The sequence below is a fragment of the Acipenser ruthenus genome, chromosome 1 (genome assembly GCF_902713425.1).
Source record: "Acipenser ruthenus chromosome 1, fAciRut3.2 maternal haplotype, whole genome shotgun sequence".
NCBI lineage: Eukaryota > Metazoa > Chordata > Actinopteri > Acipenseriformes > Acipenseridae > Acipenser > Acipenser ruthenus.
Genome location: NC_081189.1, coordinates 93,282,204 through 93,426,382, shown reverse-complemented (window position 1 = coordinate 93,426,382; position 144,179 = coordinate 93,282,204). Strand labels below are relative to the sequence as shown.

General features: G+C 38.1%; 1 protein-coding gene across 1 annotated transcript; it reads left to right on the top strand.

Annotated features, from left to right (window-relative positions):
• The first annotated feature begins 34,309 nt into the window (after positions 1-34,309).
• fat4 (FAT atypical cadherin 4) lies at positions 34,310-132,023 on the top strand. The gene is made up of 17 exons (XM_034035406.3): positions 34,310-40,113; positions 81,115-81,246; positions 88,776-89,037; positions 89,212-89,562; positions 92,396-93,318; positions 93,831-94,005; positions 111,524-111,704; positions 112,433-112,683; positions 113,117-117,466; positions 118,705-118,809; positions 119,458-119,765; positions 123,613-123,698; positions 124,029-124,208; positions 125,055-125,179; positions 125,686-125,903; positions 127,221-127,482; positions 129,329-132,023. Exons 1-17 carry the CDS (start codon positions 35,005-35,007, stop codon positions 131,191-131,193), a joined length of 14,883 nt encoding a protein of 4,960 aa, XP_033891297.3. The 5' UTR covers positions 34,310-35,004; the 3' UTR covers positions 131,194-132,023.
• Positions 132,024-144,179: the final 12,156 nt, after the last annotated feature.

Below are 144,179 nucleotides of genomic sequence, written 5' to 3'. Positions count from 1 at the left end.
TGAGGTCCTCTCAATCACATGAATGAGTGCATGTACAGTTTAAAAATAGTAATATAAAATTGAAAGTTTATCGGATTATAGCCAAATGCAATCTGAAACGTCTATAGGAGGAGAGGAGTGTATGATAAGTTTAGTGAAGATCAGTGATGTGAACGAGGGGGGCTAGGTGGGCTTAAGCCCCTGCCTTCCTGCTCTTATGTCCCAAAAGTGCCCTTTTTCTCAGTCATGCGATGCTTGAAAAGTCTTTTCTCAATGAGCCCCCTGTCCTTTTAATGTTCTCTGCACGTTACTGTTGAAGACTGATGTAAAATTAAGGCAGTTATCATGTTCCCCGGTATAGTGTGGCAGACGGAGGGAAAGGCAGACAACTGCGCATAAGGATCTCCATTTTTGAACGAGGACCCTAAAACAGACAATGCCCAAGGACGTAAGAAGTAATTATTTGACAGGTTATAAACAATTTCAGTTCAGTGCCAACTCCAGCCTTAGATTTTACTTTCCCAGGTAGTTACACTGACGAGTATTACAAGTATTTTAGGTTTGTAATTTTGAGTCATGTTAACACCGAACCTAGAGGCTTGGTTATGAGAGAAAATGTTCTGAAATTAAATAATATACAAAATTAAAAGTGTACAGTAGTAAGGTTTTGTCCTACACTCCATTTAATTTGTTTCAGTAATCTTTATTTTGATTATTTAATATTTGCATTTTAAATGCATTTTCTTGACTTTGAAACATCTCAAAAGGTACACTACCATAAGCGTCCCATTCTTCCATGGTAAGTTTAAATTTGAGTAAAGAACACATTGGAAAGGTATGGACCAACATTGGAGGATAGATTTCACAATAGGCAATTTTATTATTATTATTATTTTATTTCTTAGCAGACACCCTTACCCAGGGCGACTTAAAGTTGTATACAAAAAATACATATCTAGAATTACAGTACAATTAAGAGCAAGATACAAAATACAATGACTTAAGTCCTAATAAGAGCAAATACGAAACACAGTACAATTTGATATAGGTGCAGTTACAGAGCAGGTAACAGTGTTGATAGTTACAGCAGGTTTAGATACAAGTGCAAGTGAAATACAAAATACTACAGATTGGGTTAAGTGCAGGATTAAATACAGTAAAATAGGGAGCAGATAAGTGCAAGTTAAAGTGCATTAAGGGCAGAGTGCTATATTGTCCAGAAGGGAAGAGTTGAGTTTTACAGGTGTTTGAAGAGGTGTGTCTTGAGGAAGCACCGGAAGGTGGTCAGGGACTGGGCAGTCCTGACATCCATAGGAAGGTCAGAGCTCTGGAGGCAGGGGAGCGTAGAGGAGGTACAGCCAGTCCTAGTGCAGGCGGAGCGGAGAGGTCGGATGGGGGTGTAGGGAGAGATGAGGGTCTGGAGGTAGCTGGGTGCAGTCTGGTCAAGGCATCAGTAGGCGAGTACAAGAGTCTTGAACTGGATGCGAGCGGTGATCGGAAGCCAGTGGGGTGAGTGACGCAGCGGAGTAGTGTGGGAGAAGCGAGGCAGAGAGAATACCAGGCAAGCAGCGGAGTTCTGGATGAGCTGGAGCGGACAGGTAGCAGATGCAGGGAGGCCGGCCAGGAGGGAGTTGCAGTAGTCTAGGCGGGAGAGTACCAGGGCCTGGCGAGGAGTTGTGTGGAGTAGTTGGTGAGGAAGGGTCCGATTTTTTGTATGTTGCTCAGGAAGAAACGACAGGTGTGTGCTAGAGTGGAGATGTGCTGGGAGTAGGAGAGGCAGGGGTCCAGGGTTACTCCAAGGTTATTGGCTGAGGAGGAGGGAGAGAGCGTGGTAGATTCCAGGGTAATGGAGATAGAGAGATCAGAGGAGGGGGAAAATGAGGAGGGGAAGAAAAGGAGGTCAGATTTAGAGAGGTTGAGTTTGAGGAGATTGCATCCTGGAGGTCATAGCAGACAGACAGGTAGAGATACGGGAGGGGATGGTGAGGTCAGAGGGAGGGGAAGGAGAGGAAGTTCTAAGAATCATCAGCATAGAAATGGTATCAGAAACCATAGGATGCGATGGGAGGGCCCAGGGAGCGGGTATAGAAAGAAAACAGGAGAGGACCCAAGACTGATCCTTGGGGGACTCCTGTTGAGAGAGGGTGAGGTGTGGAGGTTGAGCCGTGCCAGGTTACCTGGTAGGTGCAGTTGGAGAGGTAGGAGGAGAACCAGGCCAGAATAAAGAAAAGGGAAAGGGGATTGGGACTCAGTGTGACCTGTGGGGGTGGGTTACTGAGGGCCCCAGTGCTGAAGCTGCTGTAGCTCCACTCGATATCCCGAAATTCTGGGACGAGATGTGGACCTAGCGTTGAAACAAAACAACGATCCTTCACTGGCACACATCTAGCACAGATTATAGCGAGAGTAGGGATTCCAAAAGAAATCCTCACTGATCACAGAACGAACTTCATGTCACGATGTTTGAAAGAATTATATAAATTGTTGCAAATTAAGTCCATTCGAACCTCCGTTTATCACCCACAAATGGACAGTTTGGTGGAACGTTTTAATCAGACTTTAAAACAGATGCTGAAGCGGTTTGTCAACCAAGAGCAGAAACATTGGGCTAAACTCCTCCCCTACCTGATGTTTGCAGTGAGAGAGGTGCCTCAGAGCTCGACTGGGTTCCCTCCCTTTGAGCTGCTGTATGGGAGGCAACCACGGGGTATCCTTGATCTTGTTAAAGAAGGGTAGGAGGAGCAAACAAAAACTTCCAAAAACATAGTCAAGTATGTAATCATGTTAAGAGACCACCTAGCATTGGTTGGTCGTTTTGCGCAAGAAAATCTAAATCTAGCTCAGCATCACCAGGAGCAGCAGTACAAGAAACAAGCACGAATTTGGACTTTTTGGCCACGTGATAAAGTACTGTTGCTACTTCCCACATAGTCTAAGTTGCTAAATGGCAGGGACCATATGAGGTGATACGGGGAATTGGTAATGTGAATTATGAAATTAGACAACCCGATCACCGAAATAAGACGAAATTTATCACATTAACTTGCTAAAACCCTGGAATGAAAGGGAGGTCCTATTTATAGCTTGTGACAGTTTAGAAGAGGATTTTGGTCCCACTGTCAATCCACTAGCTACAACTAACATTCCGATGGGGGAACAGTTACTTCCGGATCAGAAACGCAAGCTCTACCAGTTGGTGGAAAGGTTTAGTGATGTTTTTCTGCCTTGCCCGGCAGAACTAATGTTATTTCACGTGCTATTATTACTCCGCCAGGTATCAGAGTCCGAGAGACCGTACCGGATCCCAGAGAGTCGCAGGGGTCCCGTTCGCGAGGAAGTGGAGGATATGCTCGGGCTTGGAGTCATTGAACCTTCCCGGATTGAGTGGTGCAGTCCTACCGTGATGGTGGACAAGAAGGATGGCTCCACTCAGTTCTGTGTGGATTTTCGAAAAGTTAATGCCATATCCAAGTTCGATGCATATCCAATGCCCCAAGTGGATGAGCTCCTCGACCGACTGGGTAAGGCGCAGTCAATCTCAACTTTGGATCTGACGAAGGGATACTGGTCTGGGGGTGGTCCTGTCCCAACAAGTTGACGGGGTAGAACACCCTATCATTTATTTGAGCAAAAAAATGTCTCCTAGGGAAATTAACTACTCTGTCATAGAGAAGGTGTATTTAGCCATCAAATGGGCTACTCACGATCTTCACTATTACTTGTTGGGGCATTCTTTCTCTCTTGTCACTGATCATGCTCCTTAAGGTGGTTACACACGATGAAGGACAATAATGCCAGGATAACTTATCTGGTGGTATCTGGCGCTGCAACCCTTCCACTACACTCTGAAACATTGTGCGGGTAAGGAGCATCAAAATGCAGATTTTTTTTCATGGAATGGGGGGACCACTGGGGAATGTAAAGAGATATCTGATAAAGATAGAAAGGATCAATGTTGTAAATCTCCCTCCCAACCAGAAAGGGCACTGTGTAAGGATGGTGGTATGCTGCCTCCTAGCTGGACCGCCTTGATGGTAGGTGGAAATCAGAAGGTGACCATATTAGGGGGAGCGCATAGTTGCACGTACCTGGAAAGACTCTATTGCAATCACCTGTGGGATGGCCCGCTATTGAAGAAATCATGGCGACGGGTTGATTGCAGGGAGGACTTTGTGGGTACAAAGGGGAAGCAGCTACGTCAGTAAGCCACCTTGCGCTGACAAACGTTACGTTTGTGTTTTGTTTTTGCAGAGGAGGATTGAGCACCCCGGAGCTATCGCTAAAGAGTCAGCAGGCGCACTGGAGCACTTCTCTGCACTAACACCACATCCTTGTTCACCCGATCGCCGACACCGAGCACGCACCCTTTCACGCACTGAGGACGCGGGACCGACCAAGTCCATTGGATTATTGTTCTGATTATTGTTTTTGGGTTTGCAAGCCCTTTGTGTACCCCCCAATACCATTGCTGGTAGGACTGTTTGGACTGGGATGGACTGTTTTCTTTTTGTATTAAAAATAAACACAGATTGTTTTTGGGAGACGTACCGTTCGGACAATCACTTTGTTGCATCACACCACTTGCACCTGACGACAGGGTGACAAACATTACCTTTGCTTTCTATTGTCTAATTACTGTAATTTGTCTGCAATAAACCAGCAGGACTATTGAAATGATAAATTCATAAAGATATGAAACTGTAATTTTTTGTGAAGAATCAACAACAAGTGGGACACAATCATGAAGTGGAACGAAATTTATTGGATATTTCAAACTTTTTTAACAAATAAAAAACTGAAAAACTGGGCGTGCAAAATTATTCAGCCCCCTTAAGTTAATACTTTGTAGCGCCACCTTTTGCTGCGATTACAGCTGTAAGTCGCTTGGGGTATGTCTCTATCAGTTTTGCACATCGAGAGACTGAAATTTTTGCCCATTCCTCCTTGCAAAACAGCTCGAGCTCAGTGAGGTTGGATGGAGAGCATTTGTGAACAGCAGTTTTCAGTTCTTTCCACAGATTCTCGATTGGATTCAGGTCTGGACTTTGACTTGGCCATTCTAACACCTGGATATGTTTATTTGTGAACCATTCCATTGTAGATTTTGCTTTATGTTTTGGATCATTGTCTTGTTGGAAGACAAATCTCCGTCCCAGTCTCAGGTCTTTTGCAGACTCCATCAGGTTTTCTTCCAGAATGGTCCTGTATTTGGCTCCATCCATCTTCCCATCAATTTTAACCATCTTCCCTGTCCCTGCTGAAGAAAAGCAGGCCCAAACCATGATGCTGCCACCACCATGTATGACAGTGGGGATGGTGTGTTCAGGGTGATGAGCTGTGTTGCTTTTATGCCAAACATAACGTTTTGCATTGTTGCCAAAAAGTTCGATTTTGGTTTCATCTGACCAGAGCACCTTCTTCCACATGTTTGGTGTGTCTCCCAGGTGGCTTGTGGCAAACTGTAAACAACACTTTTTATGGATATCTTTAAGAAATGGCTTTCTTCTTGCCACTCTTCCATAAAGGCCAGATTTGTGCAGTATACGACTGATTGTTGTCCTATGGACAGAGTCTCCCACCTCAGCTGTAGATCTCTGCAGTTCATCCAGAGTGATCATGGGCCTCTTGGCTGCATCTCTGATCAGTCTTCTCCTTGTATGAGCTGAAAGTTTAGAGGGACGGCCAGGTCTTGGTAGATTTGCAGTGGTCTGATACTCCTTCCATTTCAATATTATCGCTTGCACAGTGCTCCTTGGGATGTTTAAAGCTTGGGAAATCTTTTTGTATCCAAATCCGGCTTTAAACTTCTCCACAACAGTATCTCGGACCTGCCTGGTGTGTTCCTTGTTCTTCATGATGCTCTCTGCGCTTTAAACGGACCTCTGAGACTATCACAGTGCAGGTGCATTTATACGGAGACTTGATTACACACAGGTGGATTCTAATTATCATCATTAGTCATTTAGGTCAACATTGGATCATTCAGAGATCCTCACTGAACTTCTGGAGAGAGTTTGCTGCACTGAAAGTAAAGGGGCTGAATAATTTTGCACGCCCAATTTTTCAGTTTTTTATTTGTTAAAAAAGTTTGAAATATCCAATAAATTTCGTTCCACTTCATGATTGTGTCCCACTTGTTGTTGATTCTTCACAAAAAATTACAGTTTCATATCTTTATGTTTGAAGCCTGAAATGTGGCAAAAGGTCGCAAAGTTCAAGGGGGCCGAATACTTTCGCAAGGCACTGTACATCTGTTTTCAGTTACAACTGCACTGCTAATTGTTAATGAGGTACTGTTTTGCAGCATGAGTTATAAATGTCCAGTTTATGTGCTGTGGTGTGAAATATTCTCTAAGGAATAAAACCCTGTGCCTAATTTTCCTAACAGTTCTTAAACATTTGCATTTCAACGGTGACAGACCCTGAGGTGTTCTGTGACCTGAAACTGCCCTTCAGTATGCAAAACAGTACAACTGTCAATGTAGACATGCCAGATTTAAACACATGTCTCCACATGTAGAAAATGCTTTATGTGAAATGAAATCTGTCAAAAAGAAAAATAAGGAACTGCTCCTACAGGCTAAAAGAGACTCACAAACTAAGTTAAAATAATAATAATGTGGTTACATATATACAATATGATACTGTATCATTTAGGTCAGGCGCATACTGAAGACATACTTCAAGTTAAAAATAAGAAAACTGACTCTGAAGATACCGAAGAGGTATTCACAGTCTAACCACGGAGCTTTCAACCCCAGCACCTTTATTACTCGGCAAGACAAAACAACAACCAGAGCAATGAATCCATAACCTGCACATATATATCTAATATATTCTTCTGCCATGGCTAGAAGTTCTTTGCATACTGCTACCCCTCCAACTCTCATCTCAAACTACTCTAACCCCATCTTGCTATACTATAGAACCTGCCTCTGCCTTGACTGACATCCCAGTCTAATTCTAAACCCACCCCTGAGTGTTCTGCTCATGATGGTGTGACCAGGATGGCTCGTGGTGACGTCAGACCCAGAAGAGAGTGGACCCAGACAGTCCGTACTGAAGGGTATGAAAGTGATGATGCACGGTTTATTCTAAATAAAATATTTAAACAAAACAAAAACACTTTTCAAAAGTAAACGGCATGGTGGCCAAAACAAACAGACACACAAAACAAACATGGAACAAACAAGTGTCGTGTTGGTATACAACCAGCACGGGTAGCAATTGTTATCTTTGAGTTTTAGTTTCTTTCTTTACCTCCTGACTCCTTCCGCCTCTGAACGCACTAACCAAGTTAAAAACTAGTTGGAGAGAAACACTGAAGGCGGAATTTACTAATGAGATGAAGGAACAGTTTTCCATTTTGGGCTGAACGATGCAAGAAGATTTGAAGACCCAAGACAAACACCCCTGGCTGAGTAACAGTAACAGATCCTCAATTGATCTATTTACAGGGTGCCTGGACCATTAAAGGGAGAGACCACCTTCGCCCCTGAGGGAGAGATCTGGGCACCCAACTAGAGGCCAGCCGTGGGGTCAATGGAGAGAGTCAGTTCAAGGGGCCATACCTCCACCCAGGGATCAGTGGGATGGGAGAGGCAGACCTATTTGTCGTTGCTGTCAAGAGCTTGAACAGATACTATCTATGTCAGAAACTATGTTGAGTTGAACTGTTATGACAGGGGAACAAATTCCGATTGGCACAATGTGACCTCAACTGTTCTGAACAGTGAAGATTTGGATTATCAGACAAAATTGTCAGCAAACCTTGGGTGTTGCTTTAAGATGCATGTTTCTGTGGGAGACTTGTGTGAATGCATGCATTTACTAGCAATACTTTACTTTAGGATCAGTGGCTCTCATTAGAAGCACATACAGAGTGCTTAGCAATAGGTGTTTTTCTATTGTCTGCAACCATGGCTTTAGTCTAACAAACAATTAGGATTTTCTTATACTTGCCTTTAAGACGGCAAATAATAGAAAATCTATTTGTACCTGCATTGAGTAAACATGTCAGAAGCAATATTTCTAAACAAACCAGTCAGGCAGAAAGACAGCTTAGATACTCCTCAGATTATAGATACTCTGTGCCCCTACGGCTGTGTATTCCAAACTTATTGTATAGTACAGTAGTTGCATGCCTGGCAGACTGTCACTGAATACAGATTTCATCTGTTGTACACTTTGCATTAAAAATAACCTTTACACCTCCACAACCTTTTGATAGGGTAACCATGGTTACATAAGCAGTTCCAGTGAATTGAAGGATTTATCAGAGTTTGAGGCACAATACGTTTGTCATACTGCATTTCCCTTAATTCATATAGCTCTCTTAATAGAATTTAAATATATAAGTAGACTTACTTATTTCAGACAAGTCTCAACAAACCAAGCAAAACCATTATATATATATATATATATATATATATATATATATATATATATATATATATATATATATACTAACCTGAGTAACTAATAAAAAAGGGTAATTGTTGTCTGGAAGCAATACATTCAGTTATGATTAGATGTTTCAATTTGTATATTGATCACAACGTCTGACATTTATTAAAACTTAAGATCTTTTCTTAATGACACACAGATGATCAACACTACACTACAAAATTAAACTTAAAGTATAATATAATGATGTACAATTCAATTGGAAATGAGTTAAACTGAAACAGATTGTGACCATTACCAAGACAAATCAAGTCTGACCCTGATGTCAGCACATCATCAGTACTTACTTGGGTAAGTTACTGCAGAAAGCACCATTTAGTACCCTCCCCATACAGACTAATTAGTTCTTAGAGTCACCTTTATTTTATCTTTTTTTTTTTTAAATAGGCGTTACCTTATATTCTATGCCCATTAAAAAAAATCTATAGGTTACATTGTGTGTAAATCCTATATGTAAAATCCCTTCATCTCAGAGGAATCATTAATGAGACCTCCTGTTTTGCTAATTTTAATCCTAGATTATTGGGTTTACAAATGTACTGTATGACCCAATGGTGAAATGAATGCAGCTGTTGACCAATGTAATGTGCTTGACACTGAAGGCATCGTTGATTCAGTCAGTGCTGTTGTTGTACAGTACATGCAAACAAAAATTCTTAAGCTTTACAATTTCAAAATTCATATGAAAGATAGATATTTAATTATTGTTCCATCATGTAAATGCAAAAAAGTGAAGTTTTCAGAAAACATAATTTACATTACCACAATATTGTGAAAAAATACCTTGTGCCTAACTATCCATTTTGGAAATAATCATGTAAAATGGATTGCAGTTCTCTATAGTTTCTTGCAAGTCCCTTATCTTTTTCCTGCTGCACAGAGAGTAAATGTGGGAAGTGTGGATATGATCAAGGGATAAGGGAATTGCAAAAAAGAAGTTATGCTAAGAGTTATTTTTTTTTTTTCAAGTTTTGGGCATTATCCTTTTAAGTTCTGTTGCCAATAATGATAATGTTAACACATCACATTCAAATGAAATCATTATGCATTTCCAGGCCAGTACATGTGCTGATATGAGTTGATATGAGGAGGTCACTCTCTATTGAAATTAAACATAAACCATCACCATGCATTTTCATTCCTGTCCTTTGAGCAAAGATTACCAGCTGAGGATCCTTAGTGCTACTTCAAGGTAATGATAAGAACCATGGCCCAGGGCCAGTATGGAACCAGCAGAAATGGGTCCCATATGTCATTAACTGCCAGCCAATCTGACTTACAGTTTCTCCTCTCTGAGATAAATAACATAGGTTGAGTGCATAGACAGTATGTTGTTCAATAATGTAATTATTCAGTAAAATACTGTATTTTGGGGGGAAATGGCATTTTAAATTATTTTTCGTTAAACCACATATCATTTGGCATAAATGCTATGGTAACAGATCTTTCATGTTATTTAAATCATGTTTAAGGATAAAGTGCAAGTACAGTATGAGGTTCAGCTGCACTAGTTGTACTGTAACTGTATCATTATTTAACTGTACAGTATAAGAACTAGAACATAGTTAAAACTGCAGCCACAGTGCAGTTTGACTGGAGTCTACCTACATTGTTTGTACTAGTTTAAAGCACATTTGAATTGTTGTGCATTCTCGTTTCAATAAAGTTTGAAGAAGCAATTTGAATTTATCTTATCAACTGGCAGGTGGACAGACTGCAAAATTGCGAGAATAAGGGATTGAATTGATAATTTTAAATGTACAGTAAGAAGGCACATCCACTTACAGTCATCAGGTTATTAAAAAAGATATACATTATGCAAATGTTTTGGAAAGGTAGCACTTTTCTGAAAATATGTATCTGAGACATACAAAAATCATTGGAAGTAATGGACAAAATTCTCAAGAAAACAATATATTTTTTTCATCATGGGGATAATCCATGATCACACACTACAGCAAGGGTTGTGTTTAAATGGAAAAACAACTTTCAATTAAAACTACACTGAAGCTCTATTGAATAAGTACATGTGCCTATGTGTTGAATAGAACAAAGGATGTTTCATTCTTTAAGATTAAGAACTAAAGTAACTTTTAACATCCAGATTGCTAACTGAAGATATGCCTTTTAAATTTGTACTGAACATGGAGTGCCTTTGTGATAAAGCTATTACAATGGCACTCTGGATACAGATAAAACAAACTTTAAAAAAAATGGAATCTGATGTACCAGATATAAAACACAACAGTACACTGCATTACAAGACAGACCTCTAGTGTTATTTTACTGCTATTGCACTGTACAGAATATCTGGGAAAGGTATTCTTGTTTGGATTTACCAGTATAAACTGAAAGTGACATGACAGTGATAAATAGTAAACATGTGCTTTATCTGTCATATTTTAGTTTTTTGTAGCATTAACCTAGATTTTCTATGTGTGTTTAGATTATATTTGCCCCTTCTACCCTTACATAAGAACATAAAAAATAAGAAAATGTATTAACGACAGGAAGCCATTTGGCCCATCTATGCTCATCCCGTTCTTAACTTCCTAGTCAACAACATGACTAGGCAACCTTTTTCATACCATCACCACTCTGTTAAGGAAGTGTCTCCTTCCCCTGTCCTATGTATATCACCACTTTATTTCCAACTCTGTCCTCTGGTCTTGGTTTCTGTGTTAAATGAAACATGACAATACTAGAATGCAATCATGTTTGGAGAATTTTAAAATATATCTATATCTAATTGTTCTTTTTTGGGCCAATTATTGTACCCTTGTTTTCCTTCCCAGTTTAGAATGTCCAATTATGTTCTTTCAACAGGAAGGTCACCACCAAGCCAATCAACTCTTTACACCCCGGAGCTTAACAGTGGATGTTGGCAAGATACCAGCAGCCACTTGAGGACAAATGTCCCTTGGCAGTCAGGATGCAAAGCTACGCTCCCCTGACTTCGTGACCTGACACATCCCGCAATCCTTTAGGGGTGTGTTAAAGGTGTTGTCTGTGCTACAGCGATCCAAATCACTGAAACCTGTCTCCACTCGAACAGTAAGCAGTCAATACCCACTATTAAGCTCATTCTTTAATTATTTAGCCAGTCAGTGTATGATCCAATACTTTAAAAACCCAACTCTTTACAATGCAACATCAAAATCCCACATATGCAATGCATTATGTGCTGCTGGCCAGATCAATATGGGACTGATTACCTACTAGGGGTGCATAACCTCAGAAACTGGTAGTTGACTAAATCACACATTTGCATTTCAAAGCAGCAGAAGAGGAGCTTTTTACTGCCTGCAAAACTACAAGCTTAAAACAAAATTGAACATTTTCTGTGTTTAGAGTATATGCTAGCAGCGAACTAGAACTATTTAGCTGTTTGAATTGAAATGGAGATTATTTGTGAAGCATGTGGTTTTAGATGGAGACGAAAGTGTAGATGCGTTTCCAATCCATTAACATATCAATTACATTTTAGAACTTTAATAAAATTCCAAGCTGTTTTAAAATGTTGTGCACAAAAAGAAAAGTGTTACAAACATTCTCAGAGCACACAACATCAAATACAGACTAATCAGCATTTTTCGACTATTTCGACTATTCAACTCTATCAAATTAGAAGTCGTTCTACCACAAGTACATCCTTCTTCTACCACCTCTGAAACATCTCAAAGGTCCGTTCCTACCTTTCCCTCCCAGATGCAGAGATACTCTGTCATGCATTCATCTCTCAAATCGACTACTTCAACTCTCTCTATGGTGGTCTTCCATCACGCGCCATAAACCGATTGTAGCAAGTTAGGATCCTTACCAGTTATAAAAAACATGATCACATTACCCCTGTATTGCCCAGCTGCAATGGCTACCTGTAAAGTTCAGGATTACTTTCCAAATTCTCCTGATTGCCTACAAGCCCTCCATCACACAGGTCCAGAGTATCTCTCCAACCTGCTGACCCGCTATGTTCCTGCACGCAAGCTGAGGTCCTCTGACTCAGGCTTGCTTATTATACCTAAGCAAAAGTGCACCACACTTGGACAGCGCTCTTTTAGCTCCATGGCCCCGACTCTGGAACTCTCTCCCAGCCTTAGTGCGTGTAGCTCCCACAGTCGCTTGCTTCAAATCAACTCTCAAGACCCACTTGTTCTCTCTTGCGTTCAGCGCTCCTTAGGCCTGATATCTGTTTTTCGCTGTTGTCTAAATTTCTATTTCAGGTTTTTCACTCCATCTTATTCGCATGGTTCTGTATGACACACACATTCACAATGTCTAGAATTCACAACCTAGCCTTTTATTTAATATATTATACCTGTATTTAATGTATTATGCATTGCTCCTCACTATCTTGTAAAGTGCTTTGTGATGGTGATCCACTATGAAAGGCGCTATATAAAATAAATATTGACTGATTGATTGATATAGTAGCTTTTATCCATACAAAATTACAGGGTTAAGAACATTTTGGAACTGCATTTTTCATATTTCTACTGACAACAATAACTAAAAAGACAAACATGCACTGTTGGATGTTTGGGTTAGGGTTAGGGTTAGGGTTCCAACAACTAAACTAAAGTAATACAGAAAGGAAGAATTAACTAAACAGTACAGAAAGGAAAATGTAAACAATGACACCCGACTCCCGCTGGTTGATTAGCGATCGAACGCAATCTGTCGGAGATTTCCTTGAAGATTACAACTGCATTTGTGACAGCTATTTAAGATGAAGGTTAGTCTTAACAGGGGTATCGTTAGTAACACAAATATTTACTTTTGTTAATATCTGATAATCAAAGCATTGTTAATTCAGTCTCATATGTTTTGGTTCAGAAGGCAATTCTCACTCTTGCGAGATAAAGACGCTCTTTGCATCCAGACAACCTATCAAGAATGATATATTACCAGGACAGCTAAATTTGGATTCTAGCCTTAAATGCAGAATGATAATTGCCTTGTAAAACCCACATCAATTTGTATAAATCACATACAAACAACTATAGTGTTCATTAATTCAAAGGATGAACTGAAAACAATAATACTTTCCTTACATTCTACCTAAAACAAAACGGTATTCTCGAGTTCATAAGAGGATTAAAACACTACTCATTGAATACTTAACAGACGTGTGCTACCTCCTCCTGCTGGCAAGGACAGGTCCAGGTTCTGGGGTCTGCTTTCCTCGAGTTTCGTCTCAACTTCAGGGTATGAAAAATGTCTTTGCAAAAACAAGAGTCATTAACTATTTAGGTATTCCACTGAAACAGCAAATTCTCCACAAGATGTGCACTCTTCGTCCGGTTATGTCTGGGATATTCCACCGCAAAACTCCGGCACTGCTAGCTAATACAAGACTGAATATATTTCAATTTTCATCGACTTCAAATGTTCATCCAACTCTTTCTCCGGTGGTCAATCGGGGCTAAGTTAGAGATTTGATTACAAGTATTTTTAGGATTTTAGATGTGTTATGCTGCGGACTCCTACATCAAGGCAACACTAGAGTAGTTATCTCATATTAGAGTGTCCGAAAATGGTATCTCTGTTCAAGCCGGTTGCAGGCTGGATCTTCAGATTGTCAAAGTTCAGAGACTTGTTTGTATGTCAAGAGCCTTGGATTTCGTGTTGACAGCCTTGTTTGAATGTTGCGCTCATGCTTTTGTAACTTCTCTCTGCACCCCTGTGATTGGATAATTTGTTTATTTTGTCCATGTGGAGTGTTTCCCATTGGTTGTTCTCGTTCTGAGACGGCCCATTGTTCTCAATTGGTTTACTGTTTCGCCCCCTGTCAGCTGGATTTATGAGATGGACTGTTTTCTGTCTGAGGTGTCAAAGCACCCAAAACTGTCTGGCTTGTACCCTCTGCAAGACACTGCCGGCGCCAAAGGATTCATTCAGCGATCGTGAAGAAAAAACACTTGTCCAGTATTTAGTTTACGACTTTTTTTAAAAGCATTCTTTGTCAGTGGGGGAGTTTGTGACCAGAAACCAAGTAGACACAGAGAATGGCTTAGGACCCCCCTCTGTATATTTCAATTCTCTTAATTTCATACACAGAATGATATTATGACCCACTCTGATGCCACAGAATCTATTTTAAATTAAGTATTTTCACACTGGCACTCTTACCCGGGTCCAGACCCGTGCTCTGGCTACCCGGGTCACAATCCCGCGTAGTGTGAAACCACGTACCTGGGTTGTACCCGGGTTGACCTGGGTTCTCAGGATGTGGGTCGACATGCTTTGACCTGGGTTGAGCAAGACAAAATGCATGATGGCCGTTCGTGAGCCAACGCAATAACAAACAGCCACGCCTGCATGAAGGTTTCACTTCCGCAAGGAACATAAGAACATAAGAACGTTTACGAACGAGAGGAGGCCATTCGGCCCATCTTGCTCATTTGGTTGTTAGTAGCTTATTGATCCCAGAATCTAATCAAGCAGCTTCTTGAAGGATCCCAGGGTGTCAGCTTCAACAACATTACTGTGGAGTTGGTTCCAGACCCTATTCCAATTCTCTGTGTAAAAAAGTGCCTCCTATTTTCTGTTCTGAATGCCCCTTTATGTAATCTCCATTTGTGACCCCTGGTCCTTGTTTCTTTTTTGAGGTCGAAAAAGTCCCCTTGGTCGACACTGTCAATACCTTTTAGAATTTTGAATGCTTGAATCAGATCACTGCGTAGTCTTCTTTGTTCAAGACTGAACAGATTCAGTTCTTTTAGCCTGTCTGCATACAACATGCCTTTTAAACCCGGGATAATTCTGGTTACTCTTCTTTGCACTCTTTCTAGAGCAGCAATATCCTTTTTATAACGAGGTGACCAGAACTGAACACAATATTCTAGATGAGATCTTACTAATGCATTGTAAAGTTAACATTACTTCCCTTGATTTAAATTCAACACTTTTCATAATGAACATCTTGTTGGCCATTTTTATAGCTTCCCCACATTGTCTAGCAGAAGACTTTTCCGATTCAACATAAACTCCTAGGTCTTTTTCATAGATTCCTTCTTCAATTTCAGTATCTCCCATATGATATTTATAATGCACATTTTTTATTGCCTGTGTGCAGTACCTTACACTTTTCTTTATTAAATTTCATTTGCCATGTGTCTGCCCAGTTCTGAATGCTGTCTAGATCATGTTGAATGACCTTTGCTGCTGCAACAGTGTTTGCCACTCCTCCTATTTTTGTGTCGTCTGCAAATTTAACAAGTTTGCTTACTATACCAGAATCTAAATAATTAATGTAGATTAGGAATAGCAGAGGGCCTAATACTGATCCCCGTGGTACACCACTGGTTACCTCACTCCATTTTGAGGTTTCTCCTCTAATCAGTACTTTCTGTTTTCTACATGTTAACCACTCCCTAATCCATGTGCATGCATTTCCTTGAATCCATACTGCGTTCAGAAGATTTCTGTTTATTCTGTTTAGCCATATTTTTGTTGCTTGAGACACACCATCAGCCAAATTGCAGCAGGGATGTAGAAACATTTGCTTTAATCGATATTTGGGCCAACGGTTCAATCCAGAGAAGCTTGAATGGAAGCGTCCGTAACAGGCTGCTTCCAGGGCATTGATACACGCATTGTTTACTTGGGTCTGTCACCCAGGTCAACCCTGCTTTAACAAAAGCAAAGTGAAATTGCGTACCCGACCTACATGACTCCAGGTCCTGACCCGGGTAGGTTTTGACCTGGGTAGAGCATGCCAGTGTGAAAGGGGCTTTAGATTATAACAGAAGGAACTGGATGATTGTGCATTCTAATGTAACAAATCTGTTTGGATACTTTATAAACAACATTCTCCCAGGATCCTTATGGAACAGTTTTCATTGAAAGGCATTTTTGCATTAAATAAATAAATAAATAAATAAATCTAACCAAATTAAAAAAAAGAAACAAAATTAGTAACAGACATAAAACAGCCAGTGCCTTTCAAACATTAAAAAGTAGATTTAGAATTGCAGGGGCAGAAGCCAATTGCTGTGCCTATTGTGGTTAAACTAATAGCTTTATAACATAGTTTGGATGCCAAATGCCATTGGAAAGGTTGACTGCACTCACATTGCTTTAGTGCCACCTTCAAAGGAATGGATTTGTTTTCCATAATAGAAGCTATTTTAATCCTTCTGTGTGCGCTGCACATTGTTGGTGTAGTATGCCAACTTTCTCATTTCTCATTCTATGGCTTTTAGCTCAATCATTTCAATGATAATTTCCTAGCATACTACTCTTTGGTAAGGTTTAATTTATTCAGTAAAACAAAATAGAAAAGTTGTTATAAAATGTATTAAATCGTTCTACAAGTGGATCTGTCAATGTCAAGGTTTTTTTTTTTTTTTTAACTGAATGTGCTTTAAGTTCTATTTACAGATCCATAGAGAGAGTCGAGAGGAGACAAATGCATGACAAAGTATCTCCGCATCCGGGACAGAAAGGTAGGGATGGACTTTGGAGATGTTTTGAAGATGGTAGAGAGAGGATTTGACAATTATTATTATTATTATTATTATTATTATTATTATTATTATTATTATTTATTTCTTAGCAGACGCCTTTATCCAGGGCGACTTACAATCGCAAGCAAATACAAATACATTCAAGTGTTACAATACAAGTCATACAATAAGAGCAAAAAATACAATAATTTTTTTTTTTTTTTTTTTTCAAGTGTGACAAACCACAATTCAATAATACAGCAGATAATAGTGAAAGTTACATCAGGATATGATTAAATAGTGATAGTTACATCAGGATATGATTAAGTACAAAATACTACAGGTTGAACACTTGGCAGATTACAATATTCTGAAGTACAGGATTAAATGCAGTAAAATAGGGGGCAGATAAGAGCAAAATAAAGCATATTTAAATGAAGGGTGATAGTGTCCCAGGATACAACAGAGGAGTTCTACAGGTGCTGTTTGAAGAGGTGAGTCTTAAGGAGGCGTCGGAATGTGGTCAGGGACTGGGCAGTCCTGACATCTGTAGGAAGGTCGTTCCACCACTGCGGAACAAGGGTGGAGAAGGAGCGGGCTCGGGAGGCAGGGGAGCGTAGCGGAGGTAGAGCCAGTCTTCTAGTGCAGGCGGAGCGGAGAGGTCGAGTGGGGGTGTAGGGAGAGATGAGGGTCTGGAGGCAACTTGGTGCAGTCTGGTCAAGGCATCTGTAGGCTAGTACAAGAGTCTTGAACTGGATGCGAGCGGTGATCGGGAGCCAGTGGAGTGAGCGGAGTAGTGGAGTAGCATGGGCGAAGCGAGGCAGAGAGAACACCAGGCGGGCAGCAGAGTTCTGGATGAGCTGGAGCGGACGGGTGGCGGACGCAGGGAGGCCAGCCAGGAGTGAGTTGCAGTAGTCTAGGCGGGAGAGTACCAGGGCCTGGACCAGGAGCTGGGTAGCATAGTTGGTGAGGAAGGGTCGGATTCTTCGGATGTTGCTCAGGAAGAATCGGTAAGTGCGTGCCAGAGTGGAGATGTGCTGGGAATAAGAGAGGCAGGGGTCCAGGGTGACTCCAAGGTTCTTAGCGGAGGAAGAGGGAGAGAGTGTGGTAGATTCCAGAGGAACAGAGATAGAGAGATCAGAGGAGGGGGAGGAGGAGGGAAAGAAAAGGAGGTCAGATTTAGAGAGGTTGAGTTTGAGGTGATGCAAGTGCATCCAGGAGGAAATAGCAGACAGACAGGTAGAGATACGGGAGGAGATGGTGGAGTCAGAGGTGGGGAAGGAGAGGAAAATCTGAGCATCATCAGCATAGAAATGGTATGAGAAACCATAGGATGCGATGAGGGGGCCCAGGGAGCGGGTGTAGAGAGAGAACAGGAGAGGACCCAAGACTGACCCTTGGGGGACTCCAGTTAAGAGAGGGTGAGGTGTGGAGGTTGCTCCACGCCAGGTTACCTGGTAAGTGCGGTTGGAGAGGTAGGAGGAAAACCAGGCCAGAGCAGTGCCAGAGATCCCCAGGTCAGCAAGAGATGATAGTAGAATAGAGTGATCAACAGTGTCAAAGGCAGCAGAGAGGTCGAGGAGAATTATGACAGAGGAGAGAGAGGCAGCTCGGGCACACTTAAGTGAGTTGGTGACAGACAGGAGGGCGGTTTCAGTGGAGTGAGCAGAGCGGAAGCCAGATTGGAGAGGGTCAAGCAGAGAGTGGTTGGACAGGAAAACAGAGAGCTGGCGGTGTACAGTCCGCTCGAGGGTTTTGGAGAGGAAGGGTAGGAGGGAGACAGGACGGTAGCTCTGGAGGGAGGTGGGGTCGAGGGTAGGTTTTTTGAGGAGGGGAGTGATAGAGGCTTTTTTGAAGGCAGAGGGAAAGATGCCAGAAAGTAGAGAGGTGTTGAGGAGTGAGGAGATGAAAGGGGAGTAGAGCAGGAGCAGCAGCTTGAAAGAGGTGAGTGGGGAGGGGGTCCAAGGCACACGTGGTGGGTTTGTGACCCTGGAGCAGGGAGGAGAGGTCAGAGTCTGAGAGGGGCAAGAAGGTGGAGAGGGAGGGCGAGTTAGTAGGGGATGTAGTGGGTGTAGGGGTTGGAGCAGGAGGGGGTGTGGGGGAGGGAGAGGTGTTAAAGAGTTTGCGGATATCTGAGATTTTAGAAGAGAAGAAGGAGGCAAAGTCGTCAGGGGAGATAGAGGAGGGAGGAGGAGGGGGGGAGGGTTTAGGAGGGAGGAGAAGATAGAGAATAGTTTACGTGGATTGTTAGTGGAGGCTTCGATTACAGATTGGAAATAAGCACATTTAGCAGAGGAGAGAGTAGAGGAGAAGGAGGAGAGGAGAGTGCGGTAAAGGTCTAGGGCAGCAGGGAGTTTGGTTCTCTTCCATTTCTTTTCAGCAGATCGCAGTGTGATTCTTGCCGAGCGGAGCACAGAGGAGAGCCAGGGATGGGGAGGGGAGGGGCGAGCAGGTCGGGAGGTGAGGGGACAGAGGGAGTCGAGGGAGGAGGTGAGTGAGGAGAAGAGGGTGGAGGTAGCAGAGTCTACGGAGAGTTGTGAAAAGGAGTCGATAGGAGGGAGGTGAGAGAGAGCAGTGGAGGCAAGGACAGAGGGGGAGAGAGAGCGGAGGTTACGACGAGAGGTGACAGTGGGGGTAGGAGGAGCAGGGAGAGGGGGGAGAGACAGAGAAAAAGAGATGAAATAGTGATCAGAGCGGTCCAGGGGGGTGACAGAGAGGTTGGAGGGGCAGCAGGCCCTGGAGAAGGTGAGGTCCAGATGACGGCCAGCTTTGTGGGTAGGAGGAGACGGAGAGAGACAGAAGTCGAAGGAATGAAGGAGAGGGAGGAATCCAGCAGAGTGGCTGGGGTTGGAGAGATGGATGTTGAAGTCACCCAATAGGACAGTCGGGGTAGACAGAGAGGGGAGGGAGGAGAGTAACAGGGGAGAGATTGCTGTCAAGAAGTACACCAAGGCTTCGTACTGTGAGGGAAGGCAGCAGCAGACAGTTTCCTATGTTCAGGGCAGCTATATTTAGCTATAGTGGCACGTTAGGGTTGAGTTGGGTGCTCAATGTTAAACCTCTAATTTTGCACTTTAATAACTTTGGCAGGGTTTGTCAGAATTGCCCACAGATTTGCATGTTCCATTGAAATGCAATGTTGTGAAAGTGTGGAGAGTTTCATGACGCCACCTTGTGAGGCTAATGAGATCTGGATACACGTTTTTTGTAAAAGTTCCCTTTTTTCCCATATACTTAACATGTTGTTTTTTTTTTTTTTTTGTGTTTTTTGTTCTCATGTACAGGCTACAAGGTACTAAATTTCTGCACCAAACTGAGTAAGGTACACAGGTGCTGACCGAGCATCCGGGACTTTTTAAAATCCTCTCAGCAAGGAATCCTGCCCCTGAAGGAGTGTGCTTCTTACACGAGCCGTTTGCTGATTGGGCCAGTGTGGAAGGGTGGGGGTATTCACTGACACGGGAGACAGACGATTTTATTTGCAAACACCGCACAGGTGCCCAGTTTTCTTTTCTTTTTCATTTTTTATTTATTTTAGCCCGCAGAGGGTGCTGTTTTCCGTGGCCTGAATACTGTCAACAGTATAACAGGACCACGGTGTTACCAATACAGGTATACCGTTCCGTGCACATACAAGTGCTCGAAAATAATAATGAAAACAGAAGGCGAAAAGAAAAAGGGAAAATAAAACACAGTAATAAAACTACAAACAAAAGTGCTCCTTACGCAGTGCCCCCACCGCCGCTAAGCCGGTCAGAACGAGCCTCCGACCTAAGCTCAGTTATCCTATACACTGCAGTGGCCAGAGTTTCCTGTATAGCTAGAAAACGTCCCCTCGGTTACGTAATTATTTATTCTGTTTTTTTTCTTTAAATTATTTTAAGGCAGGCTGTTTTCCCCAATCGGGCTTGCCTGGTCCTTGTTTTTAAACTGACCTATTCTGTCAGTGTCACAGTTCATTACCCAACACGGCCACCCGAGTGCACAACCAAGCACAGTTCTTATGAGCCGAGCAATCTCCCAAGGCCCGCCTCTCAGCCACTCAGAGAGAGGGAAAGCACACACACACCCTCTTCTCCACCTCTCCGTGTCATCGCCATGACTGACAGGTCGGATCCTATGAGACTGCTGCCCTCTACCTGCAGTCCCACGCATGTGTCAGATAGTCAGTCCAGATCTCCCCTGTTACAGCCAGCAAAACTGTGTGTAAGTGATGTCAGGCCACAGTGGGATCTATAGTTCTGGGGGAGACTGTAAACAATGTGTAGCTCCCCCTAATGGTCTTGATTGACTACACCACCCCCTTATCAATAACTAGGAGAAGAGGGACCCCTAAAGTCCAATAATAAATGTAACAGCCCAACAAACAGGAACCCTCCAAATAAATGAAAGTACAAGGAAGGTACAGTTTAAATAATGTTTATTGCTTATTTGGACACACAGCCCAAAATAAGATTACTATAATTAGCCACACAAATAAAATAAAACAAAAGTAGTTCTAACAATGTATAATAAAAGACAGAAACCAATTATACTGAATGCTAATACAGCAACAGCCTGAAGAATACCAGAAATCACCATGTGCAAATGAAAAACTAAAAGTGCAACAACAATCCCAAAGATAAACCAAACAATCCATAATTAATATACAAAAGTGAGCAAAATCAGTCAATCAAATAAGTGAACAAAATAACACAGAAGAAAAGAAAGAAAACACCCTGTGACTTCATCACTGTTCCAGCAGTCGAGACAGACTGCCACAAGAATCACCACAAGACAATAGAGATATTGCTCTTTATAAACGTAATAATGCTACTATAAATGTAGTAAAAGGTTCAAATACGCTAACTATTAAAACAGATAAAAGCGGCTAAAATGCAGCTACGAAAACACAGTAAAAGAAAAACAGTGGAAGGCTTTAGTCCTAAGAAAACAAAATAAAACATTATTATTATTTATTTCTTAGCAGACACCCTTATCCAGGGCGACTTACAATTGTTACAAGATATCACATTATTATTACATACAATTACCCATTTATACAGTTAGGTTTTTAATGGAGCAATCTAGGTAAGGTACCTTACAGCAGCAATGTCCCCCACCTGAGATTGAATCCATGACCCTCCGGTCAAGAGTCCAGAGCCCTAACCACTACTCCACACTGCTGCCCTATTTTAGATATTATTATTATTATTATTATTTATTTCTTAGCAGACACCCTTATCCAGGGCGACTTACAATTGTTACAAGATATCACATTATACATTATTTCACATTATACAGATGTCACATTATTTTACATACAATTCCCCATTTATACAGTTGGGTTTTTACTGGAGCAATAATCTAGGTAAAGTACCTTGCTCAAGGGTACAACAGCAGTGTCCCCCACTGGGGATTGAACCCACAACCCTCTGGTCAAGAGTCCAGAGCCCTAACCACTACTCCACACTGCTGCCCTATATTATATATATATTATGACGGCTCCACCACAAATGCACGTTAAAACACGTATTCATTTCCTTAAAATATGGATCACAATACCTCGGGTGAGTCACAATATACTAATTAAAACAAACGCTGCGTCTCGCCCTACTAATACCAGATACATAAAGTATAATTACAAACCTTAATTACAAACCTTAATTACACGAGTTTCTGCTTCACGGTCGAGTCTCACAGCAACAGGACACCATTCATCCTACAGATACCAAGTTTTAACAAAACCATAAATAAATATACAAAAGTTAAACAAAAGAAGGTAATACTAAAACATCACATTGGGAACAAATAAAGTGCAACCGGCCTACCGGACTCACTGGAACACCCGGGAGCAATCAATATCGCTGTTCAAGGGGGAAGGGAGTTACACTTTTCCTAGCCCAATTTAATAGTCAGTAAAACCTACAATAAAAAACATGTCAGTCAGTAACACAAGGTGTATGAGCATTAAATATATACTGTACACAGAGTCTGTGGAGCGCCACTTAATGTGAGAGCAGCAATAAATAACTTAGTGAAACGTTTAACCCCTTGCTATTGGACGTACCTGGTATGTTCTCAAAAACGCTCGCTCAGTGCTGCCTAAGGTACGTCCTAATTAATTGAATAAATAAAAAATAAATATATGTTAAGTTAAGTAATTAACGTGCAGTTTAAGATTACATTTAATAGTATCACTTTGTAACTGCATTTTAACACTAGACTATAATATAATTACATTGTAACTTAAATAATCACAGTTTAACACCACAATGCAGTACAATTCCATTGGAACTACAGTCTAACTCCCACTGCAGTGCAGTCCAATTGTTCCTGCAGTTTAACAATGAACTGCAGGAACAATGATGCGCATTGGAACTGCAGTTTAACACCACACTGCAGTAAAATCACACTGTAACTGCAGTTTAACATTATATTTAATAGAATCACTTTAAAAACGTACTAACTTTAGTGAAGAATGAGCAATATGTTAAATCCGTGCTCTCAATTGTTAAAACAATTCTTTGCATGTGTGTTTCATGTTCATGATTTTTTTGTTTGTTTTACTGTTAATGAAGATTGCATTATAAATGTTTCATTAATAGATGATAAGAGGTTTTTATGGACAAAACATGAGGCATTTTGCAACCTTGTGAAATTAACCTTATGCCTTGTCCATTAAAACCTGTTTAAACTGACATGAAGGGCTACTACATTACATTAAGTCACTGTTGTCTAGTGCAATTCCCCCTTCATTTCTTACCTTACAATTATGCATCATAGATTTCAAAAACTATGTAGATACAAACGATCAACATTGTTTTACTATTTTGCTAGAATTACTGAGTTTGCACTCTTTGCATTAACATGTGTAATAAAATGTGGTAAAATGCAGCAGTCATGTATGGAACACCTCCACAGAAGTAGTGTAGTTTATAAAAAAGCAAGGACATTCACTGCAAAAAACTACGTTAATGCAACAGTTCGGGTTGAACTCATCGCCACAAAATCAAGGAAATGTGTCATTAGGGTTTTTAACCCTAACTCGCCATTTGAACTCCCACACAAGCAGCCAAAGGAACCAGACAACACAAGCAACCACAGACTGCCGTCATCAGGTAAAACATAGAACATGCAACTCTTTCCAGAACACACAAGAGACATCCATCATCCTGGTCCACCGATGCTGTAGCAATGGATATACATGTACACTTCATCACATACACACCCAGTGGTAGAACCGCTTAAACACAAAATGTTCATATTTATGACCAAATATGATCATTCCCCATAGGCAGCATAGGGTTAAGGCAATAGAACCTGGAGAAAGTATGCGGCGTAGCCCAGCTAGTCGCAGTACAAATATCGGGCAGCGAGGTCCCTCTGAAGAGGGCCCGAGATGTAGCCAACCCTCTGGTAGAGTGCGCAACTACCCTCCCAGGTGGGGGCAAGCCGGCATTCTCCTACGCAGTCGAGACTGTGTCCACAATCCAGTGCAACAGTCACTGCTTTGAGAGGGCCTGTCCTAGGGTCCGTATACCGTGACAGCCAAAGAGCTGGTCAGAATGACGTAGAGCTCTTGTCCTATCCACCTACCGCCTCAATGCCCACACCGTAGTGACACCATGTTCCCATCATCCCAAATACGCATTGAGGAGCTGTGCACCAACAGCGCCTGTAGCTCACTTACCCGCTTTGCGGATGTGATAGCCAAGAAGTCTGTCTTCATAGACTGATACTTCAACTCTATGGAGTGTATGGGCTCAAATGGGGCCTTCGTGAGTGCTTCCAGCACAATATCAAGGCTCCATTCAGGAAGAACACCCCTCTGTGGAGGGTGTAATCGCCGAGTACCCTTGAGAAAATGGGTCGCCACGAAATGCGCACCCGGAGATAAAGAATTAACAGGGGCATGGCACACAGAAATGACCTCCAGATACACTTTAAAAGTAGAAGGTGACCTACCGGCATGCAGCAGTTCTTGCAGAAACTGCAAGATAACTGGCATAGGGAAAGATACAGGGTCTTGACCGCTAGTCAGGTACCAGTTCTGAAAGTATCTCCACTTATAGGCATATAACGACCTAGGGGAGCCTGCCCTAGCATTCTGCAACATGCCCACGACCACGTTAGATAGCCCTAGGGCTGACCAGCGGTCCCATTCATGGGCCAGACCTATAATTGGAGCCTGTCTGGTTCCGGGTGCCAGAGAGTGCCTTTCTCCTGACTAGGAGCTGGCACAGGGTCGAAAACCAGGTTCTCCTGGGCCACCGGGGGGCCACTAGGAGAACTGTCACCATCTCTAGGAAGGCCGGGAGTAACGGTCTTGGCAGGAACACATAAAGGAGCAATTGTTTGTTGTCGTATGTGTATTTTACTGCTTTCGGCATTTTGTGTCAGACCATAGTTAGATTCTGTTCTTAGTCTGTTTATGTAAATTAAAGATAGCTATTTGTGATGGGGTGCCAGCTCGCTCCTATAATTTGTGTTTATTATTGTTATTTTTACTGTTGTTTTTCTTAGAATTCTTGTTTGTTTTGGATTGGCAGGGAGGGGGTTAAATTCCTCCCTGTAAAATACATGTGAAACCCTTTGTGTGGAGGGTTTTTGGGTGAGTTTGTTTGTTGGTGTGCTGTGCTGTTTAGTTTTTTTGAGAAAGAAACTGTAGTGAAGGCTAATGCCCAGCCTACATTTCTGTATTTTGTTTAAACCTTTTGTTTGGGCCCTTGTGCCTATTTATTTGATTATTTTTGTTTAATAAAGATCATTATTTTGCCCCTTCCACTGTCTCTGAGCCCCAAACCTCTGTCATCCTGCCACACATGGTGTCAGAAGCGGGATAGCGCCACCTAGAGGCTCAGAGCAGTATTTTTTTTTAATTTTGAATTTTTTTGAATTTTTGGATTTTTGGAGTTTCTTTTTTTTTTTGGCGGTGCGCAGAATGGGAAAAAAACAAAGGCAGCGAAGAAAGCAGCAGCAGCAGCGGCCGCCACCACCAACCCAAACCCTGTGGGAGGACCCAGCGAGCTTGTTCCTGTGGTGCTCCTGGTGCGGGAAGGAGGGGCCACCAGCTGACTGGTGTGGGCGCTGTGAGCTGGATGGCAGCTGGGCAGGATGCCCCCACAACCCGGACCAGGAGCAGCTACCAACCCCGTCCTCGGCAGCCACCCCACCAACACCGCCTTCACCACCATCACGGGAGATCTGGGAGTGGTTGGTGCACCCCGAAGCGGACCTCTTCCACGACCTCCCCACAGCCCTCAGCACGCTGTGGCATCGAGATGGGGAGAGGTGGGAGGAGTGGGAGAGAGAGCACCACCCGGGGTCCCTCCAGGAGATAGCCGTCATGGTCCTGGCATACCTGGTGATAGACATGGGGGAGATCCCCCTCCTTGAAGAAAAGGGGGTGGAGCCGCTGCCGTCGCCTAGAGAGGAGGAGCCGCTGCCGTCGCCCGAGAGGGAGGAGCCCGAACGTCCGCAGCCCGAGAGGGAGGAGCCCGAATGTCCACAGCCCGAGGGGGAGGAGCCCGAGCGGGAGGAGTCGGTGCGTCCACGGCCTGAGCGGGAGGAGTCGGTGCGTCCACGGCCCGAGCGGGAGGAGTCGGTGCGTCCACGGCCCGAGCGGGAGGAGTCGGTGCGTCCACGGCCCGAGCGGGAGGAGCCGGTGCGTCCACGGCCCGAGCGGGAGAAGCCGGAGCTGTCTCTCCCTCCACCGCCAGCAGAAGGGGAACAGCCGGAGCTGTCTCTCCCTCCACCTCCAGCAGAGGGGGAACAGCTGGAGCTGTCTCTCCCTCCACCGCCAGCAGAGGGGGAACAGCGGGCGCTGTCTCTCCCTCCACCGCCAGCAGAAGATGCTGTAGGTCCCTCCCAGCCTCTGTACCGGCTGCTGAAGGGAGCGCGGGGACAAACTGCCCGGCGGCTAAGAGGCACAGCACCGCCCAAGGATGCCTGCCTGTTCGCATCGCCTGGGGTTGCCTGCCTGCCCGCATTGTTTAGAGAAACTCTCAGTGTGCTTTCTCCTAGGGATGGTGGTTCGCCGTCGCCTGGGGTCGCTGCTGGTCCGCCGTCGCCTGGGGTGGAGCTACTGTCCCGAGCGCCAGAGGGGCCAGAGGGTCCAGCGCCGCCAGGGGGTCCAGAGGGTCCCGAGCCGCCAGGGGGTCCAGAGGGTCCAGCGTCGCCAGAGGGGCCAGGGGGTCCAGCGTCGCCGGAAGGACCAGCGTCGCCGTTCTCGCCTCCGCCACCAGAGGGAGACGAGCTGCTCTTCTCGTCTCCGCCACCAGAGGGAGACGAGCTGCTGTTCTCACCTCCGCCACCAGAGGGAGACGAGCTGCTGTTCTCGCCTCCGCCATCAGAGGGAGACGAGCTGCTGTTCCCGCGTCCGCCACCAGAGGAGCTAGAGCGGGCTCTACCTCCTGCTGCCAACAGGGAAGAGGAACTCTGGCTACTGCCACCCTGGCCGGAGGTTCCTGCAATGTTGGCCACGCCCAAGGATGCCTGCCTCGCATCGTCTGGGGTTGCCTGCTGCTCTGCTTTTGTTCCTCCTAGGGTCGCGAAAGGTCCTGCTTTGCCTGGGGTCGCCGAAGGTCCTGCTTCGCCTGGGGTCGCCGAGGGTCCTGCTTCGCCTGGGGTTGCCTGCTGCTCTGCATCGCCTTGGCAGCCACCGTTTGCAGAGTACGAGGGAGAAGTGGAGCTCCCGCTGCTGCCTTCATGGCCAGGGGCTCCCCTCCCGAGCTTACCTCCCGAGGGTCCGCTGCCGCCGTCGCCTCCCGAGGGTCCGCTGCCGTCGTCACCTTCCGAGGGTCCTGCTTCTCCTGGGGTCGCTGCCAGTCCTGAATGGCAGCAGGAAGTACTGTGGCCGGAGCCTCACAAAGGGGAGCTGCCGGCCACGAAGAAGGGGGGGGAGGTGAGGAGAAAAATGCAGCATATAATTAGAGCCCTGTGTGTTTTTTTCGTGAATACGAAATGCAACATACAAAACGAAATAAAACGAAATGCAAATATAAAACGAAATAAAACAAAAAATCATTATAAAGCAAACATAGAATGGCATTTTTAAATTGGGAGGTTTATACAATAAAATACTTTAAATAAATACTTAAAGTTGTAGTTGTCAAGGCTAAGCCATTACCATAGACACGGTCTGAAGGGAAACGGAAGCTCTGACTAGCACTTGCGCAGATGTATAATTTGGAGCGAGTCGTTTGGGAATTAAAATTGTGATGGAAGACAAGAGACGTTTGTTTCTAAAATGCCTAAAGTGCCCATAAGAATTTGAGCATGAGGGGATATATGCAGCTAACGCTGACAAAATAATGATGTGCAGATTTTTGAAAGATACCGCTGTTAAGCATTAGCTGTTTATTCCTTTTGGGGAAATTATGGATTGTTTGCTTATATTTTGTATTTGTATGCCAATTCTTTGTTTTATTTCAAGTGGTGCAAACTTTGCACTGGAGTAAATGCGGTTTTGGTTTCAAATTAATTTCAATGAATAACTCTGCTTTGCTTAGTGTTTAAATACTGAAAACCCCCCAGCTTGCTGTATACTACCGTTTTTTTTTTTTTTTATGGGCAGATTGCTGTACATGTAATTATTATGACAGCCCCACAATAGTAAAGCTGTGTAAATATATATATTTTTATTTCATCTTATTGTATTTTTATAGAGGGCATGGGCCATATTTACTGTAACTAGGCAGTAAATTAAAGAGTGGGGGACTGTACATTACCGTTACTGCCACTAATGAGTAAGTGTGGTAACTACATTATTGTTCTGTGCAAGGTCTGTTTATGTCAAAATATGAAAACAGTGGATAATGTTAATTAAAAAAGATGCATGTAGTTAAAAAATGATGTGTGCTATACTATTATTGATATACATGTTTTATTAATTTGTATCTGTAATAAAATGAAATTTGTGAAAAATAAAACAAAATAAAATGAAATTTGTGAAAAATAAAATGAAAAGTTATAAAAAAAAATACAAATAATTTCACAGGGCTCTACATATAATCATCTAAACAGTAAAGTGTTGGCAAAGGAATAATATGATATAATTAAGGCCAAAATCAGCAGGAAATGAGTAACAGAATCTTTAAAAATAATAAGATGAAAAAAGAGAGCAAAACAACAGAGTACAGTATTAAATCTTACTGTAAATCTTCTCAGATTTTGTTGCAGCTGTATTCCCCTTAAGTTATATTTTAATAACTTTGCAGGAGAGACTGCCATATTCATACAGTTAACCTACACACTGTATTAATTATCTTAAATTCCAGACAGCAGTCCCCCCAAGGAGTTGGGCTGGTTAAGTACTTCAAACATGAGTAAGAAAACAAATTAGTGCTCCCAGGTAAGAAATATTACCTAGGGAAAGCAGATTCGATTACATGTACGAGCAAGCCAAGCACCATGTTAAAGTGCCTTTCTAATGCAAGCTCTGAAGTATGAATTACTATATTAATATTGTTGTCTGCAAAGTTTTGCAACATGCATCATGGACCATACCTGGCTGGATTAATGACAAGATGAAAGCTGGTACTCTGCCACACAAAATATCTCTAATTCTGAAATGTTTCTTAAGCTAATTGGCAGGGATTGCATCCTAACTCAACAACTCTCAAGACCTACTTGTCCTCTCTTTCTTTCCATGCTCTTTAAGCCTGATATCTGCTATTAGCTGCTGTGCTGTTGCTACTATTTCATGTATTATGCTACTATATCATGTATTATGCATTTTTCACTGTATTGTATTAAGCTTTTTTTTTTTTTTTACTGTATATCTATATTATGCACTTCTCTGTATTTTAAGTATTATGGATTTTGGTGTTACTGCATCTTGTAAAGTGCTTTGTGATGGTGGTCCACTATGAAAGACGCTATATAAAATAAATATGGATGGATTGATTGATTGATACATAGATACATCACTAGGGGTTTAATTGGCCAAGTGGGAGATTAAATCAAGCATAGGGAGATGTTATTGTTGTACATGTTGGAAGTCAAGAGAAAAAAGGTTGAGCCTCAATAGTTTGGACAGTCTGGAGGTCTGCTTTTGTGTAACTGCATTGTCTTTCCTTGTGCAGCCAGGACCTGAGTTTATATCAGAAAGAAGCTTTTGGCTGTTCATTACAAATGGACATTAAGGTAAATAGATTTTTCCCAAGGATTTTAACTTTTAAGTACCGTTGTTTTGATTTATTTTACTATATCTCTTCTATCATGCAATTAGTTTGAAAATAACCTTCTTACAAGTGTATTCCCATTCAAAAACCAATAGTCTCTCTAGCTACCTTTACTACTCCAAGTAGACATTCTCCACCTTGTGGTTTGCTACTGAATATGTTATTAAGGTAACCTCACTGTAAATCAACATCTAAAAAAAGGTAAAGGCTAATGTTTCAAAATAGTAAATGCAGTCAAACATTCTTATAATGCTCAAGGGACAAGCATATGATAGAATTGAGGGTAGAGGTTAGCCATGATGCCCAGGGTCACAGGTCTTACATCCCAGGAGTTTTAGGTGTAGAGACACAAGCTTCCTATACTCTGGTTTGTTAAAATAAAATCACTCATTTCGAAAAATGCTTTACTTTTACTTTGACTATTTTCCAATTATAAAGTTTTCTAAGTGAAAACAGCCACCTGCTATTTCTGGCAAAATTAAGTTCCATTCCACTGCATCATTGCTTGGGGCTGTATTGATATTTTCCTGGCACTCTATGGAAGCATTATAAAATCCTTATTGGTCAAAACAGGTCAAATGGGGGTGTTGATATTACAGTATATCCCCATGGGTCGGCACGTCTTTTCAAAAAGAGGCAATCACTTGTAGATATCCATACAGCACTAGAATTTTGAAAAACAAAACCGCAGACATATTGGAATTTATCGCAATAAACATGACTGACGAGATTTAAATGTTGGCATTATGCTGGCATTTAAATCACTGTTTTCCTTGTATAATAATCATGCTCTGCATCTTTATTGTTTATTCCTCCAAACAGGCTGTCTATCTTTTCTGAACACTAGTTTAACTTCTCTGGACTCTCCCAGGCAGTGAGGCAGCCCTGGAGAATGTTACATCAGTCATATCACTCAACCTGAACAAAACTGCTCACTACATAATACACACTGATGTCTGCAGTTACTGTAATGTATTTATTAACTTTGAAAATATGAACCTACACTGTTTTTTTTGCCATACGCCATCCCATCGTTGTTAAGATCCAACGCAACAGATCGCTACCCCGATCCTGCAGTCCAGTGAAAAGGATCTTTTAGGAATGTTTTGTTAAGGCTGTGTTTAGTTTAGTTTTTTTTTAAGCCCATTTTGATTATTCCACTGTTCTGAAGAAGTGTTATGAGAAAAACAGAAACAAATGCTTCCAGACCTGAATGCTTAATTAGGTTTTAAATGACCTGCACTATACATTGTTTTAGGAAAGGGAGATTGTGTCTAACTAACCTGCTTGACTTTTTTGAGGATGCAACATTGACAATGGATAATTGCAAAGCATATGACATGGTTTATTGAGATTTCCAGAAAGCTTTGACAAAGTTCTGTATAAAAGATTAATTCTCAAACTGAACACAGTAGGGATTCAAGGAAATGCATGCACATGGATTAGGGAGTGGTTAACATGTAGAAAACAGAAAGTACTGATTAGAGGAGAAACCTCAAAATGGAGCGAGGTAACCAGTGGTGTACCACAGGGATCAGTATTAGGTCCTCTGCTATTCCTAATCTACATCAATGACTTAGATTCTGGTATAGTAAGCAAACTTGTTAAATTTGCAGACGACACAAAAATAGGAGGAGTGGCAAACACTGTTGCAGCAGCAAAGGTCATCCAAAATGATGTAGACAGCATTCAGAACTGGGCAGACACATGGCAAATGACACTTAATAGAGAAAAGTGTAAGGTACTGCACGCAGGCAATAGAAATGTGCATTATAAATACCATATGGGAGATACTGAAATTGAAGAAGGAATCTATGAAAAAGACCTAGGAGTTTTTTTTCTTCATCTAGACAATGTGGGGAAGCTATAAAAAAGGCCAACAAGATGCTTGGATATATAGTGAAAAGCGCTGAATTTAAATCAAGGGAAGTAATGTTAAAACTTTACAATGCACTAGTAAGACCTCGTCTAAAATACTGTGTTCGGTTCTGGTCATCTTGCTACAAAAAAGGATATTGCTGCTCTAGAAAGAGTGCAAAGAAGAGCGACCAACATTATTCTGGGTTTAAAAGGCATGTCATATGCAGACAGGCTAAAATAATTGAATCAACTCAGTCTTCAACAAGGAAGACTACGTGACAATCTGATTCAAACATTCAAAATTCGAAAAGGTATTGACAATGTCGACCCAGGGGACTTTTTCAACCTGAAAAAAGAAACAAGGACCAGGGGTCACAAATGGAGATTAGATAAAGGGGCATTCAGAACAGAAAATAGAAGGCACTTTTTTTACATTGAGCATTGTGGGAATCTGGAACCAACTCCCCAGTAATGTTATTAAAGCTGACACCCGGGATCCTTCAAGAAGCTGCTTGATCAGATTCTGGGATCAATAAGCTACTAACAACCAAACGAGCAAGATGGCCAAACAGCCTCCTCTCGTTTATAAACTTTGTTATGTTCTTAAGACTTGGTTTTGATATCAGAACTCCTGCTTTAATACATATATTATCCTGCTATAATGTATTATATCATTAGGATAGCTGCAGTACCACTTCACCATACACATTGTATCCCTGAAAAATAATTAACAGAAACTAAAGTTTGAGGGATTCGTTTATTCATTTTGACAACAAGAACAAATATATGTTTCCCACACAAATGTTTGTATGCAAACCAAAGTGCACAGTATCTGTGTTTCATTTGGTCATCCCATGCTGTTTTTAAAACATAATTGTGTTTATATTCAAACACCAGTATTGTCCAAATAATTTGTGTGTGTGTGTGTGTGTGTGTACTGTACAGTTGAATGAAAAGCATTTGGGGTTGTCTAAGGATAGTGGTTAAGTAGCAAAATGCTGTACAGCTGTGGCCATAAGTTTTGCATCAGCTAGAATAATATATATATATATATATATATATATATATATATATATATATATATATATATATATATATATATATATGAACATAATTTTAGACATTTTATTTAACATCACATAATCAAAGAAACTACAAAATGATATTGCTACCAACAGTCTACCAGAAGCCACAACAGTAGTACAGTCAAGTATTTCATGTCACATTTTTCAACTTTTGTCAGTTTTTCGTTAAGTATATGGGAAACTACAAAGTGCAATGTAATTCAATATGTTGACATAACATTATTCAGCAGGTTTCATTTGACTTTATGAAGCAAAATTGATTAATTTATAGGGTGATGCAAAACTTTTGTCCATAGCTGTAGGTAAAATATTAGTAGTTTTCTCACAACCTGCCATAAGAGGGCACTATTTACCCATAAATTACACCGCAATGCTCAATCACTGCTGTCAGTCCAGCATCAAGAGTTTCAGTACTGAAGTTGCAGTAGAATGGTGTAACTTTAGAATTCTTTTCAACATCTATCATTATATTAAATGCAGCAGTAACAAAGCGGGTTTAAAATATAGAATAATTTACATATATGCTGGTGTATACTGTATTTGTATAAATAAAGGTACATCTGTATCAGTTAAAAAATACAATTTAACATCATGGATTATAAATTTGAATTGATATTACTTCAACCAAGATAAAACAATAATATTATCTCCTACACCCGCGCTTATTTGAAAGTATATCATTTAAAGAATAATAGCATATGAAATATCTATAATCAGAAATTGTTGACACAGAATATAAAGAACAAAAGAAACTAATCATAACGCCAAATCAACTGCTCTCTTTTGTAGAAGGGTAGCCTACAAAATAAACACTATAAATACATAATCAAAGCACACTGCACGCTTGTGCTGCAATTTTATCCATCCAGACTTGTCAGAAAAATAACATACTCATTTCACTCTAGCAAAAAAAAAAAAAGAAAGAAAGAAAAAGGACAAAAAACTTATTTTAAAACAATAGCTAATTAATGCAACCTGATAGCCATTCTCTGTTCTGAAACAGTTAATAATAAAACAGGACCATGCGCATTCCTAGACAAGCTTCCTAATCCCCTTTGGGTTATTATTATAACAGCTAACGGTCCTGGAGCCAGACATAACTCCTCCCACTTCCCTCTAAGTGGCTGTCACTTTTTCTGATAGGCATTGGAAGCATCAATCTACACAAAGAAGTAAGGCCTTTGGAGCCAGAAATATGCGTCAAGTGGGCGGGACATGACAAACTAACCAATAACATGCCTGTTAGGGGGGACTTTGCAAACCTGAGCATTGTTGGGCTGAGTTGCTGCAAAGCTTTGCCTGAATGAGAGAAGTATCTGCTCTGTTATAGTACTGTAGCAGAGAGCAACCCGCTGACTGACTGAGGACTGGTGATAACTTGAGAGCTGCTTCGAACAGTTGCAAGTGTATCTACACTGAACTGGGATACTTTATTTTTCTTTGTTTTGTTGTTTTTTAGTTGTTTTTTTTTAGTAATGTTTAAAAAAGGATAAATAAGTTAGCTATTCAGTAAAGGACTACGTGCTAATTGTATGAAATCAGTGGACAAATAAAATACAATAAAATAAACATTATAGGCTACTCAAGTGCTGTTTTCAGAGGTTTCAAAACAGAATGCATGTTCAGAAGCAATACAAACTTTGAAATACCAATGATATGGTTTGGTTTTAGTCTTTTTTAAAAACTGATACATAGAGGATATATCTGCCGTACTACCTGATGTTTTTGGAACATAGTGTTTTGTTTTCTTCGAGCTGGAGGCGGACTGGAGTGTACTGACAGACCATACTGTACCTGCATTTATTTCTGGAGTTGAGGGACAGATGTTGGTGTAAACTTAAAAAAAAAATTTTAAAAAAAGAAGAACTGGCTATTGTATTTTACACATATTGACTGTTGGGCCAATATTAACATTATGCTTTGCTGGATATAATTTAACAAAGTTGATGAATTGTGGTAAAGGACGTTGTCTTGGACAGGTGGATTTGGACTTTTACCATGGCGCTCTCAGGTAGGAGTTTTCACAAAGTTTACATGGTTTTGTTAATATTGTGGGCTTTGTGCTTGAAAAATGCTGCATCTAGTCAACTTCGCCAAGAGTTTCAGGTGCTGGAAGAACAAGCTATTGGCACCAGTGTGGGCACCATATTAACCAAACCGAGTTTTACTTATAGATTTAGTGAGAACCATAGACTATTTGCCATCAATGGGACAACAGGTGAGATTTATACCACATCAGTTATTGACAGAGAACTTTTGCAAAGTGATGTAATCAACGTGGTGGTCCTGTCTAGTCAACCTACCTATCCGACAGAAGTAAGAATTGTGGTAGTGGATATTAATGACAATGCTCCCGTGTTTCCAGATCCATCTATTGTGGTGTCTTTTAAAGAAGATGCAAGCAGTGGTAGGCAGGTTATATTAGACACTGCCACTGATTCGGATATTGGAAGCAATGGAGTAGATCATAAAACTTACCAAATAGTGAAGGGCAACGAAGACGAGAAATTCCGTTTGGATATTACAGTCAATCCAAGTGGAGAAGGGGCTTTTTTGCATTTGGTTTCAACTGGAGGTCTGGATAGAGAATCAACCCTGTTTTACCAGCTTTTGGTTAAAGTGGAGGATAAAGGAACCCCTAAAAAATATGGGTTCTTGCAAGTAAATGTGACTATTCAAGATATTAATGACAACCCACCTGTTTTTGATGAAAATCATTATCAAACAAGTGTTTTTGAAGATGCAGCAGTTGGATCTAGCATTCTGCAGTTAACAGCAAAAGACCAGGATGAAGGAGCGAATGGAGATATCAGGTATTACTTGGACGATGGGACACCTTTTCAAATTGACCCTAAAGCAGGTACCATTACCATAAAGGAAATGCTGGATTATGAAAGCAAAAAGCAATACTCCTTAACAATTCATGTTGTGGACAATGGAGTACCTTCCCTTTCAGGTAGGTCAGAGGCAACCATTAAACTATTGGACGTTAATGATAATGACCCAGTGATTAAGTTCAGATATTTCCCAACTAGTTCCAAATATGCGTCAGTAGATGAAAATGCTCAGATTGGCACTGTAGTGGCCCTATTGACAGTCTCAGATTCTGACTCATCTTCTGCTAATGGGAATATTTCAGTTTCAATTCTAGCTGGGAATGAACAAAGACACTTTGAGGTTCACGCCTCCCCAGTTCCAAATTTAAGTTTAATTAGAGTGGCCAGTGTTTTGGATAGAGAACGCATTTCTTCCTACAACCTGACTGTGTCAGTGTCAGACAATGGCTCACCTGTGGCAAGGTCTTCTTTCGCTAGCTTGGTTATTTTTGTAAATGACATTAATGATCATCCTCCTGTTTTCCAAGAGAGTTTGTACAGAGTTGACATCAGTGAAGATGTACCCAAAGGCAGCTACATTAAAGGGGTTTCAGCAACAGATGGTGACTCTGGGCAAAATGCCAACCTGCGATACTCCATAGTGTCTGGAAACAGTTTGGGTTGGTTTGACATTAGTGAAAACAGTGGTTTGGTGACCAGTGCGGCATTATTGGACAGGGAGATTGCATCAGAAATTGTTCTGAACATCAGTGCCAAAGATCAAGGTGTCCAGCCCAAAATTTCTTACACTAAGCTCATAGTAAGCATAACTGATGTAAACGACCAGCTTCCTACTTTTATGCAGAGTTTGTACCATATCTCTGTAACAGAAAATTCACCACCAGGTACTGAAATATTAGTGCTATCAGCTACAGACAATGATTTAGGAGCCAACGGTACAGTGCGCTTTTCTTTTGATGCTGAAACCCCAGCCCAGTTTCAGAATCGTTTCCGTCTGGATCCAGTTTCTGGGAGATTAACAACAGCAACAGAATTAGACAGAGAAGAGAAAGAAACATACCTGCTATTCATCCAAGCAACAGATTTGGGCACCCCTCCACTTTCCTCACTAACTAAAGTAAACATAACTTTAAAAGATATAAATGATAATAGCCCTGTTTTCTATCCAGTCCAGTATTTTGCTAACATTAAGGAAAATGAACCACCTGGCTCTTATGTCACCACTGTCTCAGCAACAGACCCTGACCTGGGAAAGAATGGGACTGTTAGATATTTTATCACAGCAGGGGACGCTTTCAAATTCCAGATAAAAAGTAACACTGGGGTAATCTCTACTAGAGTTTCACTTGACAGAGAAGAAAAGACAGCATACCAGCTGCAAGTGACTGCAGCTGATAGTGAGAACCTTCGCTCACAAAGCCAGGCAATAGTCACAATTACTGTCATAGATACACAGGACAATCCCCCTTCCTTTAGCCTGAGTGTCTACAGTTTTGTTATCTTTGAAAATGTTGAACTTGGCTCCACTATTGGCACTGTTTCTGCTTCCACACTTGACCTGAACACCAACATTTCTTACTTAATCACATCTGGGGATCAAAGAGGCCTGTTTACAATTAACATGGCCACAGGTCAAATCAGTGCAACTAGTCCTATTGATAGAGAAGAACAAGCATTTTATCAGCTAAAAGTAATTGCGAGAGGTGGAGAAGTGACTGGAGAAACTATTGTGAACATTACTGTAAAGGATTTGAATGATAATGCACCACGCTTCCCTCATGCTGTTGAACATGTCGATGCAGTTGAAAACTGGGAAGCCGGGCATACAATATTTCAAACTAAAGCTGTCGATCCTGATGAAGGCCCAAATGGTATGGTACTGTACAGCCTTAAACAAAATCCAAAGGGACTTTTCCAGATTAATGAAAAGCATGGACAAATAACTTTAAATGGACCACTTGAAATAACTACAAGTTCATATCAAATTGAGGTTCTAGCATCTGATATGGGTGTTCCTCAACGCACGTCCAGCCTGATCGTGACTGTAAATGTATATGATGTAAATGATAACCCACCCATGTTTGATCAACTTTCATATGAAGTCACTATTTTGGAATCAGAACCAGTGAATACTAGATTCTATAAAGTACAAGCTACTGACAAAGACTCAGGTTTAAATGGAGAGATTACATATGATATCCTTGGAGGAAATGTGAGAAATACATTTGGCATTTTTCCAGATGGGCAGTTGTTCATTAAAGCAGACTTAGATAGGGAAGCCCAGGACAGGTACAATTTGCTTGTGGTTGCAGCAGACAGAGCAGTGGATCCACTCAGTGCTACAGTTAATGTAACTGTGATTTTAGAAGATGTGAATGACAACCGACCCCTGTTTAACAGTACAAACTATGTATTTTATTTTGAGGAAGAACAAAAGGGAGGGTCACTGGTTGGAAGGGTCTATGCTGAGGACAAAGATTTTGGACCTAATGGTGAAGTAAGGTATGCCTTTGAAACACCACATCAACATTTTGAGTTAAACACCATTACTGGGGAATTAACTAGCACGCAACAGTTTGACAGAGAGGTGCTAATGAGGCAGAGAGGAGCTGCTGTGTTCAGCTTTACAATTGTATCTTCAGATCAAGGATTACCCAAACCACTAAAAGATCAGGCTAAAGTCCAGATTTATATCAGAGATATTAATGACAATCCACCCAAATTTACAAAAGACATATATCAGGCAACCATATCAGAATTAGCCCACAATATGACCCAGGTCCTAAGAGTCTCTGCCTCAGATGTTGATGAAAGTAAAAACGGGCTGATCAGCTACTATATCAGTGAAGGGAATGAGGAAAAACAGTTTGCAATGGACAGCAGCACAGGGCAAGTTACACTGGTAGGAAAGCTTGACCATGAAGCTACTGCTTCTTACTCCCTGACAATTTCAGCTGTGGATTCCGGAAGTACGGCACTTTCTTCATCTTGTATATTAAGCATCAACGTGCTTGATGAAAATGATAACTCTCCTTCATTCCCCAAATCTGCTTTGATTGTGGATGTCTTGGAGAATATGAGAATAGGAGAACTAGTAGCATCTGTGACTGCAACTGATTCTGATTCAGGTGATAATGCGGAAATAATTTACAGCATTACAGCAACAAACAACCATGGGACATTCAGCATCAGCTCAAACACCGGGAGCATTTTCCTTGTAAAAAAGTTGGATTTCGAAACACAGTCTCTCTATAAACTAAACATAACAGCAGAGGACAATGGGAGACCTCCAAGGTCATCATCAATGCCAGTAATTATACATGTCAGAGATTTTAATGACAATCCTCCAAGTTTCTCCGCTGGTGATATTTTTAAATCCATTGTGGAAAATATGCCTATTGGTGTCTCAATAATGACTGTAACTGCTCATGATACTGATGCAGACATTAATGGCCAGCTGGAATATTCCATTGTGCAACAGACACCAAGGGGAAACCATTTTGCAGTAGACGCTGCAAGTGGAACAATATATACAAATGCAGAAATTGATCGTGAATTTACCAATCTCTTTGAATTGACTATCAAAGCCACAGATCAGGCTGTTCCAGTAGAATTTAGGCGCTATGCCTTAAAGAATGTAACTATTTGGGTAACAGATCAAAATGATAATGTTCCAACATTTATAACCCAAAATGCACTTGTTGCTGAATCAACTGTTGTGATTGGCTCAATCCTGACCACAATTGTGGCTTTTGACCCAGATGAAGGAGCTAACGGAGAGGTTGAATATGAACTTGTGAGTGGGGATTCCAACACCTTTATAATGGACCGCTACAGTGGAGACATCAGGGTTGCATCTTCCCTGGTACTTTCTAAACTAATATACAGTCTCATTGTGTCAGCCACTGACCTTGGGACGGAAAGGAGAACATCAAGCACAGAGCTGACCATTATCCTAAAGGGTTCTGATGGACCAGTCTTTTCACAGCCAAAATACATTACTATTTTACGAGAAGGGGAGCCAGTCGGGACCAGTGTCATTTCACTGGATGCGTCTAGTCCCAGAGGCTCTGAAGCCATAGTGGAATTTTTCATAGTGTCAGTGCGCTGTAATGGAAAACCTGTTGGCCGGCTTTTCACCGTTGGACGCCACACTGGCATCATCCAAACTGCTGCTGTGCTGGACAGAGAGAGAGGCTCCAACCTGTACCTTGTGGATGTATATGCTATAGAGAAAGATGCAAGCTTGCCCAAGACGCAAAGAGCTGAGGTATGTGATTTTTTAAATTATTTATTAAATATTATTACAACCACTTAGGGGTCTAAATGCTCCCAAAATACCATATACTATGCAATAATATGCTGATTACATAAAAGGGCTCTAATAAGGTTAATGAAACTGCTTTTGGCTGTTGTTAAAGCCAATTCTGTGCAGAATAGGTTCAGAAATATCAAACTGTATTTATTTCATCAAAACAAAACTTTAAAAACCATTCTTTAAATTTCATTATAGCTTTGTTAACAGAGCCTACGTATTTCATTTTTTATAAAAAAAAAAAAAGAAACAAAAAAATGATCTGTTTCTTAATTCTATTTAATTAATTGCATTTTGTAACCTAGCAAGCAGTAAAATAACTTCAACGTACATTGTTGTCTGAGTGAGTGATGTAGTGGGCCTCATACAGGACTACTCCCCTTTTCACCTCTTTCAAGGGTTGAGATTTCAGTGTAACAGGATAAGTGAAATGGATCTTGGCAGCGCCTCAGCACCGTTTTTTATATCTGTATCTGTCAGTGAATTCTGTGACCAAGGGAAAGAGTGCAGTATTGTCCGGTGCGTGACCATGAGCACATATTTCTGAGCTTAAAACCCAAAATAAAAAATATATTTGTATTTGTTAGTACATTGTTAATGTTAATCATTTGTAACATTCATAGAATATTATGGTGCCAGTTAGAAATGCATAAAAAAATATACTGCGGATAAAGCTACCATAATATGAAAAGTAGAAAAAAATAATACTGGTATAGAAATGCTTTATTCAAAGTCTTTGAACAGGGTGGTCTTTTGGTCATTTCCTGTGTCACTGGTTGTGCTCTACAGGGGATAAGTGACCATAAAATTGAGTTACCTTTTAAGGCATCCAGAATTAGGCTTTTCCTTTAAATACGACAAATGCTGAAACATAAGATATCCTTTCCAAATACATTACAAAATGCACCTCTTCAGCTTCTTTATAATTTTCCCTTGGGGATATAAAATAAGTCCTATGAACTTCAACACTGAAATCATACACCTAACTTGGGTGGCTAAGAGCACCAACCACTCCTTAAATCAAAAACAAATGTTGGTATTTAAATGCATTTGGGAATTTTCAGTTGGAAGCTAAAATATCATGTTATTATAGGTTTGATGTTTTGAGTTTGTTAAATGTTTTTTTTTTTTCCAAGAACAAATAATATTATTTTGCAGTGCTTCTCTGAGAAGTCTGTTTCACATTATAAAATAGTCAACCTTAGTAAGCATAAAGGTTTTAAAAGTTTGAATCTAATTAGATGCATTTACAGCATTTTTAGGTAAGAAGAAAGTTTGGGAATTTAAGAATTAATAATATACTTTGGTGGTGGAGTTCAACATTCAGAATATCTCACTGTGTGTTAATGCCATATAAAATAGATTTAAAAATGCACAAATCTATCGTCTATATCTTTCACACATTAAAACCAATAATACATTGAAATTGTGAAAGAAAATGTATGCAGCACAAGCATTCCCTTACATACATCAGCAAACATATACTGTAAATATGATAATTTTATAATTCTGGAATTACTTTCCTGTCAGCCAAAATCATAGACTACTGTTCTCATCTCTAAAATTAAGTTAAAACCATTTGCTCTCTGTTGAACGTCCAGCTGAATGTTTACTGAAGGAGAGCAATTAGGTTTTAATTTCTCATGAGCATTTATTTTGCAATGATTGATAAATATGTGTTGTTTTTTTAAGATAAGAATAACAAAGAGGCTTTGATGTAATCAATGTATCAAGGGTTGTAATCTTAAACAACCTTAAACCCCTGTGAGCCTGCTGTACAAGGACATTACTTGTGAAAGGGTTTGAAGGAGCAGAAAGTAACCCTCCTTTGGTGTTTTGGTTGGAGAAGTTAGGTGGCTTAAGGTTGTGGAGTCCACAGTGATAGCCTTTTGATTGGTTCTCATAACACATTAGGCTGTAGTTGCAGGAAACAGTTTCTTTTGCTGATGCAGTGTGGTAGAGAATTCAGTAGTGCATAACATATACATATTACATTGCACACAAACCCTGCTACAGAAGTCATATTATAATGTTATAGTGAGTTATTTTACTGTAAAAACATGATTTCCATTACACGAGAGTAGATGTTAAAACTTCATGCTGATTTGAACTCGGCTCTCGCCAAGATAAGCACCAACTAAGACGTAGCTTTACAGTAAACTAATGTGATCCATATGTGTCTCCCTCCATTTACGTTTCCTTCCATATGATGATGTAGATATCCTTCTGTCTGGTGTTAATGGCTGAAGTGTAATGCTGGCTCCAGGGATCAGCTTATTTTGCCTCCCTGGCGCATCAGCACACACAACGGCTGCGATGCTGGCTCCGGGGATCAACCAAAGTGCGGCCTCCCCCAGCGCATCAGCATGACAACCGTCTGGATTGAGACAGTTCATATGATAATAGGGAAGTCTAAAACAAAACTAGAACTGATTTTTTTGTTTTGTTTTGTTTTGTTTGCCACCTTCAGTGACAGATTTAAGGCAACACTTGACCCTTTTAATGACAGAGACTGAAGGAAGTGGGAGTACAATTGTTATTTGTAGGACTGGACTATGTAGGAGGGAGCTTCCACGTTCCTGGCTGTATACTTGGACTGAAGGGAGTACAGATGGCCAGAGTAGATAAAGGTGTCTTATTATTGTTTTCTCGACACAGTGTCTCTGTTTCTCACTCTGTGAGTGGAGATTCTCTGCACAGGATTTAGGAGCGTCATGTAGAATACAGGGGTTTAAAAGGCTTATGGGCAGAGGAATAGGAGCCAAGAAATGATCCAGCTGGAAAGAAAAGCCACATTTGTAATTAAAAAATACACATGACAATCAGTGCCTCATCATTGTTTGTTGTGTATCTTCCTTTGAACAAAAAAAAGTGTATTGTGTTTGCATTTGGGTTTCCAGTATGTTGTTATTTGCTGTAAGTTTTATACTTTTTTTTTTTTTTAATGGTTTGCACTTCAAAAACTGGTTCGTGGATATAGTAGTTTTTAATATGTCACAGCATGCTCTAATTACCATTATAAACCACTGTGTTTAATTCCTATTTCTTTTTAATCATATTGTTAACCTGCCTGTTCCTAGGTACTCGTTACATTTATTTTTTTGCTTTAATGATTGACATGTCTTAAACTCCCGACAGTTAGGCAAACTCTTTGGGGTCAGTCTACGGCAGATTAAGTAAACTAATGTTTGAAACCGGTATATTATTTTGTGACATTTCCTAGACTGCCCAGGTTAAACATAAAATGTAATTAAATGCTGTTATGTTTAGGAATAATCCAATTTAAAATAAAGAATTCCTCATTTGGATGTACTACTCAATTATTATTTTTTTTTAATTGTGTTGCATTTGTGAAGAAGCTGGTGGGGTCGGCTGGAATTGAGCAGTTTCTATCAAAACTGTTAACAATGCCAGGAATATGTTATGTTAATGGGATCATTGAAGTGCTAAAAAAAACGTTTAGAATTCTAACAATAAGGTGCATTCATTCTACACAGTAGTCAATCAACATCAGAAAGCTAGTCTGATGCAAACTTTGCCTTGCAGCTAATGTTTTTTTTTTTTTAAATTAAAAAAAAAAAAAAAAAATGTTATCTTGTTTCAAGAGTATCCCTGTTCTTGATTATGAAGAAGCAAATGCACAGGGGGGTTCTTATCTTATACAATAACATCAAACTGGGAAATACATTTTGGCAAACAAATAGATGACACTGATTTATTGCAGTACTGGAGGAATGAAACTTAATTTGAAAGGGTCTTGCTAGAATGTAGCAACCCACAAATATTTAAGCAAATTACTCTTTACAGTATTGCCAGAAAATGAATATATTTAAACAGCTTTCTATGATATAAATGAGCGATCTAAAGTTTAGAGTGCAAAAAACATTGGCAATAGCCTGAGATGCATCTGCAAAGAAATTCTTGTGGACAGCTTATTTTTATTTCAGAGATACATTACTTTCTACTGTGAATTTGATTGTCATGCCTCATTTACAGTACATTTTTTGTCTACCGAACACATGGACATTGCATGTGGGTCTTATTTCTGTTTTTTGGATCTCAGCATGTGACCTATCTATTAGTCTGTAAGTGATAAAGCACCAGAGGATTGAGGATGAGCATCATAAAGGAATTAATCAGAATATCTCAGATTCAAAACTAATAACGTTTTTGTTATGCTGATAACATTTACAAGAAACATTAGCATTTTTTTTCAGTTAAACATATCTTCTTAAATTTGTATGTATATATAACTAAATGCATGATTGTAATGGTGTTCTGTACCCACTTAGTGCTGTGCATGTGGTTCCATGTTCTGCAACAGTTACTGATTAGGCGGCTGGCCAAAGTACTACACCCAGACAGGGCCTCAACAGACCAAAGCAGTGAGGGCGGCTAGTCTGGTTAGAATGATTTGAAAAATCCAAACTCTACCACTTTAAATAGACCTGAGGGGTGAGTGCATGCTCTATTTACATGTATCTGCATTTAATAAGATACAGTCATATTAACTTGCTTCTTTATTCCAAAGATGTTATTTAGAACGTTTTTATTTTTAAACTTTTTTTATGTAGTGTGTCCAATTATTAATTTACCCCCCGATTTTCTCCCAATTTGGAATGCCCAATTTCTTTTCCCGTCACCACATTAATTCTCCACAAGGCTCAGTGGGCGTCTTCCGATCCTACCACCAAGCCTGCTTCCTTTTTCACTCAGGATCACGTGAGTAGATGTCAGTGAGCTTCCGACCTCTGGCAAAGACCAGACCAGCAGATGACCGCCTTTGAGCTCACTAGGAGCCTGGCCAGCAGGGTTCGCTATAGTGTGATGAGCTGAAACATTCCCTGCTGGTGTGGCCTCCCTAGCCCACAGGAGCACCAGAGCCAATGCGACACTTCTTTAGAAGTCCCCAGTGAAGACCGGCCTACTTCGCTCAGCCAGGACGCGAACCTGCGCTGTATGACTCACCCTGCGCACCACGCGGCTGCGCTTCTACCAGGTGAGCCACTCACAGACACTGATATTTTTGTAAGTGTATTAGAATATTGTTGTTTTTTTTAACAAAAGTCTAAAAAAGTTTTATGCCTACAAAATCTTTTTTTTTTTTTATTCCATCAACCCAACAGGGCATATCAAAGACTTGTCTGACACAACCAATAAACTGAAAAGAAGGTGCTATTCACTGCAGTGCAAAATAGCCAGTAAATGAAAACCCAATTGTAATTTGAAACCCATCTCTGTAATGGACTTTATGTAATTTAACTTGTCATTCATTAGTTAAGTGCCACTGCCTTCAGCTCAAGCCACTGCCGTTGTAGAAAACTGTATTATTAATACCCACTACTACAAGCTAAAGCAAACTACAGCTCACAGATGCTTTTCATTTATGTCAGTGGTGGCTCTAGCACAAGATGCTATTATTCTCAATTTTCTAAATTTGAATTCATATTCCTCAGCATGTTGCTACAATCCTCACTTGGCTATTGCTTCTGCTGCTTTTAAATATTTTATATCAGTTTTGTTTTTGTAAAGTTTTGTATTATGTTATGAGGTACTTAAAAATGGTACAGTGCAGTTAAATATATTTTTTTCTTTTTTTGTATAAGTGCAGAATACTAGCATTCCACACTATGGTGTTCTTGTACTTTCTTTAATGTAACAGTGATTTATAGCATTTTAATTCAGTCCTTATTTGATAAAAACCATAAGGGTTCTTGTATCAATACATAAAAGAACCACTTGTGCTTCCCCCATTAAACTTGGCATTTATTGAAGAGGAGGAATTTACATATAAATTAAAAAAAGATTGTTGATAATAAAACATTTTGGTGATTGATTAATTTGTTGTTGGCCATACAGTTGGATGACATGTCTGTGGTTAAGAGAAATATCAAATAAAGGAGCAGCACACATGGTCACTACTGTACTGCACCTGATTTAGTATCAGTGGAAGCAGTGGGGGATACATCTACTGGCATTACCATTGTACTGTGTCTGTAGAAGAATCCTGACATTGTATGGGAGTTAATGTTTGAGACATGCACCAGGCAGAAAGTTCATTTAAAAATGTTATGGGAATTACTTATAGAGCTAACTATTCAAAGCAGTCACATGCCTATGTTGTAGGTACAATCGGCTGTATTCACATAGCACTTACCGCAGTGTTACAGAAACACCTATGGGGTGCCATGTGTAAAAAAAAAAGCGTTAATATTTTAACATCACCAGATCACGCTCCCTCCTGCAGTACTGGTTTTGTGTTCACCAAGACGCCACTCAGTGCACCAGCATGTTATCTGATATCTGAATGTACACATTAAAAATATATATATATATATATATATATATATATATATATATATATATATATATATATTTTTTTTTTTTTTTCAAAACATTTATAATTCTGGGGAAAAAATTCAAGATTTAAGTTAAATCTGGGAAAAAATACAAGATAACTTTACATTCACTTTTTTTTTTACACATGACACCCCATAACCACCTACAGTGTTCAAGAAACACATTACTTTACTTCTGTTGTATCTGGGTTGTCCGTATCACACCATTTTCCCCCAATATATTCCCAATAGTTTTGATATTTTTATATTCACCTATCATAAACTAGGGAATTACTGGAAAGTTCGGCAGGAGAATGAGATTTTTTTTACTTTTAAACATCGTGGCGTGTCCTCCTGCAAACATGCTGGTGCACTGATTTAAATGAGTGGTGTCTTGTGGGAACACAAAACCAGCACTGTTGCAGGAGGGAGCGTGATCTGGATGCACTGCATTCCTTGATAGACTTTTTTTTTTTCTTGTGGCAAACATGCCTGAATAAATGTTGATAAAATGTGTACAGCTGATTCATGAAATTTTAAAAACATACAGACAACATGGGATGCAGAAAAGGTAATGTAATGTGTTTTCTTGTAAACTTTGTAGGGTATTCTGTAACACTATGGAGGGGGCCATTTGCCTGTGATTTGGGTCATTGGATCACAATAGGCTTATCATTTCAAAATGCCCCCTTATGATTTAAACTTGCTGCAGTTTTGATACAGTATCAATATTAAAGAGATTTTGAGCAGTATCAAATAGCATCCTCTTTACATGACTATTCAAGTGGAATATTTTAAAGCAGAGGTTGGAGTAAGTAGTAGGTTATTTTCAATAGAGTATATGTAGTTAAGCTCATATTGTTTAGTAAAGGCTTACTTTGGCAGTGATAAGAGGTTAGTGGTAGAAACAGGTAGTCATAGTGCAGGTACTGATTTTTGTTTCTGTTTGAACTCAAAGTAATGCATATACAGCACTGCACCATATACTCTATGCTCACATAGGAGTGTATACAAAGAATTGGCTGAAAATTCATTTTCTTTTGCATTTTAATATGCATATGTAAAAAAGAAGGATCAACCTCACACCAATCATTTGTTGGCATATAGCCTAACTATCCTTTTAAAAGGACATAATATGTCCCATGACAGGATTCCTAGTTTTATTATACAGAGTTTTTTTTTTTTACTTGTTACACTGAACACATATGCACAAAAGATGTTATATTATTAATTGATCAAAGATCTAATAATAAAGATCTTGTTTACAGAGGTTTATAATTATTTACATTTATTAGCATAGATACTTGTGCCAATATATTTTTTTAGTATAATGAGAAGTTTGTTGGGAATGGATGTGCTAAAAATAATTTTTTTAAAAACCTGCTCAATTCTTTTCTGTTCTGGGGCATGTTCTTTTAATGACCTAGAGTCAAAACAACATATTGTTTAATGCTTCTTAGTAAATGCTGCCTTGCAGAAAACCTACTCTAACTGGCTGGCTGGTAAGAGCTGACTGTTTTTTCCTCCATTTTACTGTCTAATTGAATACATCTGGAAAACAGATTTGTCAGTAATGTTCCGCTCAACGTGACCGAAGTTCGCTGCTGTGATTGGGGTGCCTGTGCTTTGTAATAACAGAGTGCTGTTAGGGGAAAGTTAGATTTTTACGAAACAGTATACTGTTCTTAGTTCATACACAGTTGCCTGCACCAGTGTTTGAAATGATAAAACACAAATAATTACCTCTTTTCACATTTACTTTTAAGCATGAGAAAACCAGAACTTGTTTTTAAAAGTAACTGTAACTATAGCCAGCGAGGTTCTCAATTTCCCTGCAATGTTTTCAAAAATGACACTCAGTACAAAGTTCAAAATAATTCTTGGAGCTGTTAGTCATAAAAGGGCCCCTGAGAGTAATGTGTTTAAGCTGTCAAATGAAGGGAAAAGCAACTTATTGCTTTATAACATACTGTAACACACTAATGCTAGAATGGGTGGTGGACAGGGGTCTCAATTATTTTCTTAACTGTGTTTTCCCATCACATCTGTCGCTGCTGCAAGTGATTATATTGTGTGGACTCAAGGCCACATGTGACATCACAGGTCATTGCTTTATGCAGTATGGGCAGGTAAGTGGCTGGCCAAGTCAGTATTGTTGGTTTTATCTCTTTTTAAATACTTTTGGTCTTTTGGTTAAGATTTAAGTTTTAGAAGTTACTGTACACAAAACAAGAACAATTGCATATATTTGTAAAGTTTCACATGATTAAGTATAGATTCACACATAACACATACTTTGGATAATTTGGATAATTTGTAGTCAGATTAGATAGATAGAAATACTGTCTGCATGATCAAACATCAAACAGCTAGTCTTTTGTGTTTTGTTATTTTCCCATACCATTTGTCCAAAGTTTGGAACCTTGTTAGAATAGTGGTGAATTGATTTAACACTGCATACAATTCTTTTTATACTTACTTGTGACATTGATTAATTAGGGTAGACAGAAGGGCTTTTAAGCATAAAGAATGATGTTAATGATTCACTAATTTCCCTTTCCTTTTCTTCTTCCTAACGGGTAAACAGCCAGTGATGGTATATGTATATAAAATAAAAAAATAAAAAACATAAAATAAATTATATATATACATGATATATACAATAGTGTGGAAATGTATTAGAACATTTCAAGATTTGTCATTTATAACCTTTATATACCTACCTGCATGCAAACCTCAGGGTGTAAGCATTTCAATTTTCGGTCAGTAATCAGTGATATAAAAACAATAGGCACGCACGTGTGAACATTTTAGACCACTTTGTTTTAATTAGGCATCTTAAACAACATCTAAAAAAGTTTACCATTTATGGTTATGTGTTCCTTTGCTCATACTATTTTAAATTAACTGCATGTGTGGCTTATTAAAGTCATCAATTAAATTAGACAATCACTAATTTCTCAGTTTCCATTACAGTGGTTTAATTTCATATGCACAACAAATCAAAACTACAGAAGTGAAAATAACCAATGAAGCAGACATCATTGCTATAGTACAGTACATGCATAGCCTGATAGCTGCATGTTTCGTGCTCGATGAGGGCGCCCTAAACTATCGTTATTTACTATTATAGGATATTTGATTGTGTTTTGGCATTGCTTGACTGAATAATCAACAGTTCCAAGATTCAGACTCATAGCCTGATTAATGGACATTAGTGAATCACTATAGTTTGTTTTACTATACAGTGTAGGGGCTAGAAAGAGCTTTTTAAGCAAGGTCATTGATTAGACCCCCATAACGATAGGAAAAATGAAGAAAGAAAACAGTTATTTCAAAAGTTTGGGTGGGAATTCATACTTCTTGTTTAGTGTGTGATACAATGGAACATTTTTTAATTCATCAATTTAAATAAATAACTGAATTAGGAAACCTGTTTCAGTGACCAGACACAGGTGGGTTTATTGCATGTGTTGTGGTCTATTAAGGTAGTGTTAAAAACTTAGAATACAAACAATAACCTGTAGCTTGTGACTATTTCTTGCAAATCTGGCAGGTCCTAAATGACTAACAGGCAAACCTCAGCCTTGGCAGCTGCAATACTGTACCAACTGTGTGAGACAAGCACCAACAGAGAATGTGAATGGCAATGCAACATCTCTGCATGCTGCCTTTATTTGCCTGACATCTAACATGCTTACCAGCCATTAATAATGATATGGATATTATTTAACATCAAGTGCCCAAAGAGCCAAAATCGGATTGCAACAGTCAGTCATGACTGTGGTTTCATATACATACAGTAAATCACTGATTATAAAAAAATGTTCTGGCTGTTAATTGTAGTTAGATACTGAATTGGAGTAACCAGATTGTTAATTTAAGAGAAGCAGTATTCATATTTTAAACATGTATTTATTATTATCAGTTTCAAAATGGTTGTAAAAGCAGATGATGATGATGATTATTATTATTATTATTATTATTATTATTATTATTATTATTATTATTATTATTATTATGTAAAGTGTTTGGTAATTTTGTATTAAGTTAAAGAAATGTGTTTTAAAGCAGAACAGAAATATTTGTTTGTATCCTGCCTGACTGCTTTGTTTCCTGCACCTGTGACACACACTAAAACAAAGGGAGGGAGATGCTAACATGCTTTTTTACTTTATGTCCTTCAGTTGGGCAACAAACCCATACAGTGCAACACTGAAGACTGTTGAAAACAAGTGAGAAATTTGTTTTTGACACTGCACTCTTAAAACAACCCAGTATTAATGTTTCTTAAATAAATACGTCACAGGAAATATAACATTTGACATCTCTGGCCTTTTCAGTGCTTTGTTTGGAGTTTTTGTCTAACTATTTTGTGAATTGCCAGCTCCTTTATGGTTTTTTCCATACTTTAATTCAAAGATTTCCCAATGTTTTTTTTTACCTCATGAATAAACACTACGCGCATGCAGTGTGTGTACGCACTATTTCACAGAACAATGATTCAGGTACATAGTGGTAACTTCATCTGCATTGGTTATGTTCACCAAGTACACAGAGTAAGGTTATTGGATTTAGTGCATGCCACTAGAAAGCAGGTAGGCTTGGAACCACTTTGATACATCAGCTTGATTGGCCATATGGAATTAATCATAAACCAGTAGTTTGATCTTCTAACTGTCAAATGGCCTGTCTGCCTGCTGCATTGGATTTCTTTTGAATGTCACAGACACAGTCCTGTTTAAAATTAGGACTTTCCTTTTCGGAAAAAAACATACTGTCTGCTTTCAAAAAATATGTACCATGTTTTGAAAAGAATGAGGTACAAAACACGACCACTTTTTAACCTAACTTTAACCTAATTAAATGATAATGTTATTTATAAATATAAAATAAAGGAAAAAACCGTTCCCTAAAAATGCCTAAATGTTTGAAATATGGCACCCATTTCCATGCTTTTTTATAATTCAAAATCAAATGTATATAATATATTTGGGGCATGCTGGTATCACATATGTATTTTTGAATCATAGATGGGCACTTATGAATTCAAATTCCACATGAAATCGGCTAAAAATCCCTCGGTAAATCTTTTAGTTTATGATCATGACATGCTCTAGGATCTGAAGAACTTTTAGTCCTTGGTATTGCTATCAGTGGGCCCATAAAAAAGAATGTATTTCAGAAAACGCTTTATTGCATTAGAACATAGATGTCTGAAGCTGTTTCATCTGATGCAAATGAGTCCCCCACTTACACGGTGGGTTTTGGCCACCGGAGGGATACAATCTTTTATAATCTAGCGGTCTGTTAGAGAGATTGCATAGCAAATGCCTTTGTTGGAAGATTACTAATACTTTCAACAGCCATACAATGAATACACTCTGGTACATCTTACAAGGAGGACATGGGGCCTTTTTTATACTCTTGCTATTCTTAGTTAGGGATTATGCACATAGTTGTTATTCCATTGTGCACTGTTATGTTAGCAATTGCTTTAAAGCAGGTGCTAAAAAAATGCTTCACTATCCTTAATAAATTTAATATGCTCTTACATATTTTTTTCAGGGTTGTTTTTTTCAGCAGAAAGAAAAATAAACAATGCATACATTGACAGAGCATCCATCTTAAAAAAAAAAAGAAAGTTTATTTCGTGACAAGCATTTTGGTGCTGCTTCTAATGGACTTTTCTGGGCATTAAGTGTGACACACCCTAATTTATTAACAACCAGGTAGCTTCAGAAAATTAATTACGGTATATTTTTCTCAAAAGGCTTAATGGTGTTATAAGAACAACATGTTTTATTATTTAAAAAAAATACCCTAATCCACATTTTCAGACTTAATTAATTGACTTTAGTAAAAACTGAAATGTTTTCCTGGAACTATAATCCTCATGAGATTGAAACCAGTTTGTCAAAACCATGAAGCAATTTTCAAGCATGTTTCATACAGGAAACCAGAACTGGATGTTGAATTATAATAAATTATACTTATAAGCCACATTCATACTGTCAGACTCTGATGGATGGGAAAGCCATGGCATCCTGTACTGATGAAATAATATTCTACAATGGAAAATTTAAGTGTAATAAGCAACTTATCCATAATGTCAGCCATGTCGGACAAACCCGTTTCCATTTAAAAACTTGTTTGATGAAACCAACCATGCACTTGTTAGAGAATTTTATATGCTTTTGGAATAGGTTGCTATTGCCACCTCATGAAATACAACACCGTTGTTTTGCAGTTTCCGAACAAAATTTTTCTTATTTGATCACTTCACTGACTTTTTTCAGTGGCGTAAATCACTGCTTCTTATCACCAATATTTCTGTTTAAACAAATGTTGCACATCAAACTGAAGGTAATGATGTTTCATACAGTAAGTGCAAATGCAGAACGTGAAAATTGGGTCCAGATGATCACACTAAGACTTTACATGTGTGACCTGCAGTGGAGTTTTAGGTCATTTTTTGTATCTGTACTAGAGCAACATAATAACCCTGTGCAGTTATACTATAAAATGTGGGATTTTGTGTTTTTTTCTGAAATGAAGTAACCTTTTCTTTTTAAACTGAAATTTAGTTTTGCTGAGAGTCAGGGTTCAGATGGAAGCTTGCAATTTTCAAGGTATTAATCTTTTTGGAGTGCGCAATGACGGTTTTCTTATTTAACTTGCTGTTGAAGTAATGCTCTTAGGAGGTCATTAGGCTTTTGAGGGTTATTCAGTTCCTTAGCCCAAACACTAAAACCCTGTGCCTTTTGGTTCTGATTAGTGACACTTTAATAAAGTCATTTGAAGTTCAGTGGACTGAATTTTCCACCTTTTCTAATGTTTCTATGGTCACAGGGAAACGACCTGTATTCAGGCCTGGATACAATCTTTTAAATGCAAATCCTTTAAAAGTAACTGTGTAATTCGGTGTATCAGACTTCTAAGTTGGCCAGAGAAAAGTGTTTTTATAAACAGCTACGGCAGTGTTTTTCTTTCTGTTTTCTTGATCTGACAGCAATTGACTAAACCAGCCCTTTTAGGGTGACAAAAGGTTGGCAAAATCTTTACAGTTTTTATTGGTGCACTTTTTTGGATGGGCCAAAGGAAACAAAGACTGTTTCTCTTCCACTTGATTGGATCATAAGGCTGGAGTAGACTTTGGGTGAAAAATGTCTTAACATTCCCTGAATATTTTTTTTCTGGGCAGCTAAAAAACTATGTCTAATCGGCCACAATCAGATCATTCACGGTGAGTTCACATAGAAGGAATTAATGCATTTTATATTGGCAAACGAGCAGAGTGAACAGTCTCAACACGTGAGAAACTGAATAAAAAATGATGGCTGTCATCCACTTCACAAGGGATGGGGAGGTAGGTCATTGACTTGATTTTCATGGGAAGACTGATTCCGGACTGCTTTGCTATTCAGAGACTGATAGGCCAGTATGGGGAGGGGAGCGTGCAGCAGCATTGTGCCATGGTTTGTTGAGAAACAACAAGAGAGATTTAAAACAAAGCTTTGAATGGGAACAGTAGCCTCTGTGTCCTGCCTGTGCCTTGTTGGACTTATTGGTGAAGTGCTACTTTCCTTGTATCAACCATTCCAATCAAGCGGCCAGAGAAGTGTTAGTTTCCATTGTAAGCAAATGCTTCCTAGAGTAAAACATTTATTTATTTAGCTGATTTGTAATTTCTTTAGATGCAGATAATGAGAGTGAGGAATTAAAGTGTGGATTTAGGACATTAATGCGTAACAAGTTGTTTTTGCAGAAATGATAAATCATGCTGTCATCACTAGTCAGTCACAGCACTGTGTATGCTGCATGAAAGAACCTTTATTTCTCAGTACAGGTGCTTCTGACACTGTTCAATACCACACAGGTCTTCCGAGGTATTTCTTATTGTTTTTTTTTAATGCTCAGAATGTATAACAGCATCATATTTCTGTATCCTAACACACAGGAAACACTCCACTGAAATGTAAAATAACTGTTACTTGTTTTTCCCAATCACGTTATTTACAAAAACTCCTGGAGTTTATAGTGTCCTGTCAGGATTTATAGTGTCCTGTGCTCGCATTGCCAGCTGAGGAGGCTGTGTGGTCCAGTGGTTAAAGAAAAGGTAACCAGGAGGTCCCCGGTTCAAATCCCACCTCAGCCACTGACTCATTGTGTGACCCTGAGCAAGTCACTTAACCTCCTTGTGCTCCGTCTTTCGGGTGAGACGTAGTTGTAAGTGACTCTGCAGCTGATGCATAGTTCACACACCCTAGTCTCTGTAAGTCGCCTTGGATAAAGGCGCCTGCTAAAAATAAACAAATAAAAAAATAATAATAATGATAATAGAACAGCAGTAGCTGTACGTATAAACTTATAAGAAAGCTGATATTTATCAAAAGTACTGTATACTCTACAGTCATTTTTACATATAAGACATACTCTTTGTATAATGCACACACTTTGTATATCACACAGCCATTGTATAATGCACATGACTGAGCCATCTTGGTTGACATCCTTTGTCTAATGTGCACCTAATTTACAAAACACACTTCCTGTATTTTACTATAACATGTAGAATATGATAACCTTTTTGTATTGTGTAACTCATATACAATGCACAACCCACAAAAAACATGCAATATATTTAAAATGGTGCATGCTATATTGTGCAAATTATGGGGAAATACATGATTTTCTACTATTCATGCTCTGAGCATAAATACATATGAAAGACAAGATGTAAACATATATCTCCTTTTCTTTAAAACATATTGTTTTGTTGTAAGTCCAGTAATAAATAAGATAATTTTGAAGCCTCTCTTGGGTTGGCAAAGTTGATTGTTGAAATTAGGCACAGTGGTATTGATGTCTTGTGAAAAGGATTACAATTAGTGCAACCACTAATATACAGTACCTGCTTGGAAGTGTACTGTTCAAGTTGTAGAAGAGAATAAAACATTCAGCATCCTTGTAAGGCAGTGGATGAAAACACTAATACAACCAGCGTTCTCACCCAGTACACCAGGAGGGCACAGTTTGTAATAGGGTGTTACCTCAGACTAGATATGTAGAGATTTTTCACTTCTTGATTATATTGATAACATATGGGGGGGGGGGTTGCTTCTCTCTGTAACACTGTTGGTGATTGCCTTCAGTTGGGTGGTTATAAGGGGTGGACAAAATAATGTTGTGCTGTTACAGGATAATGCCCACTGGCTGCTGGTCAGTAGATATGCAAAGTGGGTATACAAGGGCACTTGTGGTGACTGAGGTTTATCTGTGTTAACATCTATCCATCCTAGGCTTACACTGAAGCAAAACTATGGTCATTATTTAAATAAGACAACACACAGTAGAACAAATGAAACTTTGATTATATTAGGTTTCCTGAAAAATGTGACCTCGGTTTACTCTTTTCCTTGTTAAGGAATTAAGTGTTTTTCCTCAGTACATGTTTTAATCTCACTGGCAATGCTGTATTCTATTTTTTTGTTTTCTAAAAATCCTCATGTGTATATTTTATATTTAACTTATTTGTTTTTTAACTGGGAAAATGAGTTGAAATGTATTTACTGGTACTGTTTTTTAACAGAGAACAAATTAAAATTAAGTGATCAAGAAGCTGTTTCTAATGAAAAACAAAAAATAACATGCTTTTCTCTGCTGGACTTTTGGTTTATATTACTATTGTTTTTAATATTTGCAATTGGACTGAGTCGATCAGAATAAATGTAACTATGAACATACAGTTAACTTGCTTTTTGCTGTTGCTACATACTTAAGAAAGGTAATATGCTGAATGAGCTTGCACAGAGGCAGAGGCAGAGCTGTGATCTGCTGGCTCAGATTATGGCACTGCTTGGAACGAATGAGGTTACTTCTTATCAGCTCGAGATGTCACATGCTGGCCGTTGTTTGCTTCAAAGGATCCTTGTAATTCTTTTCCACCACTCATTATCATGTTTCATCAAGAATTAGGAAGAAAAAAAAATATTTGTGGCCGAAATTTATTTCAAGGGATGGAAATCACATTTTTCTTTCCATTGCTCTTTGTACTTTTTTTGTAGATATGGCTCCCCAATCCCTTTAAAAATGTGCGACACGCAAAGTTTTCTGTCTGATTCAGATCTTTCTTTTTTATTGGACTTGTTGAATTATGGTAATGTTATAAAAGTTTTGGCTTCAAGAGTAAAAAGGTATATAAAACACATGGACCCAGATAAGTCTTCAGTTAGCTTGTCCTGACCAATAAAACAATATTGTTATCTGTGGGCTCTTTTGTTTAGATTGGGCTATTGAGTTTAAATTATTATGATTTATTTAATCCATAGAAATATAATTGCATGAAGGAGCCAGATAGGGAAAGGTTATATTATTTAAAAAATAACACTAAATTAAAAGATATAAATCACAGGGTGACAATATAAAGAGCTGCAATGAATCATGTATTACATTCCATATGCATTTAGGTTGGGAGGGTGAAGTGGGATGGTTGCCTTCATGTGTGTTTGGTTTGTTAAAATGCAGTGGTGCCCACAAGTATTGTGCAATTTCATTGTTCTTCAGTTGCTTGCAATTCATGTTGCTTTTGATTAAGAGGTTGGAAACATCAAGGTGATTGATCCATAGCCCATGTTACCAAAAGATGCTAAATTAAGTTAAAGATGTTGGTAAAAAGAAGTATTGATCTGTTGGAAACTGATCTGTTGAGAAGAGTGGCAAATGGTGACTACCAGACATGTGCAAAAAGCTTTGGTTTAGCTCAGGGGAGCAAAGCAAACATCATTTGTTTCCTTTTTAGTGTTTTTGAACTGTTTCTTTCAAGCAACACCTACTGTATAAAGCTATTTTCATCATGGGCATATGACAACCTTCTTAAATATGTCCAAAATGTATTTATTATTATTATTATTATTATTATTATTATTATTATTATTATTATTATTATTATTATTATTGCTAGCAGTTAATCTTGCTACCTTTTTAACACTGTTTGAATCACAGTCTCAGGGCTGTCCCTATTGATTGACACAACAGACTCCTGCAAGTGTCGAGCATGCTGTTTTAATCATGTTGTCCTTGCTGTCACCGATGTATTGCAAGCTCTCCCTGCCGTGGTCCCAAAAGAGCTTGAGTGAGAAGATGATAAAAGCTACTCTGACATTGAGCCTCCCTTTTATAGGATTTGAAAGGATTGGAAAGCAGCTGTGATAATGCCAGCTCAAACTTAGCTTGGTGGTCCCTGAGATTTACCACAGAGAATAAGTATATTAGGGACTTAAACAAAGAAGTGCTACAGAAGCTGTTACTTTTACAGTTATTCAATATAACTCAACCATTCTCAGATGTAGTGATTTGAAAATATATGCACCATGTTGCTTTCATAAAAAAAAAAGTAATGAAGCAATTTTTTGTCAAAAATCAATCAGTTTTTAACATAATTTTATCAAAGTGATGATTACAGTTTAGAACATATTATTTCAGGCACTATTTGTAAAGTACATTTTTACTGTTAAAATAAGTAAATATATAAGATATTTGTTTATTTTAAAATAATTTCTGGAATTAAATACTACTGTGAAATGCAGATGTATTTCCATTATATTCATCCCTCTATTGCATTGAACATACTTAATTTAATGTCCCTAGTTTTAGTAGTAACAGTTCCAAATTTACAGTGGTTCATTTTTTTTTTTACTTTATTATTATTATTATTATTATTTTATTTCTTAGCAGACACCCTTATCCAGGGCGACTTACAACTGTTACAAGATATCACATTATTTTTTCAAACAATTACCCATATACAGTTGGGTTTTTACTGGAGCAATCTAGGTAAAGTACCATGCTCAAGGGTACAGCTGCAGTGTCCTCCACCTGGAATTGAACCCACGACCCTCCGGTCAAGAATCCAGATCCCTAACCACTACTCCACACTGCTGCCCCTCAAAAGATGACCTTGGCATCTAAACAGGTCCTCAAGTGTGCAGCCCTCCACAAGAGTACTTGTATGAAAAAAAACACTTTAAACACCCATAACACAACTTTATTCTAAAGGCCTTTATTAACTGAATAGGGATAATTGTGGTTTATCTGACGCTTCAGGACCTTGATGTTGTTTCTTGTTTCCTTTCTATTGGTCCTTGGACCTTAGCACTTATTTGACGTCCTGCAAATGTAGTTTTGTATTTATACAGTCTGATTTTGATGACATCTACTAATGGGAAACTGAGTATTCTTCCACAGGCTTGTGATTGAGGAAAGGGGTATGACAAATAAAGGCTGAACTCCTGAATGGTGAGGTTCTGTGTCCTGCGGGTCTGTTTGCAGCCCAGCTCTCAGAGGGCACAGCTTCTCTACCCAGGGGGTTGTCAGTTACTGATGGCACTGTTGTTCCATTGGTGTGAGGGAGCTGAGGGAGCCCCAGAGGATTGTTTGTTAAATAGCATGAATTAATGAAGTGGCAGGGCTGGGAACTTCCTACCCCCTAGCACATAAAAAGGCCACTTCCTTAGCATTTCTATAGCTGCTTTTCTTTTTTGAAGTTATCAAGCAGATTAGTATGCACAAATAAAAAAAGCATGTAATTTGTATAAAAATGTACTAGTAGTGCTGAATACCAACATTGAATAGAATCTAATTGAAGAGCACTTTATATTTTTTAATAAAAAAATATTTTCAAAATGAGGCAAAACTCTAAAAATGATACATCTGTGCAGGTTATCCTCACAGGCATATAATTCACTGAAGCTTCAAATAATCACACAAGACACCATTTTATCTTAATTCATTCTGACAGTTGCACTGTCAAACAACTGGATAATACTAAGGATTTGCAAACATATTTAGGTTAAGGTTTAAACAGAGATAAGAAACAAATGATTGTATACAATAGAGCCCTCTGTACAGGAGCTGACTGAGGGTAGATTATTGCCAGCCCTCTACACGCAACATCAACAGAGTACTTCACCCCTGACCTGTAGTGACCACCCTCCACAAAGAGGCAACAGTTTTTCAGTGCCAGCAGAGTAACTCTTGAGAAGAGTCTACTAATTCTACACAGGCGTCTGAAAGTTGTAGAGCTTAACATAGACCACCAATGATGTGCTGCAAATACCTCCACCTGGTTTTTAAAGGAAAAATAATTATACAGAAGAACCTCAGAGTTGCAAACATTGGAAATGGAGGTTGTTAGTAAGTCTGTAAGTCTGAAATTGAGTTTTCAATGGTTTTAATAAACATGTCCACCTGCTATCTACACCCTAAATCTGGCAAATAATACAAGGATACAGCACAGTAATCCGATACTCATATTGTTATGGTTCTACAGTCTTTAAAACAGTACTATAAATGGAAAAAAGACTAAATTCAAGTTACTATTGAAATCGTAACTGAAGTAAAAACACATATTTAAACATCCAGGAAAACCTGGGTTAATGTAGTTCTTGCTTTGTTTATAACTAAAATGTTCCAAGTAAAATGGTCTGTACTTGCTTTGAGATCTGCCTCACCTTTCTCTATACATTTGTTGGTACAGAAATCTTGTCTTCTCCATGACCAGCACGCCACTTAGGAGCGGCTATCTGGTTGCATTGACTGCATACTTGGTTGAGTGATTGCATATTTCCCGTTGAAAGTGGGGTGTTAGGTAGACCGGTCGATTCATAACTTTGGTGTTCATAACTCTGGGGTTCTACTGTACTCAGTAAGGATCTACCAACATCATCCTTTTAAAAGTTTTAATCAGCAAAAGGCTTATTATTATAACTCTACTCTCCAATCTAAATCAGCTCTGTAATACACATTTATAGAACCCATACTCTTAAAGCACTGCATTATTCTTAATTAGGAGCAAATGAGCCTAACATACGATTTCTGTGACTCAAACTGGATTGAAAGTCGAGGCCAAGGCTTTATGTCTCTGTATATTTTCAGTACAGGCCAATTTGATTTTCCATTTAAATTAGGTTATGAGATCACTAAGTATCAAGCAAGAAGAGGGAGACATTCATAATTTTTAGTGCTTGAGTTATTCCAGTCTTAATTGCCTCTCCTTAGAAAATTGAAATAATCTTGGTCTGAAATGTATTTGAATTTAATGTTAGCTCTCCTTCATTTACAGTAGGCACAGAGTAATGGTTTGTTAAAGTTAACCTACCACATTTTTGTCAACATTTAGGTTAGCTGCTTTTTAAATTGAAGGAAATAATTTCTAGAGCATATCTAGTTTCAGTAAATGTTATTGTATTTAAAAACACTTATTTAACACTATTAACTATACAGAGTGTAGTTTCAAGCACATATACACATTTTTGTTTTTGTTTTACCATTCACTAAATTGATAGTTACCTGTAATGTGCCATACGTATACATAATTAATTATTAAAGCATAATTCTTCCACTGAAATGAACTTATTTCTCCCACATTGTGCTGCACAGAAGGCTTATATACAGATGAATTGGATTTAAAATACCCCTTAAAGTGCTTTTGAGGGTTCTGAGGGAAACTGCTGATTACACATCAGAACTGTTCGTAGATAACAGGAATCTCTTCGAAGTATTGCTGGTTTTCAGCCAAGGCTTAATGGTAATATGCTTATACTCTACAGCCGTTTTACTTGAGAACAATTACACTTACCAAGACTGGAATTTATCTTTAACATATTATAAAATTCAATTGTGTTTTCCAGTTATGCAACAGGGCTTATCTTGTTGATTAATTTATTATTAGACACAACATGTATGGACAGCTCGTTGGACACACTCTAACTGCCTAGGTTATACTAAACACCATCGGTTCTGCTTGTCATACTAAAAAAAAAGTTTACATTTGAAGTTTTTAAGTGCTGACACTGGTGTGTTAAATGTATTTTTTTGTTATACTGAATGTAGTTCTGCTGGTTTACAAAATCAATATGTATCTCTTTTTTTTGTTTAACCACTAAATTACTGGTTGCCTAAGGTTCTGAATTTTAGTTTAGTTAAAAAAAAAAAAAAAAAAAACTTAGTCATTTAATTTTGAAATGCAAGAACAGGAAATGCGGACATGGGCGTTTACAAGGCAGAGTTATAAGGAAAATACAAATAAATGCCAACCTCTACTACTAAAAAATGTAGAATCCGCTGTTTCCACGGATTCAATAACTACAATGCATTGAAAAAAAAAGTGTTCAAATATCACTGTTGGAACTAATACTTACAAAGTTTGGAAGTGGACTTTTATTTTAAAAGGGTTTTGTAATACTTTTCTCATCGGTTATGGTAAATATTTAATGTAAACAAAAAAAAAACTACTCTTAAAAGCTAATGTCTCACAATAAAGAGAAGTTGTAAATATAAAAGGATTATCAAGAAAACACTGCATGTTCTGTATGGCCTTACTCTTGGCGCCTCAGGGGTGTAGTACTGTACCTTTTTTCACCCACAATTCCAAGGCCTGTCTTCACTAATGAGCTGAACAATAGTCCAGAGTACTTATTTTAGATTTGTGTATACTAGACTGACTTGACACGAGGTAGTAATGACTATGACCTCCCTAAGTAAAGTATTAATATTAACTACTATTAAAGTGTTTGGCTGACGTGATTGCACTGGCTAAAGGGTAATAAAGAGATGGGGATTAATCATTATGTCAAAAAAAAAATAAAGGAACAGCAACTGTTCAGCATTTCTTTTTCTATAGTTTACAATTATGTAGTTAAACTGTTAGATTAAATAACTTTAGAGAAGTCATCTTCAAGTACTGTACTTCTTTGCCATGGGCATTACAAAGTCAAAGTACTGTGGTGCTGGATAATAGGAAAGAGTGTTATGGCCCATTAACTTTAGATGAGCTGAAGAGAGTTGTTGTACCTGTTACACAAACCTTAGTGTCTCCAGGAATAGGTTACCACTGTTGTCACCACCTGAAGTAACCTGAAAGGGGGTCTGTAAGCAGTTTATGTAGGAGCTGGTAGTTTTACTGCTCCCCAGACAGCGTTACTATTTACTAGAAAACAAATAACAGGAAGATTGAACAAGCTATAGTAACAAATTGGCAGTGGTTCCAACCTTTTCCCAGGGTGAAACCCTGAGGCTCACACAGCAGGGACAAGGCTGGGTTATTATTATTTATTTTTTTGTTTCTTTCTTCCTGATGTGACGCTTGTCTGGGACGTGACAGTTAGAGCACTTTTTTTTTTTGTTTCATTATGCTAAAAATCTTTGTTTTGACTTCCCCTGGTTTCCTTTTTAAAAAAGCCCACCCCACCAGCTCCCCAGTAAAATAAACCAGAAGCTCCTTGTTATTGATTCAAAGCTATTTCACGTTTTCAGGACAGGCAGGTGATTCAAAGGCCTGAAGTGTTTATTTACATAATTTGGATGCCTGCACAGCCTTAATTAGCACCAATAGCTGTTTAATTATCCCATTTGTTTTAATGGCAGAGGTTATGTGTGGAATACTTTGTAACATAAATATGTATATTATCCTTACTGAACTGGTGAAAAATTAGCAAATTCCAATACTCTATAATTTAAAAACCTAGTTCTTGAATAAATGTACATCACTCATCTCTGATTAACTGGCAGGCTGCTCTTTGTTGGTTTTTTTACCCAAGTGATTTGACATAATTAGTGCTGTGGATAGCTGTGCATTTTATGGGTTTTCATTTTTAATTGAAAGTTAATTACATGTATTAAAAAAAATAAAAAAAAATAAAAATCTGAGTATCGATCTCTGAATGTTTGTGCTTCTGCGTGAAAGCTCTGATTTATACATCACTTGTAACCTACACTTCAAGATCATGAAATCCTAAAAAATTTAACATTAAGAAAAAACTTGAAAACTTGAAACAGAAAATAGCATCACTCGCTTAATTTGCCAATGCAGTAACTTTCCAAAAACAACAAATACAGGAGTCAGCATTTCAAAAAGTTTACTCCTTTCTAGAATTGCATTTTTATGGCCTTTGTTGAACTAAACCAACAATTTATTGTTATCATTATTATTATTATTATTATTATTTATTTCTTAGCAGACGCCCTTATCCAGGGCGACTTACAATTGCTACAAGATATCACATTATACATTATTTCACATTATACACATTATCACACTCAAATGTTTAAGGTTATAGAAGCAATGTGCATATGTTTTTACATGTTATTAAGGAAATGCTGCAAGTTGCAGTTACCAACTAAAAACACAACTGTGTTAAATCAAAGTGTAATGCACTTTTGTTCTGTAAGCTCTTTGCAAGATGAATAGTATCTGTAAACAATGGAGTGAGATTTACATCAAAAAGAGTGTTAAGTTAAGGTCAAATGCCCATTGGAGTGTTATTACTGTGTCACTTCTTAAAGAGCTGCAGTTGAGCATGTGTAAATTATTTAGCAAAGCCACTTGAAGCTAGAAGACCCATGAAATACTGTACACCCAACTAACAGCAGTGAAAATGTATAGGTATTTTCAGTCTTAATTGAAAATATAACTTCTATAAAAATATAATTTCTTAGATTGTGAGGAGGAAACTACTTCAGTCAGATATACTTGAGATATATTATTTACCGGTAATATACCGATATTGTTCGTCTAACCACCAGCTACATTTTTGTTACATAAATTGTTCATTTGTTTAGAATGTTTCAGATTTAACAAAAGTGTTTTTTTTTTTTTTTGTAACTACTTTTAACTACAAGCTATGTAACAATCCACCATTTAAAACAAATATAAGGCTTTAGAAAATCAATAGACCTACAGGTGCACCTCTTTAAAAAAAAATAATAATAAAAATGTGTATATACTGCTTAAATCAAATTTCATAACGATTATATCTGTTTTTGTTAACTTGACAATGGATTTTTAATTGCCATATGGACAGCTCCAGTGGTAATAACAAAACAAAATTAATTACTGAAAGGTTGGGATTTTTCCCACATTATGGCTGTGTACAGTATGTAGACTGTTTATGTGGAAGTAAAAAAGCTGTGGCTTTTAATATGCTTAACAGCTGTTAATGTATTAATTGTTTAAACCCCACTGCAATGCATCTGTCATACAAAATGTGATGGATTCTGACAAAGTGGTGATGAGTGGCTGGGCGAGCAACAGACTTTTAGAAATGGGATTCATTTCTAAAGCATTTGTTTAAAAAGCATTTCCTTCTCCAAACAGCTGCCTCACAAAATGTTATTTTCCTCAAGAACGAGTGGACAGTATGTAAACGTCTGCATCCTTATTAAGAGGCAAGTCAGTAATGTGTTTAGTTGCTGGTTTGCCACAGGAAGTTGGCTTGTGAAAAGGGACTCTTACTCTAGGCACAATGAGAAAGAGGGAGTTGCTTTTATATGTCCACATGAACTTGGATGATTTTATTTTATTTGATCCATTGACAGGTTTCAATTTACTTTGGTTTTAAAGTTTCTCCTATGCATTTATATGGGAGGAAAATAATACCAACTCTTAAAAGATTGCCACATGTTTTCAGATTTGAATACCTCTCTCTTGTAAACTACTTTAGGTAACATAAGTAATGGCTGCCAATCAATATGCTTTACAGTTGAATAACTAGTATTCCTGTGCTATTCATATAAGGTTAATATAAAACAAAATTCACATTTGTATTACCCATGCATATTTCGACTGCATTTTCTTCAGTCTGGGTTAATATAAAGGCCCTGTTCTAACTGCTTAAAAACACTATTCAAAAACCGGTAAAATAAAAATGCTGATTGCTGAAGTATAGGCCTATTGCTCATTTACCATAACTTGAAAATTGGTTTGTTCCTTGCTCATTGTTTAAAATAGCAGTATTGTGTGAAGTAGATATTTTTATTTTTTTTAATTAAGTTGTTGCTGTAATTGTGTTATGAAAAGAGCCTTAACTGCTATCAGGGCTAATGTTATCCTGGTTTACTGTCTGCTGTTTCTTAATCTGGATAAGTGATGTGTTGAGTAGCTCATTAGCTGGCTAGATTACTGAAGCACATTTTGAATTAATTAGTTATATCTGCCTTGAAATTAAACTGATTAAAAAAAATAGCCTTAATCAAAACCATGTGTTATTCATGATACAGTAGTCTGGTTTGTAATATATTTATGTCTAGGACTGTATTAGGAAAAGCAGTGTTTGTAAGTACTGGGTCTTGGAAAACAAGAGTAAAGTCATAATGATAATTTACTCTAGATAAATAAAATATACATTTGGAATACTTACAACAGGACTATTTTTCTAGATAAACTGCTTTTAGAGCAGTGAGATTGTATGATGGTTTGATGTTTTTTTAATGAATTTGGTTAAATCAATGTATAATGTTTTGTGACTAATTGTACTCCCTGTTTACTGTACTGTAATATATGGACCTATTCACTAATATGTAATGACTGTTTTAAGAAATGTTCTGTTAAAGCCTATTTTGATTAAATAAGTCATGTTTGCAATTCAAAAAATATTTTCTACTGTTTTAGAGAAGCTTAGAAGTTTATTTTGAATTTTCAAAGAACAAATGATGAATTTAATGGTGATGAAATTTACATCACAGCTATAAAAATTGCCTACAGTATTGCTCCAGAGTCAGACACACTCTGACTCTCTCAGCAAGATTGCCAACGTGGTGCAGGGTGAGTCATATAGTCAAGGGAGCGCATAGTGAGTCACCTCATTACGCTACAGCAGCCCCTACTGGCCAGGTGCCTAATGAGCTCAAGCGCACACCTGCAGGACTGAGCTTTGTCCTCCAGGAGCTGGTACATAAAACATCTGCTGTTGAATTCCTGGGTGTAAAGAGACGATTGGCTTGGCGGTGGCTTTGGAGGACGGCCACTGACCTTTACTTCTTCTGAGGTGTTGTGAGGGAACATAATGAGGGTAAAATAATTGGGCAATTTAAAAATAAAATAAAAAATAAATAAAAAAAGTCTTAAAATGCTTTTGTGATTAGGGCATCTGTTGTTTATAATAATAAATAAGTAAAAGTATGTCTTTACCATGGAGCCGTACAGAAGAAAAGGATGACATGCAGTAGGATGGTCACCTATGGCTCATAGAGAGAACCTGAAGACTATGGGCCCTATTCTCACTGGGTTTATGTGCTATTTACACCCCGGAAGACGGGCTTGCACACCCTGTGAAAACCAAGTAAGTATTGGGCCCATAGTAAGGATGTATACAGTAGGCAGGTATTTGAGATATGTTACATTGGGCTTCCATACTGGTCTTACTTGCTTTGTACTGTATCTGCAGGAGGGGATATCTATTTAATGCAAGCAAAAATTCTAAACATTATTCCAACATGACGTATGCCAGTAGCTGGTGCTCAGGTTATCCCAACTGAACCAACAGATTCTGCAAAGTACTGATGTGGATCCATTGCACTGGTTTTTTTTGTTTTTTTATTGCTTTTTTTTTAAGGTCTCATGCCATGTCAGTCTGGGGTGGGGAAGTGCTGAATAGTCCTGTCTCTGAGCAGATCGTGTGTGACAATGTAAGCCTTTTAACCCCTGCGCAGCCCCACATTAAACCCAGTACTCTGTTGATTGACAGCCCCCAGACACAGGATTAATATAGTTTTCTGCATGAGGTGCCACTTTGCTCTAATGTAACTTTTCTGTAGTTTTACCAGCAACATCAAGCTTTCGGCTGCATATCGCTTCTGTTTCGGTTTTCCATAGCCGTTTGTAACAACAGAGTATATTACATGCCATAAATTAAAGTATATTGTTCAGCAGCTGGAAGCCCCTATTTCCCAGGATTAGTTTTCAGAAAGAGAAATACCCTTTTCTTTCGCCTAGTAGTAGGATTAATGACAGATGACTTACAATCAACCAGGTCAAGTGAACAGTGAGTTAAACTTCTAGACAGACTCATTCATGATCATTAGATATGGTTAGAGAAGTTTGAGGAAATAACATAAAATAATTAAAATAAGCAAGAGTATGGGATGTCATTATTTCTTGCTTTTTTAACAATGGTCAGGGCTTCTGATTTTTGTTTTTTAACTGATAAAAAATGATAAAACACCCCTGGTACCAAAAATATGAAATCAGTTATATCCAATAAACACCAGAAAAACCCTGGAAATGGTTACTCAATTCACATTGACTTGACCCGGTTTCCCCACGGCAAAAAAAAACTTTATGCAGTGCAGTTGGGCAATGTCCCTCCTTCCTGACTTGTATCTTGCATTGATTCGTTCTGAACCATCCCAACTACTGAGTGGCAGCAAATTCCTGCATTTCTATTGGATGATTATAACACTCTTGCGAGATTTAAAACAAGATTACAAGAAAGTGACAATTCTTGCTCGTGAGATTTAAAGTTATATTACAGTTGTATAGGGAATATTGTGGAATTTAAAACAGAATTGCAAATTGTGGTGAAATGTGAAAACATGAACACACACACAAAAACCCCATATGAATATGCCTGTGACCATAAGGATTTCATTGTGTAAGACAGCAAAGGAAATGAGGTACAATTGAAAAAGTGTGCAAGTGCTGTTGAGTTACTGTACATATTGTGACAGAAAAAAATGAAAGTAAACGAAAACAATAATTTCATACTGTATATAAAAAGCGAAAGCCCTGAAAAAAAAAAAAAAAAAAAAGTTTTACATATAACTCGAAAATAGCTAAATATAAGCACTGAGAAATTAATTTAATTCTGATTCTGCAGGATTTAATATTAAATGTAATGTGTTAGTTTTATAACTTTTGGAATCTGCAGTATAAAAACACAAGTGAATCCTGTTACACAGAATATTATTCTACTTTCGCTGACCTTTACAGTGATAAACTATTTATGGTATTTGAACCATACTGAAATGTAATTTCCTATTCCGCATACCTGGCTTTGAACCAACATGCTTGATGATGTAAACAAGCATTATTAATAATAACATTTTCTGACAGGATGCAGTAAATAAATCTGGTTCAGTTTGATCTTTTCACTCTGTACAAGACCAAAGTAAAACTTATAACATAAAGTGGAAGCAATACAAATGTTAAATCATGAGCTGACCATAATATTAGTCAATTACCTTTTTAAAAAAGAAAAATGTTGTTTTTTTTCTTCAGGTTTTCGCTTGTATATCAATTACTCAAATGATTATAAAGGATAAGAAAACAAAACTTTTTTTCTTTTTCTTTTGAGAACGAGCCAACCAAAATGACCTCATCCAACATCCCTCTTACTTATACTTGAACACAATTTGGAGTGACCTCAGTTTATCGCCCTAAAGACCATGTCTCTCCATGGTCTTGGGTGAATTCTTTTAAAATTGTTTTGGGCTGATGTTAGTTTTTTTTTTTAGGTTTTCAGGTTGAGGTTATCCCGTCTTTGTCCTAATGAGAGGGAGCAGACATTCCAGGATGTCTTTATCTCCCCAGACAGGGCTGTTGCAGCTCACAGGGAGATTTAACATCATGCAAAGCCAATGCATTGCTTTTCCAGTATTTTTAGAAGCTGGTTCTTGCACACGTCTGAGCTTTGGCTGCCAGGCAGTTGGGTTTGATTAGTAAATGCCTGATTGTAATTGATTAGCTAAGCTGATAGGAGAAATGTATATATTTTTTTAAAATCTAGAGTTTACTCCATAGAGTGAACAGAAATATCAAAGCTATTCCATATGGAAAAGTAATGTATACTACTGGTATAGCATTAGCCAAAAATCCTATAGTAGCCATATGCTTTTGTTATTTGTTAAACGACACTATAGTGCTATTATTCTCCTGTATGTTAAACCAGCACATTTTTATCAATTATGTAAAAAATATATATAAAATAAAGAAAATGTTGCATTATTGTGATCATTTTGTATGTTACATTTATTTAGTAAATGTGTCCAGTGACTGGTTTTGATATAGCTTTCTCATAGTACAAGCATTTCCATTTTCTGTCTAGGGATATTCATACATCAGAAACTATTGGTGATGGAAAAAGCAAGTTGTCAAAAAATGTCATGCTAATATAGTGTCTCGAACTCAGTAGCTACGGTAACTATCTGTACAATCGGACTTTGCTGTAAAATCATCCCCTAGACAAGCTGGTTATGAGAAACAAGATTTAAAATCAGGTGGCCTAGACTTTTATAGACATTGATGTTTCTCTGTTTAGAACCAAATAAATCAGTAATTCTGCTGATAAAGGTTCTGCTTGGAGTCAGATTGAAGTGCTTAAGGTTTTTGAAAAACCCCTTGAGTCCCCAAGGATTCCACTAAGTATACTTTATCTGATACTTCAGAAAATGCTGAGGGAGGTTTTAAAAAGTGAGTGCGTCAACAAAGAGCCAGTGTCCTTTCTTTAGTTTACACCATTGATTAGGGAGCTCCTTTGAAGCTGCAGAGTAGCTGTCAGAACAGAACTGGAAGAAAAATAACAAATGGCACAGTTTTGTTGAACTAAAGCCCTGACCCCTAAAAAGTCAGAGATTTAAAGAATTTCATGGCTTTGGGGATTAATGGCGACCTTCAGCCCCACTAAACCTTATATTGAAAGCAGCATAAACAACAGATTTTCATGTGTTTCATGGTAGCTTGCAAAACAAAGGGAAAAACGGAACATTTAATACCGCTAGAAATATTTAGTGGCATGTTTGTCACCTAGGGCTAGTTACAGGTTTTAAAGAGCAGAACATTTGTTGTCAAAGAGTGCTTGAATTTGAATTGAGTTTGGTTGTTTTTTAAACTATTCAGTTGCACTCAAGCATGTGCTGCACAAACCACAGTAACTGTGAAACATAATTACCATAAGGCTTTCTAATGTTTTTTGTACTTCTGAAAAGCTCAAAGAAAGGATCCCTTGCTATAGCCTCTGGTAATACTAAATATGTGTAGACCACTAAGCTGCTTGTAAAAAATGATTCGTTCTATGTGCTGTTTGTGTTAACAAATAACATGGACCAGACATTCATTTATTTATCATGGATCAAATATAATTTCATATTTCAGCATTTAACAAATGCAAAATAAACCTGCTGAGTTTTTAATGAATTTCTCTTCTTAATGTTTCTTGTTTGCAGTTATTGTGTGATAAGACGTACTAGAAGTAATTTGACTTAAATGGCCACTAGAAGGCATGCCTTTCTAATCCTTAATATAAGTACAGTATGTTTCAACTGAGACCAACAGAACATACATCCCTTATTCCAGTATTAATCTTATTGTTTTTTTTTTTATTATTAGTCTTGCAAATGTATATTATTTCAAAATGTGTAATTTTATCTTTGGAAACTTAGGATCATAGGATCTTTAGGGTGGGGGGAGTCGGGGTATTATTCTACCTGAAGAAATACTAATACCAAAGGGGGAAACTTTTATTTTTGTCCCATCCCATTTATTATTACTAAGTCACATTATTAAGTATTCATTCACTAAGCATTTATTGTTTACTGACCTTCATTTTTTAAATATAATTGACCAGGCAAACATTATCTGCTTTGGTACCAACACATAGCATGATATGAATGCTAAAATATATTGAAAGTACTAAATTACTGCCAATTTGGGCCAACCTCTGTAAACCGTTTACTGGCCATTTAAATAACCTTAAAGCTATTTTACTGACAACCGCAGGTCTTTGGGTTTGAAATTAGTCCTAAATTCTTGACAATGAGCAGTTGTATCAAATGGGTGACTATATTTGACCTTTTAAGACTTTAAAATTAATTTAGTTTGGCATTCTTAGTTTAGTCCCTGGAGGACGCTCACATCATAAACCTATCAAATTGAAGTACTCTGGTAATCCAGCCACAATCCCTTATACCCAATTACCTGTAGGACACTTAGATTCTGTTAATGATCTTTTATCTGCAATGTGGAAAAAATGGCATAAGTAAATTAAGGAGGCTGTTTCAGAAATAAGGTCGGTCTTTGTAACAACCAGATTCCAGACAAAACCAAAAAAACACAGTATGCATTGAATTAGACCAAAAATAAAACAAAGCTGTGATTATAGATCCTGAAAAGTTGTAGGTTAAGTAATGTCGAGGGGACACTGGAGTCTGTGTGGTTAGACAGTCATGCAGTCAGGTTCCCCTCTACCTCCCTCCTTGATTATTAAACAGTAAGGGAGTTTCATTTCTGCACTTACATACCTCCAGATTAGGTGCTGACTTCTGAGGTTTTCCTATTGTTACTGCTTTCTGCAGTTTCATAAAAACGCTTGCTGTGGTTTACTTGTGGAGACAGTCCTCTTATTAAAGTTATAATCGTATTTCCCTCCCACTGCCTAATCTGCTGGCTTTCTCCAGCCGGAGGTCCAGAGCCCCTCCACGTCCCGATTGTGAAGGCATGTGGTAGAAATCAACAAACACCTAGACTGCCCTATAACTCAGTCATGGCTTCTTAGCTGTTATTCCTGGCAAAATAAAGAAAGAAAATATGCAGATGAAAAATTCATCAATTCTAGCATTTTATACTTTAGGACTACAATAATATCCCTTTGAAATTATTACAGATCTTATTTATTGGCATTATGATAAAGTACATTATTAGAATTTTTATTTAATGGAATACTGGCTAAAATATGTTGCATTCCCAAACTAAACAGTATTCAGTGACAATGCAGCTGCCATTGCAGGGGATGCTGGGGTCTGCTTGTGGTTCAGCTTAAGTTCCTTCACGGTAATACATTAAAATGGTATCCCAATGGTTTGTTTCAAACTTTTATTTTTAGTGTCAAACCATTAATTAGGCCATGTTCCCTTGTTTAATTTTGTTTGTTTGTTTGTTAATGCATTTTTTAACAGCAGTGGTTGCACTAGATGCAGAAAAACGAAATGTTTTTAGAAAATACAGTACTTGCAGAAAGAAATGTACATTCTTTTTGTTTAATTGTACATTAAATAGTAATATTTTTTTAGCAACAATCCTCTCAAGCAGTTTGTGTCAAACCATACAGTATATTGACAAAAAAAAAATCTGTGTAAATGTAGTATATCTTTCATGAAAAAGTAATTTATCACTAAAAGGATTTCTTAGAATTAGATTGATATGTTCATTAACGTGCATAAGACATGTATGACTGAGTCAGATGTTGGTTTTGACTTTGCTCCCCCAGTCTACTTAATTGCCCAGTTTTTAGCCTCTTAGTTTATGTGGTTAAAAACATATTTGCTGACAGAAAGAAGCATTGTCTGAATTTGTGTAATTCTGTATGGCTCACTAATATGAAGTAAACATGTAAACCACAAAGGACCCGTATTTCTGCGGTCTCTGCCCAGATAATGAAGTCATTATCCACAAATCCTTACAATTCCTTAACCTACAGGGCTTCCTTAATTGATGTGCACATGTACTTCTTACTCTTCAGCTGTTCATAATTGTTTTTTTTTTGTTTTAACAATGCATATACACTTTTCAACTATTTGGATTTTAAAACTTTTACTATCCAAGGGTAACATGAGGACAACATTCTTAAGGTAAATTCCTAAACCATGCAAAGAAATACCACATTCCCACTGCAAGTTTGATAATGAATCATGAAAAAGTATGTAATTGAATGTTCTTACATATAATGTATTTATTAGCCATTTATTCAGCAGAAGTCATAATTAGCTTACATTTAATTACATATATTGTAGACATACTACAATACCTCATTTCTAATTTACAATTGTCACATTTACAGTACTCTTTAACAGTAGCAGTTTAATGACAGTGTTGAAGTTGGTCTGTTAGCTAGCCATAAATCTTGCATCAGTAAGTAATGATGCTTTTGAAAAATAGTGATTGCTTTACTGCTAAAATGTGTAACAACAGTATACAAAATTAGCATTTTTTACTGCAGTGCAAAACATTTTTTCCCTTTCACTGACTGCAATCCATTCATCTTGCTCAGCAGCAGTTATCATTGCTGTACAAACCTCTGTCACCGTTCCTTTCAACGATGAATGTGTTGTTCATTTTTCTTTGGGCCACCAGCACAGACAAACTTTACATGACATAGATTACCAGGGGCCAGTTTAAAGATTCTTAAGAACTGATGTATCAATCACAATTCTGACAGATATATTTAAATATGCCTTAAAGCAATGACAGTCTTGAAGATCTGTGTTTTCCAAGAAATGTTCTTATCCAAAATCTTGAAGCTTAAAACACTAGTTATAAAATATATGGTATACTGCAGTATGCATTCATAGCGTACTCGCATGGAACTACATTGCCCATAATCCTCCTGCTCACATATGTAACTGAGATGGATTTACCAGTGAGCAGGAGGATGATGGGAAATGTAGTTCTGAGAAGTCCATGCGGGTACATGTGAAGCCATCTTGAGGCAGGGAATGCAATTTAAAAGTTTAAAAAAGTTGTCAATGTAAAAAAAAAAAAAAAAAAATTAAACAATACACACACCTTACGTAAACAGTTGTAGCAATACATGGGAACATGTAACACAATAAAATAAAAGGTCCTTATGTACACTTTAACTTGAGGTAAAGTTGCTGAATATTTTATGTATTGTTACACTGCAGTTGGCTTCACTGTAGCTGACTATATACTTTTTTGCTTCACTGAAGTTGAAAAGATTTGCTTCTGATATTATTTTTGACTTCAAAGAGCATTTTGGTACTTTGTGTTCTTGCTCTGGTAATTCAGTATTCCAGTAAACAGGTAATTTTAGGTTAAGTCTTATTAAAATACAGTGCAATTCAAATTCTGGACATAACGTTTATAGTATCATTATCTTCTGTCTTTGATTAAACCTGTATGGTGTAGTGCACTGGTCAGGATACATCAGTGAGATAAATACCTTTGTAGTACACACATACTCTGAATTATTGCTTTCTTTGATACTGTCATCTTTATTGTACATTTCTTGGCATATTTATCCTAGTGCCCATGAGTTGTAATTTTTTGGATGCTACAGTGCATGAATTATAATTAGGGCTTCTTTTTTATTAATTTAATTTTTTTAGGTGCTTATTTTTAGAAATTTTCGAGTTTATGATAATAGTTTTTTTTCAGGGCTTTTGCTTCTTATATACTGTATGCAATTATTGTTTTCGGTTACTATCCAAAATGCTTGGGCTTTTTTTTCTGTCAAAATATGTATAGTAGTAACTCGACAGTGCAGTTCTTGCAGACTTAAGCTGTACCTTCTTTCTTTTGTTGTCTTCCACAACGAAATCCTTATGGTCACGGGCACATTCTTCTGGGGCTTTTGCGTGTAGGCATTTTTTTACATTTCGCCACAATTTTCAATTCTGTTTTAAATCCCACAACAAGCCTCCATTCCTAATTGTAATCTTGTTTCAAATCTTGCCAGTGGAGTCTCCAATAGAAGTTTCGCAACGCAGCCCCGGTGCACAGCCAGATATTGCGGTTGAAGCCTAAGATTGCGAGATCCACAATTTCCGTAATATCGCGAATTAAGTAGGGCCCTACCTATAACATAAATTCCCATGAACAATAAAACAAGGTTTTTATTTTTTTGTATTATTGTGTGTCTGTATGTTTAAAAGAGTTGTGAGGATTAAATAGTTGATGATTCTCTTTCTGATAATGCAATAATGGAAACATGTATATATATATATATATATATATATATATATATATATATATATATATATATATATATATAGTTAGTATAAAATAGTTACATTTGTTTAAGTTGCTGGTGGCCTTTCAAAGCTTCACATTTTAAAAATAAATATTGAATATTGGACAAAGCACTTGATATAGTTCTACTGTACATCATGTGTGTATGTAGCTTCCATTGGTAGCTGAAGTGCTAGTGTGAGATGATGGTGACTTTCTGAGAGTACTTGACTTTTTCTGAATTGTTGGTTACTTAATAAGTGGTACTTAGTTAGTGTCCCTAGACACTCAGAGAGCTTATGAAAAGGTTTAGGCCTGAAGGAGGAAACGTATCCTCACTTCTCCAGGCTTTCTGCTAACAACTGGCCAGACTCCAGCTTTGTCTGTTACTATGGTCTTTTCTTATCCCAGAATGGAGCAAGTTCAGTTCTTCGGAGCACATGTTGTTGACTGTTAGATGTCTTGTGGTCTAAGGCTGATAGTGGTAATTGCTTTTGTTTGACAAATCAAGTTAGTCATGATTGCATACGTGTAAAAAGTTTGAAAAGCATATCATTTATATCTGGAACATTGCCATTATTATTTGTATATGTTTGCTTTCCTTTAAAAATTGATCTGAAATGGTACTTCGAGTTGTGTGTTTGACCTGTGTGCTTAAACCAACATCACCATAAATCTTTTCACAAAATGGCTTGACATAATATCTAAACAGATAAATGTGTGAGGGGAAAAAAATGAAGGAGAGTGAAGATGTGAAATAGACAGCTATTACATTATTACAAGCGGATTACATGCCGCTTTATAGTTTTCCCTATACTTAACGAAAAACTGACAAATTGAAAAGTGTGACATTTTGAAATGTAACATGAAATACTGTACCACTATTATGACTTTTGCAATATCATTTTGTAGTTTCTTAGATTAATAAAATATCTAAATGATGTTCATAAAGTTTCTTTTTGTTTTGTTTTGTTTTTTTAAATTGTGTCTCAGTCCTAAAATTCTAGGTGATGCTAATCTTTTGGCTATGGCACTAGATGATCTTTGTCTATGGGCTTCAGAAACAGGGAATGAATGATGCTGCGAACACAGTTATATTGCTGTATATGTGGCTTGTATTTTGCTAGAGATGCTCCAGGCTGTTCATTTTGTGTGCCACTTGTGTTGTATGTAATTAGAATGAAGTAATTCAAATGATGTAAACGATTTTTGTTATTTTATGTTAATCAGCATATGTTTTAAGGTGGCAATCTAATAAACTCAGGTCACAATATTGCTGTTACAAAATATGTTGTGTACATGTAATAATGAGCCTACAGAGGACTGCCACTCTGCATTTGGACAGTCATGTATCTCTCATCTGCTCACAGATACTCACTGGTTCACTTTTTCACATTCTGATTAAAGTTTTGTTTTGCATGCATTACAAACATTTCAAATAAATACTTCATTTGGTACTGGGTGTCTTTTGCCAAGAAAAAGAGTTTAATAGACTTGGCATATGCACACTTGGTTTAAAGATTTTTGGCAAATATACTTTATTACTGTTTTTTTTTTTTAGCCAAAATATGAGTAATTTCTTTAACAGTAATGGATTTTGGCTGTATTTTATAATTAAGTGTTATATGCAATGATTATTAGATCCAGGTTTGTAGTAGACTAAGACCCAGTCTGCACATTGCTTCTAAGAAATTCTTGAACCTTTCCTTTAGAGTATTAAGAAAGAAAAAAAAAAATTCTGTTCAGTTCTGCAAGGTTTGTGCAGAGGAACATTTTTATATTAACACTGTGCTAATAATAAAAAAAAGGTATACAGAAACAGATCTTCAGAGTAGCCATCTACCAGCCATTGGAATCTGGAAGGCCAGACAATGCACATACACTGACACATTAATGTGCCTATTCAGTGTCTGCAGCATTGCCTATTAATCCACTAGTCTCTTATGATGAATACCTGATTTACATAGCAGGCGATGAATTTGATTCAGTTATAATATCTAAACTGATATTGCTGGCATGTATGAAGAGTTTATGTAAAGGCAGTCAAGACATTTACAAAAAAACAAAACCATATTGCATTGTTCAGAACTTGCTATGGTAAACTGTGACACTCATAGACTGTTATTACTTAAAGACTATAATAAACAACATAAATACATGTCATACTCTCTACTTTATCATGTCACAAATGAACTTGGGTTTAGTGCACATATCCTCAACGCTTATCATTTCAGTCAGCTATCAGCAGTTAGAATAGACCAAGACATTATCATGCAAAATGATAGAAACTACCAAGTGTTGGGAATAAACTACAGTGTTGCCATTAATTTAACTTTTAAAATGTTGCTTTAGTTACAGGCCTGAAAAAGAAGTCTAGAATTGTCTTGTAGCCAGTGGCTTCCAGATTACAATGGCCGTGTTTCCACGCATCTTAGAAAGTCGATACTCTCTCTCCACCGTCATGATTTATGTGACATAGCAGCACATACCACGCAAATTCAATACGCTATAGGAAGTGCACGTCTAAAACATTGTACGACTTGAAAGGGTGGGTAAATCGTCTTCTCACGCTAAAGCCGTACAACTGACCAAAAACAATTTTTTTTTTCAGGGAAACATGTCCGGAAGCTGTACTTTATGCTTACGAGATAGTGATACTCCCGTTTGAGACGTAAACTCGCACAGCTTTCTACTAGTAAAGGCCGTACCAAGCAATTCTTTATTATCTGTCATCTGCTGGAAATAGCCATGGCAAGGCTCGGACCATATAGGGTAAAATAAGCATACAGTACGAGAGGTTAGAGAGGTCACTATTTTTTTTTTACATTTCAAATTATTGCCATTTAACTGATAAAATGATAGTGCTTTATAGTTGTTGTTTTTAAGCAAGGTTATAAAACATACTGAAGCTACTACAAAATAAAAAATAAATACATACATAATACATAAATAAATAAATAACAAAGCTCTTTGCAAAGCACACATTTTTTTCATCCTTTTACCACTTTTGTTCTTCGTGTTTGGTGATCGGATAGCCGATTACTTTAAATTTACTTTTCTGTCCCTTATAAGATGCAATACACGGTACACTAGCCTTAAGTAGCATATATTATGGGTACCTACCAAGGACAAGAAAAGTCACATTTGTACCCTCAAAATGTATTAAAATTAGCATAGCTGGGAGTTTGTTGCCAGCACCAGGCTTGAGTGTCCACCTAGAGTTGAAGTAAAATCTCTCAAACCTTTGTTTTAGAAGAAAAGTTAGTGGAAACCCAGTTCCAGAAAGCTGTATGATATCCATAGTCGCGCAAAGCTAAATTGAAACTAAGACAAAATATTTAAATATAGGTTACCCTCCCGTATTTTAATATTAATTAGGTTATTTGCGTTTGGAAAGAAAATTTCTGTGGCTAAAATAAAACTATATGGAAACACACACAACCCAAAAGTGCTACCAAAATAGAGTGAGAAAAAGGTGACACTTATTTATCTTTTTCCATGGAAACAATGACAATCTTTCTATAGATAATATCAGCTAAGTGCATCCATAACATGCTTTGCCTAATAGCTGACTAAATTGGCTGCAACATTAAAGTTATTTTGTTGTAAACATTAATTTATTCAAGCCCTGAAACTAATGAGCGTAACTAGTTCAAATGTAGTCCTATAGGGATTTCAAGTTCCTTCTTGATCCTGGGTAGTTTGGATATAGAACCAAATGTAATTGATCCCTTATCTGTAAACCACAGTTTGTTTAATGTTGCTGTTCCTAGTTTTAAAACAAGTTTTTAATATTGATTAAGATATATTTTAGTCAATAGAGAAATAAAGATGTTTATAGTAATGATATACTGTTTAGAAAAACAACTTTTCTGAAGAATGTCTCTCTGTTCCAATACTAATACTGTAAGTACATAAATTCACTGTTGAATGAAATGGAAATGGTACATGAAGTTGAACTATAGTTAGAAACTAATATTTTGGCTGGAACAAGTTTACCTGCTTGTTAATCATTCATATGGTATTAATAATGAAATTGTAAGGCTGCTGAGCAGCTGCATGCTGAAACTGTAGCAGGTGAAATGCAATAGTTTTTGTGTAAACCAATGTGTTTCACCTGTGCCAACCTAGGGGCCAAGTCTTGATTGACAGGTATAGTATAGAGCAAATCCTCTTCATCTTTCATCTCTGCTGATCACTCTTCCTTTTGAAATGAGTTTTTCACCAAGCTCTTTGAAATGAATATCTTGGGGGGGGAGGGGGAGGGGGGGGGGGGGGGGGGGGGGGTGGTAATATAAATTAAAATGCAGGGCATAATTATTTCTCATAACTATGCACTTCTCCTAATTAGTTTTATGTGAAACTGTGATGCATTATTTACACATCAAGAGAACATAAATATTCATTGGTTATTTATTTTGGATGTCCCTTTGCACTTTTAATATGCTTCCCCAATCTTGTTTTTACATTATACATGTGTTTTTTACTTTCAATAGACCATGCAAATCTGATCCATTTTTCGTAATTATCCTCGCTGGGTATGACCACGAGATCCCTTTTAAAGTGTTTTTGAACCTGCTTTTCTGGACTGGGACCAAAAGCAGGTTCAGGGTGGAATGCATTTTGAAACCTGAAATAAAGCTGCGATTGAGATTAGTTCATTTAAAATGTATCTATTCAGGATTTATCCATCTCGTTTTCAAGGCTGATCGTGCAGACTTTGCTTGCAACCCCCCCCCCCCCCAAAAAAAACAATAACTTAAAAACCCTTGTTTAATTCATGTTTGCCTTTTGCAAAATATGGAGAAATATGTATTTGGATTCAGTTAACACATCATTATGATCCAATGACATGGACTAAAAGAAAAACATGGTAACTACAAAGAAAGTCCTAATGACATGGAAGCAGGGCACTGTGTCAATTTGTGATTATTATTATTTATTTCTTAGCAGACTCTCTTATCCAGGGCGACTTACAATTGTTACAAGATATCACATTATTTTTACATACAATTACCCATTTATACAGTTGGGTTTTTACTGGAGCAATCTAGGTAAAGTACCTTGCTCAAGGGTACAGCAGCAGTGTCCCCCACCTGGGATTGAACCCATGACCCTCCGGTCAGGAGTCCAAGCCTTAACCACTACTCCACACTGCTGCCCCTGCCTTGAGCTTTGACGGCAGTCTGTTCTCTAATTCAAGCATTCCTTTTACCTACTGTATAGTGATCATTAAATGTTTCACCAGAATTTTTAAGATAAAATAAATTCAATAAATGACTTCATCTTCTTGGTGGTCTTAGCAGTTGGACTGTATTGTCTATTTATAACCACATGGGAAACCTATGGTTTGTTAAAACACTGTCATTGTGGACATAAGGCAGCTGCTTCCTTTTGATCTCCTGTGAAATGGGTGGTACAGTATGTACTCGCTAAACTGTAAGAAGTAATCAAACGCTGTAAAGACTTCAGAATCAGTGACTGCAAAGTTACAAAATAATCCCTCACTGCAATAAGGCAGGGCGATGTGCTCCAACTTTCAAACAGTGCATTTCTCATTTGTAAAACCTATAAACATTAAACTCAGAAGGAATGTATTTTTATGATTTATAAATGCACATTTGCATTTTGTTTGACATTTTTGTTTACTTAAAAAGTCACAGAGGCTAAAATGAACGTGCATTTCAGTAACACAGACAAATTGTATACTTCAGGGTAGACTGTTGCCAATATATAAACACGCCAGAGGGGAATTTATACCATCTCATCTCTGTCAGGCTGCATTTAATGGTTGAATAATGTAGCTGAAATCTTGGCAGCTTGACATCAGAGGCCAGCACTTGGGAACAACACTGATAGCAGACCAGTGGACCAGTTCCAATATAAACTGGACCATGATCATTGAAAATCACTTAGTATCAACAGCTACAATGGGTTGTATTTCTGTTTTGGATTCTTGTAAAATCCTTTTGTTGTCATAAAATTGAAAGATTGTGTCTTATCAAACACATCCCACATTTTTCAAATCATATTGTGAACTAGTCATCTTAAATTGTTCTGTCTGTTTCATATTAGGCATTTTTGCATTTTTCTCTCTCCTAGGTGGAAATAACACTACAAGACATCAATGACAACCCACCTGTTTTTCCATTTGATATGCTTGATCTGACCATTGAGGAGAACATTGGGGATGGATTTAAGATAATGCAACTAACAGCTACAGATGCTGATGAGGTACAGTATTTTGCTTATGTGTGATATTTACCACAAAACCAGTGCTGATTTTAAGCTACTAGATCATTCTGTTTGCTTACCTGTGCTGGGGTTTATAAATGAGCTGGACAATCAGGAAGGAAAAAAAAAGATCTCTCAAATGTTGTTGGTCACCAACAAATCAACTATTTCTGACATTTCTAGCAGGGAAATGTTTAGTGCATAAGGCTGTTTGTGGTGGCTCATAAAATCCAAATGGATATATTTCTAGAGAATATTGCGTTAAAAAATTATCCAAAAAGGGGTCCCCCCATTTAAAACAGCTTTTGAGTCATGCTATAAACAATAGCCAACACATTTAATCGGTTGGAAGTTGTTTCCAAAGGACACAGGGTTCAGCAACATTGATTCTTAGCTTTGTTGATGACAGACCCTGTGCATCCCCTGCAGTTCATAGTGCACCACATGCTTCACTGTAGATTGCAATAATACCAATCCTCAACTGAAGTAGAACTGAGAAGCTCATTTCCACAAATCTCACTAGCATCAACTCGTTTCCATGGACAGCTAACTCGAGTCGATTCAAGTGATCTCGAATTGGCCTGAATTCTCCCAGAACTTGAGTTGATGGACAACTCGAGTTGGTGAAAAAGGTGGCGTTTCCATGCTTTTCTGAGTTACCCGAGTTATCACGTGAGTTGGGTAGGAAATGCTACCAATTTTCCCCAGAAAATACTGGTTGCATACAGTGCTCATAGCGATCCCGTCCTCTGGCAGACCGGTATGCAGAACAGGTTAAAGAAGCACTGGACAAACTAATACTGATCCCTGTGGTACAGCACTGGTTACCTTGCTCCATTTTGAGGTTTCTCCTCTAATCAGTACTTTCTGTTTTCTACATGTTAACCATTCCGTAATCCGTGTGCATGCATTTCCTTGAATCCATACTGCATTCAGTTTGAGAATTAATCTTTTATGCAGGACTTTGTCAAAAGCTTTCTGGAAATCTAAATAAACCATGTCATATGCTTTGCAATTTGCTATTTTTTTTGCCATTTGTAACTGTCACAAAGACGGCCAGAGTGGGTGGCGTCAGACCAGAAGCAGGAAGGAATACAAACACAGAGACTTGGATTTTGGTTAGGCTGAGCGCGTGATCGCGCTCAGCATTTAATAAACAGAAAATAAAAGGTTTGAACAGTACAAAAACAGGACACGGCACTATAGCCAAAATAAACAGACATACAAAACGACTAAACACTAAACAGACGGTGCAGGACAGACAGACGAACACGGTGAGTACAAACAACTATTATTACGTTTAATGATTTTAACTCTCCTCTCTCTCTCTCTCTCACCCGTTCTCCTCTTCCGAACACCTAACCCCCAGTGAGTGAAAACATGCAGCTTTTATGCAGTTGTACCGAGATTCGATTGCTAGTCAATCATTCAATTGGAATCTCGGTACAACTGCACGTGAATTAATTAAAGTGCAATTCCCCGTGCTCACATATTATATTTTAAATGCACGTGCGTGATGTGCAATCCCGTGCCTAAATACAAATCTATACTTTTTAAACACACGTGAAACACAGACCCGTTTATATCCCGTGTACCAATCTATACACCAACATTAACACACGCACGCATACATACATACACAGAACACACAAATGCACACAGGGGCGGGGCACTTTGCCACATATACCCCCCCTTGTGCGCAGCACACATGGCCTCAACGGCCACCTCCCCCCTTAAAAACCCAGCAGTCCAGAACAAAGTCTCGGGCTGGGAAGGGAGGCTTCAGTGGGCCCTTGGCTGGCAATGCTGTCAGCACCCCTGCCGGTAGTGGCACGGCTGACAGCCTGTTGGTCCCGTACTGCAGCGAAAAAGCTGCGGGGGCAGGTGGTCCCCCGACCTCCCCCTTCTTCGTAGCCGGCAGCTCCCTCCTGTGGGGCTCCGGCCACAAGAACTCCTGCAGCGAAACTGCTGCTGGGGAAAGTGGTCTCCAGACCTCCTCCCCCTTCTTCGTGGCCGGCAGCTCCCCTTTCTGGGGCTCCGGCCACCGTACTCCCTGCGGAGGTACGGGCAGCAGAGGCAGCTCCTGCTCCTCTGCTCCGGGCGGTGGTGGAGGCAGAGGCAGCTCCAGCTCCTCTGCTCCTGGCGGTGGTGGAGGCAGAGGCAGCTCCAGCTCCTCTGCTCCTTGCGGTGGTGGTGGCGGAGGCAGAGGCAGCTCCTGCTCCTCTGCTCCTTGCGGTGGTGGTGGCGGAGGCAGAGGCAGCTCCTGCTCCTCTGCTCCTGGAGGTGGCGGAGGCAGAGGCAGCTCCTGCTCCTCTGCTCCTTGCGGTGGTGGTGGCGGAGGCAGAGGCAGCTCCTGCTCCTCTGCTCCTGGAGGTGGTGGAGGCAGAGGCAGCTCCTGCTCCTCTGCTCCTTGCGGTGGTGGTGGCGGAGGCAGAGGCAGCTCCTGCTCCTCTGCTCCTTGCGGTGGTGGTGGCGGAGGCAGAGGCAGCTCCTGCTCCTCTGCTCCTGGAGGTGGTGGAGGCAGAGGCAGCTCCTGCTCCTCTGCTCCTGGAGGTGGTGGAGGTAGAGGCAGCTCCTCTGCTCCTGGCGGCGCTGGCTCCCTCCGCTGTGGCGGCTGGGCTGGTGCGCGCCGTGCTGCCTTCAGCAGCATGGCGAGAGGCTGCTGGGGGACACCAGCATCCTGCCCTTCTCCCCCCCAAAAATTTTCAGGGGGTTGAGCCTGTAACTCCTCCCCTTCTGGCTCCTGGGGCTGAACCAGCAGGCATTTTCCCTCTGCTGGTGGCTTGGGTCCCAGGGCTGTGGAAGCCCCGACTTGCCTCCCTTTGGGCTGTGGACGCCCCGACTCCTCCCTGTTGGGCTGTGGACGCCCCGACTCCTCCCTGTTGGGCTGTGGACGCCCCGACTCCTCCCTGTTGGGCTGTGGACGCCCCGACTCCTCCCTGTTGGGCTGTGGACGCCCCGACTCCTCCCTGTTGGGCTGTGGACGTTCGGGCTCCCCCCACTCAGGCGTAGGACGTTCGGGCTCCCCCCACTCAGGCGTAGGACGTTCGGGCTCCTCCCACTCAGGCGTAGGACGTTCGGGCTCCTCCCACTCAGGCGTAGGACGTTCGGGCTCCTCCCACTCAGGCGTAGGACGTTCGGGCTCCTCCCACTCAGGCGTAGGACGTTCGGGCTCCTCCCACTCAGGCGTAGGACGTTCGGGCTCCTCCCACTCAGGCGTAGGACGTTCGGGCTCCTTCCGCTTGGGCTCCTCCCATTTGGGCTGTGGATGCTCAGGCTCCTCCCATTTGGGCTGTGGAGGCAAAACCAGCAGGCATTCACCCTCTGCTGGTGGAGATGGGGACAGCAGGTACTCACCCTCTGCTGGTGGTCCTGCTACCTGGGCTGCTGTTCCATTTATGGTTGCCTCCAGGTAGCTGAGGACAAACTCCACACCTTCCTCCAAGGTGTTTGGGGTGTGTTCCTCCTGATAGGCCTCCCATCTCTCACTGTCCATCATCCACAGGGCCTGGACGACTATGGGCAGAGACTGGGCCTCCAGCCCAGCATTTTCCAGCATCCAGTCCCGCATTTTGATGGCGTCTTCTGCCATTTTTTTTTTTTTTTTTTTTTTTTTTTTTTTTTTTTTAAATCCAAACTGCGGTTCCTGCTCTGGCCTGAGTCCTGGAGGCGCTGTCGATCCCACGCAGGACACCACGTGTCACAAAGACGGCCAGAGTGGGTGGCGTCAGACCAGAAGCAGGAAGGAATACAAACACAGAGACTTGGATTTTGGTTAGGCTGAGCGCGTGATCGCGCTCAGCATTTAATAAACAGAAAATAAAAGGTTTGAACAGTACAAAAACAGGACACGGCACTATAGCCAAAATAAACAGACATACAAAACGACTAAACACTAAACAGACGGTGCAGGACAGACAGACGAACACGGTGAGTACAAACAACTATTATTACGTTTAATGATTTTAACTCTCCTCTCTCTCTCTCTCTCACCCGTTCTCCTCTTCCGAACACCTAACCCCCAGTGAGTGAAAACATGCAGCTTTTATGCAGTTGTACCGAGATTCGATTGCTAGTCAATCATTCAATTGGAATCTCGGTACAACTGCACGTGAATTAATTAAAGTGCAATTCCCCGTGCTCACATATTATATTTTAAATGCACGTGCGTGATGTGCAATCCCGTGCCTAAATACAAATCTATACTTTTTAAACACACGTGAAACACAGACCCGTTTATATCCCGTGTACCAATCTATACACCAACATTAACACACGCACGCATACATACATACACAGAACACACAAATGCACACAGGGGCGGGGCACTTTGCCACAGTAACTCTTAGACCTTACATATGGGTCATTCCATGCCAACTCAACCAGTGCCATTGCCCGTCTGTCAGATTTTCCTAGAAAAATTCACTTGGGGGTTTTCAGACACGCTGAGTTCAGAAATCTAATGGCACTAGCTTAAAGTGAAGTTAAAGTGAAGCCTCGTGAATCACTGAGCCCTTTGAACCTTTGCTTCACCAAAATCACTATATAGATTTTCAGTTTGTAGGTATATTTCAGTGTAATAATGTCATCATAATAAATTGATAAATGCAGAATTCATGTATTTTCCATTGGAATCACCTGAAACCCTAGTCAAACACCAAACCATTTGAATTGCCTAAAGCCTTATCTATCTCTGAACCAGTTCAATTGCAAGCATTTCATGAGGCACTGTGTAACATACAGACACACCCTTACTGTATTTGAACCAGCATGAAGACCAAGCTTTGCGCTAACATGCAACATGCTACCACTCAATACCTTACATATATGTTTTTTTTTTCCTTTGTGCATTTGCACATCAAACAATTCATATACGATTACACAACCTTCAAAAATGAACAATGCCATGTTAGTTTATTGTATTTATTTGTAGTAAAATATTATAATCAATATGTTTTTCTACTCTATGCAAACTTATAAAATATTTGTCTGCACAAGCAGGGAACTGAACCCTATTTGCTCACTTAAAAGCGGTGCTATCTCTAAAGCAGATTACAATTTACCCCTCCACTAACTGGGCAGATAGGCAGTGCTTCCTAGTTGGAGGACACATAGGTTAATATTGCTAGTGAGGGGACATCATTTCAGGCTATAATTTTATATATAAAAAACATTGAAAAAACTCTTCTTTTCAGACTGCCTGAAGCAGCACACTGTCAACACTGCGGTAGAAACTGGACAGTGTCGGTAAAATCATTACGATTCATTAAAGGATTCTGAAAAGGAACCAAATAAACCTTTGCTTCATTTGGTTCATGTAGGGTTGAAGTCGTCATTCCCATCACTAACATATACATAAATACCATATTGGAAATACATGAATTCTGCATTTCTCAATTTTTTATGATGATAATATTACACTAAAATATACCTACAAACAGAAAATCTATATAGTGATTATTTTAAATCATACATTCACAGTATAACTGAGAACATTAATAATTGCTAAATAATGTGTATCAAAAATATATTCAGGGTCATTGCCTTCTCTGTGAACTTGCAGTGCAGTTGTACGCACTTTATCATTGATAGTTCTGTTTCATTTTAATAATGTCTTGACTTTAAAGACAATGGGTTGTGCAGCACACCATTAGATGGCAGTAAAGAGCACGAAGCGCTTCATGTGATTTGGATCAGTGGACCTTTTGGCAAACCAATGGTTCAAAGGTCTCCGTGATTCACAAAAGCTTCACTTTTCCCATCAATACTCGTATGTTTATTTGTTCAGCAGGTCGCTTTGACAAATAGCACACTGCATCTTTAAGAACACAAATAAAATACAAAACAAACAGTTGGATAATCCAAAACAGCTGACACAAACACTACACATTTGCAAAACAGGTCTCCAAAATCTTTGCACTCCAATCTCTTCCACCTGCCCTTTTATACCTGTGCTGGCTCCATCAATTACCTACAGCTGTCTCTTGTTAACTGGTCGTCAGAACAATCAGACCACCACGCCTGGAATTAAATACACTACATACAGAGCTTTCTTCCTTAAAAAAAGCATTTGAAAAAAAAACTACTGGAAATGTTATAAATTCAAACTTCTGCTTACTAGTACTACTGTACTGTGTACAAAAGGCCTGTGTAGAGTTAGGACAGATGTGTTTCAGCTGAATGTTTTACAAGAGCCAGAGGGTCTTTTGGTGTAGTTTTATTAGAGAACAATGGAGCCTTTCTAACTAAACTATACACTTTTTAATTCTTCGCATGATTTTGGTTCTTGTTTCATGAGAAGTGTTTTAAAAGTGTATCCCATGTTGTCAAGTTTTGTTTAGTTTATATTATTTTTGTGTTGAAGTAGTCCCACAGTGGGGTTGCTGTTTTTTATTATGTTAGTAAACCACAACACATGTTAAAATACTTTGCTGTGTAAGCCATAACCTAAAAATGTTTTCTTTTCAACCTAAGCAGTAACTCTTCATTTGCCATAATTTCTTTAGTTCAATTGGACATTGAAAGAAAAGCTATCAAGTACTGCTTTTGTGATTGGTATGGGAAAATGCTAGGATACACTTAAAGTAAATACTTATATGGCTTCATTATCTTACCATACAAGAGTGTACTGTGTTACATTCTGATGTAAAGTCTGAAATTTTAAGACATACGTCTCTTTGGTGCCAGATGCTTCCGCATGTGCTGAACAAGGCTTTGTCAGAAAACCAGTCATGATGCTGCTTTATTTAATCCAGGGCTTCTCAAAGTCGGTCCTGGGGACCCCTTGTGTCTGCTGGTTTTCATTCCAACCGAGCTCTCTATTACTTAACTAGACCCTCAATTGAACTGACAATTTGCTTGATTAGACATATTTACTTGTTTTCAGCTCTAAACAGTTGCAGCTCAAGTTACTTGAAATATACAACTGTTCAAGAGCTGAAAACAAGTAAAAAGGTCTAATTAAGCAAATTATCAGTTCAATTAAAGGTCTAGTTAAGTAATTGAGAGCTTTTTTGGAATGAAAACCAGCAGCCACAGGGGGTCCCGAGTTTGAGAAGCCCTGATAATCCCCATACCATACGGCAGGGTTTCCCAATCCTGGTCCTGGAGGACCCTGTGTATGCTGGTTTTCATTCCAACTGAGTTCTCAATTACTTTATCAAACCCTTAATTTAACTAATAATGTGCTTAATTAGACCTTTTTAATTGATCTCAGCTCCTAAGAAGTTACTGATTTCAAGTTACTTATAGAATTGTATAGTTAACTTGAAATCTCTATCTGTTTAAAAGCTGAAAACAATTAAAAATGTCTAATTTAGCTAATGAATTCAATTAAGGGCTCAAGTAATTGAGAACTCAGTTGGAATGAAAACCAGCAGACCAGGATTGGGAAATCCTGCCATAGGGCACAGAGTTATCATGTGTTTCTGTGTTACTGTATGAATAATGCATATGAAATGTTTTTTTTATACAAAGTATGTATTAAAGTATATGCAATAATGTGTTTCTTTTGTGCGTGTTTCCCCCAGGGAGCAAATGCACTTGTGACATACACAATTATAAATGGAGCAGATGACAGTTTCCGCATTGACCCAGAATCAGGAGACCTAATAGCCACCAAACGTTTGGACAGAGAGCGGCGGTCAAAGTATTCGTTGTTAGTTCGAGCCGACGATGGCCTGCAGTCCTCAGACATGAGAATAAATATCACAGTCAGTGATGTCAACGATCACACCCCCAAATTCTCCAGGAATGTTTACTCATTTGACATTCCAGAGGACACAACACCAGGTATCACTTTATTAAAAATATGTATTTCATTTATTAATTTGGGAGCAGTTTAATTGTTAGTCAGTTGCCAAATGCAAAATCCTGTCATCCATATCCCTTTGATTTTAACACTTTTGCTGAGATCATTTCATGTTTACAGGACTCACACATTAAGCATACCTGTCCTCCTTCCAGGTTCCATTGTAGCAGCCATCTTGGCTAGTGATGCAGATTCAGGTATCAATGGTGAGATCACATACTCTGTGGAGGAGGATGATGAAGACGGAGTATTCTTCCTGAACTCTGTGACTGGAGTCTTTAATGTGACCCGGCCCCTGGACTATGAAGTTCAGCAGTATTACATACTCACAGTTCGTGCAGAGGATGGGGGCAAGCAGTTGAGCACTGTGAGAGTTTACTTCAACATTCTTGACGTGAACGATAACCCCCCAGTCTTTAACACCACCTCCTACAGCACCGCTGTCATGGAAGACCTGCTTCCAGGATCCACTATTCTCACTATTAAAGCCACTGATGCAGATGATGGTATGTTTTATGTTTTTCAAAAAAATATTCAATCATTCCTTCTGTTTTGTGATACTGGAGATGGGACATTTGTTGCCAGTATTCACCCACTCTGACTCCTCATTTACTAAATATATTGTACCCTCATCACAAATAGGCAAAGTATTTCATGAGCAAGACCTCCCAAAAGGGCAGTGGTAATCCAGAACGACTGGGTGGGGAGTTTGTTATTCATTTTACATTATTTTAATATGTTTCTGCACTGGTGATTGCCAAGACAGGTCATATGGAATATTGCAAGTTATTGGTATTTTTTAAATTATGTACTTTTAATAAAATAATAACATTAGGCAGCCACTTAAATTATTGCACCTCTGCTAAAATAAAACAACATGTTTTTTTAACTGTCTCCAAATTTATCTTTTTGATATTTTGACATATATTATACTTTATTTTTAAAAGTTGTCTTGCTTTCTGAATCCTTTAATTTCAGGGATTAGTGACAGCATTGTATACCATTTTAAAGTAGCGTGCCAATTTTATTAAACACAGGCTGAAGTCATGAATACAACACTCTTAAAACATCTGCATTACTTCAACGACCAGGACCTTATGAATAACAGATAATAACATTTATGATCTGCACAGCCATAAGATAAAACTGTACACATATTGTATGAATTTAGCCAGTTAAACACTTTTTTTTTCCTTTCTCCAATTAAACTGTCTTTATGTATTAAAGAGACCTTAATACTTTTTTTCTTTAGGGTGGGGTGGGTGGTGTGTGGGTGGTGTGTGGTGGGGGGTGACATTCAAGTGCATCATCTCATCCAGGGTCCGACTAGACTTACATTCTAAGTATCCATGGAGGTAAAGATCCAATTCAAGTCAAAACAAAAACATGCAGAAGTGCATGGACACACTCAGTAAAGTTGGAGAGTTTGCCTACACATATATTACGACAGTGTCCTTTGCTGTGTTTCAAAAGTGGCTTTAACTTTACAAGATAGTGTGGTCTGCATTTATCTGTGGGTGTGAAAAGCTGATATTATAACAACAACCAGCGCATTTGGATAATTTTCTGATTGTTTTGTTTGTTAGTTAGCATGTGTAATTGTGTGTCATTTAAATGACATCTGCAGATAATTGTACACATATGTTATGCAGACTGTTACATGTGTTTAGTGGTATCATAATGTGTTGCAGCTATTCGAAATAGTAAGGTGCAGTGGATCCTCTCAAGATCATTAGTGCTTTCAGGTTTGTCTCAGTCTGAACCATGTTCAGATGTTGCAGGATATGGAAAAAAAGTAGAGGCACAGTCATATTATTGTTACTTTTTTGGTATCCCTAGTTGGAACAAAGCCTTCACTATTCGTCTCTGCGACCTACTGCTGTCTGCACACGCTGGCACTTCCAGTATATTCAAGATACCATTGTAGTTATTGTTTTTCTTTCAGAAAACGTTATTGTTATAGCTTCCTGCTCCTTGACATAACGAAACAGGGCAGTGGTTTTATTGTAAGCACTGTGTGCGATAGCTAAAAGATAAATTTATAAGTGGCCTTTAAAAAAAAAAAAGTTTGTTTACTGGAAATTGGAAGGCAGCATAGGAAATTTTGCTCATTTAACTTAAATTATTTTATTATTCGTCTAGGTCTAGGGACTGCACGCATAGATTTTTAGATTAAAGGTTTAAATTTGTTCAACACTGTTTTTGTTTTCCACACAGAAAATAATCGGATTCCAGATCAGTATTTATTTTCTTGCTGAAGATATTTTATTTAAAAATAAAAACAAAAAAAACAAACAAAAGTGTAATACTTTAAAACAACTGTAGTATTAAAACTGAGATGTTCTGACTGTCATACTACTGTATGAGGTTACTTTATTTGCAGTGCTTAAGGAATCTATCATTACATAAGAAGTGCTAGCTTTATTTTACTAATGCAAGGGTTTCTCACAAATGAAACAGAAAACTGGGTCAAACGTATGTTTTAGACATCTTAGCTTATTTCCTTTGCATGTTCTGTATCGGTAGTGGGTTCCACGGAAGCAATGTTTTTTGCTTTTTTATAAATATTGTACTTGAAAGAATATTGTATCTCTAGACAATTTTATAATATTAAAATCCTAATTGGATTTCATTTCTATCACTTAAGGGTCAATAAATATACAGCATGTTTAGGGATTATTACTATTCGTCTAAATAATGATAGAGCAAGCTTCATGATTATTTTGAGGTTTCAGCATTACTTTGTGGGATGTGGGATGTGAGGAGCAGTTCAAATTTCATTTGAATAGATTAACCAGAAATATGTTTATATCACCGGTATCAATGTTTAAGTGTATTTATTAAAGTAGGAAATCTGAAGTGACAGGGTGAAAGGTCAGTTCACCATAAACACGACCATTCCGATTGGTTATGGGGCTCTTTAACAGTAGCTCTTCTTAGACCGCTAAATGAAATCAAGCAAGAATAGTTAAGGCCACTAGTTGATTGAGACCGCTGGGAATAATTTTAGAGCATGAAATCATTTGTAGTGATTAATTTTCTTTTTTAAATAAATAAGTACATTTAAAAAAAATGTAGATTTTATTACTTTATTGTCAGCATATTTTTCTTATTATTGTATACATTTGATTTGAATGAACTTGCTTCAGCCATAATTATGACTGCAGAACACATGGCATTTTTTTTCCTTCTGATTTCAGTTGAAGGTCCTTCTCAGCGTGGTATACGTCCTACAGCACCTAGAAGAAATATATAACATGTCTATTTCAATTTTCTGTTGACAAAAAAAAAAAAAAACCCTTGAAACTCTAAATATGTATTTTAAATATTTTTTTACAGGACCAAACTCTCAGATGTCATACAGCATTGCTTCAGGTGATACACTAGCACAGTTTGATATAGACAGCGATGGAGTTCTAAAAACCAGGCTTGTACTGGATCGGGAGTCTCAGTCATACTATAACCTTGTTATCCGAGTTCATGACCTGGCACTTCTTCCAGCGTCAAGATTCACCAGTACAGCCCAGGTGTCGATAATTCTACTGGATGTCAACGATTGTCCACCAAGTTTCACCTCTCAAAGGATGACTTACATCCAGGAGAACACCCCTGTGGACACTGTTGTGTTTACAACTCAAGCGGCTGACTCGGACAGCGGACCAAACAGCTACATTGAGTATTCACTGCTCAGTCCTTTGGGGAACAAGTTTAGCATTGGGACTATTGATGGGAGAGTAAGACTTATAGGGGAGCTTGATAGGGAGGAGCTCTCTAACTACACAGTGACTATCATAGCCACAGACAAAGGGGAACCATCACTTTCTTCATCTATGGATGTTACTGTTATTGTCCTGGATGTTAATGACAACAGCCCAATCTTTTCTCAGAATGTGTATGATGTGGAGATTGATGAGAACACCCTCAGTGGCACTGACCTGATTCAGGTGGTTGCAAGTGATGCAGACGAGGGAACAAATGGGCAGGTCCGATTGTCTATCATTGGAGGAAATGCAAATAACGATTTTAGGATAGACTCTGTTACAGGAATGATATCTGTTGCCAAGCAGTTGGACCGGGAGACAAGGTCTTCATATTCATTGGTTGTTCAAGCAGCAGACCGTGGAAGCAGCCCAAGGACTGACATAACCAAAGTTAATATAGTGTTACTGGATGTGAATGATTACACACCAGTCTTTGAGCTCTCCCCTTACACTGTGAATGTCCAGGAGAGTTTAAGAAATCTTCCACACACAATTTTACAGGTGAGTAAAATATATATATATATATATATATATATATATATATATATATATATATATAAGAACGAAAGAGCAGAAGGTACTTTCTCTTTATAACGTGTTACATAGCATATTGTGAAGAGCACAATGTTGCACATTGTAAAAAAAAAAAAAAGCCAAACCTATAAGTCACTTATTTATTAAACTACCTTTAAACTTCCCTTACCAGCATCTACACTGTATGTAAACAAGCAGCAGCTGCTAGTTTGAGACCAGGAACAGCGGTCATGCATACAGTACACCACACAAGGGCACTTCCATGAGCCAAATAGGCAATCATGTTATACAGCACGGCATGGTTCTTATGTTGCTTTGGGAGTCAAGACAGTCAATAAAGACGGTTGTATACAAATGTATGCTCAGCATCCACTCAAAAAATATGTTTGGTCTCCTTTTAGAAATAGAGAAGTGTCTGAATCTGTTTTGTTGAAAATGTAAATGTATCCATAAGAATTTTTTTTCATTGATTTGTCTAGGTTGTTGCACGGGATGATGACCAGGGGCTGAACAGCCAACTTTCCTACGCGGTTACTGGTGGAAATGAAGAAGAGGCCTTCAGTCTGTCGGCGAGTGGGAAACTCAGTCTCATAAAGAGTCTTGATCGAGAGGCAAAAGAGAAATATGGGTTGATCATTACAGCAACCGATGCAGGTACAGGCAAGATTATTTAATTTGTTTGTATACCTCAGATACGCAATATTTCTTTCCTTGATACCGTGAAGCATTTAAAAAAAAAAAAAATTCTATGGCGCTTATTGTGTTGCTGAGGGGATACACACATTGTGTGATATTCAAAAGAACTATATACAGTATACAATACAATAGAAATGTATTTTTATATAGCACCCTTCATGCCAAGGCATCCCAGAGGGCTGTAGAAAGTTAAAACCAAAATAAAATAGCTCATGTATACAATACACTCCAGTTATAACCAATTATTTAAAAGCACATTTTAAAAAAAGTATGTTTTTAATTTAGATTTAAAAGAATCCAATATTTCAGCCTGCCAAATGGTACTCGGAATAAAGTTCCACAACTGAGGAGCACAACAGCAAAAAGCTCTGGTTACAGCTGTTTTAGACAAACTTTTTGGAACAATTAAAAGTTATGCATTATCTGATCTCAAAGAACAACTAGGAACATATGGAGTTAGTAGTTCTTGGAGATAGGTTGGTCTTAATCCATGAAGGGCCTTATACGTTATTATAGCAACTTTAAAATCAATTTGGTAGCTCACTGGTGACCAATGTAAGGACCTAAGCACTGGAGTAATGTGTTGAGAACGACGAGAATGAGGAAGCATGTATCACATCTCTGAATCCCTCACATCCAATACAGATTTTAATTTGACAACATTTCTCAAATGATAAAAAGCTATTCTGATAACAGAATTAATATGGAAATCAAAAGAAAGCTCAGGGTCCACAGTAACACCCAGGTTCTTCGCTCTATAAAAATTGATTGGATTACATTTTGTTAAACCCATTTTAGATCCCATTAACAACTGGACCACACAGCCTCCCTATATATATATATATATATATATATAAACATAAACCCGAAAGAGGTATACAACTTCAGTAATCCATTCTGTAGTATAAATTACCTTCTAATATTTTCCTGGCATTTTTAAGATTTAGACAGTAGGGAAATGATTATCTCATCTAGTATGTGGCAAGAATCTGGACGAGGTAGGCAGCAAGTCCTGGCAGAGAACCAGGAATTACTGCAGCACTTTTAATCATGGACTTCTTTTTTTAAAACATTGTTTTCTAAAAGATAACTATGCAGTGTATGGAAATAAGTTCACCCAAGGAGCTTTGGAAATGTTACAAGGCTCATGCTCACAGCATACATATGTCTGGTGTCCCTCAGAAAGGCCCTCACACGGTAAGACACTTTTTAAAGGTCAAACACAGCTAAAACCAGACCTTTTCAAGTAAAAAAAATCAGAAGTTTCAAACTTGCACTGGAAAAGAAAAAAATTCCTTTTGTGACTTCTCTTACTAACATTTTATGGTTCAGATTTAAAAATAATGATTTTTGGCAGCAAGCAATATAATTGGCATGTTTGTGTCAATAAGAAATCTGAATGCTGAACTGAACATAAAGGTGTTTTACAGGGAGAATACATTTTGAGAATAAAATCCTTTGTAATGGAAACTTGTTGGCAAAGTTTTTTAATGCTATGAGGGTCTTGAGAATGATAAAGAGCATACAAGTTATAGGCAACTCAAAAGAAGGTGTACCATCTGGATCCCACTGGTTATAAATCACTCATGACGTAAAAATAAAGAACCAGTAATCAGAAAATCCACAGTAAAAGTTTCCATAATAATGCCTTTAGTCTGGCCTGCTGAATGGAATTTACTCTCTTAAAAGCTCTATGCCAAAACATTTGTTGAGAATGATATTATTCTCAGTTATTCTACTGAAGTATTACTCTGGCCAGGCAAGCAGAACTGGAAGGTAAGTGTTATCTTTTTACCAAAGTAAACATTTTGAGACAACTCTTCATCTTTAAAACTTATGAAAGCTGTTTCAGATGCTTTGTCACTTAGTGTCTTTCAAGTAACTTTTTTTTTTCTTATCAACTACATTAAACTGAGCTGGATGTCAGTCATAAGAGGGAACTAGATCACTAGGGGTCTAAGCAAATTAGACATGAGCCCCTTCTTTAAGTCTTTGTTGGAGGTAAGGCAAGCCATAACATATGCAGCTTGCATGCACATTTTCCTTCACTCATTTAGTCAGCCAGTGTTAGTGTAGCTGATCAGAAAAGAACAATAGCTGAGCCTCTGAAACTTCTTCACCAATTAACAGGTTTCATAAAATCTGTTAACTGTGGAACGACAAATCCGTTCCTCAAAAAGATGATTTATTATTAGAATGTTCTTGTTTGCCATGTTAATCATGGTTTATTTGTATTCAGGTAGGTCCTACAGAGTTACACACATCATCATGTAGGGTCACTGGACAGCGATTTCTGTAAGGACTATCGGCATGAATAGAACTGAAACTGCCAGCGGCGGCTAAAGGCTAATATTGTATTGATTACATCATGAATGGGGTCTGTTTGTGACGTGTCGAGACACACAGCACATTGATTGGCTTTGAAGCTCCTAATGCTATTTACTGAACAAGAATAACATTTCAAACTTTTCAAGATTTCAGAGGTCTCTTTTCCATGTTGTATAGCAGCATTTTACAAAACAAGGCATTTCTTTTGAAGGATGATGCGAATACAAAATGAAATGCACACAAATAAATATATGCAAATGTAGAAAGTGAGTGGTGGCTGTTTGTGTGCTAATAGAACAATGTTTACGGAACATATAATCCATGTGTGTTTGTACATTATGGCTAAACACTATTTTGTCCACTGTTTAGAAACTTCTGTTGCATTTAGTTTTTTGTAGCGTGTACAACTTTTGTTTGGGGTTAGCCCAATAGAAAATCCTATTACCATCTGGTAGAATATGTTGAACTGACAGGTATTATGTTTTGGCAGGCTGTCAAGAACTACAGCGGTGCCTTTTATCACAGATCCCTTAACTTTCTAAAAACATTTCTGGAGAAAATATTAGCATTCCTACTATCATCGTCACTTTATTTATTGGTTGCATGGATGCCCAGCTGTACATCTGCTAATCTGCTAACTGTTTCTCTGTGCTTTGTTGTAGCATTCAACCCAGGAGAAAGAAAATACAATGTTGGGCTATTTTTTCACCTTTAGTACAATTAGAAAGTTTATTTTTAAGAAATGTCAACAGTATAAAAGACTTATATTTCTTCTGATACTATTTTTTTAAAATGTAATTATGAAAGCAAACCAGCTTCTGTAATTGCTTAAATGTGTATTATTCATACAACAAGCTTATTAGTGGTGTTATATTCCAGCTATTAATAAACATTTGATTTCTACTTAACACAATGCAGGTGTATGTAAGACCAAATGTTTTTGGTGAATGTAAGATTCCCACATCTGCCAGTGTTTTGATACAGTAGACTTGTTGGTATGTAGTCAAACAACTGTTTGGAATACGGTTTAGTGGAATTTACAGATTCTTTTAAGTCAGCGTTAGTTAGAGTTACGATGGAAGTTTACTTTAAGTGACTTTAAAATGATGACCTTATTACTGTACTTGTGTGCATGTTGTTTTGGATATGAATGTACAAAGTTAACTGTCCCTTTCATGTTTTTTTTTTTTTTTGTTCATTTTAGTCAAAGTAACACATGACATGCAGACTTTTATCCCTATAAGCCATTTGGTTACTTTAGTGACTAGCATAAATGATAGGCATAGAATTTAAGTTTTATGTTGTAAAATATCTGACCCCTCCAAGCAATAGTTATGTGACCTAGGGGTTGATTAGATCAGCCTATACCCTGTCAGGATTAGGACACATCTGTATTTCTTTCATAGCAATCAAAATTGAAACTTACTCTTATTAATAGGCTATTATTTAGTTTACATATGAACAAAATAATGTTTATTTGTTGTCTGATTTGATAGGAAGCACAAAATGATTTGTTTGATTCAAGATCAGTTTGCTTTGGTCATAAATTGTACAATTTGTTGAACACTGTGGCCAAGTTAAGATCATGCAGACTGCCTTTTAACATCCACTCAAAGCTTTCCAAACTCACAAGGTGACAGAATGACTACAGATGGCTTGGGCCAGATTCAGAACTGAAAAGTCAAGCTATCTTCCTGAAGTTTAAATATTCTATACGTTTTGTTAATTGCAGTTGCAATGTGCAACTGTAAAACATTAACATGTTCTTTATTTATCTATAAACCACAAAATATATACAAAATGTAACATTTAAAAATTAACTTTAATAGTTCCTGTATTTATTTATAAGCTGTATTTATTTATTTATTGAGGCCATCGAAGAATGTCGAGGTCATGAGATAATTTATTACACCCCGCGAATTACGCGCCCGCGTAATTTTTAGCATAAAACGTATCACCACGCATAGGTGTGTAATATTAAATAATATCACTGTTAACAGAGAAGGATAGAGAAAAATGTTGGATCACACTGAGGATAAAGGGAACAATTTTTGATTGATTTTGCCAGAAAATGCCACGACAAAGGGCCCACGTTGCAAATATATCAGCAAAAGAGAGATTAAAAGATGTTCATTGCTTTGCTTTGTACACTGTGAAGGTGGCACCCGATGCGATCCAGAGCGCTCTACCGCCAGGGGAAATTGACATTGACTTGTTTTGGTCATCGACAGCTGACTGTCTTCCTAATTTGAAAACATTAGCTGTCAGATACATAAATGCAGTAACGAATACAGCTGATGCTGAGCACAGCAACTCCTTGTATAATCTTGTCCTGTCCAATTGGAGGCGTTCTCTTTTGGAAGACAAACTGAAAGAGCTGGTGTTCCTTTATTTCAATCTTGGAATTTAGAAAGACTTATGTTTAAAAAAAACAAAAAAAAACAAACAAAAAACATTGTTTTCTACTTTGCTTTTTCTTATGCTAGTATTTTGATATCCAGTATGAGAGAAGAACCCAATACAACTGCACAATACTTTTGTTACTTTGTACATACTTATACAGAGATACAGCATAATTTAGCATCATTTATTCTGTGCATAATTCCATGGGGTGTAATTTCTCAGGCTCTCGATATTACCATTCTGTTAACTCCTGAGATAATTAAATGGATCTAGTGATCTCGACAAAACAACTTGTACTGTGGTAATCCTGAGAAATGATCTTGTGATCTTGACATAATGACGATTTTTTTTTTGACGGCCTCAATGAACCACTGTAAATAAGCCACAAAAAAATGACAAAATGTAACATTTTGTATTTTAAAAGGTGCTTGCGTTTCAGACAAGTATTTAAATAGGGTTTTTCTTAGGACCAAAAGTTTCAAGCGTTAAAATTAACATTTCTATAGTTCTTGCAGCTTGCAATCTTCTGTGAATATTGCTTCACCAGGCTGGTTTCATATTCATTCACACATTTAAAAACACGAATTTCATCAAATCTTGGGCTTCTGTGAACATCACTGTTATTTAATGACATTCTTTCACATATCAGAGTTGTTTGCACTTCTACTTTTCTGGGCTTAACTGAATGCTTAACAGATAAAGAACTTTAATGGCCAGCGTATTAAAAAAGACAGGCTCCTTTATTCAGCACAATCTTATTCGTGAAACAGGACTGTAAGCCATCAAGCATATTAAAAAAGACAGATGTTCCCAGTTTGCACTTCTAATTTTTGAAGCAGAGTTATTTAGAAAAAAGTATTATAAGAAAAGTGTCCTAAAAGTATTGTGGGTTTTCATTGCTGGGGTGTATATTCAACTTGTAAAAGTTTACTGCATAGTAAATCATAGTCAAATGTATTGAAAACAAGGTCAATGATAGCCAAGCATAATAAAGCCAAGACAAAACCTGATTAATACACAATAAAGGCTTGGCAAGAGCATGCCAGTTTATTGTCCACATTTACTATTGTTAACTTTCAATAAGGGTTAGTTTCTGCATTTTTCATCCAGTTGGTCTAGCAAGAACAGTACCATAGCCAAATAAAATATCAGATTCTGAAAATTTACTTTTATAGACCTGTACATTTCTAAATACATTAATACAAAAATTGCACAGTAACAATGTGTTCATGCAGATTTTTTTTTTTTTTCTAGACTTTTTAAACCCGTCTCTGGTTTTGGAAAGCTTAACAATTGCTGGAACACATCATTAGTGTAAATAGTTTTAAAGTACCTAATAAGATTTAAGAGGCAGTGTGGTCGGGTGATTAGACCTGTCTGGGAGCCAGAAGATTCTGGTTTTAAAACCCAGCTCAGCAACTCACTCACTGTGTGAACCTGGTCAACTTCATTCCCCTTCTTATTTCCAACGCTGTAAAAAAAAAAAAAAAAAAAAGTCAGAATGCTATATATGGCATCACAGTTGGAGTATTACTGGCAGTTTAATTAGCTATTCATATAGTTTTATAAGGCATCATCCTTAGTCCAAGTCCAAGGCAACATCAAGTTGTAGTAACATTTGTAGTATGGTGGATTATTTTACCTAGACTAGTTTACTACTGTGTACAGCTTACCTGGCAGTTAAGTAGGGATGCATCCTTGTTTACAGCTTGAAGGAGGCTCTCTTGATTCTTTGCTCAGTTATTTTACTTGAATGACTATTTTTAATACAACACAACACTGCAGATTTAAAGTTGCTGTAGTTGACTTGGCAAATTAAGTTTGATCAATAGCGTTGTACAGAATTTGAAAACAACATATCCTAGAACAAGCAAAGAACTAAAAGATGTTCAGCACAACAGAAGGGGAGTGGAGTTATAATGTTGCAAGTGCTAACAATAGGTAAAAAATGTATTTTAAAGCCACTCCTTAAACAGATTACATATTTAAAAGGATAGTGGCTTGCAATTGCCCTGATTCAATTATGAATGCACCAGAGGGTGGTTAAAGCAAATACTCTTTTAAGAGAATCACCCTTGCATATATGGGAACCACATGTTTATCATAAAAAATAAATAAATAAATAATGTAACTGCATAAGTAAATGGAAAATAACAATTTAAATGTTTAATATTTTATGTAACAAATCACAACCCTTTGTGTTTACCACAGTTCTCTTTAAAGAAAAAAAAGTTGTGCAGTGTCTCGCCACAATTTAACAGCAAAGTTGGAATGCATTTTGGAGTGATTGGCTCATTTACTGTGAGAAAAAAACTGTTTACTTCATTACGTTTGGCAAACTTAATACTCTAATAACACACACACCACATCTAACTTCAGCATCTATTCAGAAGAGTGTTTGACTGCAGCATCAAAAGCAGCTCTGTTGCAAAGCAACAGACTTCATGAAGAGGAAAAATGTCCATTTCTGGAAAATTGCACTCTATTTTTAGGAATAATTATCTGTTTAATTTACAGGGCCCCTTTAATAATGTGTAATCTATCAGGACTGACATTTAACCTTAATCTCTGTAGTACAGGTGGCTGTGTCTCAAAAAAATGTGCATATTCATCTGCCTCACTAAGTCAACACGTTGATCCACCAAGTTGAAAGTAATTACAGCAACACCAAGCATTTACTGGAACACTGGAAGAAGGTTCCCTTTAGATTAAATGGGAGATAATAAATTGTGGATTCAAATTGTAATTAGAAATCCCTTACTGGCCTGTAGAATAAAAGGCGATAGTATTGTAAATATAAAAGAGATTCGGATTTCATCTTCAGCTGTGTGAAAGATACACCTGCAATAGATTGGACTGGATTTTAGTTTTGTTTTATTCAACCAAAGTCACATGGAACATAAATGTATTTTGACCTTGAACTGTCTTTTTTATGTAGAGATATAATCATAGTGCTTGTAACTGATTCAGTTTGATCTACTGTTATTTACACTAGTATAGTACTTAGACCTGACCATATGTTTAAGTGAGACAGGATTACAACATTTTAAGAAAGCTGTCTCGACATGCTGAAGAGCTGAGCAGGATAAGCAGATGGTAGGGGTAGCATGGCTTCTTTAAATAAATGTATTTGTATCCTCATTTGAAATTGAGAAGCAAGTGGACATCAGACTTCTGTGTCTGTTTGTTTTTTAAGGTCTGGTTAACACAGCCACAAAATGTTAGTCATCTACACTATGACATAACATTTAATCATTTACAGTATTTTTATAATATGTGTAATTTGATTATTGTTTCCTCCCTTGGCCTGCTGTATTGGTTTTATCCAAGCTGCTCCAAGAGTGTTCCTTTAAATGGTATTTAAAGATTGGAATGAAAATGATTTGGCAATATGGTTTTAATTTTATGCTGCAGCTTTGTTGTCAGCATTGTTTCTGAAATTGTGCATGGTTTTCCAAAGCAGGGGAAAAAATTGTTTAGTTTCACTTAACATACATCTCATGGTGTACGTGCAAGCATTTTTACAAATTCCTTATGTGGCGGCTTTGTAGCACAGACAATTTACATTTTTTAATTAAATTTGGCTCAACAAAAAAGTCAAAAAATAGGCTGCATATTGATTTTCCTTTTCTTGATGCAGTCTTACCAAACCAATAGGCAATCTGAAAAAAGAAGTCTGGTTTGAGAACATCTCAAATTCTTCAAGTATATTTGTAAAACCACAGAACACATACAACTGTCTACATGTTGTTGCTGTTTACCCAAGTAATATAATCTAAAACCAATGCATTACTGATAAAGCAAAACTGTTACTGATAATAATATTTAACGTGCAACAATGTGTATGCCTGTGAACCCAGTAGCTTGTCCATGTCACTCCTGAATATTATAGTTGTGTGGTTATTTCTTATTGAAATCTCAAAGGCTGAAACTAGAATTTAAACAGATGGGCAATAATCTAAAAAAAAAAAAAACAAGTGTGTAACCAAAATGACCTGTTGTGACTTTTCCCGAATCTGCTTCTTTCCAACACACCAGCAAAGCAGTGCAGGCATCTAGCAAATTGTACCAGGTGACAAAAAAACACTTGTGCACATTTTTAGATTATACCTCTCTTTTTAAAGTGATCTATGCAAAACCATTTTAAAACGAATGCTTTCCCCACAGTAATCCCAACTGATTTTACAATGAAAACTGCCACACAGTACAAATTTAATCAAATGTGTTACTATTGCTTGCTTCTTCACACCATGTGTGACTCATTTCCAGACTCCAGAACCAATACTGCTGAGAACTGTTGGGGAGACATGGAAAATGGCTTTGTGGTTTTCTGGTTACTCATAAATAGCACAAACACAGCTTAGAACTGCTGGTACAGCACAAATAAGGAATTCTGGAACCCCAGCCTGCCCATGGAAACAGTATTACTTACCACAATACATGGCAGGCAAATTCAGTATCTAATAAAGCTGCAGCAAATTCCAGGATACTTGCCGGCATAATGTGATGTCGTCTATCAATTATGTCTCAGTCAGTGGAGGCTCCCCAGAGCAGGCAAGGGAGACAGTGCCATGTCAAAATTCTAAGTATTATTTATTTCTTAGCAGACGTCCTTATCCATGGTGACTTACAATTGTTATATGATATCACATTATTTTGACATACAATTACTACATTATTTTTTTACACATTATTTTTACATACAATTACCCATTTATACAGTTTTTACTGGAGCAATCTAGGTAAAGTACCTTGCTCAAGGGTACAGCAGCAGTGTCCCCCACCTGGGATTGAACCCACGACCCTCCGGTCAAGAGTCCAGAGCCCTAACCACTACTCCACATTGCTGCCCCACTGCTCCACACTGCTGCCCCACCTGGGATTGAACCCACGACCCTCCGGTCAAGAGTCCAGAGCCCTAACCACTACTCCACATTGCTGCCCCACTGCTCCACACTGCTGCCCCATATGTATGTATGTATGTATGTATGTGTATGTATGTATGTATGTATGTATGTATGTATGTATGTATGTATGTATGTATGTATGTTATGGACCGATGCCGAAATCGGGTAGTTCGCAAAGTGCCCAGCTGCAGTGGGCAGATGTCGAATTAGCATCAAATGTTATGTCATTTTGGCATCTGCCACCTGGGCTGATGGCGAAGAAATATTTTAAACAGATACAGTATACTACTAATAGAGAGTGAATTACCTCTGGCAAAAGTACTTTCTGACAACACAGTTTAGAGCAACAGAACTCAACAAAATATCAATCCACAGGTTATATCATGGATTAGATACGGGGTGGGGGGGCAGAATAAAATGCAGCAATGTTTTATTGTATTCTTATTGAAGTAATGCATACAGATCTCAGTGCAGAGTTGCTTTGTTTGAATGAGAGATCATAAAACAGGCAAATATGTGGAAGCTTTAGTTAAGTAAAAAGGAGTTCATATCTACCACATCATGCTTTTAAACTTTAATTTCCACAAAGCCGCGTCCTGGTCAAACTTCACTGGCGACATCTTTCATTCATTCGTGTAGCACTTCCTCTCTATTCCAGTTGTAGTCCCAAAATACGATTGATATTGCAATGATAAACAAGTTGTTTGGCACTGCGTTCATCCTGAGTTTCAGGTAACTATATTTAACTGGGTGGCTTTTACACGTTTAAACTGTGATTATTAGTCTCTTGCTGATATTGAATGATCTCTCATTCAAATGAACTCTGCACAGAGATCTATATTGCCTTACTGCAATAAGAATACAATAAAATATTGTTACATTTTATTCTGGACTCTAACTTCTATATTTAACCCATGATGAAAATAACCTTGTGCACTGATATTGTGTTGAGTACCATTGCTCTAAACTAGCATTGTCAGAAAGTATTTAAGTTATTTAAATAAACATGGCAATGGGTGGCTCGATGGTGGTGCACTTTTGCACTTAAAGGCAACAGAGGTAATTCACTCTCTATTAGTAGTATACTGTATCTGTTAAAAATCTTTCTTCACCATCAGCTTCGGCATCTGCCCTCCACAGCTGGGCACTTCGAACTGCCCGGGCATTTCGGCAACTACAAGTTTTAATAAAACGAACCCACCACAAGCATACATATTTACAGTGCCTTGCATAAGTATTCACCCCCCCTTGGACTTTTCCACATTTTGTAGTGTTACAACCTGGAATTAAAATGGATTTAATTGGGATTTTTACCATTTGATTTACACAACATACTTAACACTTTGAAGGTCCAAAATATTTTTTATTGTGACAAAAAAGTTAATGAAACAAAAAAAAGACATTTGTTGGTTGCATAAGTATTCACCCCCCTGAGTCAATACTTGGTAGAAGCACCTTTGGCAGCAATTACAGCTGTGAGTCTTTTTGGGTAAGTCTCTACCAGCTTTGCACATCTGGATCCTGCAATTTTTGCCCATTCTTCGTGGCAAAATTGCTCAAGCTCTGTCAAGTTGGATGGGGACCGTTGGTGAACAGCAATTTTCAAGTCTTGCCACAGATTCTCAATCGGATAGAGGTCTGGGCTTTGACTGGGCCATTCTAAGACATTCAGGTTCTTGTTTTTAAACCACTCCAGTGTAGTTTTGGCTGTGTGTTTAGGGTCATTGTCCTGCTGTCCTTGCAGACTGAAACAGGTTTTCCTCTAGAATTTCCCTGTATTTGGCTCCATCCATCTTGCTCTCAATCCTGACCAGTTTCCCAGTCCCTGCCGACGAAAAGCATCCTCATAACATGATGCTGCCACCACCATGCTTCACTGTGGGGATGGTGCTCTAAGGGAGTGATGAGCAGTGTTGGCTTTGCGCCACACATAGTGTTTTGCGCTAAGGCCAAAAAGTTCAATTTTGGTCTCATCAGACCAGGGAACTTTTTCCCACATGTTTGCTGTGTCTACCACATGCCTTTTGGCAAAATCCAAACGGGATTTGATATGGGTTTTTTTCAGCAATGGCTTTCTTTTCGCCACTCTTCCATAAAGCCCAGCTTTGTGTAGCATCTCGGTTATAGTTGTCCCATGGACGGTTTCTCCCATCTCAGCTGTGGATCTCTCCAGCTCCTTCAGAGTTACCATTGGCCTCTTGGTTGCTTCTCTGACTAATGCCCTCCTTACCTGGTCACTGAGTTTTGGTGGACGACCTTCTCTAGGCAGAGTCGTGGTTGTGCCATATTCTTTCCATTTTTTAATAATGGATTTAACGGTTCTCCGGGGGATGTTCAAAGTTTGGGATATTTTTTTTTAACCCAACCGTGATTGGTGCTTCTCCAGAACTTTATCCCGGACTTGTTTTGATAGCTCCTTGGTGTTCATGATGCTGTTTGTTTAAATATGCTCTCTAACAAACTCTGGGGCCTTCCAGAAACAGGTGTATTTAATCTGAGATGATGTGACACTTTAATTGCACACAGATGGACTCCATTCAACTAATTATGTGACTTCTGAAGGCAATTGATTGCACCAGAGCGTATTTAGGGGTGTGACAGCAAAGGGGGTGAATACTTATGCAATCAAGACTTTTCAGTTTTTTATTTGTAAATAATTTTGAAAAATATATAGATTTTTTTCCCCGCTTCGACATTATGGACTATTTTGTGTAGATCAGTGACAAAAAATCCTAATTAAATCCATTTTAATTCCAGGTTGTAACACTACAAAATGTGGAAAAGTCCAAGGGGGGTAAATACTTATGCAAGGCACTGTATAAACAAGTTATAAACATAATGTTTCAGCAAGGCAAAAAGATATGTTTTTATTAAAAGATGTATTTTATTTGAAAACATGTAGATATTTAAATGTCAGACCCTACCAGTTACAATACACATAAGTATTATATTTAAATTGCACTATATCTCTGATTCCCATTTAATAAATACCAAACTTAATCCCATGTGAAAATGTCATTACAGATTTCCTAAATTCTGAAAAGGTTTGCAGAGATATTCATGTACTGTATAATCCTTTACATTATTCTGACTGTGACGTGGTTTTCTTTCCACTACAGAACGGTAAAGCAAAATTGTGCCAGTAGACAATGCTATTAGTGTAAGTTAATATTAATGCCTCCCTGACCAACCGCAGCTCTAGTTATACAAGATTATACTAGTGTGATTAATAATATTAGTAGGATTTTACAGCCACTTCTGTGTTTAAAAAAACGTTTTTGTACCATGTTCTTTCATCTGTGGCTACTGACATTAATATTGCACCAATTCTGACATTAGAACTCAATAAATCATATTGAGACGAATCCTTCTTTTTAAAAGAATAAATGTGTTTATTATTTTATTAAATTATTCCTCTTTCGAGTCCACTCTGTTACTATTTCCAAAATATATTTTAACACATTTTAAAAAGATAGCAAACAACAAGGGGAAAAAAAACACCTAATGAAGCTGTGTGTTTCTGGCTTGCTGTCTGTGAAAATGTTCTTTCAGGACCAGAGGGTATGTTTGAAACCTGCTTCACCTCCCAATGACAAGTATCACGGTCTTATTTTAGTTGCGTGTACATGGGTGACTGGTATTCCTTGGGCTACATCTTTCGGAACATGATTCTGGTAATTGGACTGTACAATTTGTTTTATAACATTATTTTTTCCGTTTGCATGCCATGTGGTTTCTTTTTGTTTGTTTGTTTTGTTTTTTGTTTGTTTTTTACAAGCAGCGCCGTCCGCTGACTGTTTCTAATTAGAGCCTCTGTCCTCACGCCAAACGTTTCTGGAATGCATATGTTACGTGATCAAGCTAAAGAGCTTTCATTGGGCAAAATGAAATCAAACTAAACAGAATCTGAATCTGTATTGATTCATCTACAAGCACACGTGGAATGTGCTGGCAGTCTTACACAAATACATTTTTCAAAGCCTTCGCCACTGTGGCAAGCTTCGGGAAAAATAGTTGAGCCACAAGGGAAAACGTTTCGCTTGTGGCGACGTGGTGAGCGGCTAGCGGGAACATTCCATAACAAGCTGAGTTAAATAAATAAATCGTTCAGACGAAGAACAGTAATGTGTATTCCAAACAGTTTTGAGATATTCAATCTTTTTTATTTCAAGGTCTTTAGAAAAAAATCCAAAGTTCTACAATTTTACAGTAATCCTTTTTCCCATAGATAGATTTTCATATAGTATGTAGGTTTTAAAATATAAAATGTGGGACACAGTACATGTCCAGTTTTACTTGCGATAAGTGGAAAAAACGTTTAGGTTGTATATTCCTTAACTATGGAACAACAGTGACAAACAGGTTTTCCACTTATTCTTGCAAGCACACATGTCATCCAGTGTAAGATACGTCTTTTAGTGGTGCAACAACCATATGTAATGGAACAACAACAACAAAAGCAAAACTCCACAATCACATGATCACACTAAAGGGCGAGGTGCCCTGTACATTGTTTTGTTTATTTATTTTTAGAATGGGGTCCCCCTCCGCCCCTGTGTTATTTTGTATTTGTTTATTATAATTTTGTATTGTATTTAGGACGGCGTAGCCGAGTGTTTGTTTATTTTTAAAACGTGTTCTGGCAGAGGCGAGATTGGTGTTCGTCCTCTGCCAAGAATAGTTAAACTCGTGCAGAAGGTGGTCATCTCCCGAATTAATTAAGTGATTAATTTTGTTGCTAATCGGGAGATGGTCACCTGAATATAAAAAGCCTGCAGCTCGAGGTGGGAGTTCAGAGGAGGAACGAGAGCGGAGAGAACGTGAGAAAACGAGACTTAGACATTTAAGTATACTTTACAGGAACAGTGACAGCGACTGCCCAGCCTGACCTGTATAGTTTATTTTATTTTGTGTTTACCCTTTTGTTTTGCTCTGCGAGCACAAAGTGTGTTTTTTTGTTCAAACCTTTTATTTACTTTTGTTATTTAATAAAAACGGCGGCCAGCCGCGTCTTACTTTGAACTGCAGTACTGCCTTGGTGTCAGTATATTTTCCCTTCCTGCTTCTGCCGTGACGTCACCGCTTAGTCACCCTGTCACACCGGCTAAATACGGTTCGCGTCCACACAGCATTTAATACCGTACTCGAGAACCGGACTCCAGACCACCTCAGGGGGTAGTCTCGAGTCCGGTTCTAATTTGATCACATCAGGTAGTGCGGTTTATCAGAAGTGTGGACACTGTAATACCAAACTACATTTTTTGTGTGTCCTCCTATATCCCAAAATGCTTTGTGATATAGGATAATACTCAGAACAGGTGCCTGAAGGACTTCCTATCAGTGTACACTCTGCACTAGGTATTCATTTTTATGCTTAAATAAAATAACTGTCAGGACATCTCTGTAAACTAGTGGGGGAAATAACAAAAGCACAACGTTAAATTAGGCAACTGCAAAAATGAAATGCGAGTTAAAAGAAGGATCGGGGATGAATAATTCACGTAATTTGTCAGCTCTGTTTGAAATAAAATTAAGGGGACCAGAATTAGGCTCAGGCAAGCTATGAAGATAAAAACAAAGATTATTTTGTAATTAACAACTTTTTCTGAGTTTAATTAGAAAACATCACCTGATTAAAAATAAAACCCGAACACTTCAAGCCCTACTTGTGTGTGTTCGCATTTACTTTTTTCCAGAATACTTGTTTTATTTCTTTTTATCAATATGGACCTCAATTAATATGGGGCATAACACATTATTTTAAAATAAAATACAGCGCATGGCAGGATACTATCGTATTAATTTCCACCCTTCATTGCAATGCTATGAACTGTAACCGAACGCATTAAGCCCGACTAAACATGAAAAAATACTTCAGTGTGGACGCTTTGAGCTGGATTAATTAGAACTGTTTTGAGTACGGTTCTCGCTTTGTTCAGAAAATATTTTATGCAAAGCAGGTTAGTGACGTGGTCTTGAAATCAAAATGCAATATCAATGTTGTATGCAGTGCATTTTTAAACAAACGCTGGCAGTGTGTAACAGTTAAGTATATCAGAATTAACTATGATTGGCTACTGTTTTCTTTCCTCTGTTGGCTAGTGGAGAAAATGTGTTTAACAGCCAAATTGGGGTAAAACCTGTTTAGACTGCACTTGTAGATCTATTGATCTACCACTCCTACTATGCACTGGACTTCCCTGACCTAAGCACCACGTTACTAGATCCTCAGCTAGTGCACTATACTTGCACTATTGCACTACTATTATGTAATTGTGGATAACTTGTTGTAATCCTAACTTGTTGCATCCTATTTCATATTGAATTTTAGTAGTGTTATTTGCACTTACTGTAAACACTACTGTGTTTAAATATTAATTTTGCATTGTAACCCTGTACTGCCCTGTAACACTTGTACGTCATCTTGGATAAAGGTGTCTGCCAAATAAATAAATACATTAATAATAATAATAATAATAATAATAATAATAATAATAATAATAATAATAATAATAATAATAATATGAAAAGTGTTGTCAGTCCAAATACAATAAGATTCCACTGCTCCTAACCCTAACCCCAAGCCCTCTGCCTTTTTTCTGCCATTTTTTGTTGGCCACCAGCCTCCACTGGTGTCATTATGTGAATCCCTTGCAGAGTCAGTGCTGGGTGGCTCAGTGTAAAAATGGAATGGGAGGACTTTACCATTTTGGTGGCTGGTTCAATCAGTGGTGGTATCATAGTTGCTGATTGACCTCAAAGCTTTATCAAATTGGGTCCCAGGGATCTCACTGATTCAGCATCAATAACATGGATTTTGTTCTTGGCACATTTCAACAAGTAGAAATTATTAGAACCTTTGTTGGTTGGTTGGCCCAAATATACCAATAATATTGATACAGACATTTTTATAATGGATCATTGAGGACATGTAAAAAAATTAAATAAAAAAATGACCTCAACATGACGGTTTGAAATGTTGGATCCTGAGAAAATGTATGTTGAGAAAGCAGTAAAACGAGATGATGAGATTATATATCTTGTAATCTCAATGTAGCAGTTTGATAGTCAGGCTCCTCAGAGAGAATTATATATATATACCTGACCTTAATATGCCGCCATACATTTTGAACTCCTGTCTTGTGAAAATTTAGGAATCCACCAAACAATGTAACTGTTATAGTTAGAAATAGCAAGGCTCCTTTGATCCAGTTTACTTGGTCTGAATTCTTCAGACACAGAACTCAGAGGTGCAAGGACAATGCATAAATCAAACACAAAACTTTATTTATAATTATACACACTGAGATGAAAACTTTCTCCTTAATTAGGAACTTTTCATGGACAATGAGTGATATCCAAACAGTAATAGCTCAGGTCTGCATTTTGTCAACGTTTTACTAAAACTGAAAATCTACAGCTAGACCATGTCAAATCATTCTAAAATATGAAATTGCCTTATGCAATTAGCTTAATGAAGGCTTGTCATCATTAATATATTTATGAATATTGCCTGGTTATTTTACTTTTTTTGCCAAAATAGTTTATCAACTTGTGAAATTGTCACTCTATAAAGCTTTTCTTTACAGATCGATCAGCACCACTGAATCAGACACTTTGAAATCTTCCAAAACATGAACACTTCAAGTCACTGTACTCAATATAGTCATTCCTATTATATTCTTAACATTCCTCCCGAAGACAAGCCATAGTGAACATAAGGAGAATATCCATTGAAATGACCTAACAATTTAATGGATAATGTGCATTTATTGTACAAAGTAAGAATGATCAGGTTGTCTCATTAGTTTTATGTCGCTCGCATGTTCTCTGCACAGGATCTTCTGCTCTCACTGGCACAGGGACCGTCATTATTCTAGTTGACGACATCAATGACAATGTTCCAGTTTTTGCTTCAAACACATTCCACACCACTGTACCAGAAGATGCCCCTACTGGAAGTGATGTGCTCCTTGTAAACTCTTCTGATTCGGATGCAGGATTGAACGCAGTAATCAGGTGAGTTCAATTTTCCTGCTGCATGGACTGCTCATAATTCATAAGTGGACATGTGGCTTAGACTTGACATTTTTATGTTGTCTCCCCATTGGGAAAACTCTGCTCTTGGAAAGACTTAATAATTTGGCAAATAAATTAATGAGGATGTTAACTGTCAGTGACAGATTAAGAAGTGCCCACCAGGGGTTGATGTGCTTTTGATAGAATGCAGAACCAGTTACAATTAGTTACTAGTTGCTATGCCCTGTTCATGCAGACCATTATAGTAATTCTTCTCGGCTGTTTTTTTATTTCTTTGTTTTGTAACAAAAGTCTGTACTTCCAACGTCCAATGTTTTTACGGATGGTAACAGAAAGACTGAGTGATCATTTATTTGCAATTTCTTCCAGTTATTTCAAGGAAGTTTGTTTTTTGTAAGATTCTAAAATCAAGATATTATTTCATCTGACTCTATGTACAGACTAAAGGAAAAGAAAACGGCACACAATTTTTAAAATGCATACGAAGGAACTGAGACCAATTACAACTAGACAATTACAGTAACAGCTTCTAAGAACATTTTTTAATTAAACTGAAATCACCCATAACTGTTTAATTTGTTTGTTATACAGTAGATATCTAAGAAGTAATGTATTTATTTGGTTTCCATTACATTTGAAGAATTTGCTATAATTAAAATTATATTAAAATATCTGTTCTGGTTTTTTGGGTTTTTTTTTTGCTACAGCTACAAACTGACTGGGGGAAATGGACAGTTCTCCATTAACCCCGCTACTGGACAGATTATTACGAGTGCTCTGCTGGACAGAGAGGCTAGGAAGAGTTACCAGCTGGTGGTTGTAGCCTCGGATGGTGGACATCCTCTGGCCATGTCAAGCTCTGCAACTGTTTCAGTGACTATATCAGATATCAATGACAACCCTCCCAGGTTTCATCACCATCCCTATGTCACTCATGTCCCAGCATCTACTTCTGCAGGTCAGTCTAGGAAAATCAACTTTTCTTATGTGTCACTTGATCTTGAAATTTCCCTTTTCACCAATATGATAAGCTTGGAGTAGACAATCTTTAAGTGGAGAGGATGGTTCTAATGTTTGTTTTTCTTTTGAAAAAATGCTCTGACTTTACTGCAGACCACTTTTTACATCAGCAATGCTTGATTATATTTTGCTGTTGGTGTTATAGGATTAATAACCCACTAACAGCTAATGTACCAGTTGTTTGTGTTTATTATACAGTCTGTTAGCCACATGGGCCCCATGGGTTCCATAGTTTAATGAAACCAGAATTCAAATTCAAAGCAGGAATGTCTACATGAATATATTTAAATGCACCAGACATTATTGGTATGCATCTATTATACAGCCATAATGATTTAGCATATACTTATTATTTGTTTTATGTTTTTAAGGTTTGCTCGTGTTTGCAGTCACAGTGACAGATGAGGATACAGGACCGAATGGTCAGCTTCACTATTCCCTGGTGGGGAGAAACTCTGAGAAGTTTCAGATTGATCCAGTGCGTGGGGCCATAACAGCAACTGAAAAGCTGACCGAGGGTTCTGAGGTCACCTTCACAGTCCATGTGAAAGATGGTGGGGTGTATCCCAAATCGGACACCACTACTGTGACAGTAAGATTCGTAACTGGAGAAAATTTTCCTGAGATTAAACCAGGACAGACCACCTTTATATTTCCTGAAAGTCAGGCCTCTGACACCCTTGTTACCACAATCTCAGGGTCTTCTGCGAGAGGGGAGCCCTTATCTTACTACATTGCCAGTGGTAACCTTGACAATGCATTTCACATTGACCAGCAGAAAGGAGAACTCTCCATTAAGCAGCCCTTGGATTTTGAAAATATACAGAAATATGTGCTCTGGATTGAAGCCAGGGATCAAGGCTTTCCACCCTTTTCATCCTATGAAAAAGTGGAAATAAACATAATTGATGTTAATGACAACTATCCAGTTTTTGAACAGGATCCCTTCGAGGCTGAAATATTGGAAAATCTTTCTCCGCAGAGAGTGCTTATTGTATCAGCCTCAGACAAAGATAGTGGACCTAATGGACAACTGGAATATGCCATCATTGAAGGAAACAAGGGAAGTAGTTTCAGTATTAACAGAGGTACTGGGGAAATCAGAAGCATCAGACCACTTGACAGGGAGAAAGAAGACCATTATGTATTAACTGTTAAAGCTGCTGATAAGGGCTCTCCCCCTAAAGTCACTACTTTGAAAGTTTGTATTCATGTGCTGGATGTGAATGATAATGCCCCAAGGTTTTCCAAAATATTCAGCGCACAAGTACCTGAAAATGCCCCTGTTGGTTATACCGTGACACAAGTCACCACTTCAGATGAGGATGATGGATCAAATGCCATCAGCAGGTACTCCATAGCTGACACAAGCCTTCCTTTCTCTATCAATGCCAATTCAGGAGACATTACCATTAGCCGACCACTGAACAGGGAAGACATTGAGCGTTACATTGTCAAAGTCTCTGCCCATGATTCAGGATGGACAGTAAGCACAGATGTAACTATATTTGTGACAGATGTCAACGATAATGCACCTCGTTTCAGCCGCCCTTCATATTATGTTGACTATCCTGAGCTTACAGAAGTTGGGTCAAAGGTCACCCAGGTCTCAGCAACAGACCCTGACAATGGCTTTAATGGACAAATCTTTTATTTTATAAAGTCCCAGTCAGAATTCTTTAGAATTAATTCTAGCACTGGAGACATTTTCACCAAGCAGCATTTAAAATACATGAATTCCACAGGAGCAAGCAACATCAACATTAATAGGCATAGTTTTATTGTAACTGGGTCTGACAGGGGGACTATACCTCTGATGAGTGAAACAACTGTTATAGTAAACATAGTGGACAGCAATGACAACCCACCGCAGTTTGAAATCACAAAATACTTCACCCCTGTAACAAAGAGTGTTAAGATTGGAACAAAGCTAATTCAAGTTGTAGCTGCTGATAAGAAAGACTTTGGCTTGAACTCTGAAGTTGAGTACTTAATAACAGGAGGTAACAGTTCCAACAGAGTCCATTTGGACAGACAAAGTGGCTGGGTCAGTGTTGCCTCTTCACTTGTGTTTGATGTGAACAAGGTTTACCTGGTTCAAATTACAGCTCAAGACAAAGGCAATCCTCCACTCTCATCTCAAGCTACACTTCATATTCTTGTAACGGAGGAGAATCGTCACAGCCCAGAGTTCTCACAAAGTCATATCAGTGTGACAATACCAGAGAGCCTTATAGTTGGAACAAATATTAGGACTGTTTCAGCAAGAGACAAAGACAGAGAAATGAATGGGCTCATTAAATACAACATTTCTTCAGGCAATGAGGCAGGCCTTTTCACAATGAATAGTACATTAGGTTCCTTAACTTTAGCTAAGCCATTGGATTATGAGGAACAGCAAACTCATGAACTGAGATGTACTGCTACAGATGGAGGGTGGATTGCAAAGACTGGCTATGTTACTGTTACCATTCATGTCACTGATGTAAATGATAATGCACCCCTCTTTAACCCAGATAAATACTTCCCAGTTGTACTTGAAAATGCCCCAAGTGGCACAACTGTTGTGCGAATAAATGCCACAGATAAAGACTCTGGACCAAATGCCATGATTGCTTATGCAGTTCAGTCATCTGATAGTGACTTGTTTGTAATTGATCCAAATACTGGCATTATTACTACCCAGGGTTTCTTGGACTTTGAAGCAAGGCAGAGCTACCATTTAACTGTGAAGGCATTCAATGTTCCAGATGAGGAAAGTTGCAGCTTTGCTAGCGTAAATATACAGTTGAAAGGCGCAAATGAGTATGTTCCTCGCTTTGTTTCAAAGCAGTACTATTTTGAAGTATCTGAAGCTGCTCATAGAGGAACAATAGTTGGGGAAGTATTTGCAAGTGATCGAGACCTTGGAGTGGATGGAGAAGTACATTACTTGATATTTGGGAAAAGCAGAAAGAAAGGTTTCAGCATCAATAAAAGGTCAGGACAGATTTATGTGTCAGGATCTCTTGATCGTGAAAAAGAGGAGAAGATCTCATTAAAGGTTCTTGCAAAAAACACGGGAAGCATTAAGGGAGCAGATATAGATGAAGTCATTGTTAATATCACTATACTGGATGCTAATGATCCCCCAGTTTTTAGCTTAGAATCTTACAATATTCAAATAAGTGAGGGCATTCCACCAGGAACCCATGTCACCTTTGTTAGTGCATTTGATTCTGATTCTGTGCCCAGCTGGAGCCGATTCTCATATTCTCTTGGCTCTGGTAATGAAAACAGTGCATTCGCAATTAATACTCAGACAGGGCAGGTTTCAGTAGCAGAAGAGCTGGATAGAGAGTCCACACCCATTTATAACCTCACTGTATTAGCAATTGATTCTGGGTCACCACCTTCTACTGGAAGTGCAAGCTTGCTCGTGACATTAGAAGATATTAATGATAATGGACCCACCTTAGTCACTACTGCAGGAGAGGTGTCTGAGAATCAACATGCAGGAACCATTGTGATGACACTTAGCTCTACAGATCCAGATCTACCTCCGAACCAAGGACCGTTTACATATAATTTACTTAGCACTGGTTCTGCTACTAGCTATTTCAGCATTAGCCCTTCTGGAGTACTGACCACAACCAGAGAGATTGACAGAGAACAAATCAGTGACTTCTACTTGTCAGTGGTGACCAGAGACTCTGGTGTTCCACAGATGTCTTCCACTGGAACAGTCCATGTCAAGGTTAATGACCAGAATGACAACCCATCAGAGTCAAGGACAGTAGAGATCTTTGTTCATTATTTTGGAAACGTGTTTCCTGGTGGAATTTTAGGCAGTGTTAAACCACAAGATCCAGATGTGCAAGACAGTTTCCGCTGCTCTATTGCATCAAGGGTTACAAGTCTGTTCAGTATCTCAGCAGATACCTGCGATTTAAATTCCCAGTCAAGATCTTCAGATGGGACGTTTGATTTAACAGTTCATAGCAGTGATGGGCTACATGGGGCAGTCACCAACAATGTCAGAGTTTTCTTCGTTGGATTCAATAACGTTACTATTGATAACAGTATTGTTCTTCGTCTCCAGGTAGAGCATGTTAGCGACTTTCTTACCAATCACTACCTTAGCTTCTTGCGAATTGCAAACTCCCAGCTAGCTGGCCTCGGGACTGCTGTGCAGCTCTACGGGGCATTTGAACAGAATAACAAAACCTTCCTAACAGCTGCTGTGAAACGCAGTCACAACCAGTACGTAAACCCCAGTGGAGTTGCCACCTTCTTTCAAAGTATAAAAGACATCCTTTATAGACAGAGTGGAGTGCTCATAGACTCGGTAGACCATGACCCTTGTACATATAGTCCTTGTCAGAATGGAGGAAGCTGCAAGAAACACCTTAGTGTAAGTCCTCTGCTGAAGAGTAAGGAGAGTGTCCCTGTGATCCTTGTATCAAACAAACCTCTGCAACCATATGTTTGCAACTGCATGCCAGGTTATGCTGGAAACCTGTGTGAGACTGACATTGATGAGTGCCTTCCGTCCCCCTGCCACAATGGCGGAACTTGCCACAATCTAGTTGGAGGATTTTCCTGCAGCTGTCCTAATGGATTTACAGGAATGGCTTGTGAGAGGGATGTCAACGAATGTCTATCAAACCCTTGCAAGAATGGTGCTCTTTGCCAGAACTTCCCAGGAGGTTTCAACTGTGTGTGCAAATCTGGATATTCAGGTATTGTTCTATTTCATTACCAGTATGAAAAGTCTAAATGCAACCAAACCACTGCTGGCATGCTAGAAAAGATGATACTGGTTAGACCCCAAATCCCATCAACCTCTTTTTACTTAGGTGTTATTTCTATCTTCCTGATAGGGTGTCAACATTTAAGAGAGAACTACCAGCAATGGCATGTATTGTATTATAGGTCACAATGGAAATCCAACACAAGCAATACACTACAACAGCAGGTTCTGTCTTTATAAACTGCTGATGTCTAGGCAGATCTAAACATTTTTAACATTCTGACAGTAGAATGTTCAGTGGAACTACTAAACCCGGGCTTGTTTGCAAAATGGAAAAAAGTCTCAAGTGGGTCAAGTGAAATTTGTTAAATAGAGCATACAAACATTTATGCAATTATTTCATAATACATTTGGCCTGAATGTATATTTTAACCACAGCTTTGAACACATGCTATCACATTTATACTACAACTTTGATCCTAAAATAATATTACAAAAAAATAACATCACCATTGTAACTGTCATTATTCACTGTCTTACCTTTAAAAGAAAGAAACAAATGAGAGCATTTTGAATGAATTTGAACTGCTGATTGAATATTTGGTCAGCTGTTTTTATTTACTTCATGTTACTGATGCAATTTGCTTTAGTTCTGAATGGATTTATAAAGACAGATTACCTCAGCGCTATATCATTAAGTATTTGCACTGGCCTTTTGTAGTTTTGTTTTGAAAAGCGTCGCTTTCTTAAAGAAATGCACCTTTTGACTTACAGTAGTTTGCATGCCCTCCTTATGAACCCTTCATGTCCTGTTTTGCCTGCCTGGTTATGTTGAAGGAATGTACCTTCATTAAGTTATTTGTTTTAAGTTGTAGAAATAAGAGCCTTAATGTTGTAAAAATAAACACTGCACAGGAACATCTAGCATTCCATGTGTGTATGTGCTGTCTTTACATACGTTACCAAACTGTACTGTCTGCCTACATACAATGTTTATCAAGATCACTAGCGTTTTTCATCTTTTTGTTTTACTTTAAGGAGTGCTCCATCACAAGTCTGTGGGAATAAGGACAAACTAAATACAAAACTCTGTATTTAGTTTGTCTGCTAATATAACTTTGCAATTGCTTTTTGCATCATATTTCAGTAATATGGACCAGCACATAATTACTTTTTTTTTTTTTTAATCTATTTGTAATTTTAATTAGTGTTGTTTTATGAACCTAGGAAAAACTTGTGATTCTTCCATCAATTACTGTGAATGTAATCCTTGTTTTAATGGGGGCTCCTGTCAGAATGGTGTGGATGGATATCACTGTCACTGTTCATTTGGTAAGTGATAAGATTAATCCAGTGATGCTTAAATCACTGGATTGCTCTTGTAATTATTGCAAAAAAGTTATAATTTACCATTGTTAGGAAATTACAGACAAGCTTCAGGAAGTCAGATAACCCTAAACTGAAGTCTCCAAATGATGGAACACCACTTAATTTCCTGTTTTATCTGTGTTACCAAGTTTAGAATTTTCAGTTTTTATTAATGGGACTTAATAATTGTTAATTTGCTAATTGTTTTGTCTATTTTTTTCCCCATTGTCTTTCATCCTGGCTTTCACCTAAGATGCATGTTAGGCATGTAACACGAAAGTATTTTTGCATATGGAAATGTTAATATACTGACCAACAACTATTTCCAAAACTCCAAAATTCTCAAAATGACCCATTTCCTAGTGAAATACATTTTTGTTTGTTTTCCTTATTCATTATTTAGTGTAATACGTGATGATAACTGACACAAAGGTATGATTTGGGTATACTTTCCAAGAACTTTTTGTTTTGGATGATCGATATATATATATATATATAATATAATCTTGTAGCGCCACAGTAATGCATTAGTTAATAATGGTCCCCTTTGTAACGTTTTATATAAAAGGCACAATGACTTGCTTGATTTTAATAAATTCTTACTTTGCATAGGTGTCTTCGGCAAACACTGTGAACTAAACAGCTATGGTTTCGAGGAGTTATCTTACATGGAGTTTCCAAGTTTGGATCCCAACAATAACTACATCTATATCAAGTTTTCAACCCTCAAGAACAATGCCCTTCTAATGTACAACCACGACAACCAGACAGGAGACAAGGCTGAGTTTCTAGCTTTGGAGATATTTGAAGCAAGGGTTAGATTCTCCTTTAACTTAGGAAGTGGAGCCTACAAATTAATGGCAATGAAAAGTGTTTCCGATGGGCAGTTTCACACTGTCATTGCTAGGAGGGCAGGCATGGTGAGTGATATGGAGAATTATTCTCTGTTTTAAATCCATATTTTGCTGATGCTAAGTGTTCGGTGTCATTAAAAAGTATGTAAACCATAATCATTAAAAACAATGCAGGTTTACTTAAATAATGTTAGAATGTGGTACTTTTAGTGGCCAGTTAAACATTTTATATATTATGGTGATCCTTGAAATATGTCTAGTCATAACTCGGCTATCCATATAAAACTCTCATAAACTTTGATTACTAAAATCAACGTGGAAATGGCTATTTTACACCAGTTGTATTTGTTATCCAACATACTACAGTTCAGTTCGTAATTACAACTTCAGATATGCACAAGTTCAGTTTTACATTTCAGACTATCTGTTTCAGCCATATAACACATTTTATGTGCTAAGAATCAAATCTTTCTTCAGGCCTTCTCTAGTCTAGAAAAAAAATCACCAGCATGTCAAAAAAATTATAATCTAAGCCCCCTACAGGACTTCAAATCTATCATTTCCTACAGTGCTTTGGGATTTTGTAGGAAACTGGTAAAATCGTTAAATTGTCAGTTTTGAGTCAGTGCCGAGTGACAGGATGGAAATGTACACAACTTTCAGTGAGAACTCTAATTCCATCTCTTCATATCATAAATATTATGTAGTCAGTAGGAAATTAACACATTGGTGCTCCAAACCAAATAGGTTAGTAAAAACCAAACCTGACTCCAGTGTTTAGAAAGAGGTGATGCAGGTCAGTTAGGTGATCCTGCAAAGGCTTTTGAAAAGTGTTTTGATTTCCAAGTAACTCAAAGGTAACATTCCCTATCTGCCATGCCTGGTGGATCAGTAAAAATGTCTGTCACAAGAAAATGGGCCAATATTTGTAGTTCAATTAGAGAAATGAACTACAAATATACCTTGCAATATAGGTTGTATATTATACAGAAATGTTTAGGAATTTAATTCAAGATAATTATTTCACAATCGTATGCAATATGTAAGGTCACGTATTAAATAAATAAAATAAAAGCATGCTCTATATGATCTACCTTCACAATTGTAGATAGCTTACAGCATCTATTATACATGTCTTATTGCTGCAAGGACACATTTCAACACATAGCATGTATTTGGAAATGAAATGCTGGGATTTTGCAGGAGTGTGAACAAGTCACTAATGTCAGTGTTGAGAGAACTGAGCCACAAACACAGCAAAAGCCATTTTATTACATAAGGTTACCCCATTACTAATTTTAATTTGTTTTTATAGTGTTCACAGTGTTAACTAAACACAAGCACACCACCATTCGTCTGCCACATAGGAGCACATTTTCCTATGCCTCAACAAACCTGACAGCCTAATTTCTCAGGGGCATTGTATTAGGTTGTAACAGGGGTGTGGGAACCCGCTGTGAGAGATTGAGAGAGAAACAGGCATGTCAACCCCTCTAAAGTGGCCAAGCAAGTTTTATTTACAATATTTGCACAATTCTGATTGCAGTAACAGTGCAAGGTTTAATAAACACAAAACGTTCAAAACAAAATGCTCTGCAAAAAAACAACAAAAAAAGTCAAAGCTGACCAAGCAGTGGTTGAGGGCTACTCCTGCTAAAAGGAGGTCCCGCTCCAGTAACCTTTTGCCATAATTCACCCTTCTTATACTGATGTGGAATCAAGTTTTCCTTATGCTAAACACTAAAGACCCTGATGTACACATAGTGATCTCTAGTAGTTGGTTTCTTTTGTTCACCCTGGATTCAAAGCCAATTCGCCATATTCTACACCTGTCTTATCAGGAAAGGGATTCAAACCCCAGCTCTGCCATAGTTAACACAAACTTACATTTTAAAAAACTTTATTTACAAAACCCACATAGGCTGTAGGCGGGAATATATGTATTACTATAGTGTTCATGTGCCCTGTGTTTATTAGTACAGTGCTAGTATGAGCGTTATAACCAAAGAGTGTTATAAACGGGGGTGGGGGGGGGGGCACCGCGAGACACACAACACACATCTGACTAAAATACAAAATAAAATAACTCCCTCTCTATAATACACACATAGTGAAGCAAAAATGTTACTTTCTGTGAATTAACCATGCATAAAGCACCATGTAATCAACGCTATATTTTTTTTTTTTTACAAAAAAAAGAGTAACATTCCCACTCGTAGATCATTTTAACTAGCAGTTTTTAAACTATAAATAGCCTGGCTAAACGGCGGTCGGGAGTTCAGTTCGAAGTGACAGACTAAGTGCGAGGAAAGCGGGTCGGGAGAGGGGAAGAGGGAATGGGCTCGCCCCAGGTTCGGCTGCCGGAACAGAGCTGAAGCGTCTCGACTCCCGGAGAAAGCTGCAGTTCCTCTTGCAGCAAAAAAGTAAATACATTAGGAAAGATAACCACGTAATAGGCCTAATATTTATTTAGTTATGAAAAGATGCTGAATAAGATGTCTGTGTTATAAAGTGCCAGCGCAGCTTTTCTTCAGTTCAGATACTGTATCAAAAGGGAGAGACAGAAACAGAAGTTAGACTGAGAAGTTATTTCTAGTTTGAACAATACTGGTACTGTATTTACTGTATAAGTATTGCATGAATCACTAGTATAGGGAATTGGGCGTGCTGTAGGAGCGTTATATCCGAGGCGCGTTATAATAGCGAGGGAGCACTGTAGTTAGATTCCAAAAATTACATCAGAATTCTACTTAAATAATAATTATGTAAAGCTAAGTTCAGATTTTATTTTAAAAGTTGAAAAGGTTGAAAAATGTTAGAAACTTTGAAAAAACATCTGCATCAGTTTAATGTATTTGCATTGTATAGTTTTACAGATCTTACGGATCAGTAGTGTTCACTTTATACCCATGAGCATTGTATGTATCAGATCCGGTGCACTTTTCAGTACATTCATAGTTTCCATTTCTAACCTGCTTCCTGAAATATACAGTCAGCATGTGCTATAGTTGAAATGTTGCAAATTCAAATGTCTTCTGTAACTTTCTTCTTAGGATCTGCTCTGATACAATACCATGCAGCAATCTAAATTACCTTCATGCACTGTTATGTTATTATTTTATTAATCTATATTGCTTTAGTGTACCGTTACTTTAAAGTATAAATATTTAACAGGCCGTTTATTATGTGTAAGCAGTGCATGTTGTTATCATGTAAACACATGTTCAGTTTTTAGAATCAAGACATCTCACTTTTAATCATGAATAATACAACCTTTATAGAGATAGCATGGTGTGATACCAGCACTACTGTAAAAAAAATAAAAATAATAAAAAAAAACATACTATATGAATTACACCATATGGATCTTAATTTTAGAAATAATTTTTAACCCAGCTGCTTACCCTCTGATGTCTACAGTATGTTGCCGGATAAGGATAGTATATTTATGACACATATCCAACAAGTATATTTATTTAAGCAGGGTTATACCTGTAATTCTTCCAAGATTCTTTACAGTGATACATCATAAACACTAAAACTTAGGAGAAATTCTATGCTATGAATTCATTAATTGAAGAAGAACATGGACATACAATTACATGTGTGATGTCATTGGTGCACACATATTTTTTCTTTCAAATAGTCATATGTACTTCAGCACTTCAAATCCATGTCAAGCGGCAGCTGATATTTTACATCTGGAATCTATTTTTATAGCATAGCAACTTCAAGTTACTTTGTTCAGGTGCATCACCAAGACTGGGGATTCATTTCAGTCCTTGGTAATTTGCATTACATTAAACATTTCTCCTTTTGTGCTTATTTGCTTAAAATACAACTAAAGATAATTTTTACCATGTTTTGACAAACAATAAGGCATAAATGACTTTGCACTGTGTATGTATTTCAGGCTGCATCGCTGACAGTGGATGTGTGTTCTGAGGACCAGGAGCCTGGATATTGCACTGTTAGCAATGTGGCAGTTCATACTGACTGGTAAGAAAGAACGTGTGTGCTATTTCTAAGCTAGTTGTAATTTAAAAGATATTACAGTGTGTTAAACAATTTGGTATATGAAAATAACATCTACATGAACATAGCATTTACACATTTTGAATACTTTTAAATATTTTAATTGTAATGTAACTAAATTAAATTGATGTTGTAATATTAATGAATATGAATCAAATATGTAGATAGAACAATCACAGTTATGCATATATAATATCTTCCAGTAGTAGTTACTACAGTATAATCTAGCATTTATTTTCTTTAAATACACATTTTCAGGCACTCATTTCAGTCTCATTTGATTGTTTTTCATAGGACTCTCGATGTGCAACCGAACAGACTTACAGTAGGAGGGGTGAGATCCATAGACCCTATCCTTCACAGAAAAGGACAAGTGGCCACCCATGACTTTGTTGGGTGTATAATGGAGTTTGCAGTCAACGGACGCCCTCTCGAACCCAATCAGGCTTTGGCTTCCCATGGAATTCTTGACAGGTTGGACACATTTTCACAGATCATAGAGTATTATGTTTTAATAGTAGTAATTAATGGATATATATATATATATATATATATATATATATATAGATATTGTAATGAGCTGCACTCACTCGGGTTCGTGCCCCTTTAAAAATACAACTCAGAACAATGAAATGGAGTTTTTCCGCGCTGACGCGCTTATTTTTAATAAACACAAAAATAAAACAAAACACAAAATAAACACCTAGCTCCTCTTTGGAGCACTTACTACACAGGTAATTTCCCTGACTAACTGGCAGGACGGCTAAGCCGTTTACCTGGCACCACAGAACACACACGTTAACACAGCACTTACTTTTCTGACTGCTCGGAAGCAGAGCACCTCATCTGCCTCCTTCTACTCAGCAGCCCTGAGCATTCTGACTGCCCCTCTTTTATACCCTGCACCTGGTTCTAATAATTACTGCCCAGGTGCAGGGGATAATTGAATAATAAAACAGTTAAACAATTAAATTAAACAAAAGCAAAACAATCAAACAAAAAAGGTGCATTCTCTCGCAGGGAGGTTTTAACCCCCTCCCTGCTGTCTCACACAACCCGCTGTCTTACAATATATATATATATATATATATATATATATATATATATATATATATATATATATATATATATATATATATATATATAGTAGCATTTGGGATTAAGGAGACTTGGGAAAACATAGTCAAAGTAATTGGTGATTTTTTATTGTTACAACTATACAGCCCATCATTGCTTGAGCCATCACTCTGCTATCTGGACAAACCCATGGGACTCAAATAGAATACCACCAATATATTGACTTCATCTTTTGTCTTTTAGATGTCCAAGACTAGAAGGAGCTTGTACAGCCAACCTCTGTAAGCATGGTGGCACCTGTACGGACAACTGGTCCTGGCAGCAGTGTAAATGCATGGAAGGGTTTACTGGGAAATACTGTGAAAAGTGTGAGCATCAAATGTTTTATTTGTTTGTCTGTTAACTAATACAGGGAAAACATTCAGGTTTTATACTTTTCCTTTAACACTTTTTATGCTGTATCTCTCTGGTAGTTGAGGGCATTATATCCAGGTTTCAGTTCTATTAAAGTGGGAAACGTTCATGCAAACAAACTTGAGTTCATCATTATAAAAAAAAAAAGTGATTGACCCAAGGACCCAGACTTAATTGTAACCATTTAACAACATACTGCAGCCTTCTGGTGGCCAGATTATGATCTGTACATTTAAATACACTACATCTTACTTGTTATGCTCAATTTCCAATAAGATTACTTATAAATAAAGAGTACCGTACCTCAGCTCAAAACATCTATCACTCTATAAAATGCATTTTTAATAGATGATCCAGTAACTAGAATATAGGTAAAGTGCTATCAGCTACATAAAATCATTAGATTCTTTATTATCAAATGGTTTGCGGTTTGATCATCTTAATGTGTTGCATCTTTCAGACATGACTGTCGACACTGCATTGTCCCTTGATGGCAATGGGCGCCTGGACTACTCCATGAACCAGAATAAGAAACGTGACTTCTTGCTCAGCCAGAGCTTAAGAGGCACCAGTGGTGATCCGATGAGCCTGAATAGCCTGGACATGAAGTTTAGAACAAGAAGCAAAAATGGCATTTTATTTCATGTTCAGGAAAGCAGCAATTACACTACTGTGAAGGTAAGATTAAAGATGAGTTGAGTTGATTTGATTGTACTGCTGCAGGGTTGTGTGTCCTAATCACCTCTTCCATTATGCTCTTTCATTTTATAGTATTAGAGATTTGACTAATGCTGGGCATTTTTCCAAAAGCAGAAAACTCATTCATCCCCTTAACTATTCCCCAGTCATTTCCTGGGGACAGAAAGGTTTCTTTGGTCTTGTTTCTCAATGATTTTGTCTAGACTCCAGAATATAACTTCTGTAAGGCTGGAAGAAATAATATCCGATGTCTTACCCAATAAATATCATGACAACTCGCAGTGTATAATGTACAGAGGTCAGTGGATTTTTCTTTAAGGTAACTTTCCTAGCTGTTCTGACTGTCTTAAATGAGGAATTTAGTCATTCTACACCAGTAATTAAAAAAATAATAATAATTAGCTGGGAAAGTGATTCATAAGCTCCAAGCTTCAGTGTACTATCATATTTTTTTAAAAAAAGAAAAGTGTGTGTGTGTTGGTAATGCAGGAAGGAGATATCAACAAAATGAATGTGTCCACGGACTGCATGGACAGCTACCACCAACTAGTGTCTCCATTCCCTTAATGTCAGAATGGTTACAACAAAAAAAAAAAAAATTGATTGGCTCTTTTGGATTTGTTATTATCTGTACTGAATATAATATGGCAGATAATCTTAAATATACACGATTTTTAAATATCTACAGATGCAATAACTAAAATTATGCTAATACTGGATGCAAAAAGGCTATAAAAAAGTATGGAGTTTTGTATACTTCATAATTTATTAATCCTATTGTTTTATTTAATAAAGCTGTATTGTGCAAGTTAGAGAGTGCAATGATACAATATAGGCTTTTAAACTTTCTGCTAAGAAATAAATAATAATAATAATAATAATAATAATAATAATAATAATAATAATAATAATAAACAGCTTGCACTGTTTATCAGTGAGAACAACACTAAACTGAGGGCCTAGGCGGCATTGTGTCACTTAATTGTTTTGGATGTGTTTCCATGAGCTTAAAGGCATCTCTGTCCAGTATACAATAATTTAACTTTAATACTAATGATGCACAATTAGGTAAAAATGTATCATAATTCAGAATGACATGACCCTGTGTATAACAGGTCTTATATCCCTTGTATAATGTGCACCTCTGTTATACAACCCTATCAAAAACACTAAAACAGAATTGTAATACTGTGTATCTTGTATAGAACTCACACCTGTATATAATAACACTCATAAATTCTCATAAAATCTGTAAAAGACTGTTATATTGAAAACTTCTATGTTTGTCTTGTAAAGGTAAAGAATGGTAAGGTGCATTACACCTCAGATGCTGGTGTTGGAGGAAAGGTGGAGAGAACCATTCCTGAGTTTTCTGTGGCAGATGGCCAGTGGCATACACTTCAGATCGAGAAGAATGGAACGCTTACAGTAATTCTTGTTGACGGGACCTACAAAAGGGAGATAAATCACAACACCCAGGATTTTGGAGGACTCAACGTTCTAACACTTTCACTGGGGGGAATTCCAGAAGGGCAATCCCAGGAAAGCTCTAAATTAGGTGGGTATATGGTATTCTTGAAAGATAAATTCACTAAAAAAAACTGTGGTTCCTAAGTTTACTATGACCCACGGGGTGCCAACAAAAAAAGTGGGCAAGTTTGGTGCTCGCTCTTTCTATGCAACTTGAAGAATTGTACATCAATACTGACTCCTCTGTTTAGACCTAGAAATTGTCCATAGCTCCCCAAGTCACATTACTGTCTGGTGTAGGGTTGCTTAAGAGCAATTATAGACCTTCCCATCTATAAATAGTATTGAGGAAAATAAATGAAATGGAGATTACACAAAGATCTGTAAGGTGCACATCAACCAGTCATCACTCGAACGTCAATCTACGGGGTGCATATGTAGAACATCATATATAGCAGAGAAAACACAGCACTTTCCCATTCATCAACCACATACAACGGCTGAACTTCATATACCTTTTTTATATTTGGTTCCCGGACATAAAAGTAATTAAAAAGAAAAAGCTGAAAAACAACCTAACGTTTCGACAGTCAAACTGTCTTCATCAGAGGTTAAAAACTGTGGTAGTGTTGAATCTGAAAATCACAAATATAATTGCCCATGTGAATACAGTGGTTAAGCATGATTTATATTCTGTTTATAGTCACCATTTGTGCACCATTTGGCCTTAACATTTTGAGTTACATGTACCCCTATGTATCAAAACTTTTTTTTTTTACACCAATTTATCATTTTTGTGAAATAAAAATAAATCAAGTAATAGTGACCATGTTACAAAACCATTGTTTTTTCTGACTAGTTTTGTGGCATATTGGGGTTTTTGATACCACTCTGTCATTGAGCCAATTTAATTTTGCAATATAAACTATTGCTCTGTGCAACAAAAACATTAAGCAGCTGTAACTTTTTATGTAACACATTGAACTGAGTACCATGTTCACCTACACAGCCAACAATAGGAAATGACTTTGCTTTGAAATGGTTTGGTGGTAAAAACTTTACACCATTATTTCTTAACTATTACAGCAGCATGTGTTGTTTTAAATACATCCTTTATGTTAACCAGACAATAAAAAAGGGAAATGCAGAGCATCGTTTATGGTAATAGCTTGTACTTATGTCATGTTTCCTGGGAAGGCCTGTGGATATGGGTTTGGTCTAAAGGTATGGGTTAGGGTAATAAAACAGAATATTTTACAACATAATTCTCTTTCATTTTTGCATGGTTGGGTACTCTTGAGTCTCCCAGATTATCTTCAAAAACATAGATCATTTGCATATAATTATTTACTATAGATTGCAAGGTTATGTGTTTTTTTATTCAACAGACCACTGCTTCAGGCCAAAAGTTGCAGTTGCTAAAATTGCGAAACAATGGCTTTAAGTTATCATGATTATAACAGGTTTTCATGATGTAAGTCTTATCAGTTATCCAGTTCAGTTTTCACAATAGAATGAATTGTGGTGCCTCATTACTCACCTTATAAATAGAAGCATACTTTTGCCAGAGTGGAAGCTGGCTATAAACATGTTTTTCATGAATATTTTAGTACAAGCATGAAACTCAGTTAACAGACAAGTCCTCCTTCTTTGAAAGCTCATTGACTAAAATCAACAACAAAAAAAAGAAAGCCAATGTTTGGCCAGTGATTAATATCATAATAAAAAAAAAATGGAAATAGAAATTACTTTGACATGTGGAAGGTGTTTTAGTAAATATGTGGTGTAAATCGTATTGATTAATTTTACACACATTCAACAAGTAGCTATGCACTGTAGATCTCTGTGTAGTTATCTTTTTTTAGCCAATATTTACTGACATTGTTAATAAGCGCACTAATACTTCCTGACTTGCTTGTTTTTAATTCTTCCAGGTTTTGATGGCTGTTTTGCTTATCTGAAATACAACAGAGAAATTCTGCCTTTCAGTGGAGAGCACAGTGCTGTTAGAATATCGAAAACTCATCCTTCTGTCAAGATTGGCTGCCGAGGTCCAAACGTGTGCTCAAGCAGTCCATGCTTGGGAGGCCTGATGTGTGTCAATCAGTGGTACGCCTATGAGTGTGTTCCCCCTGGAGACTGCACCTCAAACCCTTGTCAGAATGGAGGCAGCTGTGCACCTACTGCTCGATCTGGATTCACTTGCACTTGCCCACAGTTTTACACAGGAAAGACCTGTGAGATTTTGGTAGCCTGCCTTGGTGTACAGTGTCCCCAGGGAACTCTTTGTAAAATGGGGACTAATGGAGACTTTGTCTGTACTCCTAATCCTCCGACAGAGGAAATGTCCTTGCCGATATGGGCAGTGCCTGCCATTGTCGGGAGCTGTGCTACCGCTCTTGCTCTTGTGGTCTTGAGCTTGATCTTGTGTAACCACTGCAGGGGCAGGAAGACCAAAGTGCCAAAGGAAGAGAAAAAGCCAAAAGAGAAGAAGAAAAAAGGGAGTGAGAATGTGGCTTTTGACGATCCAGATAACATCCCTCTTTATGGGGATGATATGACGGTCAGGAAACAGCCTGAAGGGAACCCCAAACCTGACATAATTGAAAGGGAGAACCCTTACCTAATATATGATGAGACAGACATTCCTCATAACACAGAGACCATACCCAGTGCTCCTTGCGTGGGGCCTGAAGCTGATATAGAGCATTATGATATAGATAATGCTAGCAGCATAGCCCCTTCAGATGCAGATATCATTCAACACTATAAACAGTTTCGGAGCCACACACCTAAATTCTCTATCCAAAGGCATAGCCCACTAGGATTTGCAAGGCAGTCTCCTTTACCCTTAGGAGCAAGCAGTTACACATACCAGCCTTCTTATAGCCAAGGACTTAGATCAACCCCTTTAAGCCACGCAACATGCCCTACTCCTAACCCTTTGTCCCGGCACAGTCCAGCCCCTTTCTCCAAACCCTCCTCGTTCTACCGCAACAGTCCAGCTAGGGAACTGCAACTCTCCAGGAGGGAGGGAAGTCCTTTGGACTTTCACAATGAGGCATCGTGCCAGCCAGGTATTTTCAACTATGCCACACGGCTGGGAAGGAGAAGCAAAAGTCCCCAGACAATGGCAGGTCATGGCTCCCGACCGGGGAGCCGCCTTAAGCAACCAATAGAGCAGATTCCTCTTGAGACGGGGCCTCCAGTTGGTCTGTCCATAGAGGAGGTTGAGAGGCTTAACACCCCTCGGCAAAGAAACCCCAGCATCTGCAGTGCCGACCATGGAAGGTCCTCATCAGAGGAGGACTGCAGAAGGCCGCTCTCTAGGATCAGGAATCCAGCGGATGGAATTCCAGCCCCAGAGTCGTCCTCTGAGAGCGACTCTCATGACTCCTTCACCTGCTCCGAGATGGAGTATGAAAGAGAGAAACCAATGGCCTACTCGTCCAGAATGCCCAAGCTGTCCCAAGTAAACGAGTCGGATGCAGACGACGAAGATTACGGCACTAGGCTGAAGCAAAGAAGGTACCCCAGCCGCCGAGCAGAGGGAGGCCCTGGTAGCACGCAGGTGTCTACTGCGGAACAATATACATTGCCCCATAAGCTAGGGCAGCAGGCTGGGAATTTCAACTGGGACAATCTGTTGAACTGGGGCCCTGGGTTCGGCCATTATGTAGATGTGTTTAAGGATCTTGCATCACTTCCTGACAATACAGATGCAAAAGAAATTGAAATGATCAGTGGTGACGGGGCCATTACCATTTCCAATGAAGGGGAAGCGGAACAATATGTATAGACCTTATTTGTATAAATTGTTCATTTCAAGTTGGACTTTTTTTTTAATAAGACCATCTTATATGTAGATTCTAAGAGGTAGTAACAGAACTTGAACTTCTTTGAAATGCAAAACATTATAACAGTTATTTCTACACAGTTAGGATATTTATCTTTGTTTTAAGCTCTTCACATGCTGTTCTAATCAGGAGTATAACTAAATTGGAAAAAAATGATACAGTACAACCACAGCGCAATCTCAAATGAAAATAAGGACATTCAAAACTTATCAAATCCTGGTTTCTAAGTATCAATTAGACAACGTTGCTTTGACTTCAAGGCAGAAAGACATCATCTGATTTTAATTGTACTCATTTGTGGAAAATGAAGGATTACTGTATACTTTACATGAGAAATTCCAGCATTCGTTCTTCAATTACAGTTTTGTTTCTGATTTATAAAAAAAAAAGAATGTGTTTGATATCCAACACATGATGTATCATATCCAGCCGTTTGCACTAAAATGAGAACATGAGTTGGCCAGCACTTTAAATTACTTGCCAACGTTATGTGACGGCTTCAAAACTGCCCTGTTTTCACTCACCGTATCAGCTAAACATTATAGGGGCAGAGACCAGTAAACTACAGCCTATAAGACTTTTGAGGCTTTGCTTCAAAATAAGAAATATTCCTTCATTTTTTATGTGAAATGTTTGCAAATGTTACTGGTTCTGCATCGTCATTTGGGTTTCTTGTTTCACTGGGGCCAGCAAAAGGGAAGACTAAAGTGTGCCTGATTGAGCTTAATATTATCCTAAACCACATGAACTATAAATTTAACTTAAATGAAAAGTTTTTCATTTTTTTTGAATTCTGAAGTTTTCTACTTTTTTTTTTTTTTTTTACTGTTTAATAACTTATGTTACTTAAGCTGTGTTTTTATTGATATTTTCATATGCTGAAAATAAGTTTTCTTACTTTCAGGGAAAGTAAGATTAAGTACTTTTTTATGAACATCAATATTTTACACTTTTTGATACAACTGTAACATAATGTATGCTTTATACATGTAAAGTCCAATAACAGAAATAAAATATTTATTTAAAAACTGTTTTAGATACGTATGCATTTACGACAGGTTTCACAGACTTCAGTAAGGTACTCCAAGATAATCCAAGGTGTTGAGAACAACTGGTTGAATTTTATAAGTTTTATAAGTATATTTTAAAAAATTTAAATATTGTAGTGTATATACAGTGTTTTAATACAGTAGCTATGGATGCATTAATAATGAGTTATTTCATATGTTATTTAGACATTGTCTTTGGTTTATTACTACCTGATAAACCTTTGAAAGTATAGGTGGTAAAGTATGTTTAGACCCAGAAAATGCAGAGCAATCAATTTAAGAGAAATTAGCTAAATCAAATCATAAATATGATATTATAATTATAGTCATTATAAATATAAGATAATCAGGGGACAAGGTCGGCATTCCACCCAAGAACAATTTTGAATTGTATGTTTAAAATTGTTCTGAATTTAATTAACCAGTGACTTAAAACTGGAATAGGGTCCAGGGCTTCTATTTATTAGTGAGACACACATTAGGAGGCAGTGTGGTCCAGTGGTTAAAGTCCAAGGCTTGTAACCAGAAGGTCACCAGTTCAAATCCCACCTCTGCCACTGACTGACTGACTCACTGTGTGACCCTGAGCAAGTCACTTAACCTCCTTGTGCCCCATCCTGCGGATGAGATGTTAAATCAATGTCCTATTGTAAGGGACTCTACATATAATGTACAGTTCACAGCCTAACTCTGTAAAGCACTTTGTGATGGTGGTCCACTATGAAAGGTGCCATATAGATATTATTATATTATTATTATTGTGCTGTACAAAGAAGAGGTGTCATGAAGGCCTATTTGTATTAGCTGAAAGTGGAACAATAATAATGTTCTAGCATGAACCATTTCCAAGCCTGAACTAGGAAAGTCCTCAATGAATAGGTTGTGTGGATTTAGACAAAGTTTTAGAAACAGTGCATTACTGTAAAATAAATAAATAAATAAATAAATAAATAAATAAATAATATATATATATATATATATATATATATATATATATATATATATATATATATATATATATAATGTAATGACCGATGAATAGGTTTTCTATCTCTGATTATACTATGCCACACATGTTTTTGTGTTAGTCAGACATAATTACCATGTCATGAAAATATATATGAGCCAATTTACACTTAATTCATGAGACAGTAAATTTTAAAATCCCATCTCAGCATCACAGGATTGTGGAGCCTGTTGGCAACCCTAGTCACAAGTCTACACCGGCAGTAACGCAGACTGGCTGAAAGTATGACCGACAGCTACGACCACGTTGCTACGTCAAAAAGTCTGCGAACACGGGTGTACTTCAGTCCTTCTGCCGCACCCATAGAAGTGTCTGCAGCTGACGTACGGATTTTGCCTGAAGAGAGAGAAATATAAGCCAACCTTAAATGTCAGTACAAGAGGCCTCTTAAAAGACCTTGCAAAATGCAAAATATAAAGTTAAATAGTTAAGTTAAAAACGTAACCAAATTTTTATTGTGAAAAGCGAAACACCAAATCTGGTTAAGTATAACAAACATGAACATTCCAGTCCTGCTTTCATGTTTACTCGGTCCTTCTTATGCAGCTTCAGTAAAGCACATGTTTATAGCTCACTTAAGGGAAATGGATTTATGTTGTTCAATAACAGCTGCTTCTTGCCACCAACCAAAATCAAAAACCATTTAACCAAAGACAAATGGCCAGGAGGACACCCATTTGTTAATAAGTACTTACATCTGAAATAACAGCATCTACAAATTATCACCCAGTCTTAAGGAGTGCTTAAACTCACATCTGTAAGAAAGCTGTGAGTTCAGTTTGGATAGTTTCATTTAATACTAAGTGTACTGAGGCCAAGTGATGCCTTTCAACATACATGAAAGCATCAGAGAATTAAACCCTAGGAAATTAAAAACAAATATTCCTACTAAAGAACTATGCCAGTGCCAGTCTTGTAAATAGTATTCTATAAACATCTTTGTGGGTTTTGCAGTGATCTGAGAACAACAATGTCTGTTTCTTCATGCCTTTTTCATTTGTCTTGCTATATTTTTGCATTTTATTGCATATTCAAATCGGTAATATTAAGTATTCTTTAAAAATAGGCAAAGCGCAGTCAGCACCAATCCAAGACTTCTCTCACTATCCTGTCAGTGGGCTCTGCAGAGCACAATCCAGCACATCTGGTTTAGGTTCTCACTCTACGTACTGCCGTTTCAGCATTTTATTTTTTTTTTTTACTTCAAGAGATTGCTGACTTAAGTGCCACTCTGTTGTCTTGGTTTGGCAAAGGGGGCAAGTGTCCACTACAAATCAGGTCACAATTGTATTAAAAACAAAACTCCTTGCCTTGGTATACTTTGTTTTCAATGTTGCATTAGAGGCACTTAACATACATGTGTTATACACTATTAAGAAACTGATAGGTGTTGTATTGGCATATATTCAAAACAGAACAAGAGCTCTCTATATTTTGTTCTTCCTTTGCAACTTTGTTTTAACTGTATTTGAAGATAATTACAATATGCACGGCTAATTATTTTAAAGAAAAACTGCTCACATAATTACGAATGTTCACTTAATGCAGTAGAATTGCATATGTAGTTAAAAATGGATTCATTCATACCAGACTTTTTTTTCTTTTTGTGCCCCAAGCCAATTACCATGCAGACTACAGATGGGTTGCCTCTGGTAGTATCTAATGACATACTTTAGCCCATTTGTAAACAATAACCCAGGTAGCTAGAATAATGAATGCAGAAAGAGCAAAGAGTACCCCCGACAGCCTTTTCCATTCCCAGCCGTGGTACAATACAAATGCCCCAAAAAGTCCTATCAAAACAATGGTGGTCAGTAGCCACATCAGAGGATATGCTGCATACTGTGGTAAAACCACAGTAAATAAAGTGCAAAAATCTCCAATGGGGTGAAAAAATAAAATGCTGTGCACTGCCATCATATATAAACATTTGGTATCAGGATGCTTTGTGGGTGAGCAGCCTGTGTAAATATTTACCTCATACAAATCAGAAGGATGCATGACTGGGACACAAATAATATGACTTGTCCTTTCATAATGTGAACAGATTGATGAACATGATCCCTGAGGTTAAGAAATGCCTCACAGATAATACAATGGAGATGCAGTTCTCATTTATGTGACCAGACAAACAACAACAATAACATAACCTAGCATTGCTATGACTGGGTGTAACTGCAGTGTACTTCTCCACACACTGCTTCTAGTCTGTTTCTAATCCTTTTTCTAAGGGAAGAAAAAACACCATTTTCTAGCGTACAGTAACTGTAAGTGTACGTAGGTAAAGACTTGGGGGATAACCAAAGGTTGCCATTATATGCTGGCAAACATGCATGCCGTACTTAGACAGAATGTAATCCTTACAGGCATATATACACATATTTATGTTAAATAATATACATGTTTCATATTTAAATACAATATTTGTTGGTTGTCAACATATATGACAGTATGTATCAAGGTTCATTTTGCACCATTTCTTTTATTAAATTAATGTTACACAACTAGTACAAACAACTTTTTCTCACAAATATAAGACATTAGCCCATATGCATAAAACTTAGTGTCTCCTTTATCCTACCGTCAAAAAACTCATCGCAATGTTAAAATAACATGCCCTTGGAGATTAATTTTCTCATTAACATATTATTGTCTGATTCATAAAGCTGTATGGTGCTGTTAATTGATCCTTACCGGCATCATAATTACCACATGCCTCAGACCAGACAGAGAATAAGATGTGTTTTATCGGTCTAATTTCCTAGCATAATTTCTCTGTTTAGGAATATGTATTTACGCCAATAGTAATAATAAAAAACCTTTATGTTTAATTACACAATAATTAGGTCATTTTAAGCATTTTGTTATTTGTAACGCATACATTAAATTACTTTGTTAACTTGTCCGAACAAGATAGGCTACTGGTTGGAAAACATGATGCTATTATATGCTCTGTGGAGAACATTGCAGGCTTCTGTGTGCTTGTGTAGGCTGTACATCAAGAGGAGGGAAATATCTTATGAGCTTGCTGACGCTCCAGTGCCTTCAGTAATTTCTGGAAAGGAAATGTGTGCTAACATTAAAGGATCTTTTTTCTCAACCAAAAGTAAAAATCATGTACTGTGACAAAAATGGCATTTCTGCTGGTTACAGTTCTTTTTCATATAAGCTATATCAAAATGTCATCATGTCATCAAAGTGTACACTGACGCTAACCTAACCTCTCACTCACATCCAGCACCTTTTTAGTAACCATAAACAGATGGTGTGTGCCGCTGGCGTTTTAAGTAGGGGGGCACAGCTAATTTGCATACGTCTAACAATTAGTTAAATACAATCTCTTGGTAACATTCCATGGTGGTAAATCACACCAAAAACCATCACTGGCCAGTAAAATAACCAGGCCGTAGTTTTATAAATTGTGTGCTACATACCGGCCAGTCATTTTTTTTTATGGCCTGAAATTTTACATTCTTCACCTCGACAAAAATAATTCAGGACTGAAAGGGTTAAATTGCACCAAACATCTTAATTTGTGTTGTACTACTCTGGAAGGGAATACATTTCCCAGACAAAGGTAAATATCTCTTTAGCTTTAGGAAACTACAAGTTTACCCCCCAGGCTAGTATGGAGGGAGATCACTGTCAAAAATATTCGTATGCGTAAAAAGAATTTGTACTTGTAATTACAGGTACAAATCAAAAATATAAGTACAACTAAAAAAAAAATGACAAGTACAAATCAAAAATACGAGTAAAATCAAAAATATGAATACGACTCAAGAAAAGCTACAGGTACAAATCACAAAGTTATGACTACGACTCAAAAAGTTACAAGTCCAACTCACAAAATTACGAGTTTGATAGAGCATGAAATCACTGTCAAAAATACGTTACAGAGGTCACAGGACAGGCTGTTGATTGGGGGAACAATCAATGAGTATTTAACAGCGCATGCGTCCAGCACCTTGCACTGGTGATAGAAGGGAAGGAGTGGCTACATGTTGGTGAAATTTGTAGGAGGAATTTTCAAAGCGGGAATATGGCACAAAGTCGCCCAACAGATGGTCAGTCTCAGCCCCAGCAAACATCTTCTATATATGAAAGATAGTCAACTCCCCCTTTTTTTCTGTCCCCGCCGATGTGGTGCATCATGGGAATCTTGCTAAAGATTTGGTGAATCTTGCTAAACAATGCAATCATTTTCAAAAGAGAAAGCTTTGAATAGGAAATGCAGAAGACTTTACATTATAGTGACAGGAGAAAAGTCGCCACCGGAACTCTTTGGATTCGTCCCCCTGATTGGTTTGGCTAATAAGCAGACAATTATGCTCACGGATGGGTGGATGCAGACAGGTCAGAGCAACAGGAGCTAAAGAAGCTTTCAAAATTGTGCACTGTAGAGAGAAAATTAGTTTAAAATGGTGAGATGTGACTGGTGTTGCATTGAACAGTTGGAGATTTCCAACTGGCCTCCTGCTGATAAAGGAGGAGATGAAGCTTATTTGTGGAACATTTTAATACAATGGATTACAAAGAAATCCATTGTACAATTAAATAAAGGTGCAATGTGCCCCCCAAACCCATGGTTGCATAACCATGATTTGTGTACATCTTTATTACCACCAAATACATAGACTTGTTTTATAGTGAACTTGAAAAGATGTATTTAAATTCCTAATGAAGATACCAGTATGTCAGAATCTCATAAGTGAAACTGAAATTGCTACAGAACAGCATATACTGTCTAGTTAGAAACGTATTTAGGTCAAACACTGAGTAAATAGGATAAAAAAAGTCATTAAATCAGTTTAGGAATTTGATAAAACTTGTGTTTTGATGGTATCACTACGATAATATCCATATAGTAACTGCTAATGTTATGCATGCTGCTTTATGGCCGTAACTATTTCTTCTTCTGTACAAATAGATTATCTGGAATTCTATAGCTATACAAGGTTGAAAAATGAAACATTCAACTCCTGTTTAATTTAAACCATATATACGCTGGAACTTGTTTTCTACTTGTTTTAAAGTCCTTCCCCCCTAACCTTGAATCGCATGCAGTATTGGCAGTCTTTTAAAGCAAGTAAATGTCACAATAACATTCATTACCACTTTGTCCTCCAGCTCATTAAGCTCCCCCAATCTGTTGTACAATACCACTGTTCAGTTTTCCCATGCCCTGATACCTTTTCTCAAGTCCTAATCTTTTCATTCGCTCTGTCTCATTTCCCTATGTCTCGGTTCTTCTCTCCAAGTTTGGGTCATCTTCTTACAAATCATTTTCCAAGGCCTTGATTCCCTCGCACCTACAGTGAATAATACACCTTGTTTCCTTTCCATACTCACAGCACTGCCAATGTGATTAAGAAAAACAAAGGCTGTCAAGATGCACTCTGAAGGGGACCATATTGGAGGATTGGATTATTTCAGAGATTGTGAGATCGTCCAAAAGGCTTGGCTGCTTCAGTGATGGAGTCTGAAACACTTCAAAATACTATACTGTGTATATGTATGTATGTATATATATATATATATATATATATATATATATATATATATATTGTAAAAGAAACTCACCCACTCGGGTTCGTTGCCCCTTTAAAAATAGACCCAACACACTGGAATGGATTTTATTGCACTGATGCGCTATTTTAATTCACACAAAGATAAAACAAACACAAAATAAACACCTAGCTCTTTACGAGCACTAACTAGACAGGCAGGTCCCTGATTCACTCGCAGGATGGCTAAACCGTTTACCTGCCAAACACCTTAAACAAAAACCACACAGGTTTAATGCAGCATACTTTTTTACCTCAGGACTGCCAGGAAGCAGAGCACTCCTTTCTGCCTCCTTCTCCTTAGCAGCCCTGAGCAAACTGACTGCCCTCTTTAAATACCCTGCACCTGGTTCTAATTTAACAATGGCTACCAGGTGCAGGGGATAATTAATACTAAAACAATTAACAAATTCAATTAAACAATAAAGCAAAACAATTAAATTACACAAATGTGCATTCCGCACATGTTTTTTCTTCAGGGAGGCTTTAACCCCCTATATATGCATACAGGTTGATTAGAACACAAGTTTACCACATCAACACATGGTGCATTGATGTGGTAAACCTACTTTCTAATCAATGTGTGTGTATGTGTGTGTGTATATATATATATATATATATATATATATATATATATATATATATATATATATATATATATATATAATAGGGATGCACTGAATCCAAGATTTTGGGATTCGGCTGAATACTGAATCCATCTCAAAAGATTCGGCCGAAAGCCAATACCGACAAAAATTGTCAAGAAACCTGAAGGAAACTGTTAAATGAAAAATAGACTGGCAGCTAGTAACAAGAGACATGCACAATCTATAGTTTTGAGCCTTTTGGTTCATAGTATTTTTATTAAGGAATAGAAATAGAGTGTAATCATTTCAGTATAGAGTGTATGCGTCTCAGTATACGGTGTATGCATTTCAGTATATAGTGCATGTGAATATTAGTGGGTGAATTATGTCCCAAACGGCAACGCATATGAACGCCCTAGACTAGCTGTGAAGAATTTCAAAGGATAAATATCAGGATTTTCTTTTTATGCATCGGGATGTGGGATATTTGCTGTCGCAGCCATATCGGGACTGTTGGCATGTATGCTGTATATAAATTACAAGCAGTAAAATGATAAACACAGTCATATCTGCAACTTTGTTCACAACTTACAACTTAAAAAAACCTACAGAAGAACCAACAGAAATCTTAACAGGAATACAAAAAACATACTGTATGTGCATATATATGAGTTTTTTTTTTTTTTTTTGTAAAAATAAAAACAAATTTATAATTAACACTGTATCATTACGAACATAAGAAATAACATGTTTGTTGTAAGTGGTATTTCTTACTAATATATTTCTTACAGTACATACTGATGTCTTTCTTGTATTTTCTTGCACTCAGAGATAAGGTATGTTTGAGAGCTTTAGTGAGGAAACACAAGTCACATTATACTTTAAAACCTCTGAAACAGAACATTTTATACATGGTGATTCTAAACCACAAGAATAATAAAGCATGTTTTTTGATACCGATACCAAGCTGTTCTTAAAAGATACAGCACCACCTTCCTTTCAAAACTAAAAATTAGGAAAGCTGTGGACTGGCAAAGAATCACAAGTATGATTCACCGAGGAAATATGTAAACCATTGTTGAGTATGGGTGTTTTCAGCGAGTTGTTTCATTCTGCTTCTGGTAAATGTACTGACCATGAATATACAAATGGCGAGCCATATTCAGTTAACTTATAAACACAAGCAAATGCAGAATATTTTTCTTGTTCAATTACTACATCATCAGTGATGAGTCAAAATAATTATTGCATGATTGTAAACCCCATATGCCAGCTACAGCATATGTTTAAAGCAATTTTGATAATCTAAACTAGGCCTGTCCAATGAATGGCTCTTGAGCCATAAAAATAGTTGAGCTCCATAATATGTGTCAACCAGTTAAGTGTGTTAATGGGTCTGTGATGGGCTGAAAAGGGGTTCGGTCTGTAATTTGACCTGACATTTGGGGGCGTTGAGCCAGCTGAGGGTTTCCCTTACCAGGATCCGCTGGACAGTGATTCTGTCACACTTGGATGCCGCCATCTTGGTAAGGGAAGACAGCATGGGTGTACACGTCTCCACTACTCCATTCAGCCAGTATTAGGAACACCTGTCCTCTAGGGCAGTGGTTCTCAAACTTTTTGGTCCATGCCCCCCTTTCTCTTGTCTGTGGTACTTGAGGCCCCTCCCCTCCACACACATGTACATATACCAGTGTAGGGCCAGAAAGTGGTACATCGTCAGAATGTTGTACATGTACCAAAACATGACCCGTGTAAGGTCAGAAAATGGTATGCTGTCAAAAAATTGTACATTTGTATTTCAAGTCTTTTAAAGCATGTGCCAGTTTATGTACCAGTTATTTTTTCTGTTTTTCAATATTTACAATTGTAGCGGACGCACTGTGACTGGGACTCTCTTCCCCCCTCACTGCACCCCTACAAGCTAATGTGACTACGCCACCCCCTAATATAGAGTTTTATATTATAGAGCTAGAGGGATACCCTATAGGACTAGACACATAAGCAAATGTTACCAAGTTTCTACAACAGCCCCCATCAATTAAATGAGCTAGCAGACAAGAATGCAGTTTAAAATGTTTTATTACAAAAGAAATATTAAACAAAACTAGTTCAACAATGAATGCAGTACTATGTATTGAAAATGACTGATAGATGCAATACCGAAAACTGCCACACGATGGCTAAAAATCATATGCTTAAGGATTCTACTAATACAATAGATGATAACCACAAGGCACGCCTTAATTTTAAACCACTGGATCTCTCCCAGCATGTGCTCATAGAGGGGCAAACTAAAAAAAGAAAAATAGAATATAAACTACTAGTGCAGATATATATCAAAACCAAACATGTAATTACAACAAGTAATTCTCTATGACAAAAAGAAAATACAGAACAACAAGGTGAATACAAAACAAACCATAATTGTGCAATAAATGTAAAAAAACAAAATATAATTCCAAACAAAACAACTCACCCCTCCAAATTAACCTACCACACTGGCAGAGGCCCAGGGAGAATTCCTTAGTGTTGGCTATGGTTAGTAATATTGCAGTACGTATAAAACGGCAGTATGAGCAACAGAAGCCAGAGCTAAATCAGTTTAGTACTACACAAAATGCAGTTCGGATAACTACAGGTCAAAACTGCATAGACAGTAAAAAAGAGCTAAAATAAACAAAGCGAAACGCTTTAATCAAATCATGGTATAACAAACATACAAGAAACAGTGGCGGTCACACTCCTAAAACAAAAAAAAACACGCATATTAAAAGCATGCCACAAAACATTTCGTTCAATTTAAAAAAAACTTCCGGGTTGCTTTACCTCAGCGAGTTGAATTACCGTGGACACAGAATTTCCCTGCTCGCCCTACAGAGGTACAAACATATAAAGTAAACCGTCAAAATAAATAACAAAACACAAAAAGAAGATCACACTGGGAGAGAGAACTTGCGAATAGTGTGGGGATTACCTTCTCTGAAGATTAACAAAGGAACTAGCTGGCAGTCCTGATCGAAAAACAGCGTTGTGGTCAAGAGCAGTCAATGGAACACAGCTTTTATAAGGTACATTAAATTGGTTACAATGAACACGCAATTAGGTTGTTAGTAGCAGTTGTCTTACCTGCTGCATTCTACCCCCCCCCCCCTTTATCCATCAACGCCCCGTCGGTGCAATTCTTTCAGCTAACCTGCCATGGGCGAAAATAAGAAGAGGAGGTAAGTGGATAAAGACAGTCACCCTCACCAAGCCCCAGGAAAACGGCAGCCCCCAACCTCCCCTGCTGGTCCTGGACCTCAATGGTCTGGATAGTCGATCGTGGAAGTCTGTATCGGTTTGGGTGCTGCCCTGCAGTATTCCTAGTAGTCTTTCGCAGATTTACATTTTCTGCCAGTAAAGCAATACCAGGGGCATGTGGGGCAGGTATGGGTACCCCCTCTTCATAAGGGAGTTCTGAAATGGCAAAGAGAATGGAGTCCTGATCCTCAGAGTCCTCCTCTCGCTCTCCAACAGTAGCACTCTCCATAATGTCTTCCCCCCAGCTCTGCAATCTCTGTCGATTGCTGAACCACTAATCGTAGTTCGGAACAGTGTACTTGTCGGACCAAGCCGACCCCGATAACAGGGCTGATGGAGTAAACAGCATCCCGATCGTCTGGTGCACAGACAACTCTGTACAAGACAGGACTCCAGACATCCTGGATCTTATGCCGACCCCGTACACTGTGGTCCTTTATGTGAACCAGCTGCCCAACCCATAATGCAGACTCTCTTACTTTGGAGTTATTCACCCTTCCACGCTGGACAGCAGCAGCTTCTAGGTGATGTTTGGTGTCTTGGTACACGGTCTGAAGCCTCTCTTGGTGCTCCTTAACCCAATCTTCAGTGTTCACCTCATACAGCTCTTCCTCACCAGAACCTAAAAGAAAATCAATAGGAAGTTGGGGCTCACGCCCAAACATCAGACAGTAGGGGGACCTCCCCGTAGACTGATGTTGAGTAGTATTATAAGGTGCTCCGTCCATCTGCGTTTCTTATCTGGTGGAAGAGTGCGTAATAGGTCATGGAGTGTTCGATTAAAGCGCTCACATTGGCCATTACCTTGGGGGTGATATGGGGTTGTGCGGCTCTTCTGGACACCATACAAAGCTGATTAATAAGCATACTCTCAAAATTTATGCCTTGGTCCGAGTGTATCCGCTGGGGCACTCCAAAACGGTAAAACCAGTCATTAACAAGCACCTTAGTAACAGTACTTGCTCGCTGGTCCCTGGTAGGGATGGCCTGGGTGTATTTAGAGAACACATCAGTTAATATAAGCACATTTTCCTTTCCATCACTGGATGGTTCAAGGACTGTATAGTCGATAGCCAGGATTTCAAGGGGCTTAGATGCCAACAAACTGCCCATATATGTACGAACTCGGGGCTGGACAGCTTTTGACAAGACACAGCGTTCACATGGCACCAACGTTCCACGTCAGCTCCCAACCGTGGCCAATAGCACCGTCTTCTTACCAACTGGGTGGTCCGATCCACCCCCTGGTGACCCTGGTTGTCATGCAGGCTCTTCAGGACCTCAGAATGCAAAGCTTTATGCAAGACGAGCTGAAGAGATTCCCTACCAGAGTCAGGTAAATGGATCCGATGAAAAAGCACTCCATCCTTCTCCTCCAAGCGGTCCCACTGTCGT

Bases quoted from the DNA above. Each gene is read 5' to 3' on its own strand.
- fat4 (XM_034035406.3), top strand. From the start codon at position 35,005: ATGGCGCTCTCAGGTAGGAGTTTTCACAAAGTTTACATGGTTTTGTTA. The intron at 118,810-119,457 runs GTAAGTGATAAG...TACTTTGCATAG, and splicing joins TCACTGTCACTGTTCATTTG to GTGTCTTCGGCAAACACTGT. The intron at 123,699-124,028 runs GTAAGAAAGAAC...TGTTTTTCATAG, and splicing joins GTGGCAGTTCATACTGACTG to GACTCTCGATGTGCAACCGA.